This window comes from Oryza sativa, chromosome 12 (assembly GCF_034140825.1).
Source record: "Oryza sativa Japonica Group chromosome 12, ASM3414082v1".
In the NCBI taxonomy this organism is placed as follows: Eukaryota; Viridiplantae; Streptophyta; class Magnoliopsida; order Poales; family Poaceae; genus Oryza; species Oryza sativa.
Window position 1 is genome coordinate 63,973 of NC_089046.1, and position 121,896 is coordinate 185,868.

Here is a 121,896-nt window from a genome sequence, read left to right on the forward strand (position 1 = left end):
AACCAATGCAGGTTACATCCAAAAGGAAATCATAGCAACTGTAAGAACTTACAATTTAAGAATTTTGCTGCACATGAAAGGAAAATGAATCTATATGCAAGGTTACTCCGTGGTGCCCTTTGACTTTATCCTGTCGGGTTGGCTAGGCCTACTTGAGGTTGGTCGAGCTCAGTTGTCAGGATAAGTCAACAACTCAACACGCGATTCTTAAGTGGGCTACTGTAGGGATTAATCAGAAGCTGTGCCATAGCAGAAGGCAGACCTGTGGTGGATTTAGGACACTTCCAGTTACCTCACCAACAAATTGCCAATTGAAAACTGCATCCTGGATCTAGAGCAGCAAACTTCTGTCCAATAGATGGTTGAAAAACAACACAGATTCCTGTGGATCTCTATCTTGTAGGCTGCAATGTTCAAAGGGGACATGATTGTTCCTCACCAAAATCTTGGGAGATGTCACTTTTGAAAAAGCTTACCATAGGATTGCTGCGGACTTTGGAGGGAGAATCTTATCGAGGACCGTCTTTTATACTTGTATCTAATCATGATCAGCATTCAGTGAGCTTCCTGCGCATCTTTATTTTCATTTATCCAATTTTGCATATCCTTGCCTTTATGACTGTATCCGAGCATCCTATCGTTAATGATCAGGGATGACAAAACCTTGGAATCAGCCAAATTGGCATATCCAACCCCAGAATAGTGAGTTTGGATTCTTGCAGCAAAGTGGTAGGGCCTGATGTTAATTTGTGGTGAATAGCAATTTGAGCAATAGTGCCAGTGTTGAACAATGGCATATCCCCTGGTGTACAGCAGGGAATATGCATGGTTGAAGGATGTGAGTGGAAGAGGTAGGAGATATACCCAACTTGTCCATGTCTCCTTGAATGGTCTGTACTGGCTGCCTTGGCCGTAGTGTTGGTGTTGAGATTGCCGGGTAGCTTGTTGATTGTGGCACTTTTTATACTAATCGATTGATGAGATAGATTCTCTTTACGAGAAAACTTGTATTGATTAGTTGCTGTTGGGCTGATGTATGTGTTGTGCGCAACAGCGAGCTTCCATTCTGTCTGTCATGTAGGAGTATGCTAGTGGCAGTGGTGGCTATCAGTCGTTTTGATGCTTGTACTAGTACCTTACTAGCCTGCATACCTTTGACATGCCAGCTTCCTTCTCAACATTGCAAGGAAATACAGGGATATGCTATATACATGCACGATCATCAAATCATACCCTATCACAAAGTGGAGCAGCTCATGTCAAATCAGGGCTTAACCAAAATTAAGAGTTGACTCCTTTGAAGAGATCAGATCAAATTGAAGAGAAGCTATAGTGGCAGTGGAAGTGGAGGCCAAGGCGGCCATATATAAATGGCCTGATCAATGTATCTACCTTCACGTACGTACCTGGACTAACTACCACAATGTATCATCATCAGGGCTGGAGCTCATCATCATCTTCGTCGTCGTCGCTCCGCCGGGTGTTGAGCACCGGAGGAGGCCTGGTGGAGGAGGAGCGGCGGGAGCGCATTGACAAGTACCGGAGCAAGCGCAATCAACGCAATTTCGACAAGAAGATCACCGTAACTCTTTCATTTTAATCATCAATTAACACAGATCCTTCTCTCTCATTACTTAGCTAATTAATGTGCATGGTTGCTTTAATTAATTGCAGTACGCTTGCCGGAAGACGCTCGCGGACAGCCGGCCGAGGGTGAAGGGCCGCTTCGCCCGTAACTCCTCCGACGACGCTGCTGCTGCTGCTGCAGCTCAAGTCGAGGTGTCGCCGGCGACGAATAATAATGTGCCGGAGTGGTGGCCGGCAGTGCAGGAGGCGCTGGCCAGGCAGGAGCAGGAGGCGGCTGGCCTCCATCTCTGCGACACCGCCGACGATGACCTGCTAGCCGCCTACCTCGGCGTCTCCTCCATCGATCTCTACTCACCCCGCGGCCACTGATCGATCCATTCAATCATCACTGCTACTCTGCTACCTACTCCTACCTCTTAAAACGGTTCAATTTACTCTGCTATCTACTCCATAGATATTTTACCCCTGACTCGCAAAACGGTTCAATTTACACCCTCAGTCAATATAGAGGTGGTTTAAGCCTATCTGGTATTGAAAATTAATGAACCCATATAAATTGATATTAATGACCCTCCACATGTCAGTATATTTTCACTTAAAAAACGATTTTCGCAAACACCATGTTTTATTTAACAAGTGGGTCATTAAAATTTCACTTGTAAAGATAATGAGAAGCTCCTGTGGTCTAACGCACAATATGCAAAAAAAAATATATCTAAGAAGGATCGCGTGTGAAAATTAGTTTATGCAGGTGCTTCTCTTAGGTGACAACCCGTGAAAATCGAATTTTCATAGACGGTCACCTAACAGGGCTGCCTGCAAAAACAGTCGACATCACTAAAAGGAGGTCCAACACTGACATCACCTCCATGTAAGTCACCAAGTAGCGTGCTACTTCCTCTTCCTCATCTCTCTTCCGCTCTCTCAACATATAAGCTCAGATCCAATTGATCCCTCAACCCTTCTCCCTCCGTGGCTCTCTCTCCCTCGTATCTCTTCCGCTCTCTCCTCAACAGCGTGCCTAGAGCTCATCATGGAGGCGGTGGCTGATAGCGTCATTCAAGGAGGAGATGGCTCGCGGTGTGGTGGTCGTCACCACCACTACCGAGCCCCGTCGCAGCCTCCACCGCTCCCCGCGTATCGGATCTGAGAGAGGGAGAGGGGGTGGTGGCGGTGGGGAAAGGGGAGGAGGGAGGAGTGGGGAGAGGGAGCTGGGACTAGGCGGCGGTGGATCCGCCATCGAATGGAGTCACCACTGCCAGCTCCGCCTTCGAACGCTGCCATGGAGAAGTCGTCGCAGCTCCTCCCCTATCAAGTCGTTACCCTTCTCATCGGGCTCAGCCGAGCCGCTATCCTCCCCACCGCTGACCCCCATCACCGCCACTACAACCCCCGCCGCCACCGGTGGGGCGGGAGGGAGGAGAAGAGGGAAGCGGTGGTGGCTGGAGAGGAGGAGGCGGTGGGTGGGTCTGGAGAGGAGGTAGCTAGGTGGCAGTAGGTGGTGGTTTTAAATGTCTTCAATTTTTTTAGTGGGGTGATGTTTTTCGCTGGTACCTCTTCAGCAGTTGTCAATGAAAATTGATTTTCGCTGGCTGTCACTTAAGAGGTCTGTTTGTAAAAAAATTGCTATTCACACAAAAGCAAACTCACACAGTGAGTTTAGAACCAAAGTAACAAAACATTAAGCAAACACAAACCAACAGACACCAACACAAAATAGAGATCCCATAACTGCTAAATTCTATCTGCGAACCTCCACCCAAAGTTAGGGAAGAGCTGCATAATCGTTGACTCAATTTTACGACATGCATCATTAATTAGCTTGATATCTTATTTACACCTTTGTATTTGAGCCCAACACCAGAGCCAATACGTTATCCTGAAAAGTACTTGCAAATAAGATTTTGATGGTGATTTATCAAGAATAATATCATTCCTACTAAACCAAAGAGCTATAGATTTTGATGGTGATTTATCAAGAATAATATCATTCCTACTAAACCAAAGAGCCTAACATATAGCGGATGCTCCAACAAGAATAAGTTTCATAATTTTTTTATCAACACCCAACACCCACTAGCCAATTCCCAAACATATATATGAGATGCTACATTTCATGCATGCTCTTTCATCCCTGGAGCTCTTGTTGATCTTATGGCATGATCGAGTCGTTACAAACTCAAATTAATACAACAAATATGCAGTGAAGTTTGGGGTAATTACTTGCAGTGACGTGTGTACAACTAGCTGTACAGTAACTGCACAAGAATGGAACATGTGGTACGTTTTAGCAAGCACAACTGTTAATTAGCTGCTTACACCTGTAATGCCAAATGGAGCCAGCTAGTCTCTCTCTCTCATCATATATACTTATAGGAGTATATGCATGGTGGGCTGGCAACAGACTATCGAATTCGAGCTCGGCAACGTGTACGTGGCTAAAAAACAAACAAGATTTAAACTTATTACCTCGGTGACAATTGAACTAGCCAGCTACATGCATGATTATTCACGAGAAACGTACTAAGCAGCTGGTTTTAGCATTTTCCATTTTATATATGTCTATAAAAGCTTGCCAAAAGCCAACAGTAGACACACAAGTAATGAATTGAAGCAAAGAGATCGATCGATCAATCGAGAGAGAACAGCAGCATGCACCATTCGAGCCGGTCTTCGTCTTGGCATGGCATCATCAGCTCGCCGCCATTCCATTTCCTGCAGCTGCAGGGGAGGTACAGCGCGGAGGAGCGGCGGGAGCGCATCGAAAGGTACCGGAGCAAGCGCAGCCACCGCAACTTCGGCAAGAGGATAACCGTAAGTATTTCATTACTACTGGTTGAGCAGTTCCACTTGTTAGCCTGAAGATAATCTTGTGCATTTGCAATAATTTGTTTGCTTTCAGTTAGTAAGTTTGAATTCTTAGGCATAGGATGCTGCATGCATTGTAACGGCTGTCCCAGGAAGTTTCAGTCTTGGGCAGCTGAGCTTTTCCCGTTTTTCTGTTAGTAGCGATGGAACTGGATCTGGAGCGTGGGATGGCGCGTTCAGTCATTTGGATCCGGTGAAATCGGTGTTTGTTATGCATGTAACAACCTCACAAGATGAGGGAATAAAATTGAAGAGAAATCAGAAAAGCTGCAGGTGGTTACGCAGCACCAAAAAAAAAAAAAAACTCTGTTCTTCGTTTCAGTTCTTCAGTTACTGTTCACGTCTGAAAAATATTCAGAGATTGTAGGTTAGCCACTGATCGAGAGCTAAGCGAGGGGTTTTTGCTGACAATTGGTATTAGAGCGAGGTTCCGGTTCCGCTTTTGATGTCGTCGGATGGGCGCTACACTCCGCCACCGAGGCGTGGTGGAAGTGGCGGAAGCAGCGGCGAGCAGGGGAGCGGCAGCGCAAACGGCGCGACGATGCCGCTGGTGCCGCTGTCCAGAGATGGCAGCGCGACTGCGAGGCTGCCGATGCTGACGAGGACGAACTACCCCGACTGGGCACTGCTGATGCGAGTGAGTCTTCAGGCACAAGGGCTGTGGACGGCCATTGACCCCGGCTACGCGGAGAACCGCGAGGATCACGCGGCTCTCTCTGCCATACTCCAGGCCGTTCCGCGCGAGATGTTGCGCGGGCTGGCGAAGCACGACACGGCGAAGGCGGCGTGGGATGCCATCAAGACCATGCGGGTCGGTGTCGACCGCGTGCGTGAGGCCAAGGAGCAAGGGTTTTGCCGACAATTTGAATCGATGCGGTTTAAGGAGGGAGAGAGGCCGGAGGAGTTTGCGATGCGGCTCACTGCCGTCGTCGCGGACATCCGTGACATGGGCGGAGTCATGGAGGACGAACATGTTAACAAGAAGTTGCTGCGTGTTGTCCCTAAGAAGTACAAGCCGGTGGCAATCTCACTCGAGCAACTCCTCGATATCAAGACCATGGCCTTGGAGGAGCTCGTCGGGCGGTTGTCCATGATCGATTCGTACAGCGACGACGAGGAGGTGAGCGGCGGCGGCAAGCTGTACCTCACCGAAGAGCAGTGGGAGGCACGCGTGAAGCAGCGGGAGCAGGAGGGCTCTGGCAGTGGTGGCAAGGGCCGCGGCGGGACTGGTGGGCAAAACCGAAAGACGAAAGCTGCCGGACCGTCCAAGGGCAAGGAGGCGGCCATTGGCGGAAGCGGTAGCCGGGATATTTCAAAGGTGAAATGTTTCAATTGTGATGAATTTGGTCACTATTCACGGCAATGTCGCAAGCCGCGGCGCCAACGTCGTGCAGAGGCAAACTTGGTGCAGGGAGAAGAAGAGCCAACTCTGCTCATGGCGCATGTCATGGGGGTGTCGCTCGCCGGGGAAGCGACACTAGACCGAACACCTAGCGTGCAAGAGGTACACCTCACTGAGAAGAAGGTCAATCTTGACCATGATGATGTCGGTGAGGAAGACAAGGCCGGTGACTGGTTCCTGGACACGGGAGCCACAAACCACATGACCGGGGCGCGCACGGCGTTCGCCAAACTCGACACCGGCGTCGTCGGCACGGTGAGGTTTGGAAATGGCTCAGTAATTGAAATCCGGGGACGCGGGACAGTGGTGTTCAGGTGTAAGAATGGAGATCATCGTTCGCTGGAGGGGGTGTACTACATCCCTAAACCGCGCAAGAACATTGTGAGTGTCGGCCGGCTCGACGAGCGCGGCTACGACTCACACATAAGGCACGACGTCTTCACGCTGCACGACCCGGATGGTTTGCTCCTGGCCAAGGTAAATCGGGATTCCAGCTATCTATACGTACTTAAGCTGAACATGGCTAGTCCGATTTGTATGGCAACAAGTGGTGGCGAGGCGGCGTGGCGCTGGCACGCACGTCTCGGACACCTGAACTTCCAGGCACTTAGGAGGATGGCGCACGGTGACATGGTTCGTGGGCTCCCACGGATTGATCATGCGGACGAGCTATGCGACGGGTGCCTTGCAGGCAAGCAGCGTCACGCGCCATTCCCGGCGGAGTCGAAGTTCAGAGCGCAAACGGTGCTCGAACTAGTGCATGGCGACCTCTGTGGTCCGATCTTGCCGGCGACGCCGGGCGGTCGGAAATATTTTCTCCTGCTGGTTGATGACATGAGTCGTCACATGTGGATTCGGCTCCTCACTTCCAAGCACGAGGCAGCGACAGCGATCAAACAGTTTCAGGCCGGTGTGGAGACGGAGACCGGTCATAAGCTGATGGCGCTGCGTACTGATCGCGAGGGTGAATTCACCTCCGTGGAGTTCATGGAGTATTGCGCCGATCATGGTGTGAAGCGCCAGCTCACGGCGCCTTACTCGCCATAGCAGAACGGTGTCGTGGAGCGCCGGAATCAAACTGTGGTGGCCACGGCGCGTTCCATAATGAAGGCTGCCGGAATGCCAGCTCACTTCTGGGGAGAGGCAGTGGTGGCGGCGGTGTACGTACTCAATCGATCATTGACTAAAAGTCTTGATGGGGTGACGCCGTATGAAGCGTGGCATGGTCGCCGACCTACTGTCGAACACCTGCGTGTGTTTGGGTGTGTGGGCTATGTTAAGACGGCCAAGCCAAACTTGAGGAAGCTCGACGACCGTGGCACAAGGATGGTCTTCATTGGTTATGAGCAGGGGTCGAAGGCCTACAGGATGTACGATCCGGTGGCGCAGCGCGTGTGCGTGTCGCGAGACGTCGTGTTTGACGAGACGACGTTCTGGAGCTGGAGCGGCTGCGAGGAGCATGAAGGGGATGCAGACGCTTATGTGGAGTTCTCGGTTGAAAACTACACAACGCCGGTTGATGTGAACCACAGTTCAGATGCGGCGACATCTCAAGCTACCGAGGATCCATCGTCGATCTCGCCCAATTCGGTGGCGACGGTGACATCTGAAAATGCACTGGATACCCAAGAAACAGCAGTAAGTCTGCCTACTGGAATTGAATTCTGCTCTCCTCCAAGCAATGCAAGCGAGGGCACTGATGAGGCGCCCAGACGATACAAGACGGTGGCAAACACGCTCGCCACTACGACGCCCATCCTCGATTTTGACTACAGTGATGAACTGATGATGGCTGTTGAGGAACCAGCGAGCTTTCTGGAGGCTGAGAAGAAGGGTTGCTGGAGAAAAGCGATGATCGAAGAGATGAAATCCATTGAAGGAAATCATACGTGGTCACTGAGTGATCTGCCACCAAGCCACAAAGCCATTGGTCTGAAATGGGTGTTTAAAGTCAAGCGTGATGCTAAGGGCGAAATTCTGAAGTATAAAGCAAGATTGGTGGCAAAAGGATATGTACAACAACAAGGAGTAGATTTTGTTGAAGTGTTTGCTCCGGTGGCTAGAATGGAGACAGTGAGACTGCTTATTGCAATGGCTGCTCAGGAGGGGTGGCAGGTTCACCACATGGATGTCAAATCAGCGTTTCTGAATGGTGATTTGGAAGAGGATGTTTATGTGCAGCAGCCACTTGGGTTTGTTGTTGAGGGTGAGGAAGGAAAGGTGCTGAAACCGAAGAAAGCTCTCTATGGTCTAAGGCAGGCACCCCGAGCTTGGTATGCCAAGTTAGATTCTAGTCTTGCAGGTCTGAATTTTGTCAAGAGTGCAACTGAGAATGCAGTATACACTAGAGGGCATGGTGATTCAAGACTGGTAGTGGGTGTATATGTGGATGATCTTATCATTTCTGGGCCAAGCTTGAGTGAAATAATCAGGTTCAAGGAGCAGATGAAGACATTATTCAGCATGAGTGATCTCGGGTTGCTATCCTACTATCTTGGCATGGAAGTGAAACAAGGTGATGATGGGATCATGATGACTCAAGCTGGTTATGCAAGGAGAATCCTTGAGAAGGCTGGAATGGAAGGTTGTAATCCTTGTCAAGTTCCTATGGAACCTAGACTCAAGCTTAGCAAGGGAGAACCTGGGGAGTGTGTAGATGCAACAGAATTCAGAAGCTTGATTGGGAGTCTTCGCTACTTGGTAAATACCAGACCAGATTTGTGCTATTCAGTTGGATACGTCAGCCGTTTTATGGAGAATCCCACTTCTAAACACTGGGCTGCGATGAAGCATGTACTGCAGTATGTGGCTGGTACACAGAATTTTGGAATTCAGTTTAGCAGGAAGAAACAAGAAATTCCTCAGCTTATTGGCTATAGTGATAGTGATATGGCTGGGGATATCAATGATAGGAAGAGTACATCGGGTGTGCTGTTCAAATTGGGTGAAAGTTTACTCAGCTGGCAGTCACAGAAGCAAAAAATTGTAGCCCTGTCTTCATGTGAAGCAGAGTATGTGGCAGCCACAACTGGAGCCTGTCAGGGTGTGTGGCTAGCACGGCTAATTGGCGAGCTGCGAGCTTGTGATCCTCAGTGTGTAATTCTGAAGGTTGACAATAAATCTGCTATCAATCTTTGTAAAAATCCTGTGCTTCTTGATCGTAGCAAGCACATTGACACAAGGTTTCACTTCATTCGGGAATGTGTAGATCAGAAACGGATTGAAGTGGATTACATCAGAACTGAGGAGCAGATTGCAGATGTGCTGACAAAACCTCTCGGCAAGAATCGTTTTCTAGAACTGAGAAGGAAGTTGGGAATGGTTGAAGTATGAATGCATCAAGATTAGGGGGTGATTTGTTAGCCTGAAGATAATCTTGTGCATTTGCAATAATTTGTTTGCTTTCAGTTAGTAAGTTTGAATTCTTAGGCATAGGATGCTGCATGCATTGTAACGGCTGTCCCAGGAAGTTTCAGTCTTGGGCAGCTGAGCTTTTCCCCTTTTTCTGTTAGTAGCGATGGAACTGGATCTGGAGCGTGGGATGGCGCGTTCAGTCGTTTGGATCCGGTGAAATCAATGTTTGTTATGCATGTAACAACCTCACAAGATGAGGGAATAAAATTGAAGAGAAATCAGAAAAGCTGCAGGTGGTTACGCAGCACCAAAAAAAAAAAAACTCTGTTCTTCGTTTCAGTTCTTCAGTTACTGTTCACGTCTGAAAAATATTCAGAGATTGTAGGTTAGCCACTGATCGAGAGCTAAGCGAGGGGTTTTTGCTGACACCACTACCTAGTGTATATTATTTGATAGAAAAACCTCCTAATATATATCTCAGATAATTGTGGACCTTTAGATTGCTTTAAGATTCGTGCCAACACCTTAAACCCTAACCCTTCTTCCTTCCTCCTCACTCCCACTGCCGCCGCCATTGCCATTCCTCCTCCAATCCTCCCCCATCTCCTCCACTCAACTCGATGGCGCCGGTTGAACCTCCCCTCCTCCCCGCCTCTTCTTTTTCTCAAGCTGCTGGTGGTAAGGTGTCCCCATCTCGTCATCTTTCCCGTTTTCGGTGGCTTCCCGCTATATGAAACACCACCACCGTCCCCGTCTTCTAATGACTTGCTCCACTTTGTCCTCACTAGCAACATTATTGGCCCACCGCCCGCCACCGATTCTAGGGCTTCAGCGGTGCCATCGCCGCCTTGTCAACGAGTTGCCACTTGGTACCTCCCACAGTCATCCCTCTAAGACCGGATCAGATTTTTATCCCTCTTTGCCCTCCCTCCACCCCTAACCTCATCTAGAAACCTAAACCCTAACTCGTTGGGTTAGTGTTAGTCGTTGAAGTTCGTTGCTTGACCAGGCCCCGCCTATGCCTAAGAGGAGGAGGCCTGGCACGAAATGTGAAGCATATCAGAAGGTTAGAAATGTGCAAGATTTTGGTCCCAATTTTTATTATAACATGATTTAGGAATTCCGTAATTAGTACTGCATTAAGTATTCTTAATTGTAACATTGCAAAGCTGATCATGTGTACGTGCATTAATATTTGGTATTCATTGATCAGTACGCTTGCCGGAAGAGGCTTGCGGACGAGAGGGCGAGGGTGAAGGGCCGCTTCGTCTCCAGCTCCGGCGGCAACGATAATAATGCACCTGCACATGAGCTGCCGCCGTCGCTTGTCAATCTCAGCGATGGTGCTGCTGCTGCTGCAATCATCCCAACAAGAAGTGTGCCGGAGTGGTGGCCAGAAATGCAGGCGTCATTGGCCAGGGATGAGATGTGTGGCGGCGCGGGCATGAATCTCCACCTGTGCGACGCCAACGAGATGGAGCAGGTTGCTGCCTACGTTGGCGTCTCCTCCATGGACCTCTGCGCCTACCTGCACTGCTCATGGCCGCCCGTTTAGCTAATTAGCTAGCTAAATCGCATCGATTGATTTTGGTTCGTTGTTATAAATTCCTCAATGATCTAGATCGGCACCCGACTTGCAAAATTGATCTGTAGATCAAGCAGCAAAGGAACATTTTGAAGAAACAAGCAAAGCATTCATTCGTTCCCTTATTTTTGTCTTGTTATACTATTTTGTTAGTCCAACGTGTTGAATAGTGTCGGGTGAGAAGAATATATAAATATTAGACACGTTATATTAAACCTCAGGGTAGAGGAGGTATATAAGGAAACGAGTCTATTCAAATCAATTCTATCATAAGATATATTTTACTACCATATACTCTAACATCCCCCACAATACAAGCGTGAGCAACACAGACGCTTATATTAGAGAAAAATCCTAGGAGAGTGCTCAACACAGATGATAGCCTTTTGTGTTGTAATCGATGTAGCTAAAGTGAAGGGTAAAACGTAGCCATGGTCGATGAAGCCATGCATAGAGTAGCTGCGGTCGATGTAGCTGAAGTCGGTGGTGCTGATGACGAGGTAGCCGAGCCACAGGACGCACAAGGGGCATCGTAGAGTGGTCGTGCGTGCGCAGGATGGCTCCAAGGACCAAGGTGTAAAATGATGTGCTGAAGACAAAGATGGTGACACTGGAGAACAAGGTATCACACCAGGTTTGCCAAGCCTAGGGACAACTCGGGAAGATGCACACAATGGTGCTGCCAATACCGTGCGCGCGAGGTTGTCGACCAACTTGAGTATTGCACTAGTGTCGAAGGGGACTAGCAAAGAAAGCCTCAGAGACGGTCGCAGTGCATAGAGCGGCATAGAGGAAGTAGTGTCGGTGCATCTTGCTGTTGTTAGAGTCGAACGAACATGTTTGAAGAAGAGACAACGCTGGTAACGTTCGTAATAAATAACAAGAAGGTCCCGAACTAGTATAAATCCTTATCATTTGTCTGCTAGGTACAATCTAGCGTACACCATAGGATCAGCCGATTAGGTCATGGCCCTACAATTTGCACGCATTCAGCTTGGCTAGCGCACTCAACCAGGTAACTTCCCAATGGGGCCTCCAAATATGTGAGTGGACGTGAGTAAGCCAAAACTCACATGTACACTCCACCTTATCCTCTTCCACAACAAAACCCTCCTCCTATCCTCTACACGTGATGTACCCCATGTACCCCATTGCATGCGCCACTGTTGGTTGACGCCCGTTTCCCGCTGTGTTGACCCTGCCCATCGCCTTTTCCCGACCACAGCTAGCAGTGCCACTGCCATCTCACCATCACTCAGTTCCCAGTAAGACACTTTCACAACCATCTCTCTAAACACAGCCTCCCCCCTTCCCTGTTCCTCTGGCTGCCCCTCCAACCCCCACTGGTCCACCCTGGTAGGGAACCCTAATCCATCTAGGCTTGGGCAATAATGGTTGTGCCGCATTGGTGCTCATGCGCGTCCTAGCTGTAACGCCCCAATTTTCATTCAGAATTAAAAATCATTAAATAATACATTTTGTAGAAATTAAATAAAAGTTAAAGCAATTTAATCAAGTGAAATTATAGAGGAAATTAAAAATTCCTTTAAAAATCTTATCCGGGAATATTTTGTAATATTCTCTGTGCCCTAATAAACTCTCTGAAATTTCCCGTGAATTTTCAGAGCTCAAGAAGTAATTATAATAATACAAACACCATTTAATCAATTAAATTAAATTGTAAAACAAATTAAAACTTCCCCTTCCTCCTTTTTGGGCCGCTTTTGGCCCAATCCCCCTTCACCTCCCGCAGCCGCGCACCCCCTCTCTCTCCCTCAGGCCGGCCTATCCCTCTCCCTCGGCCCGGCCCTTTTGCCTCCCCGCGCAAAGCCTATTTTGCCTCCCTCCTCCTCCTTCCTCCCCTCGCTGACAAGTGGGACCGGCGGTCCCACCCGTCAGCTCTTCCCCTACCTCTGGCCTCCCAAGCCAAAACCGCCATGGCCGCCTTCTCCCCATGTCGTCGCCTCCCCCGCGCCCACTACGCTCCCCTCCCCCGCGTCGCCCGTGACCGCCACCCACCTCCTCCACTCCGCCCGCGCGCCGCGCCCGCAAATCGGCACGGATTTGAATTTCGAATCCGCCGCCCTCTCTCTCTCTTCCCCCGCGTTGCTAGCCGGTTGCCGCCCCTCTCGGCCACGATCTCTCCTCCCCGAGCCTATCAAAAATACTCCCCGGGGCAGCCTCTCCCCTTCTCCCCATTTGCCCGAGCTCCCCACACCACCTCCCGTGCTCCCCACGCTACCCTCCATCTCTGCCACCCTCCGCTGAGCTTCGACCGCACGCCACCGCCGCTCTAGCCGCCGCCACCACTAGCTCCGCCGCGCCTCGCCGCATGCCGGCCTTTGCTCCATTTCCCCAATCCGCCACCGAATCACCACCTCCACTGCGAACCCGAGGCCGCCGCCGCATTCGCCGCCTCCCGCTCGCCATGGCTGCCTGATCCCCCTTTGGGGCAATCTGGGCCATCCACGTGGCCCCTCGGTGCCGCCCCGTGTCAGCTCCCACGTGACGCCACGTCGGTGCCACCTCCGCCTACCTGTCCGCCATGGCCACCACGTGGTGCACCCGCAGATGGTGTGCGCGTGAACTCGGTCCACCGTGCGCCCTCCCCCTCACCGACAGGTGGGGCTGCGTGTCGGCGCCACCTAATCCCCTCGGCTGACGCCATAAATAGCTTTAATTGCGCAATAAATTCGGTTTAACTTCTAGAAATCCATTTAAATGGCTCAAAACTTCTAAAATTGAGTTGTTCAACTTGCAAAATTCATCTAAAATTGAGCTCTGCATGTTTGTTTACTTTTCATGTATTGTTAACTTGATTTTTATTAGAGTTTTTCCTCGTTTTGCATGCCAGCACGTAGATTCCGCCGTTTCGGAAGTCCGTGGTCGCGAGGAAAGAGTTTAGAAGATTATATTGAAGAAGCAAGGCAAGTCACACATTCCCCTTGAGAATGTTGATTCTAGTTTATAAATGTTTTATCGTTTTCAAATAAAATTGCATGTCTTGCTAATTACGTGGGATCATGGTTTTACCTATATGTTCATTTGTGCCATATTACTTTATGTCTGTCCTTTGTCAAACTTGGGTAATAATTCGACTAGCTTGTGTTACTTAAGTTGACCTAGCTAGAACTATAGGATTAGCCATGCTTAACTACCACTAGCTCACATAATGGGATAATCACATCATTAGACATCTCGTATCTTGATGAGCTGCGTGCTCAAGACATCCGATCATGTTTCATTGGTCGTAATTATCCAAATAAAACACGACTTAATGGTGGGTTGTGGGTGCATGGTTTTGCTAGTCGCGCCCATGGCAATTAAGGTCCGGTTCACGGGATGAACTGGAATACTTACTGCGCGTACCACAAGCGGGAATGGGTAACTACTTGATCTGTAGCTTTCCTCTAGCTGACGTACCCAGGCTAGAGTGGGCATGATGGAGTATGGATGGGCCCTGCGACGGCCTTTGCTGCTTCCGGATTCACCGTGGCACGGGGGGGGGGGGGGGGGGGGGGCTGCCTGTTAGGGCAGGGGCGAAACCTGAGGTGTGGCATCTATTGGTCCGAGGAAGTTATATAAAGGGTATTGTCATAATCACTCGACATGGTGACGTGTCTGGCCGAGCATGGTGACACGCTGGTGGATTGTGTCTTGTGGGTACAGTTGTGCACCTCTGGCCAGAGTAAAACTATTTGAATAGCCGTGCTGGTTATGGGTGATCGACCAGATTCACCGTGATTAGTCCCATCCTTAATAATTGGTTAATGAACTAGTGTAATTCAGGTGGTTTGGTTGGGTCTGTTCAACGTGGTGTAGCGTTGATCAGTGGAGATTTAATATTACCTTAATTAAACAACTGTTTTACCGTTTTCAACTATAAATGCTTTACAACTGTCTTTATGCAAATAGCCACAAACCTCCCTTTGTGCCCCATTGCATGAGTGCATCATTGGTGTGGCTTGCTAAGTATGGTGGTTGCACTCAGCCATGCTATTGTTCCCTCTTTTCAGAAGTGTAGAGCTTCTGAGCTGAAGACGAAGTTAGAGGATCAAGGCTCAGACCCCAGTTGAGTTTTGTCTGTGGAGTGGAGCTGAAGCCTCGCTAGGATCGCCTTTTTCTGCTGCTGTTACTTTCATTTCGATGTGAGGACTAAGTGCCTCTTATGTAAGTATTTTACGCTTTATTTACGTTTGGATATGTATATTTACTTATTGTTTTGTGTACCCTGGCTGATTCCTGGATAGAAATTTAATATACAAAATAGTCTGAAAATTAGCAAATCAGAAGTTTATCATAATCCATTTATAGGTAATGAGCGTGCACTTGGTATGCCTGTCTCTTGGGTAGCCAAATAAAATTTCTACTTCCCAAGTCTCTAAATATAGTTTATTTTGGATTGCGGACTATATTAAGAAAGTATGTGAAATAGAATTAGAGATGGTACGTGAATTACTTAAAATGAGGAAGTACATGGAGAAATTTAACTGGGATGGCTGTGATTTGTTGAAAGGAGGGAATAGATAGAGAAGTTATGTTATGTTTTGGGATCGATAAACTTTTGAAGTTAAAAGTTACTATTATTCGAGTAACTTCAGACTTTCATAATGTAATCAACATAATGATGGCATTATTATCAAGGAGTACTACACTAGCTCTAGTGGCCGAGTAGACTCCTTTGATCCCATGCGCCTGACTCTCTCTCTCTCGAACTGTCACTCATCTGACTGGGTAACAGTTTGTCTCCCTAGCAAGAGTCGCGCTGCTGATCGATTTCAAGCGAATTCTGGTTGTGTGTAGTTATTTGGGTGTAAAGTTTTTAAAGTATACGGACACACATTTGAAGTATTAAATATAAATTAATAACAAATTCCGCTTGTAAACTGCGAGACGAATTTATTAAGCCTAATTAATCTATTATTAGTAAATGTTTACTATAGCATCACATTGTCAAATCATGGCAAAATTTGGGTCAAAAATTTGTCTCGCAATTTACATACAAACTATGCGATTGGTTTTTTCTATATTTAGTGCTCCATGCATGTGTCCAAATATTTGATGTGACTTTTTTACCAAATTTTTTGAAATCTAAACAGTTGGGCAAACATGCACAATCAATTAATGTACCTGCAGACATGGAAAACCCTTAACTTGTTCACCTGTAAAGCGAGCGAGCTAATTCATGGAATGTGTACTGCGTACTCCAGCTATATACTAGTAGCATGCATGTTGCTAGACTGTGTCAGTGTATACTAGCTAGAGATCCAGATCATCCAGCCCATGCATGAACAGGTTAAGATCTTGAGTAATTTATAAGTCCAGATGTACGTCTAATATTTAGGCTTTATTTAGATTCAAACTTTTTTCTTCAAACTTTTAATTTTTCCACGTCCATCAAATGTTTGAACATATGCATAAAGCATTAAATATGGACAAAAAAAAATTAATTGCACAGTTTGCATATAAATCGCGAGACAAATTTTTTAAGCCTAATTACACCATGATTTGACAATGTGGTGCTACAGTAAATATTTGCTAATGATGGATTAATTAGACTTAATAGATTCGTCTCGCAGTTTACAGGTGGAATCTGTAATTTGTTTTGTTATTAGTCTACATTTAATATTTCAAATGTGTGTCCGCATACTTAAAAAAATTTTGGCACACGAAATAAACACAGCCTTAGTTAAGAAAGGCCTAATTTTATCATATATATATATATATAATATTAAACGATGTTCATTGTATATGTATTACTACTCCATCCGTCCCAAAATATAAACACTTTCGGACTTTGACACAGTCTTTGAGATGCTACTTTGACAAACGATATCTCTAAAAGTAATATGTTTTAAATAAAAAAAATTGCATATTGTGATAATTTATTTAATGATAAATCTAGTAACATCAATTTTACATAATTGCAATTTTAAATAAAAAGATTTGCATATTGTGATAATTTATTTTTTATATTTTTTCTATTAATAGTCAAAGTTACAAATATTTGAGTTGACACTATGCTAAAAATGCTTGTATTTTGGACGGAAGGAGTATATCATACATATGAATTGATAGTTGTGAAGTTTATTAATTACCTCACCCCTCCATTTAGAAAGCTAGTACGTACTCCAGCCACGTATACCTCCTCTCATCAATCCTCACAACTAATTGATAGTCCTTGAGACTCTGTTATGTAACTAGCTTGGCTAAATCTCAGTCAACTCGAGCATGCTAAATATTCTTGATACGAGGGCCTAGATGATGTATTCAGCATTTCTATACAACATGGAGAGACGTCAGTGGGAGAGATCGCGAGGAAGGGCTACCATCGAAGACAATGTTGACTTCCTCAACAAGCCCTTAGGAGAAGTCTTTCTTGGCAACATTGAGACCAGAGCTCCATCAAAGAAGAACATTTTGAAAGGAACACCAAAGAAGAACATTGGAATATGTTTTTGAGTTGGGTGACGGTGGGAAGAAGGTATTAGGTAGTGGGGGGTTTAGAGGGACTAGACTAATCTTTACCTATTATAAAAATTAAAGATGGATTCTCTACTAAACTGATTTTTCGTACGTCATCACTTATCCGTGTCGGTCTTGTTCTCGCAATTAGCGCCACAAATTGATATCGTTCTGCACCCTACGCGCTCGCGTGATACGTCCGATACCCGTGTCCTGTACTCTCCCTGTCCCAACATAAATCAACCTAGCTCGTACTAGGATATGACACATTCTACTACAACGAATCAGGACATACTCTATGTTCAGATTTGTTGTACTAGAATGTGTCACATCCTAGTACGGGGTTGGTTTATTTTGGGATGGAGAGAGTACTCAGTACGCAAGCGGAGGACTCTCACAGGCTAGACCCAAGGGCCCCCCGATTTGTAGGCTCCCCATGTTATCTGTGTGTTGCGAGGTTAATTTTCCTAGATTCAATGAATTGTAAATGATGTTGCATGCTTATATATATAAGTTTTGATATGTACTTGTTGCTAGTGGATGATGTGGTATGTTTGCAACTTTGCATGTTTTGAGCTTAGATCTAGTGGGTTAGGTATAGATCTCACAACTCATAGCAAGCCGGCACTTGACCTTAATTTCACATTTGCTAGCTAAGTACTAATTGAAGAAGTGTCATGCATATGCATGAAATTAATCGATCAGAATTGCATTGAAGTAGGTGGTGCAATGGGCATAATGCAGTCAGCAGGAAAAGTATACATACAGGCTATTTAACTCATCAAACAGGTCCATAAATTAGGTTTTGAATGGCCTCTAGCTGCATGGGATCAGAAGGAAGGAAGGAAGGAAGATATCGATCTGGGGAGGAGAGATAGAGCAAAGAAAAAAAGGTATCGAGATGACAGATGGCATGAACTCGATCTGCAAGTTTTTATGGCTCGAGCGGCATATATATGCAGCAATATATTGAAGGCCTGGCAGCATCTGCTAACTGCTGATGAGACAGTGCGTAGGAGTATACTAGAACAGTACTTGTTTGAGTTCAAATTAAAACCCCTTTCTTTGTCGAAGAACTGCTCTAACTCATGACAACGCTCGTAGTGGAAGGAGCGGCACATGTTCAGCCACTCCACATTTTCAGTGGCTATATCATCTAGCATTCTGTCTGTTTTGGGGATTTTAGGCAGCTACATCGAGAACGCGCGATATGTGATGCAAATACCAGCATATAGCTAGCAAATACAACTTACCTAATTGAAATAATATACACATATAGTCAATTGCTGGGAGGTCATTCTTCAATTTGTGTCAGTCAAGCGTGCATGTAATGTATGGGTGGGCCTTCATCAGAGGGTCTAGTAGTACGTAGGAAAAGAACAAAAAGAGAGTGAGAACTGAAGGAACTGTAGAGATATATAGGTGGTGTCTCTCTCCATCATCACCTTATGATGCAGTACCCAATAACCAACTGCAGCCTCAAGGCAGAAGGGTTGTGTTGTGCCTAGCATATATATGCATATGAATGCATTCCCCATTACTCTCTCTCGTAGCTTGGTGTAGTACGTACTACAAGCTATAGCTAGCAGGCAGGCAAAACTTTAAAAACACATGCATCCTCCTCTGCTGTCTAGTGTAGTTGAAGAGAGAATTGAAGGGGCATCGATGATCGATCGCATTCAAGATTTCACTTGAATGCCGGCTAAGGACAACAGTGTGCATGCAATTACGTATATATAGTATCGATCCTCTTGCACCCATGCATCCTGTCCCTGTCCCTGCTAGCTAGCTACATGCAATTGCAGCGATCACTGCCCTCTTCCATTCCACACTACGTACTCTCTGACCTCTGAACGTCTAGCCATTCATTTAACATTAACTAGCACCACTGCACTGCGCTGCAGCTGTGGTACTACTGTTTGTCAATTCAACGTAGACGAAGAGAAAAAAGTACAGCTTAAAGCTGGAACGGAACCTGTGAAATTTACATGCATGCGCAGCGGTCTAACAGCAGCTCATCTAAATTGGCTACTCCACATCTCAGTTTGGATGACTATCTAATAAAGATTCCTTTTCTATATTTCTTCCTACTTCAACACATCATCCATATCATCCTTATTATACCCTTCATATCGCCTCTTATATATTTTAATAATACTAGAAAAAATACCCATGCGTTGCAACGGGTGAAGTCTATTTTAATCTTATTAATGTTATATATGATTTAGTTAAGATGAAATTCACTATGGGAGTTCGCTTGGATATATACTCCCTCCATCCACAAAAGTTGCACCTATTTCATATTTGAGTTTTTTCAAATAAGTTGTTCCTATTTGTAGTCTTTATGCATTCAAGACTTAAATGAAGAGATAAATTAAATGTTTTATTAGAACCCAAAGAGTCATCTAAATACTCATTGGTTACATGCTTGCATTCACTCCTTGATTTTGTAACATCCAAGGTGATTTAATTTCTCCTTGGTATTGGTGTCAAAAGTAATATGTGTAACTTTTGTGGATGGAGGGAGTATATTTTTACAAAATCATGAGCTATAGTTAGGAGTCTGATCGTCTCAAGTTAGCATGCGAGTTTTTTTAAACAGATTTCTTATATGATTCCTTCTGTATTACCAAAAGTGAACGACCTTGAAAATCGACTTAAATACGGATATGTATTTCCAAAAGGAAACGAACATAAAAACCAACTCATACACGGATGACGTACCAAAATACCGGCAAAAACATCTTCAATTTTTATATATTTTAATAATATATTGTAACCAACTTTTCTATGTACGTGTTTTTTTAAAGCCTGGATTAGTTAAAAGAAACAATGTATCACTATTCTCTAGACATGCTTCACTGATAGTTACTAATTTAATCTCTCACATATATGGATGGTTGATTAATAAAACAAGTACTACGTTTACTATGAAAGCAAATAATAATAATAATAATAATAATAATAATAATAATAATAATAATAATAATAATAATAAAAAGAAGAGATAACGCCTTTCCCCAACCCCAGTCCCCAGCCGCATAGATGTGCGATACTGCCGATGCGGCTAAGCGGGCGGAGCGGCGACCGAAAGCGTGCGCGGAGGGAATGTGCGGTGGGAGCGGCGGCGGAAGCAAAGGGGGAGGTGCGGCGGTGGAAGGCGGGCGCAAAAATTGGAGGTGCGGTGGGAGCGTTGATGGAAGGAAGGCGCGGAGGGGGAGGTGCGGTGGGAGTGGTGGCGGAAGGCGCACGCGGAGGAGGATGTGCGGCGACACTGCTTCTACTCCGACTACCTCCACCAGATCCTGTTGGTACCACCACTCTACCTCCATTCCCCAACCTCTATTCCTGAATCTGGGAAGGACGTGATTCTGATTGTGGCGCGAATTTGATCCGAAGGAAGACAGTTGTGGGATGGTATAAGGAGAGAGAGATGCCAATTTGACGTTCCTCTCTCCAGGATGGTGGATGCGCTAAAATTGGAGGCTATGATGGCGCATCTGCTGGAGCCCCTTTTTCTTCCCCCATATGTTATTTTCGGAATGGCGTACGTGATAGAGGAGCTGCTGGGATGCTCTACGGAAAGAAAAAGAAATGAAATAGTGAAGCGGACATATATACCAGATTCCAGCTGCTAGCTCGATCCGCTAATTACTAGTGAGTTAAGAGTCTAAATTGCAGAAATTGAATCTTAGCCTTACCACCACTGCTGATTGCGGAATTAATTTTGTACTAAGCATTAATTTTATGAAGCCATTGAACTTGCCTTTGATCTCTCCTTCCATCCTTTATTTTATTTTCTTCCTTCTTGATGCATATATTGCAATATCCGCCTGCTCGAGATTGCAGGAGATCTGTGGCTACTGATCACCAGCTTGATCAACTAGTGGTCACCGATGGGTTGATGTATTCGGGAAATTTAACTATTTGCCACTATATTAGGTTTGGCATGCAATTATACAAATGCCCCTCTTAAATTTACTTTTATTTTTCTCTCTAAAGAACTGGTTTAGTAACTAGTATTTACTACTTTTCTTCACGTGGCATGCCAACGTGATAACCCACGGTGAAAAATGTGAGATCCACTCATCAGTACCTTTGATTTCCTCACTATACGATCTTTTTTCACGAGTAAAGATCCCACACTGTTTTTCACCCTAGGTTGCCATGTTGGCATGCCATGTGGGCAAAAGTGGTAAATAGTTAAGAAACCACCCCTTTATTAAAGGGGGAAAAATAAAAGCAAATCTAACAGGGTAATTTGGATAATTGTCAAACCTAATAGTTACAAATAGTTAACTTAATTTCTCGATGCATCATGTAGACAACATCCTTCAGTGCATTGGCGGCGACACTGGTCAGGGATCGCCTCACGAACCCCTTCCTGCGCTTTGAGATAGATCGAGCTCTCTATGGTTTAGGGTTTAGCGATAGAGACTTATGTTTCATAGGCCTTCTCTTGGTGTCTTAACCCCATATAAATGCATTGGTGAGACTCAGGGGCCAATTTTGATTAGGAATCTAATTAGTTGTTACGGATCACAACTTTTTTAATCTCTTATTTTCTTGTTGGGAAGAAAACCGGTGAAAAATTGTATCTCCCCCATTTTGTATGGATACTAACCAATAAGATCAACCAACAATTAGGAATCAAACAAACAATAACCCAGCTGGTGTTGTACTACGAGGTATGCATAGCTCATGTATTAAAAAATAGTAATCCTTGGAGACAAATTCGTTTGATTCAATCAGGTTCCGGTAATTTCTTAAACTTGAAATATACCTCGGAGAAAAAAAATAAAAATAGTAACTAGTTGAAACTATATATTATGGTTATTTATTCTCTTTAGTTTTGTTGATAGCGGGTCTTGTTTCGTCCCTTTTATGATTTACTATCATGTTTTTATTTGGCGTTATTTGAAATTTTGAATATAGTTAGGTTGTGTACGTGCACCTAATTAATATCAAAAATCCTTATACACGGGCGTCTGATGAGAGAGAAAAATATCATGTGCCCGCGCGTCTCATTTCGCGTCGCTAGGACTCCCCACGCCTCCCTCGCTCGCGTCGCCTCCTTTCCCCCGTCGGCGCCGCCTCCTCTACACGAGCTCCCTCGCCTGTGCTGCCTCCTCTCCCCCGCCAACCTCGCCTGCGCTGCTTCCTCTCTCCCGTCAACCTCGCCCGCGTCGTCTCTTCGTCGGATCCGCCGCTGCATTTCTTCTTCCTCGACGTCGACGGCGGTTTCGTCCCCGTGGTGGTGGCCGACGCGGAGGATGATGCATGCGCGGCGAGGTGGCAACGACGGCGGCGGTGGTGGTGGAGGAGGAGACTCGCCGGCTCCCTCTCTCTCCCAGGAGCACTCCCTCCTCATCTCCACCGCCCTCCCCCTTCTCCTCCTCTAGATTCGGTTATGAGGGCGGTGGAGAAGATCAATGCGGGCAACCCTGTGTTTGTCAGAGAGGAGGAGATGCAATCTAGACCAGGTTCTATGTTTTTTGTGTGTTTCAGCTAGTGTACTCGTAATGTTCATTGTGTTTGGATCAAATGTTGCAATGGATATTTTGATAGGGTTTCATATTTCTATTTTCGACATTCAGGTTTCGTTGATATTTCGATGGTTCAAAAGCAATGTTCAGCTAATATACTCATGATGTTTCTTTATGTGTAGATCAAATGTTGTAGTGGATTTTAGATAGTGTTTAATATTTTTATCTTGATGTACACTGGGTTTGTTTTGTTGTACATAGGGTTTAAGTATTTCAATGGCTTAGATCGTTTTGTTGCATATGTTAAACCAAATTGTTTCATCTAGTGATCTCACCGTGTTTCAATTTTTTTAAGAACTGAAACATTCTTTCGCTAAGTGCTGAAACATTGTTTTTATAAATAATGGTGAAACAACACACTGATTTTTTTGGAAAAATCTGGCGCCCAATTTGTAGACGCCTCCAATTAATAAGTGCCTGAATAAGATTTTCCACTATCCAAGAAATCATAAACTAAGTAAATTTATATATGCTGGCTAGCTAGCTAGCAACTCCGGCCTATATATACATAAGCAGCTTATCAGATAGCTCTACCAGCTGCAACGACTCGATCTCATCATATCGTGTCACTCGCGCTAGTCACGCTAGATCGAGTGCTAGTGATCCATCGATATTCGATACATATATATAGAGAGAGAGAGAGAAATCGTGTGTAGGTACGTAGCTGAGGAGGATGCCTCAGACCCCTTCGACGCGGTGGTGCCCGACGCCGGAGCAGCTGATGATCCTGGAGGAGATGTACAGGAGCGGCGTGCGAACGCCCAACGCGGCAGAGATCCAGCAAATCACGGCGCACCTCGCCTACTACGGCCGCATCGAGGGCAAGAACGTCTTCTACTGGTTCCAGAACCACAAGGCCCGCGAGCGCCAGCGCCTCCGCCGCCGCCTCTGCGCGCGGCACCAGCAGCAACCCTCACCGCCCTCCTCCACGGTGCCTCCGGCTCCCACTGCTGCTGCTGCCGGTGCCGTCGTGCAGGTGCACCCCGCGGTGATGCAGCTACACCACCACCACCACCACCATCACCCATACGCTGCGGCCGCCGCTGCCCAAAGTCATCACCTGCAGCAGCAGCAGCAGCAGCAAGCTGAGTGGCCGGCGGCGGTGGACTACTGCAGCACTGCATCGGCGTCAGCGTCGGCAACTGCTGCTGACATGGCGATCCCGCCGTGCTGCCGGCCGCTGAAAACGTTGGAGCTGTTCCCGACCAAGAGCACCAGCGGCGGCCTCAAGGAAGATTGCTGCAGCAGCTCCAAGTCCTCCTCTTGCTCCACCTCCACCAATTAATTACTAGCAGAGAGTAATCCTACTTCCACTCTAAGCTAGCTAGCTGCTAATCACTTAGATCTATCGATTTAATTTGTTTCTGCGGCCATATGCGTTAATTCGTACGTACGTACGTGTGTGCCACTGCCAATATGCATGCCACATGTGTGTCGGCATATCGTTCGTTTCGTTATCGCTTCCTCGATCGATTACATATTTGATATTGTTCTTAAATTAGTTTTAGCTATCTAGGTTAGTCAATTTCCCTCGACTCTTTATGTAATCTGATGAGCTAGCTTAGCTTCTTTGTGTACCAATGGACTTTGCTGATCAATTATCTATATATCGCTTGCTGTTGATTGACTTTTCGTTTTCGACACCTAAGGGCCTGTTTACTTCGCGAACCAAAATTTTTGACGTGTCACATCAAATATACGAACGCATTTGAAATATTAAACATAGATTAATAACAAAACAAATTACAAATTCTGCCTAGAAACTGCAAGACGAATTTATTAATCCTAATTAATCTGCCATTAGCAAATGTTTACTGTAGCACCATATTATCAAATCATGGCGCAATTAGGCTTAAAAGATTTGTCTCGCAATTTACACGTAATCTTTGTAATTAGTTTTTTTCTATATTTAATACTCCATGCATGTGTCCAAACACTACTAAGTGATCTTTGCCGAGTGGGGAAAAACCACAATTGTCCCGGTTTGGATAGGAACTAGTACTAAAGATCATTTTTCGTCCCGGTTTAAAACTTTGATGATTTTTAGTCCCGGTTGGCAACACCAACCGGGACTAAAAATCATCTTTAGTCCCGGTTTATTCAATGTGACAGGAAACTAAACAGGCTGACAGAGTGAAAAATTTTTGTTTGAAAACTAAACAGGATTTTTGCCAAGTACCATCTCGTCATTCTATAGCTAGTCAATTAGCCGATTCATATGACATTTCAATTGACTAGCTATATAAGGACGAGATAAGTTTCTATTTGACAAATTTATTACGTATAATCCTGACTGTTTTTAAACAACCATTAGAAATAACCTATACTAATCTCTAACGGTTCTGAATCGAAGACTTTAGAGAGATCACATGGCATCTCTAATGGTTATTGACCTTCATGGAGAGGCCAACAGTATGATATCACATAATCACAAACCTTAAGCAATACAAATGTATGGCAATTTGACATCATGCATGGATGATAACCACTCGCAGATCTAAATCAAAATCATCGCGCGATTGAACTAGAACAATTAATATCACACTTTCAAACATAGGAAGATGAACTGTAGGGCGTATATATAATTATATATAGTAATGTCATATATTCATGTATCAAAATATAAGCTTGCACAATAACTTGACACCAATTATATATGGATCTTAACAAAAACCATGTTGCAGCTATGATCAAGCAGAACAACCAAACTGATGATAAATAAATGAATAGAAGTTACACTACTACGAACATAGTTTTTGATGGTGACAAAATCTGGTTGTGCAGGCGGCCGAGCCACCAGCCTCTAACAAATTAACTACCAGTTCCACAACCGTCTATGAAAAATAGATTTTCAGAAGCGAGTACTCTAAGGAGACCGCTTGTGAATTGATTTTCAAATGCGATAGTCTAAAGAGATATGTCCATGCAAATGTCTTTTGGTGCAAAAGAAAATGGAAACTTAAATCTAATCATAGCCCGCAGAATCCCAAATTCACAAATTCGCCAAATCCATCACGGTGCCCCTCTGCATGCAATAGCAGCTGCAGCCATGCGACGATGTCCTCACCATAGTCATTGTCGCTGTCGTTGAGTCAAATGCCTCGTCGTGGTTGTCATCACCGAGCCACCATCGTCGCCGAGGGGGTTGACGAAGAAGGGTAAGGAGGCAAAGCGAGCAGATTTGCCACTCCCAAGACCATGGGCGCGCTCAGTGGTCGAGTCGCTAGGAGGGAGGGAGAGGAGCAGTTTGGCGGTGGTTGACAGTGGTGGCGACATGGATGGAATAGAGCGAAGGAGGAGAGAATTGGGAGAGAGGTAGGAGACTGCGCGACTCATGGATGGGCCAGCGCATTTTATTACCGCTCCTCAATTTGCATAGGCCTTCTCGCTAGGAGGCTCTCACCTGTGAAAATAAAGATATTTTCAAAAAAATAAAGATATTTTCGGGCGGTCCTCTTAAATGCTCAATAGTAAAAATCATTTTTAAAGGTGAGTTTAGACCACAAGACCTTCTCAGTATTATTACCAGCGTAATTTTAATGGTAGAGATAAAACCCATTTGTCTGGGAAAATCATCTTTCATATTATTAACTATTAAATTTTGACAAGCTATAGGTATATGTCACTAAATAAATGAAAATCATGTTAGGACTCTGTGCTGAACACACAAACTGATAATAAATAAATAGTACTCCATTCGTTTATAAATTTCATACATAAGTCATTTTGACTTTCCCCAAAGTCAATTTCTTTAGCTTTGATCAAGTTTATAGAAAAATATAGTAACATTTTGAATATAAAACAAAAGAAATTATCAAAATATATTAAATGTTAGATTTAATAAAATTAATTTGATGCTATATGCGTTGCTATATTTTTTCTATAAAATTTGTAGATTGATTTAAAATAGACAGAACAATTTATAATATATATGGAACAGAGGGAATGGAAGTAACATGGAGGAGGCGAGATCGCTGTGACGGTTCAAGGTAGCAATTGGGCATGTGGTTGGAGATGGCCCACAGGCATATGGCATGGCCAATTTTCACATACATATATATATATATATATATGCATCCAAAATTCCCCCATCTAGGCCGGTAGCTAGAGTTGCTACCAACCTTCCTCTAGGAAAAAGTGAACTTTAACCCCCTCAACTATGGTCCAAATATGATTCATGCCCTCTAAACGTGAAACCGGGTATATCGACTCCTCCAACTATCAAAACCGGTGCAAACTATGTCCCTCGGTGGTTTTGGCTGACGTGGAACCTACATGACGGTGTTGATCGGGTTTTCATCCTATGTTGCGTTGACATCGCAACCACGAGCCCTCTTCACCTCGCATGGCTCAGCGGGGTGGTGTGGAGCTAGCTCGACGGTTCGGAGAAGCTCATGGTGGTCCTCCTGTGCACTTCATCTAGGAGACGGGTAGAGGCGGCGGCCAGAGAAAGGTGAGGAGAGAGGGTTGGCCTAGAGGCAATGGGCGGGCGTCGTAGAGAGGAGGGGCAGAGGGAGAGGTGGTGGGGGAGAGGAGAACGGCTACCTCCATGGCTGAGAGCTCCGCCTAGCCATCCGAGGCAGTCGCGGTGGTGGAAGAGAGAGGGGAGAGGCGGTTCCGCCGAGCTCGTGGGTGCGATGGCGCGAGGCAAAGATAGAAAGGAGGGAGGATGACATGTGGGCCCATATATATATTTTGTATGAATGACTGTTAACAACGGAATTTTGCATCAAACTCAGAGAGGAAGGAACAAAATCGAAGCAGATTTGGTGCAAGATCGAATTAGATTTAGAATCGGACTACGCATCGGCTGGTATTGTATCGGCTGGAAATAGAGTACAGACTTGGCTTAGCCGATATGGCGAATGACTGATACGATATGACTTGGGCTCGGTTTTGGCCTAGTTTGGAATAACCGCCATCGCCAATTATAGATAGAGCTCAATTAAGGCAATTGTATATATTAATTAGGGTATTTATGTCAGTTTTTGTTAGAGATATGGTAAGAGACCGTCATGCGGTCTTGTTTGTATTTTATCTTTAGGAAAGTTTGAGTCATGTCTATAATGGACTAAGCCCTTGTTTAGTTCCCAACTTTTTCTTCAAACTTCCAACTTTTTCATCACATCAAAACTTTCCTACACACATAAACTTCCGACTTTTTTCTTCAAACTTTCAATTTTAGTCAAACTTTCAATTTGAGAGTGGAACTAAACACACCCTAAGCTTGTATTCGGGGTATAAATATAGACCCCAGATCATTGTAATAGAAGACAACAAATCCAATACAACTTTGGTGCATCGCCACCCATTTGTTCTTCTTTTCGGCGACTTCTCTCAACAAGAGGTAAGTCTCGATGGCTTGTGCTATCGGAGCTATTATGTCGCTTTAGATGTTTTATCATGACCCATCTGCTATCATATGTCTTAGTTAATCTAGTCTTAGTATCTCGCTTTAGCCCTATCAGCTAGTTCTCACTTTAGGGTTCTCGCCGATATCGGCTAAATTGTCTTACTATATTAGATTAGCTAAGGCATCCACCATCCTGAAAAGCGTTTAATTACTTGATTGTTTAGACTTTAGGTTTCTTTATATACTTTGCGATGCATCATCCCTAGTCTTGTTTTGAACCCTAAAAACTAACCTGGAATTAATCATAATTAAGGATAGTATCAGAGTTTCAGCCAATCTTACCTAATATACATGCTTCTTTACTAGTTTTATGTATATTTACCACTTATATAGACATATCACTCCAATAAATATATCAAGTCTAGATCAGTATCGTCCGGGTTTGCAAACTTGGTAGTTGATTGTTATTTGATATATTTCTATAGATTTATTTGTTTATATAAGCTTGTACTAGAGTATTAGCTAGTAGATTATCTTTATTTACCTATCTTGCTCTAAATATTGTTCCATTGGCTATTTCTATAGTATCCTCTAAAATACGTTTGATAAACCAAACAAATGATATTACTGCCGATGAGGCATATTTAGGGTTTGTGCTTAATTTATATTTCAATCCATTGCCGATCTGGTTCAACTACATCGGCTGGGATCACTAACGATATATCATCGGCCTATCGGCCGATTGGCTATCGGCTGACTCACTCTATTTATTGTTTTCCTTGCTGGTTTCAAGATCAAACCAGCCGGCACGCCCTTAACACACTCGAGGCTAGCCTTGGACCTGCACTGGGATTAAGTAGATCTCCCAGGCCACCGTGTTTTCCGTCAACAATGACATATGGGTCCCACATATTTTTTAAATTCTAATGCCACAGAAGAGCCACATCAATGCCAGGTAGGATGAAGACAAGGTCAACACCTCCACGTCAGTCAAAACCGCTCGCAAAACCACCATGGGACATAGTTTGCACCTGTACTTATAGTTGGAGTAGTCGATATACCCAGTTTCGCGTTTGGAGGGCATGAGTCATACTCGGAACATTGTTGAGGGAGTTAAAGTCCCTTTCTCTATATATATGCATAGTCAACAACAACGAGGCTCGAGAGAGACTACTTTATTCACGCTGGTTGGACAGGTACTTATGGTTCAAAATTCCTATGCGGCACAAACTCGCGACGTAATGAAGTCGCGTGTGTGCTCTGCCCCCTCTTTTTTTCCCACATGTTTTTTCTCAGGGTTCGATGAGCCTCCAAGCACAAGGGCACAAGACTTTTTTTTTCAATTTCAATTTCACCGTGACACTGATAGATATCGAAAATTTCACATTTTGTTCCTTTCTGAAAACTTATTTCAAAATAGGTCTAGCCGAAAACTATCATAAAAAATGGACCCCAACCTCAGCGCTAGGGCCGATGGCACTGAGCTCTAGCACGCTGCTTAGCGCTGAGGTAGTGACGACCGTCACAGGCTGTCGAGCAGGAGACTGGGCCTACAAGCTGACGTGGCAAAGGTCACCACCCGCATCTGTGCTGACCTCCCCAACCTCAATGCCAAGCCTGTTGGCGCTGAGGTAGTGAAAAACCCCTCTACCCATGCCCATACACTTCTCCCTCATTTCGCACAATCAAACTAGGGTTTCTAAGGGCTCTTGGCAGTTTCGAAGGTGAGTTCACTCCATTCCATTCCATCTTCTCATTTGTTGTGTTCGATTTGTTCCTCCTCCATTAACCTTGTTGGATGTGTTGCTATGGCCCTTTGTATTCTGTTGCCTTAGGGGAGTTCTCCAAATTCAAACCTTGATCAATTTTGGATGAGACGATGATGTTGTTCTATCAGCGTTACCTTCTTGGGGGCATTGCCTTCGAGTTTTTTCCTTCCTGTTTTGCTAGCTCAGGACACTTGGGTGTGGGAGAGCAACGATGACACCCTTGTGATAGAGTCAGCGTTTTCGTGCTTTGGTGTAGCAGGTTCATCTTCTCAGGGATTGTATGGTTGGTTTGTTTGTTTTGATAGTGTCAGAGTTTTTAATAGTTTTTCTTGTAAATTTAACTAATTATCTTAATTGCAGGAGCTACGTTCCTTCGGAAAAAAATATGGGTACGATTTAATGTATGTTTGCTTCTATCTCGAAGAATAGATAAGGATGCATATGTAGGATTGTAGGTATATGAATTGAATATAATGTAGATGCATGCATGGAGCGATGGATGGCAAGTGAACAAGCCAAATTGGCCGACAACCTGGCATGGAAAGCGATGAAGTTGCTCTCTTCTCGCCAATCGATCGATGAGATTTAGCGCTACAGTATTATATTCTTACCATGTTGTCTCACAATTGGTTAGGCGGCTCCATTATATTTGTCTAGTTGTTGCATGTATGAGTATATCACCGGATTAGTAATGCACAAAAGTTTTTGAAAAGAGAGATTGAGGGTTTTTGTTTTATAGATTCAACAGAGTACTTCAATGCATAATATAATAATTATCTTACTAATAATATAGTAAAATTTAAAAACATGCTTTTTAGAATATGTCAAACAGATACAAAGTAGCCAACTAGCCATCTGTCTTACTTTTAAATTTGTCATTTTAATTAAAACAGACGTAAAACATTTTTTCTCTTTACTTAATTTAGTATTTGGCACCACGATGCAGTATTTATGCCTGAATTATATATTTGGATCACGATAAAACTAAAATGTCACGGCCAAACCCATCTCCCTGATGGCAGTGCCATCGCAGCGAGCGGACGCCCTTTGGCGCTGGTCGTGCCAAGATCACCTCCACCGCTTCGGTCGAATCGGATTCCGCTATCCAAACTCGGCCGTTCTCTGCCATAGTCAATCTTGTTCCCTGCCGCTGTGGTCGGCTGACTGCTCTTCGGTCGCGAGGGACCGGATCTTGTTTGACGTGCCGATGGTCGTTCCCAATCTCGAGGGCCGGCTGATGGCACACACTCACTACCATCTTCGAACGCGGAGAACGCCATGCTACGCACCTTCCTCGCCAGCTGCTCTAGGCCTCTGCTCCTTAGGCTGCTCCCACTACCCCTGCCTCCGGCGCCTACCGTTGTGGTTGTAGGGGTAGTGCCGAAACTCAGCAAGAGGATTATGGCCAAGCTCGCGACCGCTAGCCCGAGTCACACGGTCTCGCACACGCAACACAATCTGATGCACAAGCTCAGGCTGGTGCCAAAGAAGGGTCTATTAACGCTAGAATTTGGTAAAATTCTTTAGTGGATTCGGTTAAGGAAAAAGTAAAATCAGTCGATGGAAAGCTTATCCAGAATAGACAAGTTCAAAAAAGAATCATGAAGACCATGACATGGTAGCTTCATTTCTACCATATAATTTACCAACTGCAGTCCTACAAACCTCATTCATCAAATCCGATGATCCAAATTCATCGCATCCAACACCTCAAATCATCCCACGTTTCCCCTCAGCTGCTCACCCCCTCTCACTCCGCCCACCCGAAAATCACTCACAAAATCCCCATCCTCACCCCAATCATCCCCGATGCCGCCAACACATCGCGCCACTGTCGCCCTGCCATCTCCTATCCCGGTTCTCTCTCCCGAACACCCCAAACCCTAGAACTGTCATTATCACCGATCCATCAAAGCGCCATCCTCCGCCATCACCGCTGCGCCATCTCCTGAATCCCCATCTGCCGTACCATCTCCTGAATCCCCATCTGCCCCCTCAATCCGTCATCGTCGCCATCGAATCCCCATCTCTCTCCGATCCTCCCTCATCGCCGACACTGATGATGGGGACACTAATGTGTTGTTATGTGGTAGTGCATCATATCGAGAATTTGTGTAAATAGGATAGAACATTGGAAATCTAGTGGATTCTTTATTTTTTTTAATTTAATATCAAAGCGAGAGTCCAAACTATATACAACTTGGTACTTATTATTTCTGAAATTTATAATTATTAAATTAAGAAAAAGGCTAAATTGGGAGTCCAACAAGAGAACAAATAGGCAGTGATTAATTCCAGTTTTGAGAAATTTAAATCATGGAAAATATATAAATTATACTCTAAACCAAGTATATTGCGAATTTCAGAATTATTAACCATGAAAAGACTAAAATTTCGACTCCAAATTGAGGACGACTCAATACTTGTTTCTTCCGAATTATGAAATTATTAAATCATAGACCAGCTATAATTAGCATTCCAAACCAGGAAAAAGTCAATTTCTTCAATTAATGGCAAATTTTATAACTATAAATTCAGGAAAAATTTATAACTGAGACTTCAAGCCGAATGCAACTCAATACTAATTTTGGAATCATTGAATCATAAAAGCTAAGTATAATTGAGGCTCCAAACCGAATACACAACTTTTCAATTGTGAATTTCAGATTTATTTGATCATGGAAAAAGTAGGGTTAATTAACACTAGCTATAAATTCAATGCATACAACTCAATATTTATCAATTATGAATTTAAAAGTTGTTAGATCATGCAAAAGCTAAATTGAGGCTGCAAATTAATTAAACTAAGTACAAGTTTGTATACTTATAATTCCAATTTTTTTGAGGAGAACGACGGCAGGAGATCTGCCGGAATTTAAATTAGGGAAGGGCGAAACCTAGCAAAGAGTTTACAGGAACTATAACAAAGAGGAAATACAACTTAAGAAGAAAGGAGGATCAGGGGGGCTTGAAAGCAAGCCTGCGCAAGTCCATATCTTGTTTAATAAGGTGTGCTACTTCACCTACTGTGAGGCAAGAATTTTGAAAAATTCTTCTGTTTCTTTCTAGCCATATATTCCACCAAGTAGTTAGTAATGAGCCTCTGATCGCTTGCACTTGATCTTTGCTTCCCACAGGGTTGGCTCTAGTTCACCAAGTTTCAACATGAGGGGGGGTGGGGCGTAGCCAAAGGGCCCAGATTTTGAAATTGGCAGATTAAACTCCAAGTTTGTCTAGTAAAAATACACTCATTGAGCAGGTGGTTTGTGTCTTCAAAAGAACAAGTGCAAAGGCGGCAAATCCAAGTGCACGGCCAATGTCTTCGAAGTATATTTTGTGCAGTGAGGGTTTTTTGATGAAGGACAAGCCATCCAAAGAATCTCATTTTGGGCTCCGCTGGAGCCTTCCAAAGTGAAAGAAAGTCAAGTTTTGCAAAAGAACCTTCAAATTGGTAGAGATACGCACTCTTGGCTGTGTAGGAACCGTAATCAGTCCAGTTCCAGGTAATGTCATCCGGTTCTTGGGATAGCGAGGCCAATTGAATTAAGCCTCCTAGCTGTACGAGCTCATGAATTTCCTCCACGGAAGTAAATTGTCTAAAAGAGGCTAGCCATTTGTTGTCTGTAAGTTCAAGTTGCACAGATCTTTGTTTTCTCTTCGCCAAGCTAAAACATCTTGGTGCAATGTCTTTTGGGAAGCGATTTTGTAGCCAACTATCATGCCAGAATCTTGTTTTGGCGCCATTTACAACCTAAATAGTTGTTGCAGCTTGGAAGAGTCTATTGCCGGATTCGTCACAGGGCAGGTTCATGCCCACCCAAGGCTTTTCTTCCTCTTTCCAATTAAGCCATAACCAACGAAGATGTAATGCCCTAGAAAAGTGTTCTAATTCCAAGAGACCAGCCCCTCCCAGAACCTTCGGTTTGCAGACAGTTTGCCAGTTAATCAGGCTATCTCCCGAGTTAGAGTGGTCTAGATCTTCGCCTTTCCACAAAAAAGATCTTCTAAAATAAAATAAAATTAAAGTAAATACTAAATCGAGGAGGCTTTGTTTTGGTGTACTATAAGTACTAGATAAGTTATGCATTTTTAGATGAAACGTGATCGAGTATGGATGTACAGTAGAGTATGGAGTGTCCATGCTGTACGGCTGGTTTCACAAATACGTACTGTACAAATTACAGATGAACGCCTAGCTAGCTAGCTCTAGCTATAATAATTGTGGACACGCCCACTCCATATACATGTGCATCTCTTGTCCTGTATATATGTCCTTTTTAATGTGTGTGTATAATTAATTAAGCAGTGAAGTGAATCGATCTGATTAATAATTAATTCATGGATGGATCCATCGGGGATATACTGAATTGTTCAAGACAAGATCGATAAATTAATTGAGCGGCGGCGGCTGGGACTATATATAGAGAGATAGAGAGAGGGGCCGGGGGGGGGGGGGCAAAGAAGAGGAATTTAATTATAAGAGGAAGAGGGAGAAGAAGAGCTTAGGTACAGGCTCCAGTACAAGAGATCGATCGAGAGACAGAGGATCGGAGAGGAGGAAGAAGGAGAATCCAAGTACTGGGAGGCAATTAATTTGAGTTGAGATCGACTTGAGAGCTAGCAGAGGCTCATCTCATCTAGGCCAGCAGAGGCTCTTCGCTCGCTTATTTCATCCATGGCTTCCAAAGGTATGTACTACTAGCTAGTATCTTAATTTCTATCTATATCTATATCTATATATGCTGAATTTACTGAATTCGATTGATCGTACGTTTGTGGACCGATTTATCGATCGGTTAATAATATACTATAAGCAGCTAGCTGGAGTAGCTTAATCACTACTTTGAGGAAAGAAGTAATTAATTTGCTCAATCGTTCAATTCTTTCTTCGTTAAGCAAGCATGTAGAATATCTAACCTACTCTCTCTATATATATATATATATGCAAAATTAAGCTGACGGGCAGGGTGATTTTGAGGCCAGCTCTCTGCTGCATGCATATATACTCCATATAACTTAATATGTACTAAATATTTTTCTGGTATATAATAGTACTTGTGGATTTACTAGCTAGCAAGTACTCAAACTAATGTACTTAGCGAGTGTTTACTGTGCTGCCTGCAGTAATACTCCTAATTAATAGAGAGAGCTAGAAAGCAGAGAGTGATAGGCGGAGGTCCCTCAGGCGCAGGGTGAGGGAAAGAAATAAAGTGCAGGATTATCGATGGATGTGCCTTATCCAATATAATCGCCCAATACATCCGATATGATCCTCATGTATTGGTTGGCCAGATTATTGTATCAGTCGATCGATCGATTCCCCATGGCCATGCATAATCGATTGTCCAGATTCATTTCTATAATTTAAATAAATCTTTTTGAAACAGATCGGAGTAGATATTCGTGCCTCGCTCTACTACAACATGCTGTCCTGTCCCGTAGTACATCGATCGATCAATACTTGCTAGTGATCTATCGATATCAATAGCTAGGCAGCCGACGACGACGTTTCTGTGTGTTGTCCCTTTTACTAACTAATTAGCTTCTTAATTAATAATTTATTAATTTGCACCCACTCCTCATCGTTCCATCTCCATCGATATCATCATTAATTAACGGTGAAAATTAATTTTTCAGACAAGCTAGTACAGAAACTGATGTGATCTGATCTGATGGATAAATATAAGTAGAGAAACGATCGATCAAGACCTGCATCTGCTGCAGGCAGGGGCGAGCATCTGAATCGATCAAAGCAATTTGCATATCTACTACCTCCGTCCCATATTACTTATCTTTTTGACTTTTTGTTTGTCAATGTTTGATCATTCGTCTTATTCAAAAAATTTTAAAATTATTATTTATTTTGTTTGTCATTTGCTTTATTATCAAAAGTACTTTACATACTACTTTTTTTTATATTTGCACTAATTTTTCAAATAAAATGAATGGCCAAACATTACAAATAAAAAATCAAAAACGTCTATTATAGGACGGAGGGAGTATCTATCTATATGTCTATCCGATCGATCCCCAGCACTATAGCATCAGCATCATATCAGAGCATATATGCATGTATGGTCCATGCATGCATGATGAATATACTCATACCCTCCATCATACCGTACGCACAGAGAATCCAATTCCATCGTCTCTTTATTTCCACGGTGTGGTGTATAATTTTTTTATTACATACATACTCGATCCGTATTTATTTAATATAGGGTTGTGTTGCGTTTTTAATTTTATATATATATATATATATATATATATATATATAATTACTCCACAAGTGCAAGTGGAATGGAATAGTGAACAGGATCGATCGGAGCAGCTACGAAAGCTACAGTTACGAGTAGATAAGATCACTGCAGTAGTACACATGCAGGCCACACAAGTGAAGTGATGACAGCCAGAGATTAATTAACTAATTAATTAACTGCATTCATGCCTAGCTTGGCGAGACGAAAACTTGTCATGCTTGCCTCTTGTCTGCTATTTGGTGGCATCAATCAATACCGTATATACTACTCCTAGGAACGAGGACTCAACAACTGTATGCCCTCCGTTAAAAAAAAAAAAAAAAAAAAAAAAAAAAAAAAAGACAAACCATGAGTTTGAATCTGGACATGATGAGTTTGTCTTTTTTGGGACAGAGGGAGTATATTAGAGTACACGTAATGGTAAAGTAAGTTGCTCTCTATAAAACATATACATCTCAACAATAAACTAGATTAATAGCAAACCACCTCAATAGTATGTCTACATGGGTATCTATAGCTCTCTAATATATTGCCTCGTTTTTCTCTGTAGAGTATCTCCAGGTTAGTAGATAGCTTTGCTCTCTCTCTCTTCATTTAATCTCTTTCAAGTAGGAAAATATGCTGACATGGATCTCTTGTAGAGAGCCTATAGATAACCATTACGGGTGCCCTTAGAGCAGGTACAATAGCAGGCTATAAGCCAGCTGCAAACATATTTTAAGCAGATAAATGAGGAGAGAGAATAGCAGCGGGCTACAGATTTGTAGCCAACTGTAGCACGGACTCCAAGACGCAGTGTGTGTATGACAGGTGGGACTAGATATTAATAATGTAGTATATAACTATTGTATGAATGAGCTATTAGATTGGCTATAGATGAATTGGAGTTAGTAGTTGGCTACACTATTAAACTTGCTCTTAGAGCAAGTTTAATAGTATAGCTCACTATTGGCTCCACTTCATCTATAGCCAATCCATACAATAGTTGCTTACTATACTATCAATATATGGTCTCATCTATTATACACACATTGCGTCTTGGAGTCCGTGCTGCAGCTGGCTACAGATCTGTAGCCCACTGCTCTTCTCTCTTATCTTTTATCTCATTAAAATATGTTTGCAGCTGGTTAATAGTCTTTCTATTGTACCTGCTATTACTTCTTATTAAGGTTCCAACTAATTAAATTGTAGTACTCCTACTGTAGTGGAGTACCATATTACTATATCTTAACATACCGTGCCTAGGAGATAAGTGAACAATAATGATCGATCCCCATGTGCTCAAAATCAAAATCATGACCTAACTTCGCGTGAGGTTTTGATAAACTAATTAATATTAACCAGACCTAAGCAGTGTCCACTGTATATGTATATGTAGATGCTGGTAGATTTTCTCTCCCATCTCTACTTTTTTTTACTTGGCTTAAATAGGATAATCTAGTACTTATTAAGCAATACAATTCAAATCTATTTAATTATAGACTCCTATTCTTTGGGTATTTTATACTTGATAATTTGCTAAAGTAGCTTTACGGATTCATCTATTTAAACACGATACATGATGTGCGAATTTATCATAGAATTCAAATATATTCCAACTACTTTTTTCAAATTAAATTTCTAAGGTATGCAGTGTAATAGAATCAGATTCATTGGATAGGAAGCAATGAATGACTCATAATCATTTGAAAGTAAGGAAAAAAAGAGAGACGAGTCCATTTTACATGTCAACTTTCGTCAAAATAAAAATTCATCCCTAAACTTCAAAATTGGATACTATTTATCCCTTAGTTTTTAATACCGTTTTCTTTTGAAAAGTATGTACATCATTTTTTTTATATTTTTTCTCAATCATTTACTAACTTTTATAATTAATATATATTTTAACCTATTTGAATCGGTCAAAAGATGAAAAGTAAATGGTTGAGGGATGAATAATGTCTGGTTTTGAAGTTTATGAATAAATGTTAGACTTGATGAAAATTGGAGATGTAAAGGGATTTTTCTATTAAAAGAATATGCGATTTTGACATGTACAAATGGATAAGCTCAGGCCGGCACGTCCATTGCGGTTTCACCAGAGCCAATCCATCTTGCAAGATTCCAATGAAATAGAGGCATACATGGAATATATTCTGGAGACTGTGAAGATTTGAAGATGTTACAGATAAGATGATTTGAACTATATAATTCCAGCTACGTAAAAAAGCTAAGACAATGATTATATATGAGATGGTAGCATATGTGAAATGGTTTAGTGAATACTTAAAACTTTATTTAGGTGTTTGGTTAGGGAGAGAGAGAGTGGCGATAATTATAAGGGACAATTGTTTATTTGACTTTGTTTTGAAGCCTAACTACCAATTTGAATCTATTTTTTCTAGTTTGCTTATTTGCCTGCTTTTCGAAAATGAACACTCCGTCTGACCTGTTTCTACAACACCGTTAAGAGTTCATTTTAAAAAAGAGGAAAAATAAAAATCACATTTCATAATGACTAAAATACCCTCCAACTCTATCCTCATCTAACCCTTTTCTCTCCCGGTCTCTCTCTCTCTATCATATCCCTTCTCTCTCCGGCGAGGGAGCTGTGGCGGGGAAGGTAAGCGGCAGAGCCGGCTGGTGGAGGGAGGGACCACCGGCGGCAGCGGCGGGCCATGGAGGGAGGGGATCCACGCCGGCGCCAACTTGCGGAGGGAGGGCGGCTATGCCGGCGTGGATCAGCGGCAGCGCCGGCTGATGGAGAGGGGAGCACCGGCGGCGGCGGGGGGCCGTGGAGGGATGGGATCCACTTCGGTGTCAACTCGCGGTGGGAGGGCGGCTGCGCCGAGCACGGATCCACGGCTGTGCCGCTGGTGGAGGGAGGGAGCACCGGCGGCGGCGGCCGGCCGTGGAGGAAGGGGATCCGCGCCGCCGTCAACTTGTAGAGGGAGGGCGGCTGCGCCGAGCGCAGATCTGCGGCGGCGCCGGCGGAGTTTCAACCCATAGGAAGTCCACCCCTGCTGCTTCCAGCCCGCCGGCGAGGGGGAGCTCGTTGTCCAGGCCAAGCAGAGCAGGCCGATGGCGTGGCCAACGCGGGCGCAGGCGCTCGAATGGAGGGAGGAGGTGGCAGCGGCAACGCCGGATTCGCCGACCGCAGCTCGAGATCCACCGCCCGGACTTGCCGCCGCCACTCCTCGTCGTCGTCGTCACCAGGGCCGGCGCCGGCTCGCCGTCTCGACTTTCGCCGCCTCTCCCTGTGGTGGATCCGTGGAGGAGAGGAGAAGAACTTGCAGCCGCCACTCCTCGTCGTCGTCGTCGTCACCAGGGCCGGCGCCGGCTCGACGTCTCGCCTTTTGCTACCTCTCCCTATGGTGGATCCTTGGAGGAGAGGAGAAGAGAGAAGAGAGGATTGGAGAAGATAGAACTGACGGGTGGGTCCCACATGTAATAGGGTCAAATGAGTAAGGGCAGAAGAGACATTTTGTGCTTCAGTTAACACCGTTAGACGCCCTTAACGGAATAGGGTCATACCGTGTCTTCAATTTTGAAAAGGAGGATCAAATAAGCAAACCCTAAAAAGTAGGGTCAAATTGGTAGTTAGAGTTCAAAACAGGTTCAAATAAGCAATTGCCCCTACTTATAATGTCAACTAGTTGATACCTCGCGCTTTGCTGCGGGATATATGGATGATTGCATGTTATACATTATAGAAATGATAGATGTATATGTCTAAATAATGTAAAAATGGTGTGGAGGTAATGATTCGACATTGCTTGCGTATTGAGTTCTAAAAATACAATAAAATTAATTATAAATGATATGTCATGTTTGATGATATTTAAAATACTCTAGATAATAATTACCAGTGGGTGATAATGTGGCACGCTTGCATGTGATTTAAAATACTCTAGATAATAATTGCTAGTTGGTGATGATGTGGCACACTTGCATGTTGAGTTTTAGGAATTAGTGGGCATCAACTACATAGAAAGTATAGTTATAGATGCGGGCACACCCAAGGCAATTTGAAAGGGGGTTATGGTAGCTGTTATGAAGAGGGGAATGTATCATTGCAGGAGAAGATTCTAGTGCACTGATTTTTTTTTTACTAATGTCTTATTGTAGACTCATAGTTACAGAGCATATGATAAAATCGTCATTCTATAATAATGCTCGGTGCTAACTTATCTCTATCAAACTATTATTGAATGATTTCAGTACTCCTTATGTATTCATTATTCCCATGCTTGATAGTAGATTGAATTTCATAGTGAAGCATTAGTAAAAGTTGCACAAGTTTTTTTTAAAGGAAAAACAAAATGATATACTGTTGCAGGCACAGAAGGAGGCCATGGTGGCGTGGAGAGAAAGGAGCAGCAGCAGCAGAGGGGTTACCAGCTGCCCCGTGACTCCCGGGGATCACTCGAGGTGTTCAACCCCTCATCCGCTTCCTCCTTCCGCACTGCTGCTGCCGCCCCCAAGTCCGCCTCCCCCTTCCTTGCTATTCCCGACAGGGAAGAGGATAATGTGGTGGCACAGCAGCGGGCAGCAGAGTGGGGCCTCGTCCTCCAGACCGACCACCACACAGGCCTCCCCCAGGGCGTCTCCGCACGACCCTCCTCTGGCTCTGCACGCACCAGCTCTGAGGACAACCCACAGCAACAGCAGAGCGCCGCCGCCATCCCACGGGTGTCGGAGGAGCTACGGGCGGCACTATCAGCGTTCCAACAGACGTTTGTGGTGTCTGATGCCACCCACCCCAACCACCCCATCATGTACGCCAGCGCTGGCTTCTTCAACATGACCGGCTATACCTCCAAGGAGGTTGTCGGCAGGAACTGGTTCGATCCTCACACACACACACACATAAACACATCAATCCAATTATTCAATTAATAATCAATTGTGTGTGCAGCCGCTTCCTTCAAGGCTCTGGCACCGACCCCCATGAGATTGACAAGATCAGGCAATCCCTCGCAAATGGCTCCAACTATTGTGGCCGCATCCTCAACTACAAGAAGGACGGCACGCCATTCTGGAACCTCTTAACCATTGCCCCTATCAAGGATGAGGACGGCAGGCTCCTCAAGTTCATCGGGTCAGCTATTTTCCCATCACGTTAATTACATACATCACATAAACAGATTATTACATTTCAGCACCATATTTTTATTTGGCTGTTTGCATTGTTATTCCAGGATGCAAGTGGAAGTTAGTAAATACACTGAAGGGAAAAAGGATACTGTTGTTCGTCCAAATGGACTTTCAGAATCACTCATCAAATACGATGGTACTACTAAATGTTTATCTTCTGCTACAAAAGGGTTTTATCCATAAGGTCTTGGAAATTTACAACTTTTGGTTTCAAACTAAAAAAGAGAAAAAAATCAACAATTAATATTTACAGCTCGACAGAAGGATCACGCCCGTAGCTCAGTGTCTGAGCTCTTGTTGGCTCTCAAAAATCCACGCTCATTGTCAGAATCAAGCAATAACACCTTAAAAAGAAAATCACAAGAATCCCTAAGCATGTCAATGACCGAAGTTCCTAGTAAGAGAAGCTCTGAAAGTGGATCTCGCCGAAATTCTCGTAGCGGAACAAGGAGCTCGCTTCAGAAGATCAATGAAGTACCTGATCAAGGGAATAGAACTAGAAAATCTGGTCTGCGTGCATTTATGGGGTATGCATACAAGTCAAATTATATAACATGTTGTTTGCATTTATCTTGTTTGTCTTACTTAATTTGTACATGCAGTTTTCTTGGTATGGGCCATGGAAGTGTAGAGAAGAACATGCTGAAACCTAGAGATGAAGATCCACTGATCGATAGTGATGATGAAAGACCTGAGAGCTTTGAAGATGAGTTTAGGAGGAAAGAAATGAGGAGGGGTATAGACTTGGCTACTACACTTGAACGTATTGAGAAGAATTTTGTCATCACAGATCCAAGGTTGCCTGATAATCCCATTGTAAGATCCATATGGAATCTCTTTTACCTCTTACACCGCACCTGTTCTTTTTATTAATATGGATATTAAATTTTCATGATTGTATGTTTTGGTTCATATTTCAGATATTTGCATCCGATAGCTTTCTGCAATTGACAGAATACAACCGTGAAGAAATATTAGGGAGAAACTGCAGGTAATGATGATCCCATCTTGCCCCTTTTGCTGCACAATTTACTGGAAGGTTTTTAAATTTTATAGAAAATTTCAGGCTTTTGTAAAATTTTTGCACTTTAACGGTATAAGTTAGCTTTTCATGTAAAATACTAGTGAACAACTTGCCTGGTGCTTTCTTCTGCCCTTTGTGCAGGTTTCTTCAAGGCCCTGAAACTGATCGTGCAACAGTTAGGAAGATAAGAGATGCCATAGATAACCAGGCAGAGGTCACAGTTCAGCTCATAAATTATACAAAAAGTGGTAGGCTACTCGTCACTTGTCTGCATGTTTTTGTTCTCAACTTATAAATATAATAGCTAGTTGATACCCCGCGCTTTGTTGCGGGATATGTATATGAATACATGCTATATATTATAGAAAATGGTAGACGTATATATTTAAATAAGGTGAAAATGATGTGGAGATAATGATTTGACATTGCTTGCATATTGAGTTCTAAAAATATAACAAAATTGTAAATGATATGGCATGTTTGCATGATATTTAAAATACTCTAGATAATAATTGCTATTGGGTGATGATGCGGTACACTTGTATGTGGTTTAAAATACTCTAGATGATAATTACTTGTGAGTGATAATGTGGCACACTTGCATGTTGTATTTTAAGAGTTAGTGGACATCAATTTTATAATAAGATAGGATATGTCTTTTCACAGTAAAGTTACCTTCCCTTCATTACTTCATTACTTGGACAGGTAAAAAGTTTTGGAACCTCTTTCACTTGCAACCAATGCGTGATCAAAAGGTACTATAGTGACAGACATGGGAAAAGTTTCTGCTGAGTTATTCAACATATTTGTCTACAATTCTTTTGTATGTAATTTGACATGAGTCCAATTTGCCTGTGGATCAGGGTGATGTTCAGTACTTTATTGGGGTTCAATTGGATGGAACTGAGCATGTTCAGGATGATGCTGCAAAAGAGGGAGTCGTGCTGGTTTGTATCTTGAAAAATCATATTTGTGCAACTGACAAAAGCAACACAAATAGATATGGGCAGTCCCATTGTCATGTTATGTTTTGTAGTCTGATGCTTCTGGAGTTTTATTAAGAACGAAGGCTATGTTCATTTGCAAGAGTTGGAAACACAGCTGTTGCGCACGGGAAACGGAGCGATCCATTAGCACATTATTAATTAAGTATTAGCCAATTTCTTTTCAAAAATGGATCAATATGATTTTTTTAAAGCAACATTCGTATAGAAACTTTTTGCAAAAAACGCACTGTTTAACAATTTGAATAACGTGGGCATGGAATACAAGAGAGATGGGTTGGGAACATAGAGAAAAAAACTCAGCCTAACTGGAATTGCAAAAATGCTCTATACCCGAAAGTCAAAACTAGTGCTACAGAACCTGTGATACATCTCACATATTATAAAATCTAATCTACGTGACTAGCATTCTCTTCTGGAAATAATTAATAGTTTTCTCTTATCTTTTCCATTTTTTAACACGTTGTTTCATTTTTCCTCATAATTTACCCTTTTATGTCTCCATGAGTGAGTGAATTTTGATTAAAATTTCTCACATTAGATTACTGTGTCAATGCTGCCAAATTGTTTGTGAATATTAGTGACTAATTGCACCAAATTTGGACAAGGCAAGCCTAGAAACACTGCATGAGTAAACGAGTTGTTGCATTGGTCCGGATAAACAAAAGTTGTTGCATTGGTCCGGATGAACTAAACAGTTCAATGTTTACTAAACTTTGCTATGGACCTTCAACTTTATGAAAGCATAAAAGCATAGTTTGTTGGAAAAATAAACTGGAATGTTTATGTGCCAGGTTAAGAAAACCGCAGATAATATCGATGAGGCTGCAAAGGAACTCCCGGATGCTAATTTGGTCAGATTAAAGCATCACTCTTTGATTCATCATATATGTGCTTGCAGTTCTAACAGTAACCCATGCTCACATTCAGAGACCGGAAGATCTATGGGCTAACCACTCAAAAGTAGTCCTGCCAAATCCACATATGAAGGATACTGCATCATGGAGAGCCATCCAAAAGGTATGATTTGACTATAGTTCACTGAATTCGCTACGCAAACATCACTTTAAGGTTATTGCATATAGCGGGCTCATCTTTTCGCTTATGCTTATCAGCCAAAATTTGAATTTTCAACCTTAAATTCGAAGCCGATTTTGAGGTTTTTTCATCGAAGTTTATTTTTCAGCTTTTGCTTTTAGATCACTAAGAACACGTATATAAAAGCTTCATTTACAAATTACTTTTCATTTGCAAATATGTCGTTTGGCTTATTCCGTAGATAAGCCAAACAATGGGGTTGTAAGTGTCATTATCTGGACAAACTTGGAAGAGTTATATATCATTATCTAGACAAACATGGGAGAGTGATTTACATGTCAACCTCTATGTTTTAAAAGTGTCATTTTAATCTCATCACTATTCTGTTGTAGAATACAACAGCCTTTATAGAACACTAGTTATTTGCCTACTATATTATATGCCATCACAGCCAGGAGATTTATACTGATGTATAATACAATAGCCTTTACAGAATATTAATAACTAATATCTCTTGTAGGTTCTCGAGAGTGGTGAAAGTATTGGTTTAAAACATTTTAGGCCAGTAAAACCATTAGGATCTGGTGACACTGGAAGGTAATCATTTCATGGTTTGGTTAAATTGGATAAACATTGAATTGTTGCCTTTTATTGCTAATACATTTGACTCATTTTACAATTGTTGTTTCAACAATGTGTATTATGATTGGAATTGAAGTGTACACTTGGTAGAGTTGTTGAATACAGGAGAATACTTTGCCATGAAAGCTATGGATAAAAGCATCATGCTTAACCGCAATAAGGTTTGATGCTTGTTTCACCTTTTAAAATGTATACATTTTTTGTGAATAAAAGACATTGTTTATACTTCTAGTTATGTCTATTGCATTATATCTCTGAGTACATTATAATGTCTCTAGGTTCACAGAGCTACTGCTGAACGCCAAATCCTTGATCTATTAGATCACCCATTCCTTCCAACATTATATGCATCATTTCAGGTTTGCTCTATCAATAATCTAGCTAAGATGTCCTATTTATGTATAATCATTTCCATTTCACTCTATAATGTGGAAGCTATCCCTATTATCTAGTCTTAATACCCCAACATAGCTATAGAAATCTTTTTGCAGTACATCAGTTTTATGTGGTATTTTCTTATGAATTTTCCTTTTCAATATATGGCAGACAAAAACGCATATATGCCTCATTACTGACTACTGCCCGGGTGGTGAGCTCTTTGTGCTTCTAGATAATCAACCTCTGAAGGTTCTACATGAAGATGCAGTCAGGTCATCATTTAAACTATTGTTTTCGCTTAGTTCTGATGGGATGATGTGTGTGGCTTTGTTTTGAACACACGTTGGCAGCATATGTGCTAATCATTGTGGCAAAGACATGCTACTTTGATCTGTTGTGATTTTGTTTGATTCAATTATTGTATGAGAAGACAATAAGCATTTGTATAATACTATTTCATTGTTCACAGGTTCTATGCTGCCGAAGTGGTTGTTGCACTAGAATACCTACATTGCCAAGGTACATATACATCATTGTTGATAACTTGCATGCATTAAAAATTCTCTTATTTCAATGATCATCAATATATCTAGGGATGCCTATCAACTTTACATAAAAAGAACATGGCCTTAATACTCATAATTTATCCACTTTGACTGCATGCCATACATAAATATTGAACCATAACAGCACTTCTTCAATACAGTTGAATCCTCACAAGAAATCCATGCATTTACTTGGTGGGTAATAGATGTCTTGTCTCTTTTTGACAATTCATGATATTTAGTTGGAAAATAGTTACTCCCTCCATTTCAAATTACTAGTCGTGTAGATTTGTCCTAAATCAAATATGTTTATCTTTGGCTATTTTTTTAGAAATCTATGTAGTTTAACATGTGAATTACTCCCTCTGTCCCTAAATATTTAACGCCGTTGACTTTTTTAAGCATGTTTAACTGTTTGTCTTATTCAAAAAAATTTAAATAATTATTAATTCTTTTCCTATCATTTGATTCATTGTTAACTACTTTTATGTATACATATAGTTTTACATATTTCACAAAAAAATTTGAATAAAACGAATGGTCAAACATGTTTAAAAAAGTCAACGGTGTCAAATATTTAGGGACGGAGGGAGTATATAGTATGAAAGTATTTGTCATGGTGGATCTAAAAAATATCAATCTTATTATGTCAAATATTAAAATGTTTGACTTAGGACAAACCTAAAATGACGAGTAATTTAAAACAGGGGGAGGACACTACTTCTAAATGTGTATTATTTCCTTCTTTGTCTTCAGGTATAATATACCGAGACTTAAAACCAGAGAATATCTTACTTCATAGAGATGGGCACATCTCCCTTACAGACTTCGATTTGTCTTGTCTAACATCTTGCAGACCGCAGGTAATAATTTGATAAATCTCTTCTCATAAAAGTAATATTAATTCATGAACCTCTTTCTCTTCCAAAAAGAATCATAAAACGTCACAATTATAATGCGCTAATGAGAAAATGAACCACATTTGATTTAAATATGAGTAGTAAAATTCACTTGCAGTATCACTGCTTGCAAGGAGGGTGCAGTTTAGTCACTCATCTTGCAAATTGCACAAATAAGTCACTCATCTTGCTTCGATGGTGCAAATCTTACCAAATACATTGTCACATGGATTATTTGTTTTTGAATTGGAGGTCATATTGACCTAACATCATGCTTTTTTTAGCCATTTGGCAAGGCAAGCATTAAAGTTACAAACTAATACTCATTTTTTTCCATGTATATGCTACTACTCCCGCTGTCAATGAACACGACCATATTGTGCTTGTCAATCAATAACAAAATTCATCTTTAATTGGATTTTACTACTGGTGGTATTGCACGTTCTCTTATTTATGGATCATGTGACCATGTTTGCAAAACAAATTAACATAGAGCATAACTTCATTGCGAACAACCCACAAGGCACATGTTTTATGTGCTTTGCACCCCCTAAAACAAGATGAGTGGCTTGTTTGAGCATTTTACAATATGGGTGACTAAATTGCACCCACCTCACAAGTTGCGGTACTAGCGTTGCATTTTACTCATTAAACATGCTTTGCTCATCGTGTGGTAAGTATTTTTTTTTAACAACAGTATACTAATCCTCAAGGGATAGCACATATTATTATACTAGTGTAATATTGTTTTCAATCTATCGTACACTTCAGCATGTATGTCAATAAGTTCATTATCATCCCAAGTTACAATAAGTATTTTTATGTTATTTGGTAGGTCTTTCTTCCCGAAGATGCTGATGAGAAAAAAGGGAGAAAAAACGGGAGTTACCCCATATTTTTTGCTGAACCTATGCGAGCATCCAATTCATTTGTTGGCACGGAGGAGTACATTGCGCCTGTACGTGCATATGGTCTTCTAACTTACCTGTTCTATACTGTTTGGCAAGCTTTTATTCATTCCCAATATTTCATCTTTGGTACTGAGTCTGTGCATCCTTGTCTGTTTGCAGGAGATTATTACAGGAGCTGGCCATACAAGCGCTGTTGATTGGTGGGCTCTAGGTAATTCTTCCACCAACAATATAGTTATCTTGTTAGACAGTCCTTGTAGTCTATTCAATTACTGTGAATAAATAAAGTATTGAAAATTAAAAGGTGAAAATAGTTTAGAACACCATTATCATATCATGCATGGTTACATTACTGTATCAGACATGGTTATGGTTACGAGGTGGTGGTAATGAATCTATTTGTTGATTCAGGGATTCTTCTATATGAAATGTTGTATGGTTATACACCTTTTAGAGGAAAAACGAGGCAACGGACATTTGCTAATATCTTGCACAAGGATATCAGATTTCCTGCTAGTATATCGGTAAGTAAATCAAGCGTCATTTTTTTTTAAGTTGGAGAAGTTAAATCAGTTTGAGTTTTCAGGTCAGCCTAGCGGCGAGGCAGCTAATGTATAGGTTGCTACATAGGGATCCTGCCAACAGGCTAGGGTCCTACGAGGGAGCCAATGAGATAAAAGGACATCCCTTTTTCCGTGGTATAAATTGGCCTCTTATACGCGCCACGGTAACGTAACTAGCTATATCCTGCTGCTATACATGAGTGTTTAATTTGGATGATGAGATCCTAATGTAGAATGTGTGTGTGTGAATGAAATCAATAATGCATTGTAGGCGCCTCCAAAGTTGGAGATCCCACTATTTTCCAAGGATGACATGGAGAAGAAGGGACTAGTAACAAATAACCGCACGGATATGTTCTGAAGACCCTGATGATGATCTTCAATAAAAGAGAGGGACATATATTGTTGCTTGCTTTGCGTGCGTAGGCCAAGATTAAGATTATGTCATGTAAATATGTAATGTATCGTACAGACCTTGTTGTGTTTGAACCTAGTATGCGATCCATCATCTTAATAAGATGCAATGCAGCGCAATGTGTGCCAGTGAACAGTAATGAGCTTGACTTGAGTTTATAGTAGTCTAGTATAGTGAGTAGAGGAAAAAAAGAGTAAATTGTATTGACGGTACGTAAACTTGTCAAGTGGGTGCAATTTAGTATACGAACTTGTAAAACACTCATTTGGATGTATGAATTTGTTTGATGTGTGTGAACCAAGACCAAAAGAACACGACATGGCCAAGTTTAGCAAGTTAGACGTTGGTTAGGACATGATGTGCACAGGCATAAGACTGATACAGGGGCGGGCCCACTTTAATTCATGGGTATTCAAATGAATACCCAAGATTTTGGAAAAAAAAAAAGTACATATATGAAGTTATATTATTCCATATGTATATATAGAAAAAAAAGGAAAAATACTTATATCTATTCAAAACTCAAAAGAAGCCCAAACTGAACCCTCCCACCACCCAACATTTCAGGCCCGTTGGCCCAATAGAAAAAAAAGGCCCAATTCCTCTCTAACCCTATCTCATCTCCTCACCTCCCTCCCCTTCCCATCCCAGCCGCCACGCCCACGCGTCGCCAGCCGCCGCACGCGCCATCCCGGCCGCCTGCCCACGCGCCTCGCCCGTCCTCGCTGTCGCGACGTCGCCGCCCGCCGGTCGCGCTGCCCAGCCGGCCAGCCCACCAGCCGTCTGCGCGCGCGCGCGCGGTGCGCCTCGCCGTCGCCCGGTCGCCGGCCGCCCACAGGCCATAGCCGGCTCCGCGCCTCGCGCCTCCTCGGCCCTCGCCGCTTCGCCGAGTCGCCGGACGCCGGCTCGCCGCCTCCGCGTCTCCGCACGACCGCACCTCGCGCCCGGCGGCCGCCTGCACGCCTCGCGCCCTCGCCGCCTCCGTCCTCGAGACCTCGACAGCAGTCTGCAACGGTGAGTCGCCGAGTGCCCGTAAGACATGCTATATTGGTAAACTTGACTTCCGTTTTTATTATTGGTATTTTTATCTTTCTCCAAACAATCTTAAGCCTTATTAAACATTTTATTGAATAGGCCTTATTAAACAATCTTAGGCCTTTTTTATCTTTAGCTAGAAGAAATTAATTAAGACGAGATTTTTTCCCCCTCTCTTTGAAATTTGAATGAATTCAAAGAGAAAACGCTAGTAGTGACCGCCGCAACTTACTAACGTAGGAGAGGACAAGGAACAGGATGAGTTTGCCCAGGCTGAGGGCACAGAGGTGGTCGATGAAGCATAACGCGTACCACGTTCCTGAGCAAATGCCACTAGATGATCGATGATCAAGAACAACATATTAAAACCCTAAAAAAAGATGCCGTCAAAAAGGCGTGCAATTTGATCACACCATTTACATGGATTATTCTTCTCATCGGATGTCATGCATTGCAATTTGATCACACCATTTACACGGATTATTCGAGATAATATAATTTCAGTACAAATTCAAAGTCTTTTTTCCCGGAGAATATAATTTCAGTACAAATTCAAGTACTAATTAACTTATTGACAAGGCATTGTCGACGAGCATGGCGACGCCGTTCGCCGTGGCGCGCAGGGAGGCCGGCAACGTGTCGTGTAGGCGGTCGCTGCTTCGAGGCGGAAGATGTAATGGTCCTTCCTCCAGAACCGCATAGCCAGCCCATCCGACGGGCGGGTCCACTTACACATACCACTCCACTTACACTTTCGTCCTCGCTTCGTGTAAAAGGGTTAACCCTGGAGTGATATGGTTCGAGGGAAGAGGCCTTATAAGTTAGTTCCACCCTTGCTAAACTAGCGCACATAGCTCTCATGGTATTAAACATGCGCACATAGCTCTCATGGGCCACATAGGCTTTGTCCTAATTAGGCCAGGATGTCATAGAAGTAGACACGGATGACATGGCCGGCGGAGGTGAGTGAGGTTGCCACAGTGTTGGCGGCATCGGCGGTGGCGGCGGCGGAGCAGGAGTTGGAGTTGAAGTCCTCTTCGTTGACCTCGAGTTTGCGTGTTGTCCTTGACCTCCTCCCTCTCCGCGCGGTGGAGGTGGTCTCGGCAACATCAGAGTTGCTCTTGGGAGGAGCTCGATGGCAAGTGCATGCTCAAGAGCGCCTACAAGATGGCCATGGCGGCGTGCTCTTGCTGCTGCCACGCGATGGTGGGGATGCCGTGCTACCTCTGGCGCACGTTGCGGAGCACCAGACGCGTGCGCCGTGTACACTGCCATGACGACGACAACGTGGAGGAAGGAGGAGGAGGATGGGACAGCTCATTGTCAGACTTCGCCTGGAGCTCCAGCAAGGATGAGGAGGAGGAGGGCTCCACCTCCACTGAAGGTGGGGAGTACGGTGGCCACGGCGGCGGTAGAAGGGAAAGGAGGAATCAAGACCAGATGCGGCGGTCTCTGCGGCTGAGACTGATGAGCTTTAGGTGGGTCTAACTATTTTTTATATACTTGTTTGACTGACATATGGGTTCTGCATGTTTTGTTTTAATTTGTTAGTCTTCAATTTTTCTCTTTTAATTTTTCTTTTTAGGTCAAACTACCACGTAAGCGTCACGTCGATGCCACGTGGGATGAAGACCTAGTTAAAGGAGCCATATAGGTACCATGCTAGCAAAAACCAGGGACAATACTGTTGAGAGACCTTGTTTGCACTCGTTTTCGTAAGTTGGGATGTTGTATCCGCTTATTTGCGGTCTATGAACGAATTGGTAGGCCTGAAATTGGGCTTTGCTCTCCCATGTTACTTGCATGAATAAGTTTACTTTAAGTCCCTCAAAAATTGTTGCCAAGTCTGTAATTCGTCCCTGGACCTCAAAACCGAATACAACACATCCCCAACGTACAAAACCAGTGCAAGCGAGATCCCTCGGCACTATTGTCCCCGGTTTTGGCTGATATGGTGCCTATATGGCTCCTATGACTAAGTATTCATCCTAGGTAACATTGACATGGCAGTTTGATCTTTAAAAAAATAAAATGAGCAAAATTGAAAACTAACAAATTAAAACAAAACATACAGGGCCCATATGCTCCTTTAATTTTTCTTTTTAGATCAAACTGACACGTAAGCGTCACGTCAATGCCACGTGTGATAAAGACCTAGTTAAAAGAGACACATGGGCGCCATATCAGCTAAAACCAGGGACAATACTGTCAATGGACCTTATTTGCATTGGTTTTATAAGTTGGGGATGCGTTGTATCCGGTTATGAGCGTTCTAGGAAGACTCAGCGACAAAAATTGGGATCTAAAGTGAACTTATTCGTTACTTGCATAACAAAATGTTATGGGCTTCATCTTGTCTTGTTGTTGCTAGTACTTTCTAGAGCACTCGGCGTGGAGGGATGGCAGCGGCAGCTCGCTTGCTGCCGGTGGCGGCGAAGCGACTAACGACGACGGCGAGGGCGAGGCGCCTCTCCACCTCTACCTCGACGTCCCCACCCGCCACTGCCGTACTCTACGACCAGCACGGTCCGCCTGACAAAGTCCTTAGGGTGGCTGAGCTGCCGGCGGCGAAGATCGGCGAGCGCGATGTGTGCGTGCGGATGCTGGCCGCCCCCATCAACCCCTCCGACCTCAACCGCGTGGAGGGCGTCTACCCTGTTCGCCCTCCCCTCCCTGCCGCTGTCGCAGGCTACGAGGGGGTCGGCCAGGTCCACGCCCTCGGCGGCGCCGTCGATTCCCGGCTCCTCTCCCCCGGCGACTGGGTCATCCCTTCTCCGCCCTCCTTGGGCACCTGGCAGACCTACATCGTCAACCCAGCCACCGCCTGGCACAGGGTTCGCTCCGATGTGCCTCCCCAATACGTCGCCACCGTCACCGTCAACCCACTCACCGCGCTCAGGATGCTCTGCGACTTCGTTAACCTCGCCCCTGGTCTCCTGTCACTGCTTTCTTCTCTTTTCTTTCCCTGTAATTAAGTCTCACCCCTAGCCCTGGATACGTTTGTTTCAGGTGACACTCTTGTCCAGAATGGCGCTACCAGCATTGTCGGCCAGTGCGTCATTCAGCTCGCCAAACTGCATGGTCTTCACACCATCAACATCATAAGGGACAGGTATGTATGCCTACCTACACTACATCAACGCATTCTGCATCCAAGCTACCCAATTGATGATGACTACGCTAGCATCTCCATAATTTGTTCTATAGGCCTGGTTCACAAGAGGCCAAGGACAAACTTAAACAGCTTGGAGCAGATCATGTGTTTACGGAAAGCCAGCTAGACATCAAGAATATCAAAAGCTTATTGGTACTTCTCCCTACAGGCCTGCATTTCCGTTTCTTAATTCAACCTCAAACTACCTACTTGTCCACCCTTTTTCATAATAAATATATGAACTAATGTGGTAAATTGTATTTACTCACTCTGATACTGTTGAACCAGTCCCCTGTATTATGGAAATGCTTCCACACATGGATGATCCTTGTAGACGCTTTTACATTTCTGCTAATAGAAATGGAGGGGTACCCACCCTTTTGATCAAACAAAAAGAAACTTGAAATGCTTGGGCTCCTAATTAAACTTAGTCATGAGTTTTACTGGAAGCTATTTTGCTGCTTCACAGCTAAATGTTACAGTGCTGTTTCATTTAATTAATGGGAGTGCCTCGCACTAAACAATTATCTAAAAAATTAACAGTAAGGAACAGGACAATCTCAACTGTTTCATTATACTGCTGCTATTTTGTTTACTGTGGTATCAGGGTGCTTTGCCAGAACCTGCATTAGGGTTGAATTGTGTTGGAGGAAATGCTGCTTCTGTCATACTGAAATTTTTAAGGTAGTGCTTTAAACATGAACAAAATTCTGATTAGAACCGTCTTTGTCTTCCACATATATTTATAAACTCTCTCTTTAGGCAAGGTGGCACAATGGTGACATATGGTGGAATGTCCAAGAAACCTGTTACTGTTTCTACTTCATCTTTCATTTTTAAGGTTAGTACATCAGATCTTTGGTCCTTAACAGTGGTCGACAGGGTTTCTAATTTCATATGCAATTTACTCCAGTTGTGTACTCTAAATGTTTATACCAATCTACTGCTTGAAGCTTCTGGCATCGTAATACTAGACTAGTCTAGAATTAGAATCAGGGGCGTTTGTCTCATAAGCACAAGTCATAGGGGCGGCTTTGTTAGACGACTGATCAGTGAACACAAGAATTTGTTTCTGCATCAAAAGTATCACCTGTGATATCATAAAGTTTTGAAACATCATGTAGTTCCGAAAGAAGAAACCCTGCATGGAAGTTTGAAAGACCAATCGTTTCTTTGTGCTACCATGTATCATGTCGTTTATGTCAATTACTTAGCATGGTTTTCATAGACAGTATTTAACACAATGCTATTTTGTTAAGTAGGATCTTTCCCTAAGAGGATTCTGGCTACAGAAGTGGATGAGTTCAGATAAGGCAGAGGAATCTAGAACAATGATAGACTACCTGTTGGACCTGGTGCACGAAGGCAAACTTAAATACGAGTACGTAATGCTACTCTCTTCTTGAATTGCTGTTGGATTACACAGAATGAAACAAATGTAGGTCCTATCATATATGAGGGAGAAATGAATTGTTTTCGTACAGGATGGAGTTGACGCCCTTCAGTGACTTCCATTTGGCTCTTGATAAGGCACTCGGCAAACATGGAAGCCAACCAAAGCAGGTTCTCAAGTTCTAAGATAATGCAAGGACAACGGATGAGAGAGAGCTTGTATTACAAAAACAGGAGTAGAAAAAAGGATGTAAACAGTGCATGTGTGCGTGGCTAGGGGATCGGTGGCCTCTTTCAGTAGTAGTTACCAGGCTGACTTGGGAAGCGGCAATATGTTTTGCGGTGATTGCAGCGGATCTCTGTCCAATAATGGCGGATCACTTCACTTGAGAGTAGAAAGACGTAGTATATCACTTCACTTCAATCCCCCCGCGCAATATGACCTTGTGTGGTTGTAAGTTCTGAAGTGGTATTGATTACCGTCCGATCTGGAGAAAGAAAGTTTTCACTAGATTATCGTCACCGATTATTTGCTCTAAGTTTTCAAAAAAAATTCTTAAAAGATTTCTTCTGTATTGATTAGACCACTTGTTTTAAAATATTTAAGTTTATTTCTTAAAATATATAATCTATCCCTATGATCAAGTAGATAATATCAAATAATCAAACTGTCTAAATTGCATTAATTTCTGAGTAAAATAAATAGTCAAATATCATATCCAAAAGTAGCACTATATATTTTCATTCAAACTGAGGAAGTATGTTTGGCAGGCACAATACAATTATATAAACCTATATATACTAATCTTCAAAAAGAATTTTCATTTAACACGATTGAAATAGCTTGAGCCTTATGAAAAAGAGAAAAATGTTTAACGCGGCTAGTGTAAAATCAAAATGAGAAAACAATCACGCTCAGTTGTTTTTATGTTGGATTTAATTCTTTGACTCGGCTTGGGCACTCTTATATGATAACTCCGTTAGTTTTAAAAGGTAGAGATAATTTACTCCATGCTATTGAGCTTTCCCAGTCAACGATTTGCCATCGACATTGTCTCTTTCTACAATATATCGATGACTTCGTCGATGGTTGTATAATATTTTATTGGGCCGAGCCATTTAAACAAAAAATACCCTTAGAGGATTGATTTATCTAATTAGAAGTTTTAAAAAAATATGTGACCTCCTTACACAACATGGAAGTTTCTATAAGTTTCATGTTATTTTTGGCATCTTTACTTTCTACAAAAATATTTTTGTATGATATATCTCATAGAACAGATTCTCTTTAAAATGTACTCGAGCCCCCTTAAAAAAAAGAGAAAAATGTATTAACGCTCATGTGAAACCAAAATGAAAACAATTGAAAAGAAAAAGAAGATGAATGTTGAAGCAGGAATGAAACCCAAGGACCCCCTCCCTAGTAGATGCGATTGAGAGAGGGGGCCCACCTGTCTGTCAAAGACAGGACTCAGCCGCAGTGCCCCCCTCTTTCTCTCTCTCTCTCTCTCTCTCTTCTCCGGCTCCGGCGCCGCCTCCCCTCGTTTTCCGAGAGAGAGAGAGAGAGAGGCAGGCGGAAGGGGGGATGGACGACTACGCGCGGGAGATGATGGAGCTCAAGACGCTCGTCACCCGCACCCTCGAGAAGAAGGGCGTCCTCGCCAAGATCAGGGTACAAATCCCCCATCCCTCTTCTTCTCTTCTCTTGCTCACCTTTCTGCGGATCTGACTCACTACTTGCGGATCTCAATCTCCGGCCCGCCGGAATTGCTTCTCTTCACTGTTTATTGCTTCCTCTCACCTTCGACTTCCATGCGCCGCACTTGTTGAAGGAATTTTCTCGTCTTGACAAAGTCTACTGCTCTATTTAGGTTTCAATTTGTTAAACAAAAAGGGATCTCACGCTTGCCCTACTTTTGTTTGCATTGTCAATTAGAGTGCAAAATGTTGATCTACACACATGCCATTCCTCGTGTGCCAAGATTCTAGACATCTGCTATTTAATTTTTTTGTTAAATCTATGTCCGAAATTTAGATAATAGTATTATCCTTGAGGAAGGAAGTGGATAGCTCTACTTTTCCTCATCTGTTGAAGCCAGGTTATAAAGCCATGTGCTCTCTTCAGTTTCAAGAACCATTACATTACATTACATACGAAAACCCTCCTATTACCATAAGGCGTGATCTTGTCTTGCACTCTTGCTTGAGTAGGCTGAGCTAAGAGCAAGTGTGTTCGAGGCCATAGAAGAGGAGGATAGGGTAGTGGAGAATGATGATGGTGGGAATCCCGCTTTGCTTGGTAGCTGCAATGACCGAGCTAAGCAGCTGCATGCTTCACCATCAGGTTTGCCTTCTTTTCTACCCAGAAGTTCAGATTGTTTCCCATGCTGCTTCAAAAATAATTTATCTCATATGTATGATTCTCTAGATTCCTTTTTTGGAGATTTGTTTTCATACCATTCTGTGAATTTGCAGCTTGCCAAAATGCCACCATTGTGCCAAAGTAGCATCTTTATTCGCTTCATCTTTCTCTTCTACGCTTATGAAAGAACCTTTTTTCTATCCTGCTGATGATTAGTTAGTCTTTGCCTTTCATTTCTGCTGCATAGTTTCTTCTTCGGTTATAATTGATTTACGTCGAACATTTTCTACTGCTCTCAGGTAGGTTATTAACAGCACTTGTAAGTGAATACTTGGAGTGGGCCCAGCTAAGTCACACGATGAAAGTTTATCTGCCTGAATGTAATCTGGTAACAGTTTGCCATATCTCATAAATCTTGGATGGATATGTCCAAAATCAACATCTGCTAATGCTGCTATTGATTGTTGGCTGTTGCATTTGTAAATCAGCCAAAGGACTTCTGGAAGAATGAATTAAAGGATTTTTCTAACAAAAGCGGAGCTGAAGGGAGCAGGAGTGCTGAAAGTGGCCCCATGCTTCTAGATGTTCTTGAAGGATATCTCAAATATGAGGTACTCTTGCTAACTCAGAGTCTCAGGCAGACAGTATATAAATGTATATGGAAATCTTTCTGTTTATGGAATTTTGATTTGATTAAAATCCCTGTGTTGCAACAGGATTTTAATTAAAGAAAATTATTATTAACCCATTATTACCATCATTTCCTGCATACTTTTTTCTTTTAATAAAATGTAAGGAATTGGTAATGGAGGTGGTTGACATGTGGACCCTTTGGTCCTACTTGACCTTTTTCTTTTTCAAATAGTAGAGAGTTGGTGGTGGGAGGGGTGGCAGATTCACCACTCACCACCACCACTACTCTCTTTTATAAGAGTAAGTAAAGATATCCACATTTTTCTTTCGCTGTTCTTGAGCCCATGAATTAGCTATCAACACTTCTATTAGTGATACTAGTAAAATGTCCTTGTGTTGCATAGATTTCAACTAGCTATACTATGTATAAAATATAAAATACAATAGATAAATAATTATCGCTAAAACTTATTCACTTGATTAAATGAGACGAAATGAGCACCTATGTATACTTGTATACAGATATACAATACTTTTCTATGGAATTTCTACAAATAATACACACAAGGCTACATATTTTTTAACCACGAAAAATCTAGAGTGAGGTGGGTGTAGAACCTATCATAACCCCAAACTCTCTGTTTCTCTTACTCTTCTAAAAGAAAATGCATTTTTACATATCTTAGTTTTAATCTTTATTTGCTTATATTGCCTGATTTTGGTTACTTGAATTGCTACATTGAGCAGAATTTGTCTCAAACAAGGATGGCTGGTACTGGTAGGAGAATAATCAATTCCGAGTCGGATCCGGCTCTAAATGCTGAACATAGGAACACGAGGAGGCCACCGTCGTCTTCTTCAGTTACAGGCTTGCCTCCTATGGGAAGGTAACAGCTTACTACTATTCAGCTATTCAATTTGCAGATATTTGTTGTTTCCTCAAAACACAGGTAACATTTCCTTGCAACTCGCAGGCCAATGCCATCGTCACAGATGTCAGGTAAATTATAATTTTTTTCTCGGTTTGTTTATTTTATGCTAGAGTGCTCCTCTAAAGCTAGCGCTTTGGACATTCAGACCGAAGAGGGGGGTCTTCGGCTTCCAATGCAAGGAAGGATGAATACAACTGGAGATATGATGCTGATGATATCTCTGAAGAAGTGTTGCGAGCATCAAGTGCTCTAGAAAACGTCCAGCTAGACCGGAAAGCTCGCAATCTGACGACTTCTTGGAGGTTGGAACTATTGCCTTTCTTCTTTGCACCTTCCCTTTTTGCCTGGCCATTTGTTTCTGATCATAGAATATCTGTTTCCAGGCATCCAGGCGACGGTGCTGAGTAAAATCGGAAGGTGGGATGGGTCCAATTCACCATTGCGCTGCTTGGACCCCCTTGGGCCATTTGTATCGTTTTGGTTGCTGCGGTGGGATTGTGCGCTTGCGTAGAAGAATGCTCAGTGTTGATCATGCCTACTGTACTCCTAGCTCATTTGTTTATGCACCATATATGGGATTTGATTTCTGCTGGACAATCTTGTTCTTGTGCGTATAATTTTAGTTGCGTGTAGTTTCTAACAAATTTGCTTTTGCTTACATCGGGAATTCTTGTTACAACGTGCATACAAACCTGCCCTGCAGCAGTTCTCTCCAAATCCAGTTTCCTGCTCCTCTTGTAACTCCTTTGAGCAGCATTCACTTATTAGTTGCCAACAACAATTCCCAGCGGTATCATTTGATAAAACCAATTTGCACATAAACAATGTGTTAAACCAAGATTCTGGAGTGGTTACATTTCAGTTTTGTCACAGTATCATTTGGTAATTTATGCCTAATCTAGCTAGTAGAGTGACAGCACACTAGTTCGGAGGCCTAGCAATTGCCTATTAACACCTCACTCAGTTCACTGACATTATTCCCCTTTTTGTTTTGTTTGAGGAGTATACCACGTTAACATGCCAATAATTGCTGCCAATGCTACTGGTATTGTTCCAAGATGAGTAGATTGATCTCGAGATTATGCCTTCCCTCTGATCATCCACGTACTCGCGCGTGCTGCATCTCTAATTACTCCTGCAATGCACATCCAAGCACTTAACATCGTAGCAACACATGACACAAACCTATACTATGTAGCACTGATTGACAATTTTCTTACAGAAAATACAAAAGGTGAAGCGACAATTACATTTCAGGGGTTAAACAAGTGTACTAACTCCAAACAAGCACAGACAATCGCAAGTACGACTGCATGTGTTCTTCAGCATATGGAATTTTGAGCGGACTTATATACACAAATCTGTATCTCTTTTTCTTTTTTTCATATCAGTAAGTTAACAAGGCAGTCCTTCCTAGTTTGCAGTTACCTCAACCTTGATATACAGTGGCATGGAACAATTCTTGGATGAGGCATTCTAGGGCAGCTATTTTCATGTTGCTGATTTTTTTTTCCTCTGAATAGATTAGTCAGCAAGGTCCTACAAAGTGCATGAATTTCACGACATAGATTGTCAACTTTACAGTGAATGAATTCATTGCCAATCAATACCTATTCAGCTATCAACATTACTGCTTTTCCTGAACATATTCAGCTACCAAATGTGACCCTAAATTAATTATATTATGCGGTTGTGCCAGAATTCTCTTACATGAACCATCATGAAATCTCACTCCAAAACGGAAAAGCCTAGGCACACGACAATTTCACAGCAATCATCTAAGAGTGTCCTCCAAGGAGGCTGTGGGTCTGTAACGTAAATATCATAATATGCTACTTGATATTTTAAGCAACCACTTGCACATTTTTGGCACAAAAAAACATTAGTAAGTTCTGAATGAAAATTACAGCATAAGCATACCTTTTCTTGCAGTCACTGATCTCATTACCATTTCTAAATCCATCCAAGCAGTGACAGCCACCTCTTAATGCTTCAACAACAGCATCAGAACCAATAGCTTGGTCACATCCTTCTAACTTGTTTTCTAATCCAGCATCATTAGTGGCAACCAGAGTCTCCACACTTGTTGATAATGTTGGCTTTCTTGGAGGATGAGGTTTGGGGTGGTTGTGCTCACCGTTGTATACAATTTCAGCAATCCGGCCATCTGGTGTCATCTCCACCTTTCTCTTGACAGGGCATGTTGGGTGAGTGCACTTGTAGTAGCTCCGTGGGAACTCGCTCCCTTTCACTTGCTTCTGCCCATACTTCCTCCAGCTGTAGCCATCGTAGGACAAACTGTTCTTCGCACTGACATTTGGCTTCCTGACACTCTGGGACACTGTCAAATTGTCCCAACAGGCCCCCTTTCCTGTATCTGCTTTCTTTTGATCGTATGCTGTATGTGTTCCACTGTCTTCTAGCTAAAAAGTTCAGCATGTTGTTAGAAAATGACCATATGATCATGTCAAAGGTAGGTTCAAAATAATCTAATGGACAGATGTATAATTATAAAAAGCATCATTTAAAAGAAGGTGCAAAATTATGTAACTGTCAGAAAGAAAATGAAATTTCTTTCCAGGAAACAGAGAAGTTGAATTTCGTGTCGAACTGACTCTGGTTGCAGCAATTTCTGTCGATGAATTACTCAATGGGTGTGTGAATCGCGTTGCCTTTGGACGCCTTAATATAATCTCCTCCAGGGAAGTAACCCGAGGAGAATCAATAGCAGTGGAGTCTTCCTGGAGCATTGAGAAGGACCTCAATCTGGAAGAAGGCCTGGAAGCCACAGGCTTCACAGCAGCAACCTTCTTGTGGCTTTGCATATCGCACTGGTGAAATTTTTAGCACAGTTTATGTACCAAAGTGAAATGACAAAGAAAGAAGGTAGAATAACACAAAATTTATGAACACAAGTCATGGATGTGCTCCCCTCTGCTGCTACCTGTACGTGGTGAATGAATAAAAGAGAACAGAGGGAAACTCATAGTGAGCTAGATGTAAAACTGAGGAATTGACCAAAAAAAAAAGAAGAGAAGAGTGATACTGGAACAAAATAGCATGCATGGAAAAAAAAAGTGAATTTATGCAATCTATAGCTGAATTTTGAAGCCTGGTTGAGACCAAGCAACAAAACATGCAGAACATGCTGAAGTAATAATGCTTTATTTCAAGATGTTTACTTGTTTTCCTCTTGTGCATGTACAAAGCAAAAATTGAGAAAGGAAGAAGAATCATAGTTCACATACCCAAGTCCCAAAGTCTTGTGCTGTGACAGGCAGACTGGTAGATGCAATCGAAGGGTGAGAAGGAAGTTGAGTTGAAGGGCTGATAAGGAGAGGAGAAAAGGAAGATAGTTAAGGATGCATGTATGACTGTTAGGTCCGGAAGTGGTAGGTAGACTGGCAGATGCCAGATAGCTGCCCTCCTTGCTGCAGTTTACCAAATGCAAATACCAATGACTCGGCTCATCTAACATTACTAGGTAATGTACCAATTTAATCTGTGGATCACAAAAACATAAGATAAGACCATGAGCTCCAACACTGATTCAACCATATACTCAAGTAACTTGCAAGCATAAGCACAGTAGCATTGTTGCATTAACCATAAACAGCAGTAATAAAGAGTATTTGAACTGATGAATTCTGCAAAATGGATTACTACTTACTTACACAAGACCTAGTATAGTCTACATGTCCTTGTTGCAAGCTCAGGGGAAAACAATCACCGCAAGCACAGAGACAATTAAGCTCTCAAGAGCAGCACAGAATGAATCAATAGCTAGGACTGTTGGTTGCTGTTGTTGTTCTATATGGATCACAGAACATAAGGCTATGAGCTCCAACACTGATTCAACCATTTATACTCAAATAATAGGCACAATAGCATTGTTTCATTAACCATAACCAACAGTAAAGAGTATTTGGACCCCAAAATTCTGCAAAAAGATTACTACACAAGACCTGTTCTATTTGTACATGTTGTTCTTGCTGTGCTCACAGAAAACCATATATATAATATCAGTAAGAACACGAAGACTACAAATAAGTTGTGAAAGAGCAACAGCTAGCTAGCACGAATGTTGGTTGGTGGTGGTGTTGTTTTGGATGAGGGTATGGATGAGCTGCAGCAGCTGGGTCCTCATGGCCTTGACGCTGTCGGCGTTCACCTCCCTCTTCACGGCCTCCAACCAATCGGAATCGGAATTGGAATGGCGGGCGCGGGTGGGCCACCAGTTGCAGATGGCCCTGGCCACCGCTAGCACGAAGACGCCGCAGTCGTAGCCGTTTGTCTGCCTGGGCGTGGGGCCCTCGATGAGCGGGATCGCGGAGGCGGGGAGCAGCGGGCGGAGCACGGCGGCGAGGCGGCGCGCGGAGGGCAGGTTGGTGGGTGGGAGGCTGTCGTGGTGGACGAAGCGGGGGCCGGAGACGGCGTTGGAGTTGTCGAGGACGAGGAGGGTCCAGTGGGAGCCGCCCTCGGCGTGGGAGACGTCGGGGTTGTCGTTGACGGGGAGGAGGACGAGGCGGCGGGAGGCGAGGCGGAGGGGGTCGGCGACGGCGGCGACGGAGGCGGGGTCGGGGAGGTTGGAGAGGAGGTAGGGGACGGAGGGGGGAAGCAGGAGTAGGTCGTCGTCGTGGTGGTCGGCGGCGAGGTGGGCGAGGTAGAAGGCGATGATGCGGTCGTTGAGGAAGTGGGGGCCACGGAGGATGGTGAGGTCGCAGCGGAGCAGCACCACGTCGCCGTGGCTCAGCACCCGCTCCTCCTCTTCCTCGCCGCCGCCGTGTGCCATCGCCGGTGGGGTGGGCGGAGGAGAGGGAGACAAGGGGCTCGCCCTCCGGTTTAATTTGCGCGTTCAGGCCAGGGGATATCCCTTAACCCTCTTCGGAATAGTATTAATTTATTAATCTCTCTAAGGCTATGTTTAGTTCATATAATTGGTGATAAGTTTGGAGAAAATCGGTAGTTTGTAAAAAAAGTTGAGAGTTTATATGTGTAGAAAAGTTTAGGATGTGATGTGGTGTGATGGAAAGTTGGGGGTTGGGGGAAAGTTTGGTGTGAACAAACAGGGCCTAAATGCCGTGGGATCGCTGTAGATCCGTGCAGTCTATTTTGTCATTTCGCTGTTGATCTCAATCATATCTTTTATTTAACAACTAACTCATTTTTCGGAGGACAACGAGTGGGTTTGTGAGGTAGCTCCAACATTTGTAACACATAATGTAGCTTAGCAGATAATGCAATACGAGAATGAAAGAACATGTAACGAGACAATCCTTATTCGTTTGACAAAACAACATAATGTAGATACTTCATTATGCTATATAAGGATTCCTGTATTAAGGACAAAGAGAGTTTTTCAGACTTTATAAAAACTGTGTTTGATTTTGTTTTTTTTATCAGTTATTTGATGTACACATGCCCTTCATCCCAATATAACTTGGATTATTATACGATTACTTTGCGTCAACACCATTCACAAAATAGTATGTGACAACTAATAAGATGTTTGGTAATAGTTGGATATAATTGATCACTACGATCATCTTAATGCAATATGTTGACACTATTACCCGATTAGATACTTAACCAAAGTAGAGTGGTTACTATACATTAACACATAGTGCATGTTTGGATCATGCCCTGACAAATCACGCTTGAGCAAAGCATCATTCCCGAGCGTCCAATTTCGTACGCCTATAGCTAGATGCACATGTCTAGGCAAGAACCCTAGGTCAGAGCACTATCCAAATATGACATGTACTCCTGGACATACATAAAGACCCCCTCTCTTGGAAAAAAAAAGTTAATTGCACAATGGCTAGGTATATTTACAAAAGTTTTATATTGGATCACTCTTTAGCAAATGTTTTTACTTTGAGTTAGGTAATCTTACCTCTAGTGTAATTTAGACTCGTTATCTCCATCTTTTCATCTCTCCCTCACCTCTGGCTTCCTATATTTGCCACCATCATTGTCACCCATACTTTAGAGTTGCTCGCTTAGCCCATGCCATCCACACTTTGAGCTCGAGCTTTGTGTTGCCGGTGGCCTCTTGAGTTATGTTCATGTGCCGTGTCAATGTTTATTTTGAGTTGAAGTCCCCCGGCGCTGTGGTGCTCATGCTTGAAATCCATATGTGCTGGCCCCTGATCGGGCGCAATCTCTATTAATATTAGCGGTTAACATAGACAATGGGGAGGATAAGAGATATGAATGGGAGAAAAGGACTTTCAAAGCAATGTTATGTTCTAAATCGTGGAGATAGCATAGTTGATGCCTTTTTCTAGTCATTGAGCGAACAAGCAGTTCAAACCATGGAACAAAATTGAGAGAGGGGGGCTCGATGACTTGGAAAAAGGGAAGTGAGTCAGAGTTAGCAATAATAGCACGCAATGGATGATTCTTGATGTAGCATGATTTTGTACTCATAGTGGACGACGACACCGTGGCGGTCAGGAGCAACACATATATGTTTTTGTTGGGAGCATATAAGATAATGAAAAATAGAGGTGACGAGGTAGGGAGGAAGAAGATAAGTGGCTAACATGTGAATCAACAGACCAAAGTGTAAATGTGGTAACAATAGGTAGCAATAAAATGAAAATATTGGAATGCAACTTACTTAAAAATAAAAAAGAAAAAGAAAGAAAAAAAAGAAGAGGAAGGCACAGGGGAGGGCACAGGAGGAGGAGATCCGGGTCCCTCCATCCCTCGTCTTCTTCCTTACTCGTTCCTCCTTCCTCATCACCACCATACGCGAACACGACGACACCAGCCAGCAAGCAGCGGAGGAGAGAGAGAGAGAGAGAGAGACTCCATAGACGGCCATCGATCGTACGCGACTCCCCCCATCCATCCATCCACCCGCCGGCGCCCCCTCCCTCTCATCGATCGATCGATTCCCACCGCCGCCCCCGTTTTGACCACCTACCTAGGGTTTCCCCCATCGGAATGTGAGTACTTCACCCTCTCTGATCCCCCCCTTTTCTTTTCTGATTGTTGCTCCAATCCACTTGGGAGCATAATAGACTCTTTGGATTGGATCCTCGATTTGAAGGATCAGCCCCTGCGCTTGCCCCCCCACCCCTCACTTTCTCGTTTATTCGATTTGATGATAGGAAGCTTCTCTCTCTTATTAGGGATTGATTGATTACACCGTGTTACTACAGATTGTTATTCCCACAAACAAACAATCTCATGTACTACTAATAATATTATCTTTCATGTCTCCTGCCGCTGAATTGCTCCCGAAGGATGACCATGAGCGACGATGGAGACCGCACCTGCCCGCTCTGTGCTGAGGACATGGACATCACTGACCAGCAGCTCAAGCCCTGCAAATGCGGCTATGAGGTTTCTTCCCTTCCCTCCCCACCACTCTACTCTCCACACCCCCCTTCCATTCACCTCCCTTTTGCATCTCACTGCAGATTTGTGTCTGGTGCTGGCACCACATCATTGATATGGCTGAGAAAGAGGACACTGAGGGCCGCTGCCCCGCATGCCGCACTCGCTATGACAAAGATAGGATTGTCAAGATGGCTGCCACTTGTGACAGGTCCCTCCATCTCAAACCGTCTTTTTTCCTTTCACCTCACTAACTGCACTGACATGCGAAGATGGCCGCACAAGAGCTTAGGGTCTTCAGTTCAACAAAACGAAACATCACCCAGTTGTCGTGAATTGTGGTTTGCAAAGCGCCATAAGCAACTTCTTTTACCTGTCTATCGCATCGGAAATTTTGTACTTATGCTTCTTTTAATGGAAACAGGACGGTAGTGGAGAAAAATGTGGACAAGAAACAGAAGACCCAAAAGGTCAAGTCAAAGGCCGCGGTAACTGTGGAAGCTAAGAAACATCTTGCTAGCGTCAGGGTTATCCAGAGAAACCTCGTGTACATAATTGGACTACCTGCAAATTTATGCAACGAAAGCGTGAGTACCATATTGTGCACAGACAGATTCTTTTCAACTGAGTAATGTGTATATTTTGTTTCTCACCTTGGCAACACAATTCATTTTTTATTTCAGATACTTGAGCGCAGGGAATACTTTGGTCAGTATGGCAAGGTTCTGAAAGTTTCAGTTTCTCGGCCGACTGGGGCTCCTTCCCAGCAGGCACCAACAAACAACAGTATCAGCGTGTATGTTTATGTGAATCTCATGCCACATGTTTATGATGTTTCTCTCATGGATAAACATGACCTATTATTTCAAGTGATTAGATATATCTTACCGTATGTACAAGTGGTGTTTTCAAGTTATGCTCTCCTGTACTTTCCAAGCCTAGAGCATTTAAGCATAGGTGATTTATTGTTGAGAAATTATATGCTTAAATATAGATGAAAATGATGGCTAATTCAAATATGATATGTCCATGTTCTTGCAATTAATTTCAGATTTATATTACCTACTTAACAGTATGATTTGACTAAGGATCATGAATTTCCATATCCATTTGTGAATCAGTGAATGCCACACCTAGCAGCCTAGTAGCCAAAGCAAAAGATGTAGATTTCTAGTGTTGAATAATCAGATAAATGCAAACGTGACTGCTTCAGTCATATCATGATCATTATATTAACTATGGTATGTACTAATTGTATGTTTACATCATAAGTCTGATTGAGCTCAGAACCTTTGCATATGCAGATGTCAGGTATTTCATAGAATTTACCTCAAGGATTATCAAAATTTTCCTGTCTGAGCACTTTGTAGTTCTTTGAATGCAGCTCCATCTTTCTCTTAGGAATCCTCAGCATCGACTGGATCCATGTAGATTCCAAAATGTGAAACTTAGATTGTATATAGAATGCACTGTGTGTGTTGAAAATGGGCTCATTATTGTGATGTTTTCAGATATATTACATATGCCAAAGAAGAAGAGGCCATCAGGTGTATTCAAGCTGTACACAATTTTGTTTTGGAAGGGAAAGTGTTAAGGTCACCCTCTATGCTTTGTAGCCTTATTGCAGCAGTTTTTTTTACATAACGCAGTTAGCCTAATCGTTAATGGTTTGTTGCAGAGCGTGCTTTGGTACTACAAAGTATTGCCATGCATGGCTGCGGAACATGGTATACTCGTTGCTTCATCCTGGCAGCTTTATTTACCATTACTCTACCTACTGCCATCCTTCTGAGGGCTTTTATCTTCTCTTTTTTAGACCTGTGGAAATCCAGATTGTCTCTATTTACATGATGTAGGAAGCCAGGAAGATAGTTTCACTAAAGATGAGATAATCTCAGCATATACAAGGTAAGCTGAGCTCGTTGAACATATGTGTGGAAAGTTCCACTGTTCCTTATTATGGCACTGTGCCAGTCCTAGCCATATGTACTTTTTCCCCTGCCAAGCCTACTGCTACTGTTACTATATAATGCTCTTCTGTTCTGAGAATTTGTAGTCTATCAACTTTTCCCTATACTATGCATGAATTATTATGCTTTGCTAAATGCTAAGATTTTCAGTAGTTCTGATTGGTGCTTTCGACTCATCATCTCTCGTTCCTACAGGAGTAGGGTTCCCCAAATGGCGTCTAATGTTTCTCAAAGACGCGCAGGGACTGTATTACCTCCTCCAGCAGAAGATTTCTCATATAGTGCAGTGGTTGCAGCTAAACATCCAATCAAGAATGGAATAACTGTATGTTTTTTATACTGAAAAATCCATTGGGACACTGGACATGTTCATTTCTGTTTGATTTCATGCTGCTACATTAACTGGTCTTATTTTGTACAGAATACTGCAAATCAATCCAGGCTTTCGCCTCCAAACAGTAGTTCTGGGAGATCCACACTTCCACCAGCTGCTTCATGGTATGATGCTGCTTAGGGTCTCATGATATGTTTTAAAATGTGAATTTGTTGCTAAAATTTTTTTGGTATGAGCAGGGGGCATCGCGATTTGAATACCAGGACAACAGCAACTGGGGTGGCATCGTCACAATCTCTTACTAAATCAAAAGCAGATCCTCAAAGTAATTCATTCTCGAGTTCTTCGACTGTTTCAAGTACAAAACTACCTTCTTCATGGAATGATGACACAAGCACAGTTCCGAAAATGACGGAAGGACGAGATAGTTTGTCTAAAACCTTGAAGCCATATAAGCCTGGTATTGCAAAGGAAACCCAAGCTGTAACATCACTGGAGTCATCGCTTGACATAGACTTCTCTACCATACCTTCAGCTTGGAACGATGATGATGTCACATCAGATGGCATGTCAAAAGGAAGTGACGAGAAGCAGGTTGTAAATGACAATGGAAAGTTTGAATGTTCAGTTTCTTCAAAGCCAGCTGAATCAGGGCATCTTACATCGAAGTCAACGACATCACCAAAGAAAGACATCGCAGTAAACAGTACCAGGCAAAGTCCTCTAAATTGTGTATCAAGTCCATCGGTTTCTAAATCAGAAGTAAAGGATGGTGATGGTGATTACCAAGTAACCAACATGGCTTCTAAAACATCTACTTTGGTAATTAGAAAGGACCAATCTAATCAAGCAGCTATTGACACAGCAACCGAAGATACTAGATCTGAGAGCACGGATATTGATAGGCTTTCTGTTGGAGTATCTTCAGTAACATTAAGCAGAAAAGATGGGGTTCAAAGTATTGCCGAAAACCAACAACCGGATGCAATCCTAAGTACTTCAGTTGTGGTGCCCTTTAGTCAGAATTTGAAACTTGCTGAGTGTAATGATTCTACATGTCAGCCTAGTTCAGATAAGCATCGTGATTGGTGTTCAGATATCCAGAGTAGTGTGTCTCCTCAGTTAAATGACATAGAAAGTTATGCAGTAGCCACTGATAAATCTCATGGTAGAGTGCTGGATGCTGCTGATCAAGCTTCGTCTTCACCATATGTCCATTTCCCTAACACTGCTCCTATTTCACTGTGGAATGGTAAAGAGATTAACCATACATCAACAAGTGATAGAACTTCCACAATGATGCAACCTGGGCTGTTATCTTCAGTTGACAGCACTTCTACCATGTTAAATGGACATCAAGAAGGGCTAGGGACTATATATGCACCTGGTAAGGTTTCTGAACATCCTAGAATGAAAAACCATCAGCCTGGAGCAGTTGGTGCAGTGAGAATTGATAACATAGGCAGTTTTGACAAGGCTGTAAGTGTAAATAAGGATGAGAGCAGCATAATTGCTGATATTTTGTCTTTGGAGTTTGATCCATGGGATGAGTCGTATTCAACGGCTAACAATTTTGCTAAGATGCTTAGTGCATCTGAAAAGAACGATGTGCTTTTTGATGCACGTTCATGGAAAACAAAAACCAGCAATAGTGAGTCTAGATTTTCATTTGCTAGACAAGATAATCAAGGAAGCCTCCTAGATTCATCTATGAGAAATTATAAAAGTGAGCAGAATTTCAGTTTGCCATCCCAGAATTCTCATGGAAACATTTATCAGAGTGGCATTGCATTTCAATCTCCTGAGGAAGGTTTCTCAAAGAGCAACTCTCTTACTATGTTGGATATGCTAGCTACCGGTGAGTAGTATGAAGTTATATTACGCTGCTTGTTTATTAAATTCTTAATGAACAGTGAGATGCAGTACTGCAGTTAATGTTTTTATTTTAATATTTATTTTATATATTTGAGGTAATATTAATGTGTCACAAAACAAATAGATATATTCGCTAGGATACAGAAGGGATCCAATGTTTGTGCACCCATTCCCCTCTTTTAATTCAATGTTGGCAATCTTGTAACATATGTGATTGGGTTGTGGAGCTATTAAGTATAAAATGCACTGTGTTTTTATGTTGAAGCATTTTAGTAACTGATGTTTTCACCATGGTACTTCTATGTACTTACAAAAAAAATGCTTTTTCAGGCACATCAAAGCCTAAAGTATCCGCGCCTCCTGGATTTTCAGCACCAGCAAGAGTTCCTACTGGGTTTTCTTCTGGATTTTCATCCCATGAGGGGTTGAATCCACCTCCAGGATTTTCATCTCATAATGGGCCTAATCCCCCTCCTGGATTTTCTTCTCAGGGTGGGTCTAATCAGATCTATGGTTCGGCATACTCAGGTTCTCTCTCTCTCTGCTTCTCCTAAAACAATTTCAGTTTCTAATAAGTTTGCAATGTTTTGCAGAAACTCGCCCATTTGATGATCTTTTGGGTATAAATACTAGCCATTATCAACCACAGTTAGCTAGACAAACAAGTGATATAGAATTTGTTGATCCTGCTATATTGGCTGTGGGTAAAGGGCGGATGCCTGGAATAAGTGATTCAGGGTTGGAGATGAAAACTTCCCATACTTTTCCTTCGCAGTTGCAAACATCAAATGATCCAAGGTTTCAATTACTTATGCAGCAGAACATGCCTTCCCATCAAAATGTTGGATTTGCAGAACATGTTCAAGATGCATTCAACCCTATGAATGATAATTATCTTGCATCCCGACTTATACCTCAGAACCATGGTTCTCTATCCTCTTACACACAGATGTCACTCCAACAACCTAGAAGCTCACATCTTACAAATGGTCATTGGGATGGCTGGGGTGATTTGAGACAAGGGAATAATGTTTCCATGCCTGACATGTCAAGGATGTTATATCCAACTGAAGCAAACAACTTCCACATGCTGGGTTCAAATGATCTGTATAACAGAGCTTTTGGACTGTGATTATCTTTGGGAGATGCGACTTGACCTATCACCCAGCTAACTTGCACATTTCTCAGTTCTTGAAATTGATTGGTTGCACAGGCTCAACTTGGTGATTGTTGAGCTTGTGGATTGGCGCATGAGTGTTTATTGAAAGGCATTGGATTCAAGTGGACCAGCATGAAACTGGGTGTGTAACCAGACGTTTCAAGCACCAGGTTTGTGTTTCACCATTCTATTCACATCTTTTTTTACTATATTATATGCATGGCTTGCTACCCCTTGTCCTGGATAGGTGGTGTGAGTTATCTTCTTATTGCATTGGTTAGTACTGTTTGTGCTTGGTCTCTTCCATTTTATTCTGGAATTTGTTGCTGTGTTTGTTCTGGAATTTGCTGGCAAGTTACTCACCATTTGCCTCGTTTGGTCATCAGGTTCTGTTTTGGGCGAAAGGATATATATATCAAAGATGCATCCATGAGGTTGTCCTTCAAGTTTATATATACTTGTGGTGGAAGCAGACTCGAGAATATATAAACCGTTTAGCATTTGCTTCTTTCTTCTTTTTTTGCCGTCATGTGGAAATATTTTCTTGGTTTTGGCATAGTAAAAGCGTCATTTTGTACATGATACGTTACTCGTTGCTAGTAGCTTTTGTGGTGCACATGAGATTATTTTGTTGATGGGTTTGCTGAACCAAACGTAAATGGCTATATGGTACCAGGCCAGCCAGCTTATGCTGAATTGGGTGTTGTTTGGTGTTGAATCAAAAACAAGGTCGAGGAGTACTTCGGTGTGCTGTTGTTAATAATATCAATTCATGACAAAATCTCTGTTCCTTTTTTCCTTCGAATTGTTTTACTAGCATCTACTAGTAACTAGGATGGCAGTTTCGTTCAGGATTTCAGATGCAGCCTGAGCTGCACGGCCAGTACCGTTCAATCTGAAAGGAAACGTTCTGATAATCATATCACGGTATTATGAATCGATCTTGTTTTTTGGTCGTTTTTGATACAAGAATTCGAGGGGGAGAAGAGAACAAGAGCCAATGTAAGAATGAACGAGAATGAATGCACATGATCATTTCAAAAGTGCACGACGACCTGAAGGACAAATTCACCCAAAATTCGTTGCTCGGTGGCAAATCTAAACAAGTCATGCACAGCTTGCTTAACCTATCAACGAATATTAGAAATATAGTATTAGAAGAGTCTGTAATCCGTATGTGCTACCTCTACCTGAGACCTGGGCGCATGAGCAGCTCATCAAACGACGCATTCTGCTCCAGGTCTTGCAGACTGCCTGTCGTGTTGACGGCTTCGGAGGGAGACGTCTTGGACATGAGGTGGTGAATGCTGGAGGGCAGCTCCCGTTGCAGCTCGATGGCAATGGCGTCCTGAATCTCCTTGAGCACCTCCGAGATGGACGGCCTCAGCACCCCCTTGGGCTTCACGCACATCGTCGCCACCTCCGCAATCTTCCACACCGACTGCAGGTCGTACCCTGCGTCTAACGACTGATCAATGATGCCGTGGATATCCCCACTCTCCATGTGCGATCTAGCCTGCCAATGGACAACTCTTCACTCAGCATCTTTGTCTGCGCCAATCGCTCGGATATCTTTGATAATTCACTATCAGGAAGAAAGACTAAATGCAAAGTTCATGTATCATCATAAGGCCTACTACTTCTTACCCATTCAACAATGTTACGGCAGTGGAGCCCAAAGTTGTCATTTGAGATTGGTTCATGGCCTGAGATTAGCTCAAGTAAAATGACACCAAAACTGTACATATCACTCTTCTCTGTTAGCTGCTGCGAGATATAGTACCTACGAGCACACGCAAAAAGGGTGAGCTTGGGGAACACTTGGCATCAGATGTTACAAAGGTATATAGCAATTCAATTTGCAAGGCCATTGATAACAAGAATAGACTTCATAAATTTCAGGAAAGACATGGCCTTACTCTGGGTCCAGATATCCAACTGTTCCTCTAACTATACTTGATACATGAGACCCGTCGACAACAGGTTTTGACAAGCCAAAGTCTGCAACTTTTGCTCTCATGTTCTTGTCAAGGAGAATGTTACTGCTCTTGAGGTCTCTGTGGATGATAGTTGGGGAGCATCCTGTGTGGAGATACTCTATTCCTGATATTTTATTTTATTTTTCATGGAAATGAAAGACTTCAGAATCTTTGAAATGCATGTTGGTAGAATAATCACAGGAAAATTGTACACGAGGAAGGGAGGGAGATAAACCTTTTGCAGCATCTTCTGCTATCTCAAGACGCTTGACCCAGCTATTTATTTTTACATCATCAGGGCCTCCTGTCAAAGTATGATAAAGTTCATGTCAATCCTGAGCCTCAGTGTCAAAGAATCATGCACGAGCTAGACAAGTAGACAAAGCCGCAGCTGAGCCTTGATTTATGTGTAGTATGGAAACTTCTGAAATCTTGACAGTTTGTATTCAGTTCTTAGTTAAGACTGGAAAGAAGTAAACATCAGAACAGAAAAGAAAAGGCTTATACATCAGTGAAGATCCTATAAGTTTTTCAGAACACGAATCCTTATCCAAAACTGGAAAAAGAAAACTCAAGCATGAATTTGCTGTATTATCTAGGGAAATATCAGGTGAAAAGTACCAATCTGATAAAATCGTGGAAACCACTGCACAAACTATGCATATGACTCCAAAAAATTTCTCAAAATAATTACTGTATGAGGGGAGGAGATAATGAGATACCATACGAAATCATGGAGACCCTAATATTCTAAAATATAACTACGCATGGAACATTTACTTGTAGAAGAATCATTCTCTACACAACGACAATTTGGTGTTGATTCTGCAAACTAGATTTATCATCAGATGGTAGGACCATAGGAACTTACCACGGAGGTGTTCTTTTAACGTCCCGTTATGCATGAATTCATACACAAGTATATTTTTACCATCTTGCTGGCTGTAACCAAGGAAGCTCACCAGGTTTCTATGATGAATTCTTGAAAGCAATGTTACCTGAAACATAAGTCCATCAGATACTATACTAAGCAACGGATCGCAGTAACCACCCAAAGAAAAAGTATGCGCGCTGAGTTTTCCAGTAGACCTTGAGAAAAGGATATATGAGGGATGCCTACATAGAGGGTGAGGGTCCATAGGATGTTCCAAATAGAAAATGTTCATATCTTATACTACTTAAAATAAATTGAGGTTATAAGTATATGTAACGCAACATGGTCACATCCCATTAGTGTAGGTCTATCAATTAAGTAGGAAATGAATGTGTCCCAGAATATACTGGGCTTCAGCTTCAGCTTCAAGGTTTCAATCTACCAAGCAGTGGTAAAATTAGCAATAGGTACGCAAGTTCTATTTATATCTTAAACTGTTAAACTGTGAAAAACAGCCCATTTTGGGCCGAACGCAAAGCCTTTTTGGGCCCTGGGTCAACACTCATTAAACTGTGTGCACAAAGGTTAAAATTCATCTGTTTTTGGCTAAAGGCTACTCATGAGTCATTGGGTCAAAGGCTAATATAGATGCACTTTTGGGCCCAAGGTTGACTCACGAAGTTTTGGGCTGAAGGCAAATAGTAACGTGTTTTTCAGCTGAAGGTATTAGGGTCACGTGCTTTTGAACTGAAGACTGATACTCATGTGTAGTTGGGCCAAAGGCTAATATTCATGTGTTTTTGGCCCCAGTGATAATACTTGTGCCCAAGACTAATACTCATGTGCACTTTGGCCAAAGGCTAATAATATTCATATGTTTTTGGCCCAAATTAATACTCACAATTTTTTTTGGGTTGAAGACTATTAATCATTTGTTTTGGGGTCAAAGGTTATAATCCATACATTTTTAGCCCCAAGGTTAATAATCATGAATTTTTTGAGCAGAAGGCTAACATTCATGTGTTTATGGGTCTAAGGTTGAGGTTGAGTTCTTTTCAGCAACTTGAAACAACAACTTCCTCGTTTTCCGTCAACATGCTTCCCAAACTGCTAAACGATGCGTTTTGTGAAATATATAGAAGTTCTTAAAAAAATCAAATAAATCCATTTATTAAATTTATAATAGTTAATACTCCGTCCATCCTCAAATGTAAGACATATTTCTTTTGTCACCAAGACCAAGGAGAAATTACTCATCTCCCATGTAACAAAATCAAGGAACTATATGCATGCAACCAATGAATATTAAGATGGTTGCTTGGGTTCCTGTCAACAATTAATTTAGCACATGAAGACTACAAATATAATCATCTCTTTTAGAAAAACCAAAAAAAAATTGCCTAACACTTTTGGATGGAGGGAGTACGTAACTAATTATGTGCTAATGATATGCCCCGTTTCCGAGCTGCGAACCGCTGCAGCCAAACTGCTGGTTCGAACTAGCCCTAAGAGTAAAGAAATTATGGGGCAAAAGCTAATATTCATGTGTTTTTTGACCAAGGTTAACACTCTTGAAATTTTTAGACGAAGCCCAAATTCATGCACTTATGGTCCCAAGGTCAATACTAATGAAATTTTGTGCCGAAGGTTAATACTTGTATGTTTTTTTGGTGGAAGAGTAATACACCTGTGTATTTGGAGTAAGGCAAATATTCTTGTGTTTTTTCAGCTCAAGGATAATATTCATGACATTTTGAGCGAAGGTAATATTTATGTGATTTGGGCTCGAAGGTAATACTCATGTGTTTTTGAGCTGAAGGCTAAACAATCATGCATTTTTGGCCCAAGCTAACATTCATTTGTTTTTGGGCCCAAGGTTAATACTCATGTGTTTTTGGACCAAAGACTTAATAGTTGTGTCATTGAGGTGAAGGCTAATAGTCAACCATTTTTGGGCCCAAGGTTAATTTTTGGCCAAACGGGAATAGTCATCCATTTTTAGCCTAAGTTTAATAGTCTTCATATTTTAGGCCGAACGCTAACACTTACTGTGTATGTGATTTATATTTCAAGAAAAAACTATAAGGCAAGAAAAGAAACATACCTCATTCAGGAATTCTCGGATGCCTTGATAGGAGTCATTTGTGAGAAGTTTGACTGCGATTTCTCTCCCATCTGTAAGCTTTCCATAGTATACTATGCCAAACCCTCCCGAACCAATTCTTCTGTCAAATTTGTCAGTAGCATCTTCAATTTCAGACAATGCAAATCTGTGCGCCGATTCCGTGGCCACTTCACTGAAAAATGAGCCTAGCTTTTTTGCTGGTGCCGCAATAACAACGGTTTCTGGAGACACAAAGTAATTACTACGCGACCATACACCATACCAGATATGTCCAATGAGCTAAAGAATACGCACCGTCCGATGATTTCTTCTTCCTTTTGCATGTGAACAGGTAACAAACAATAGCAGCAACAAGAATCAAAATGGCCCCAACCACAGCACATACAATAATTACTATAGTGCGGCCAGTGTTACTGTGTCCCATGCGAAGGTCACTGTTTCCTGAGAAGCTGCATACGGGTAACAGATCAGAACAAACAGCACAATCCTATGCACAAGTTAGGTACTCGATTTACATGGGAAACAAATATATACTTTCATCGAAGGTAAATGAAGCTTGCTAAGCCACACTGGAGTTCATATAGGCACAAAAGTATGCACTGCTCATATCAAATGATTAAGCTATGCTTAAAGAAAAAGCTACACATACTTGAAAATAATGCTCTTTTTGAAAAGCGCTTGTGGGACCTCTCCAGACAGCTTATTGTTCTGAATATACCTGTGAAGGCTTGGATCAGTAAGGTATTTTTGTTTCAATACAATGAATAAAGCAGTAAAATGAGATAAAATCTATAGCAATGATGCATGTTGAGGTCTTGAGGATCATAAGAACAAAATAACAGCACAAATTCATATTTACTGCACTTGCAATACAAATAGCATGGGGGTGGAAAGAAAGTGTACTGAAGCGTATAACTTACAACTCTTTCAGGTTAGGTAGTTCTCCCAAGGAAGGTGGCAATGCACCGGTTAATTGGTTGTCCTCAAGGTGACTGCAGTGCAGACACAAGCACCCTAAGTGCTAAATTACAAGAATAATGTTTCCAGGATACACTATCAAAATAATGGAAAACTCACATATATTGTAAATCATGGCATCCAGTGAAATCAGGAATTTGACCAGTAAATGAGTTACCATCAAGCTTTCTGAATTTGAAGAAATAAATTTATCAGAAAAAAGCCAACTACAAAGAGGGGAGAGCAAAAAATAAACTATTCTGATCTTACAGTTCGACCAGCCCCGATAGCTTCGTTAATTCCACAGGGATACTCCCTGTAATGTTCTTCCCTGACAATGAGCTGCAAGAAATGATCCTTAGATCTCAAATGTTCAAATATTGAGCACAAAAACTCAAAATTGAAGGCAGATTGACAGGATCATCTTACATTGAAAATATCCTAGGTGCTGCCTCAGAACTGCATTGCACCCAAGACCATGATGCTGGTAAGCAAGGGTCACCACCCTCTTGTGCCCAACCTGCTTCTGGATACCGTGAGACCAAGCTGGCCATAATGTTTGCTGTCAATATAACCAGAAGACCAAATTATAACACAGCAGGTGTATTTTTCCATTTATTCTACAACACAGACAGACAGACAATTGCTTACCATCTTGAGATCCCACAGAAATCTCTATATATTTGTAGATCTCCATGGCATTCAATATAGGTCCCTCTGACGAATCATTAGTCTTCTTGAATCCAAAAGAGAAAACAAATGGAAGTGGAATATTTGTGTAGCCTGGTTCATATAGACGATACTTTCCCTGAGCATTCTCTTCCACATCAACAGTTGGTTTACTGAATTCTGGCTTGCCTGGAATGACTAACTTAAATTTCCTAGTTTGATTTGGGGTCAAATCTTCAATTTCTGCAAAATATGAGACTCCCCATGCATTTCCTGGGAAATCTTCCAAATCAATCCGGTAGGTCAAGGATCCATTTTTGCCAACAACTGCAGTTTGCATGACCCTTTGAGGTGGTTCTTCGTTGGTACTGACGAAGATGGGTTTTGTAGTTGATATTCTCTCCGTCCCCGGAGCAACATCGACAAGGTAATTTGCTCGCCTCACTAAATCAGACTCCCATATTCTATCAAATGGATCATCAGGATACCTGAAAACATCATCAACAACAAATTCTTTAGGCAGATATTGCAACGAAAGTATGAACAATGGTGCTACGCAGCAGTAGTAGCGCATACCTGACTGATGCATTGCTTTCAGCACCAAAATTGATCCTCGCAGAGAGTCTAAGAAAGAACTGTTTTTCATCAGTGGTGTAGTAGAGGGAGCCGTTAAATTGGCGAAGCTCGAGAGTAGAAATAAAGGGCTGTCCAGTGCTGGCATTAGAGAGGCAAACGCTGAGTGTTGGAGCAGCAGCGAGGATAATCGCCTCCTGGACGACTGGGGTGGTGGCATCATCAATGACAACGGTGGTCCATGGGGTCGGTCCAAGGGAGAGATCAAACTTTGGGTAGACATTGCTGTTGTCGAAGTTGCCATAGAGGAAGGTGGCTCTAACAAGGTAGCGTGTTCTGTTCCTGACATTCATGGTGTAGCAATACTTCCTGTTGTCTGCTGGAAAAGAGCGAACGGTGGTATATTGCTGCAATTGTTGATTTTGGAGCAAGAGGTTCGCTTTCTGGCCAGCAGAGACAAACTTGGCATCAGAAGTCCACTGGATCCCAATGCCATCCGTGTAATCATCGTCTCCCCCGCAATCCAAGCTGATGAAACCTGCATGCATCAAATCAAAGATGGAATTTTCTTGTAGAGATTTATATTTGGAGATGGATTTGATTTCCCAGCCCTGAAGCTGAAGGAGGTCCAGCGAATGGTAAAGAAGGGTGGAAATTATTGAGTTCCAAGAAACTCGAAAAGAAAAGAAGGGAGTAGGGTGAGTGAGAGGGAGAGTGACTGACCAGGCTGAGCATTGGAGAGCGAGAAGGCGACGAAGAGGAGCACAAGAGCGGCGGAAGCAGACGGCATCTCCCTCAGTAATCTGAATTGATGATGGATTGATTAGCACAGCAGTGGGTGCGGGCTGGTGAATCAATCCATATGCTCCCTCCTTGGAACAAGTCCTAAAACAAAAGGAAAAGAGAGGATTGAAATTTTGTTGGTAGCTGGGGTTGGGGAGAGAGGGGCAATCACCAATTCTCTCTCTCTCTCTCTCTCACACACACACACAGGCAAGAAAGAGCTCAACCAGAAACAGCCAGGGGAGTGAAGAGAATACCAAACCAAGCAGGAGTATTCCAAGAAGAAGAAGAAGAGGAGCAGGACAGGAGGAAGGGGAAAGAAGAAGACAGGAGGGTCCCAATCCCAGTCTCCTGCTCTCACTCACAGCCAGCCTCTGCACCCTCTGTCTCTGTGTAATAATCTTGGAGAAAAGCAAGCAAGAAAGAAAGCAAGCAAGCATGCAGCAGATGTAGAGGAAAAGCAATGGAAAAGGTGAGAGAGAGGAGAGGCCAGCCTGAGCCTGCTTTGCCTTTTGCCTTTGCTGCGCCTGCGCCGAGCTGAGTGGACCAGTACACTACCTGTTGCTGTTGCCCTGTTGCTGCTGCATCATCCACGTCTCTGTGACTCTGTCACTCATTTGTGGTACCTGTGCCTCCTGTATTTAACTACTAGAGTAATAAACTCATCATTTTGTGGTACTACTCGTAGTAATTAGCTTAACCTCCAAGCTCAGACTCGACTTTAAAAGGACTTCTCACTTAGGAGTATAATAAATCCAACACTACCATGAAGATTGAGGACCTCTGTTTTTCCAACTACTACGGCCCAAGTTTAGTTCCAAACTTTTTCTTCAAACTTTCAATTTTTCCATCATATCAAAACTTTCCTACACATATAAACTTTCAACTTTTTTTAAACAAATTTTCAATTTTAACGTAAAACACACCCGTATACAATAAACTGGGCTACCACCAACCAAACAGCATCTTCTATAACTACTTGCTACTACTGCTGCACAAGAACATTCTAACAAACTGCGACTTTAAGTTCTAAACTACTACATTAAACTACCATCAGTTCAGTTTGTCTGTTGTTAAGCATGTTACAATTTAGCAATTGTTCAATCATGATTCATGAGGCTCTGTTTCATATTCGGTGGTTCTAGTACTACCTCTGGACTATTTGTCTTTCTTTAGGAAATAATTGTATAAATAGACAAACCTATGAGGCATGTTCAAAATACTTCTAACGGTATAGCCAATGATATCTTTCTTTACTTATTTAACTAAGTAATTGAATAAACATTGTTGATTCAATTTTGACAGAAATTTGAGTCCAAAATGTTATAGTTATTAACCTTGGGCCAAAAATGAATGGGTTAACTTGACCCTAGACTTTCATGAGTATTAAACTTGGAAAAAAACGCATGGATCATATATTCAAAATTTTGTGTTCAAGAAATTTAGGCCTAGAAATACATGAATTTTAGCCCATAATACATGAGGTTTACCTTTCAGCCTACCATTTCACTAATATTAGCATTCGGCTGAAAAGAAAATGAACATTATTACTAAGTCCAAAATTTTACGATAATACATGAATTGTAGCCTTCAACCCGCACAAACATAACCTTCGGCCAAAATTTCATAAGTATTAACCTTTAAAGAAATGCACATTCACCTTTGATCCAAAATGTTGTTGAGAATTAATCTTGAATTCAAAAATGCATGAGTACTAACCGTGGCATTATTATACACGGATATCAGTCTTTCTAGGTCTTGTGCCTAGGAACACATGAACATTGCCCTTTTGCCTAGAATTTCATGATGACTAACCTACTGAACAAAAGGCAATAAATTTAGCCTTTGACGAAAAACACATGCATATTATCCTCTGGCTAAAAAAATTAAGGGCTTTCATTTGTGCCAAAAACACATGAATATTAGCCTTTGACCAACAATTTCGTAAGAATTAATCTTATGGCCAAAATGGTCCTACTCAAATATTCTCAACTATTAACCTTGGGCCAAAATATGCATGAATTTGAACTTTAGACGAAAATACATGAGTATTAGCCTTTGGCCTAAAATTTCATCAGCATTAACTTTGGGAAAAAAATAAACATCACCCTTCGGCCAAAATACACATAAGTATTAGTCTTTGGCCCAAAAACACACGAGTGTTAACCTTGGGTCAAAACACATGTTAATATTGGGCGAAAACACATGAGTATTAACCTTTTATCGACAACACACAGACATTGGACTTTGGTCCAAAATTTTTTTTTACTGGAACTTTGGTCCAAAATTTTAAATTTTATGAGTAACCTTGGGCCTAAAAATGAAAGGTTATTAGCATTTGGCCCAATTACATATTAGTATTAGTCTTCATAAAAAGCACATTAATATTACATTTGGGTACAAATTTCATGATCACTATTGTTGTGCCTAAAAATGCATGAATTTTTGCCTTCAGCAAAAAAAATGTTTATTAACCTTCCGACAAAACTTCACAGGTATTAAATTTGAGCCTAAAAATATATGACTATTTTCTTTTGGTCAAAAATTTCATAAGTATTAACCTTGGGTTACAAGCGCGTCAATATTAGCCTTCGATCCAAAATTTTTCATAATTAAGTATTACCCTCGAGAACTGGAAAACATGAACATTAGACTTCGGTAAAAAATTACATGAATGTTAGCCTTTGGCATAATTACACACAAGTGCTATCTTCCACTTAAAAACACATGAATAATGACCTTATGTCCAAAATTTCAAAATTATCAACCTTGGGCCCAAAAGGCACACGAGTATTTGCCTTTGACCAAAATTTCATGCATATTAATCTTGACTTGAGAACATATGAAATTTAGTCTTTGGTTCAAAATTTCATGGTTTCATAATTAACGTGGTCCTAAAAATTGCATGAATTTTAACCCATGTCCCCAAAAACACATTGAGTATTAGCTTTTCAACCCAAAATTTCATGAGTACTAACGTTGAGCCCAAAACAGATGAAGATTAGCATTTTAGCCTAAATTTTTGTGTGTATTAATCTTGGGCCAAAAAATAAATGAGCATTGGCCTTTGGTGAAATTACATATAACTACAAGTCTTTGTCCCTAAAACTCATGAGTGTCAACCTAGCTTGGCCCAAAATTTTGTGTTTATTAATGTGGGTGCATTATTTTTAGTCGTAGCTCAAAATCACATGACTATATTAACGTTAAAATACACACGAATATTAGCTTCTTACATTAGCCCAGTTTACTTTGTATGTTGTTGAACAATTTACATCTTATTAGTTGTTTAATTATGAGGCTCTGTTTCATATTTGGTGGCTTGTCTCGATAACATTTAAATTGGATTTAACTATTTTTTAACCTTGAATTGGATTTAACTATTAGTACGAATGAACACGAGCGGATCCTACGTGGGTGACAGGGGCTCAAGCCCACCTACCCCGTTTGGATAACAATGGAGAAAAGAAGAGAGAGAAGGGGAAGAAGAGTAGAGGGGCTAAAGAAGGAAGAAAAAGATGAGCCCCCCTTGCATAAAAAAAAAAGAAGATGAGCGCCCCCCCCCTTCCCCACCATTTTTGGATCCACCCTCACGAATAAAGCATTTAAATTAGAGTTTTAACAAAAAGAATTTCCAAGAATTAGTTACAAGTAACCACTAATTCCATAGCATGTATAAAGACCAATATGAATATTCAAGCATCGCAAGAACCCTAGAATCCAACGCAAAACCGACCCTGTTCGTGAAAAGTTACGCCTAGTCGACAATTGGATGGTCTCTACTCTCTTCTTAAACCATTCTGGCAAAAAAAAAAGGGTAAAATATATTCATTTTCAGCAGGATATAAATTTGCTTTTGGTGAGGAATTTGACTTTTTTAATTTACATGCACATGCTAGATGGAAGTAAGCATTTTTACGGTTTGAATGGATAATCTCTATAAGTTTAGAATTCTATGTCTAGAAATATAATTTAGTTTCCTGCAACGGCTGATTTATGAAAAGCAAAAGGTTGGAGCAATGGGCTGTAATTTGGTCGAACCATATGATCGAAGTGAGAAAATGCAATATATGCATGGATTCGGTGTGAGACCGGGACAAGGCTTAATTAATTTGGGCTTTTTCCCAAAGTCAGTAGCCAGAGGACCCACATATATAAATCATCGATGCAGCTAAAAAGCTAAGCTGCAAGAGGTTGACCAAACTATCAATTCTAAAAGAATGAATGAAGAAAGAAAAAGGACGACCAACTTGGATCATGCGTGCATGCAGCTAAGCTAGCTGCTGGTACGATATTGTGCTAACAGTAACAAATGGAGTATATATACATGTATATCATACTACGTACATGTGTGTGAAAAAAAAGATATATAATGAACACACTACTCACTCGAGTCGATCTGCAGGACGAGAAGGTTAAGTAAGGAAAGAAAAGCTACTACTCTCCTAACAATTACTATGTGTTTAATTATTACATATATATATACTCGACTCACGCTGCTACAGCGTTGGGATCCTCTGCAATCCTGTAACAGAGGTACTACGTGATGTGGTGATATATATTATTTAGTGAAGCTGCAGGCACGCAGCTGCCAAATCTTAAACCAGCTAAGCTGTAATTAATTTAATTTGATCATGCATGAAGAATATATACTAGCTCGTATATATAAAGTCGATCGACATGCGTGCAAATGCATTGTAAATTTGTAATACGGCCTTACAAACAGTAGGTTAGTTGCATATATATCGATCATCATCATGCGAGTACTGCAGCATATAGGTTGGTAGCTAGCTAGCCTTCCAAGCTAAGCTAAGCTAAGATGGAGATCCAATTAATTGATCCAACAATGATGAAATAAATAAAATGAGGTAATCATACCCACGAATATAGTACATTTTCGCCTTTAATTATGGGCGCAGACTGTGCCATGCAAAGGTAGCTAAATACAACTTGCTTGCCTCGCATGGATCTGTATGTTTCATCAAACCAGACCAAAGCAATCAACGAATGCATGTGATTTTCGTTCACATATATATCATTGATTTAATTAGTCCTAGTGGTCTACCGGCCCGGACCAGATAGTGGAAAAAATAGTAATTAGTATGGGAGAAACCCTATTGTCATATTCTATTATGATATATTACATGAACCTTCTCAGAGGTACATACGAGATAGATGTTTGGATTACAAGAAAAGTTAACAGCAGATGTATCCGGAAATATTATTCCGCGCACGTACGCTAGCAAGTATGAAATGACAAATAAATTATTCACTTATTATCCTCTCCCACCTGGTTCACTTGATTCCGCAACAAACCTCTCGCACCAATTGAAGCTATGTGCCACGATAGGCGAGACGCCGCTCCCCATGCCCGCAAGCAGGTCAAGGACTGCTTTGTCCTTCCTTCCTTCTCGACATCCCGTGCACCCTAGCTATCCCTCTTCTTCCTCCCTGGTGACCCCTGGTTCCCCTTCTTCCCTGTCCATGGTGAGACATCATGGATGTCGCCTAAGCCTCGCCAGCACTAGATGAGCTACCGCTGCCCTAGATGTTGGGTCGTCGGATTCTATTCTTCCTTCTCCTAGCATCCATGTCGTCCTCTGTTTCTTCCTTTTCCTAGGGTGGGGTTGGGGGGGGGTTGTTCCCTTTCTTGCTCCTCCCAGTGAGATATCGGGTTTGAGATTATGAGATGAAACTTTTTAGAATGGGCATAAAGTTTTTAAGTTTCTAGTTGAAAGTTTCCAAATCATAGAGGGGTGTTAGCGCGAGTTTCCTCTCTCATGTAATGAGTGTACGCCGTGTAGTTGTGCTAACTAGCGGTCCCTATATTTATATCTAAGATTTGATTAAGAGCTCTATTTATCTTTAGGATTTTATTTTTACGACTCTATTTTATCTTAGAACTCTGTTTTATTTTTACGATGTTTATATTTGAGTGGCATATGTACTGGGATGGGTAAGTTGCATGTTGGGCCGGGCCGAATGGAATGGAATCGGATGTGTGTGTTATGAAATCGGACACGTTAGCCACTAGTAGGCCAGCCAGGAGTATTAGTCGGAGAATTGGACACGTCAGCGTCATCCAGGCTCCCAGCAGCCTCTCCCAATCTCTCCTCCTTTCTTCTTCTTCCTGGCTTCCTGCTCAGTCGACTTGGTGGGAATTCCATTCCCCTGCAGTTGCAATGCTTGGGTGAATCCAGCTCCGTCGTCGCCATCCCCACCCCCACCCGCACCGGAGAATGAGCAGCTCATCCAATGCACTTGTGCAGCACTACTACTCTTGCAAGCCCCCACCGCCCCCCAGATTAGTACTAGTACCATTCTTCTTCTCCGGCTCCGGCTCCGGCACCAACAACACCGCCTCCTCCCCTGCTGCTGCATCCTCCACGCACACTCACACTCACACTGCAGATGCCAACGCCCAGCTGGACGCACACCTCCTTTCCCTCCTCCGCGACGGCCACACCGACGCCGCCTACCACCTCTTCGCCTCCAACCCCTCCCTCCCCCTCTCCCCTGTCTCCGCCTCCCGCCTCCTCGCCCAGCTCTCCTATTCTTCCTTCTCCCGCGCCTCCGCCCTCCTCCACCGCCTCCGCGCCCGCCAAGCCCTCCACCTCCTCGACGCCAACTCCCTCTCCCTCGCCTCCTCCGCCTCCGCCCGCTCCAACAACCCCCACCTCGCCTATTCCCTCCTCCTCTCCATGCTCCGACGCGGCCTCCTCCCCGACCGCCGCGCCTACACCGCCGCCCTCGCGCGCCTCCCCCCTTCCCGCGCCCTCCGCCTCTTCGACGCCCTCCTCCACCACCTCCGCCACCACCACAATAAAACTAATTCCCTCCCCGACACCGCCGCCTTCAACGCCGCGCTCAGCGCCTGCGCCAACGCCGGAGACTGCATCCGCTTCCGCCACCTCTTCGACCAGATGCCCGCCTGGAACGCGCCGCCTGACGCGCTCACCTACAACGTCCTCATCAAGATGTGCGCGCGCGCCGGCCGCAAGGACCTCGTCGCGCGCGTGCTCCACCGGATCCTCTCCTCTGGTCTCACCCCCTGCGCCACCACGTTCCACTCCCTCGTCGCCGCCTACGTCGGCTTCGGCGACATCCCCACGGCCGAGAGGATCGTGCAGGCCATGCGCGAAAGACGCACCGACATCTGCTTGCTGTTCCGGGCTGTCGCGGACGACCACATAATCAGCCACGACCAGCAGAGCTGTGTGCTGGAGGACATCGTCAAGCCGTGGGAACAAGAGGAGGTGCCGCTGCTCCCCAAGGCTTACCCGCCCAACTCCAGAGTGTACACCACGCTCATGAAGGGGTACATGAACGCCGGGCGCGTGGAGGACGTGGTGGCCATGCTGCGCGCGATGCGGCGAGAGGGAGAGACGTCGCCAGCGAGCCGCCCCGACCACGTCACCTACACCACGGTCATCTCCACGCTGGTGGCGGCCGGGGACATGGAGCGAGCGCGCGCCGTGCTGGAGGAGATGGGGCAAGCAGGGGTGGCAGCCAGCCGCGTGACATACAACGTCCTCATCAAGGGCTACTGCCAGCAGCTGCAGGCCGGAAAGGCCAAGGAGCTCCTCGCCGTAGACATGGCTGAGGCGGGCATCCAGCCCGACGTGGTGACGTACAACACGCTCATCGACGGGTGCGTGCTGACGGACGACAGCGCGGGCGCGGTGGCGCTGTTCAACGAGATGCGCGAGCGGGGCATCGCGCCGTCGGCGGTGAGCTACACGACGCTGATGAAGGCGTTCGCGGCGTCGGGGCAGCCGAAGCTGGCGCACAAGGTGTTCGATGAGATGGAGAAGGACCCGCGGGTGGCAGTGGACCGGGCGGCGTGGAACATGCTGGTGGAGGCGTACTGCAGGCTGGGGCTGCTGGAGTCGGCGAAGAAGGTGGTGGAGAGGATGAAGGCGCGGGGAGTGCAGCCGGACGTGGCGACGTACGGGAGCCTGGCGAAGGGGATCGCGGTGGCGAGGCGGCCGGGGGAGGCGCTGCTGCTGTGGGAGGAGATAAAGGAGAAGGAGGTGGACGGGGAGGTGGTGGAGGCGCTGGCGGACGTGTGCGTGCGGGCGGCGCTGTTCAGGAAGGCGCTGGAGATGGTGGCGAGGATGGAGGAGATGGGGGTGGAGCCCAACAAGGCCAAGTACAAGAGGATGTACGTGGACCTGCACTCGCGGATGTTCACCAGCAAGCACGCGTCGCAGGCGAGGCAGGATCGGAGGCGGGAGAGGAAGCGCGCCGCGGAGGCATTCAAGTTCTGGCTCGGCCTCCCCAACTCCTACTACGCCACCGACTGGCGCCTCCAAGACGACGGCCTCAACTAACACCCTACTATATACTACTAATGATAATGTTAAATCTTAACACATGTTTTATGTACTACTCCTACAGTCCATGAAGCTACTTGCTTCCCTTGCTCATTATGTACAACTTCATAGTAATTTATTTTCCAGCAAAAAAAAAACATAGCGACATATATACTGATAGTGATAGGGGTAGCAACGCTGTTACCGAGGAGCCGGGACGAAATGGAACAAGAGATTTTCCTTTATTGATTTGTTAGCCAAGCGTTTGCCTGGGACGTGGTCCGTACAATGTTCTACAAATTTGGCAACCAAATGATAACAAAATGAGCGCAAGTAAGCGCAGTGGCAAGGCTTGTGAATGTCTCATGTACAAGGTTAGCCAATTACATGGAACAACAGGACCAACTTGTTGCAAGCAAGGCTTCGTGTTGTGCTGTGACCTCAAGACAAGTCCAAGGCCAACGATTTGATTGCTGTCAAGGGGTATCATCAGTCACTTGTTCTGACGTTCTTGGAATACTTGGTACAGTCGAATGGCCCAACATCTTGAGCTTTCCGTTTAACCTGCAGGACCATCACAAGGAATGGCTCTTCATCAATCAACCTACTTAACTTCACTTTTGTTACCAGCAATGGCAAGAAGTGATCCTACGCAAAAAGAACCAGCGATGCATCTTCGTTTACTACATCTACATGTAATGCATACACTGACTGACTGAAACAATAAGGCAAACGCTCTACATATGTTTGAAGAAATTTCATCCCATACTTCTAAATTTCAGAAAGGCATACCGGTGACCATGGACTAGGTTCTGGAGCAGCTTTATCGGTAGGAGAATTTTGCACAGCGCCCGTCTTCTGTTCCAAAACTTCCTGTCAAAACATACGTAAACTCAGGTATAAGCCTCACAGCAGAAGACTCAATCAAACTTGTACGGCGAGGTAAACTTCAGGTTAGCCGATTAGGGTGGCAATTCATGTTGCATATCATAAAATTTATTTCGGGGCATAAACCGAGCTCAACCTCTCCTAAGAACACTGGACTGGGCCCATACAAATAGAACAAAAACAAGCAGTTGTGTAAGACACACGACAACCTACTCATGTAAATGACAACCTGACAAGCTCAAAATGTCCATGATGCAAGTAAACTGACCTCTCCAAAAGCTTCCATGACAGCAAGCCATTCTTCTGTAAACGGTACCAAGTTTTTTAGATGATCTTTACTTATGGTATTTGTTCTTGATTTACCCACTGACTTAATCCTCCTGCAGAAATATAAGAATGACACGCTATCAATGCAATATATAATTGTAGATGACTAACTTTGTACATTCAAATATTCGATGCAGACATACTCTATACTTGATGCACCCTCTGAAGACGACAACTTGGTGTCAAACCCAATTTTGTCTTCAGTATCTTGTTCTTCTGATAAAATAGGTCGTCTTTCCTGGGTCGAACAGTGATGTGATTCTGTTCTACCGTCAGCTGTATCTACTTTTTCTGTCAAATTGCCAGCTAGTGCCTCTTGATCTACACAAGGTGAAGGCGCTGCCAGGTTCATATGTGAACATTCTGCACTCCTGTAATCATGGTCACATTCATCCCCTACATGTAACAGGGGAGGTTCCTCCACAGTGAATGAATCATCTGTATCAAGCTCCATTTCACTATCAATATCTGGTCCTTCTGATGAAGTAAGCTGAACTTCACTACACAAAGAATTGTTGGAGTCTAACTGGCTGTATGCTAAAGATGGTTTTATGCCTGTTGAACTATCAAACTGTGGTATTTGATCTGTACAATGTATAGACTGAACTAGCATATTCTGCTGATGGCAGGAATCGGATTTTTGCAAGGAATCTGTAGCTGAAGTGCAATTGTTGCCTTCTGATGAACAAACTGTACCAGATGTCTCTCCAGAGAGTGAATTTTCTATGTCAACTGCTGTTTCACCATTGTCAGACTTGCTTTGAGAATTGAGATCATTTGGGGTGCACCCTGGAGAAGAAATGCAAGATGTTGTCAAGTTACTCCCCACGGAAGGTTCGCTTGACGAGCAAATGACTTTAAGAAAGCAAGAATCCTCAGCAGGCTCAGTGCTTGAGCAGCAAATAGCATTAAGATCCTGTCCGACAGACAGCGCAACACTGCACTCATTGGGCATGCTATTTCTGCCATCATCATTATCTCTAAAACTCAACTCTGTGGTAGCTCCATTTCCAGCCAACGAAAAATCATCATCTGGCATTTCTTGATAACTTATATTCCCTGATTTTTCTGAATATGGTACAGTACTTTCCGATAAGGATTGCTTCAGTGAACAAACTGTCGCATCCTCAACACCAGGTAGAGAAGAGGCCAAGACGTTGGGAGTGCTGTCACTAGTGGCAGGTTGCACAGGAAGACTGGAAGCAGCAGAGAAATTGGTTGGCAGCTGCTTTGTTAGATGGAATCTGCTTTTTGGATCCACAGGCTGCTTATACCTGGGGGGTTTTACTGATGAAATATTTCCACTAAAGCACCTCTCTGGATTTCTTTGAGCAGTACCACTATGTGATACAGAAGCTTTTCCCTGAAATAATTAGTCAAAAATGAGGTATGGAGATTTTCACAAAAAAAAAAAAAATCTCATAAAACATAGGCATACACTTTGTAGGATGGCCAAAGTAAAATTTCTCCAAGAATGAGAATAAAATTTTGTACCAACTCAGACATACATTTTGTAGGATGCCCATCTCTTGTTTCAAACAATTTTCACACCACCTCATCATCCAGTAACCCACAAATGCAATTATTACACACAAATCATTCACCGCTATTTTTTTAATGCGCTTTCAGGTAACTAATTTGTAACGTCTGGTTAGATGCAAGTAAACACTTAAAGTGTAAGAGAAATATATTGATACATCAAAGTAGCTGTAAAAATATCACGTTATTTTCATATCACTGAGAAAACAAGAAGCAACATTAGTGAATATGTATGAAAGAGCATAATAGATTACCTGAGTGAAAAAGCCAACTGAAGGTGAAGGCATCCGGAGAGCAGATGGCTTAGCAGATATTCGTGCAGGGGCGACAACAGAACTGGAGGGGTTATCTTGTGAATATGGTGAAAAAGTTTCACATTTCCCAGAACCATTGGTTTCTTGACAGATGGTAGTAACAGTAGGCGGCACCTGTAGAAGTAAATAAGCATGTAACATCCTTTGTAGTTTTAAGGTTACAATGTTTTCAAATTCACCGCTACATCCTTTGAAGTAAATAAGCATGTAACAACCATAAAGTAGTTTTAAGGTTACGATGTTTTCAGTATCATATATAGGGGCAAGATTTGAGATCTTGAGTGGTATCCAACAAAGTGGCAGTGCTTCAAATAACAGAGGTGTACTAAGAGTTTCCCCTCGATTAAATGTAATTGACGCTATCACTCACCATGTCCTTCCCTATGGTAGGTCCAGAAGATTTAGTGACAGATGAACGCTCAGTCTTCGATTTAAGCGGGAGCCCCTCTACTTTATGTGTACACTCACTTGTAACTGAAAAATAGTGGCGTGCTGAATTAGTGATAGTGACATGCAAAAGTGCTGAAACCTAAGTTATATGTCAGGAAGATTTCATTGGTAGAGTTGAGGAGTGAGGACTATGAGCAAGATTACCTGTAGCTGGCCTTGTTGTTGGTTTGGGAACATTTGTCACAGATGAGGTACTTCTACTTCTAGAGACCACAGAAGGAGAAGGTTCAGACTTCTTTGGTATCCTTTGTATTTGAGCTATACCACTTGAGTTTGGCACTTTTTTCGGTGTATAATTATGTTAAGACTAACAATAGCACGTGTAATTAATAAGAGTGAAACTTATGAAAAGAGTATTAACCAGACAATTGGCATGAGTCTGTTAAGAAAAAAAAAACAAGACATCCAATAATCCCAAAATCTCCATAAGGATATTTATATCCTGCAGGTGGTCGTGGAATGGACTTTTGGATGGCTTTTGCTGACCTTTTATCCTGTGTGCCCTGCAATTGTCCAGAAGAAAACGAGAAATTGCATGAGCTTTAATAATAGCATTACCATAAGTAAGCAAAATGCTATGTGATGAACTGACCGCAAGTGCTTTTCGTTCATCCTGCTCAGAAGCTTTTGAGGAAGCAAACAACTTCCTTCCCTTGTTTTCTGCACTCAAACATTTTGAAGGAAATTTTCCACGAGAATTCTCTCCGATTTCCTTGAGCACAGATGTATTGCTAGATTTTCCAAACCTAGACAATGGGGAAAAGGTAGAAGAAAATCCAGAGGCAGGGCTCCTAGTTGCCTTCACTTGGGAGCCAGTAAGCATAGAAAGCTCCGTGTTATCCAAAACGCCTGCCAGAAGCATAGAGGTTTTTCAGTTGCCGGAAGCATTTAGTAGCTGTGAAAGAAATCTTGTACCTTGTTCAGTGAAGAAAGCAGGATTCCATGCGATGCTTTTTCTGAGATTGAACCCCCCTGCAGGCTTGTTCTTCCTCTTTTTAGAGGTAGCCACGCCTTTGCCTTCGCACGGGGTTTGGCAATCCAAGACATGGCGTCGATTTTGGGAGATATTGTTCTCTTTGTTGCCTGTCCATGAAGATATTATTAGAGAAGTAAAGCTTATTGGATACCTGGAAAGTCAAAGTCCAGGGCAAACCCTAGTAGGTGCAAATGCAAAGAGGGGGTTGGGGGGGGGGGGGGAGCTCACCGGAACCGGTGGCTGCAGGGATGCGGCACGGCGAGGCCATTTACATGTGGATTCACGACTGAGCGTGCCAGTGAGAAGAAGAAATTTACTTTTTGTTTGTCCTTTTTGGATACCTGGTATCACAAGAAATGGATTCGATTTCAATTTATAGTTGAATTGAGTCAAGAGGAATCGGTTTGAACTGCCATTTTTTCTTTACATGTTTGGTGTCCACGTGAAGTGCAAACTTTGCCTTTCTCAAACAAGAGCAAACATATTGTGTTTATCAATCTAAATCACAAGAAGATACTCCACTAGATAGAAAGGGGGCAATTATATATATAAATAAAAAAGAAAAAGATAGAAAGGGGGAAATAGGCATGTTGAAGGCGCCTGATGTAGCGGAGAAGATGGCCGTAGTGCTTACCCACGGAGTCGTGGACGAGGGCGGTGGTGAGCGGAGATGGATCTGGCTTGTAGCGGAGGAGGCAGGGAAGGAAGCTGCGAGGAGAGGAAGAGGAGAATGTGGCAAGAGGAAGACGAGGAGATGGAGCAGGTGGGTGGCGGAGGAGTCGAGGACGACACCGTCGGCGAGCGGCGGCGGCGGCGGCGGCGAGCCGGCGATGCGGTTGAGTTGGATGGGGAATTGAAGTTGAATTTTCTGGAGAAGAAACCTCGCGTCGCCAGCCAGCGGGAAATGAAAATCTACATGGGCCAATAATCGATGGGCCGGCCCAGGCCCAGGCCCAACCAGCAGCGGTTTCCTTTTTGGTTTCTGAGTCTTCTTTGAGAAGGAAAGAAACGGCAGTGGGAGTGGAGTCGATCATGTCCGCCGCCCTCCACCACCAGCTCTCCCTCGCCTCCTCCGCCGCCCTCTCCGCCTCCGACCACGACCTCGCCTTCCACCTCCAGCTCACCGAGGCCATCCAGGCCTCCCTACCCTCCAATGCCGCCGCCCCCGCGCCACCGGAGGAACCTTCCGACGCCTCATGTGCCCTGGAAATCCACGCCGCCGACCTCGCGCGAGCCGAGCATGACCGCCGCGACGCCCAGGCCTGCCGCGCCTACCACGCCCGGGCCGCCGCCTCCGTCCGCGTCGCCGCGCACGACGCCCTCTTCGCGCGCGACCTCGCCGCCATCCCGGAGGACAGGTGGGCCCACGACGGCGACTACTTCGAGCGGCCCCTCCCCCTGGAAGGAGGCGGCGCGCTCTTCCGCGTGCTGTTCAAGGGCATGGCGAGCAGGGAGGTGGTGGGGCCGCGTGACCGTGACCCTGGCGTCGGGGTGCTCGCCGTCGCCATCTGCGGGCCAAGGGGGGAGGTGGTGCTCCGGATACACAAGCCCGTGCAGGCGCAGGCGCAGCAAGGGCGGATGATGCTGGAGGCGATGGCGCTGGTGGAAGGCCTCAATGCGGCGCTCGCCCTCGGCATCCGGACCCTCAACGTCCTCACTGACAACAAGCCGCTGCACAACCATGTAATGTACTATCTATGCTTGCTCTCATCGTAACCATATTAATATTGATTTGCCTTGACTACGGGTAGTATGTTGTTGTCCTGTTAACTCAAAAATATTATATTCTCCAATACTCCAGCACATGGTGTCTTGTTATGTTTCAGCATACTAGTTTGTTTCAGTGCCTGTTCATTTGGAAATGCCTTCCTCGATAAATTTCGATCTTAAAGAAATGCTGCAGCTTCTTTCCATTTAAATACCTTGATAAATTTCCATGTAAATTCATTGATAGATATTCTTTCTGTTCATGCTAAAAGAATGATTCAATTATTTTTTTGTCTATCACTGGTCTTGTTATGATGTGCACTACATGATTGTTGATAGATACAATACATACAATCTGGTGTTTATTTCCTAATGATGTTGGGAATTGGGATTGCAGATGAGTGGTATATGGCGCCCAAGACAGAAGAGGCTTGTGGATTTGATCAATGAGGCTTTCTCAACAAAACAGAAATTTGAGCAATGTGAGATCCTCTGTGTTGCACGAACCCAAGTCAACTATGTCACAAAATTAGCAACAGATTCTCTGCATACTCAAATTGCCAAAGCTGCTGCTGTGAGTGCTGGCAAGGAGAAAAAAGAGAACTGCACCATCTGCTTGGAAGACACTGACGTCTCTAAGATTCATGCAGTTGAAGGCTGCGCGCATCGCTTTTGCTTCTCCTGCATGAAGGAGCGTGTCAAAGTTAAGCTACTTCATGGGATGCTCCCAGCTTGCCCACAAGATGGTTGCACTACCAAGCTAAACTGTGGAGGGTTCAAAGATGTTCCTATCTCCACGGTTATTAGCGATCATGGTGCAGCGTATCAGGGAAGCACAAATTCCTCCAACTCACAAGATTTATTGCCCATATCCCAAGTGTTCAGCCTTGATGTCCATGAGAGAACTGATACATCCAATGCAAGCATCATCCTCAAAGTACACTCTTGTTGATGCTGCCACATTGAGGAAGTGTGTCAAATGCAGTGGCTCTTTCTGCATTAGCTGTAAGGTCCCATGGCATCATCAGATGACTTGTTATGACTACAAGAGGAGGTACCCCCATGCTCGTCTAGAAGATGCCTATCTACAGAACCTTGCACGGCAGCGGTTATGGCGTCAATGTATCCGATGCAAGCACATGATTGAACTAGCAGAGGGTTGCTACCATATGACTTGCGTGTAGGTGTTTTCTCCTCAACATTGAGTCTGCCATCCTCATATTATTATTACCTTTACTAACAATTCAACATTGATCTGCCTCCAAAATCTTTGATACTTCCTCTCATATGCTAATGCTCAGATTCACTTGAACGTTTCATTCATCCTGTTCATGCCTGTTACAGGTGCGGCTATGAGTTCTGCTACACCTGTGGAAAAGAATGGAAGGAGAAGAAAGCGACCTGCTCTTGTCCACTGTGGGATGAACGCAACATTATCCGTGATGATCCTCAAGGCAATGCTGCTATCCATGATGATCCTGAAGATGAATATGATGACTACTATGATGAGGACGAAAATAATTACTATGTTGGAGAAGGCCTTCAGTACAATGTGGATTACCATCGTCAGTATGATGGAGGGGACCGTCACCATGGCCACTTCTATCAATACAATCGCTAGTGTCAATGTCGTCTTCTACAGCTACTAATATCTAGTTATTAGTACAGTAGTTGAGCAGGACAATCCCCGTACTTTTCGCTTTCGCTTTATTTTTACCTAGCCATCCAATGTTGCTACTTCATGGGATCCTATTTGTGCCAGACATCAACCTTTGCAGTTAGCTGAAGTTGAAGGGCTCAATCCTGGCGAGCCTGTTCAATTGCCATGCTAGTTTAATGGATATTTTCATCATAACTTGCTCATGCTTATCGTAACAATGCTGTCTCTGATATCTTTTTAACATCTCAAATAACTCACAGTGTGTAACTCATGGACTTGTCACAACTGAGCTAACTAATCACGAGGAGGGTTAATGAACATGTCATCAAGGTTCTGGATTACTAAAGAAATAACAACAGATGAAGTGAACTGTGCAAGAAAGGGCAGCACGTCTACTCCTGTAGTTGTCATCTACTATACAGTGGTATAATGAAGGCCTATGGTAATGGGAATTCGACAAATTTCCCTCTGTTGGGGAGGATGGGAAGGATATAGAAGGACCTAACATTTGGTACATGTATCACGAAGGCAATGCCAAAAAATGGTTCTAATTCTTTGCAACAAGGGCAAAAACATTTCTGTTGCATGGCTTGTCCTTTCTTTACACCATATAGAGTAACCAGGTGAATTTGGATCTGTCATCCTCTGGAACCCACTGTGGTTCTCTTCTCATGTACAGAGTCTGCGGAGTCACTCTCAGTTTGGATCATTGCTTTCTTGGCGAGCTCATAGCCTGCAAAGTTCATTGCTCCGAGAGGAGCAATCCAGAAGAAGCGGGGGATCGCACCCTTGAACAGTCCGAGAGGTCCCTCATTTCGAAGGATGGAGAAAACTATCAACTGCATGGAGACTGGGGTGCCTGGTGGAGCAGTCATCATCCGAGTCTTCATCACATCAAAGGGAGTTGTGACAACTGCTGCAAGCCCTCCAGACAACGCTCCCACTGCAATAGTTTCCCATGGTTCCAAGTCTCTGTTCAACACATGCTGTGCCGCCTACAATAACAAGAGCATATGACATGATCATTAAATTCGTCAAGGCACAGGGCATAGTTCTGAATCTAATGGCATTGCAACAGAACTAGATATTATACAGATCTCAGTCCATTAAAAGAAAAGGTTCAGCAACTTCCCCGTAACTATATTTTTGTATTTTGTATATCCAGTCGAACAAAATTAAACTTCTTAAGAAAAATAGTGATCAGAGAAAAGTAATACATGCAGAAGAAAACAAAACAACCTTACTGTGGGCAATCTTTGAGGAAAATAAAACAAGCCAAATAATTCAGTCCAATGACATCATTGATAGACAGGTGGATAGAAGAAAAACTCCATTGAGATGCCATTTCAGAAGCATGAAATTCAAATATGCAGAACAGATTTTTTTTTTGCCGGGTCGGTAGAAGGAACCGGCGCCCAAATTTCATTAAGATTGGGAGGAATAAAAACAAAGTACAAGTAGTTTTCGCTTGCATTAAACAAAGGCAGCTCACTGCACCTTTCAGTCAACAAAATATAGATGGAAGAAAACCAATTTTAAGGTATGGTCCAAAGAAACAATAAGAACTCACAATACCTTTTTAGCTTCTGCATAAAGACACATTCCAGCAACATAGAAAGGAACCTCTCGGCAAAGAGTGGCCCCAGTGCCACGGAAGAAGCCCTTTGGACCATCTTTTTGCATGGTACCAACAATGGCCTCCCCTACATTATTGAAGATTCCAGCCTGCAAACGCTGCTTAAGAACCTCACAAGGTATACGGACTGCTGTTCCCAGGATGGTGCTGCAGAAGGAAGAGAGTGATTGCACCTGCGAAACAAACATGTCTATCATCAGATTTTCATATATGCAACATTTTCTCGGCCAATATACTAGGTCAAAAAATTTTAAGTTCATTGAGGCAGACAAGTTTCATGATGACTAGACTCAGCTCTCAATTTTCTGAGAATAATTAGCTCTTGATGAACTAAGATTGGTCAAAAGCCATAACTAATGTAGCAGAGGGCTTGACACAGGTTACATTTTCTGTTGTTGAGACTGACAAGGTGGGTATGGGATTCCACATACCCATGCCAATGACACAGTTAGTAGCACATGCAAAATTTTGCACAAGGAATAGGAAAGCATACCTGAATATCTGAAAGTGTTGGAGCAACACTTTTTAACACAAGCTTGCTTGCCTCAAATATTCCTGTTCTCAAACCATGGCTGCAAATGGCAGGATGTGAATATGCAGCCTACATTCAAATTTGCCTCTAAAACTCTGAATCGACACTAACCTTGAAAACTGACCAAGAATTGCGGGGATAGAACCCCGATAAAGTCCTCGGAGCCCAATTTGTGGAAGTGTTGATATGAGATCAGGAAAAGAAAGAGAAGATGCTTGGACACGTGTCTGATACAGTTTAGAAAATAAAGAGCTTGAATCAGAAATATCATAAAACTGTTGAATTTCTCAAGCAAAAAAAAAATCCATTAGCATAAAATCTAGCAAGTAAATTCATTATCGACTTTCTAAAAAAAGTAAGGCAAGTTCATTGTAGGTAATGCCTTGAGTGAAGGGCGATCATTCATAGAGGAAAAACTGGAAAAAGAAATAGTACAAATAAAAAGCTCCTGCCAGTAGTATGCTTTGTATAAATTTCTATTTGATTGCATCCCATGATATTCCCATGGAACCTGCTAGAAGCAGATGGTGTTTGTCATAATTATCTAAAATTTAGTATGTTGGATTTTATTTGCTCTGTCATTAAGACATCCTCTTCTAACAAATGCCATCAAGTGAACACACTGTTGAATCAGTGCTATCGGTTAAGTTGTTTACACTAAAAGGGTTAAAAAGTAACAAGTTTGTGTACCTTCATTGAATCAATGGGATGCATCACGGAGGTAGAAAGTGCACTAGCAAGACCTCCAGCTAAAGCAGACTTCAGAACACTTCCAGTTGATATTTCTACCGGTGGAGGAACAGCAACCAAAGTAGCAGCTTCAAACCAAATGTTCCTAAATGCATTCACAAGTGAATAAATGAGTTAAGTGGAAAGGTTAGTATCTAATGCCATGAGAAGATAGTCAAGAACATGTTATTATTTTCATGACTGGTCAGATATCAATTTAGATGAGGAAAGGGTTATTGTGTAATGGTTCAAAGATGCAAACATGGATTCTAACGCAAGACATCAACATACCGAGGGTCATCTTCAAGGCGCTCTGAAGGAAGCAGGAGCATGAAATTGCGAAAATGGCTGTAGGAGATTGATTCTTCTGAATCTGCATTTAGGTACCGCAGCATGGCAGCAGCATTATCTTCATTGGCCGGAAGGCCTGCACCTTTTAAAGATGTGAGAATTTGATTTTTGTGAAGTGTCCCAGACTTGCTCAAACACAGGGTGGTGTATGCCCGCAATATTGTTGGCTCCTTCTGCTCCATCAAGGATAGAAATTGTTTCCACCCAATTGATTTTGAAAACAAGTTACTTCTGGTGCGCCGTAAAAAATCCCGAGCATACCTCCTTGGCAATCGCCTCTTTCTCATTGCAATCTCAAGGTCTTCCAGGGTGACTTGACCATCACCATCTCTGTCTAACTCCTCAAAGAATCGCTTTCCTGCAGAAGCAACAAAAAAGAGCTTAGGATATCAACATGCAAGAGTTACCTCCATCTATTTCCAATAGAACAACAAAGTAACATCATCAGACATAATATTTCAGTGATATCAATGTCATACCAACAGCATCAAGCCAATATCTGGAGCTCTAGTTATCTGTACATGATTGTACACCATTGGGGAATTGTGTTATGCATATTCTGAATCTGAAGAGTCTGAAGTAGTGCGTATGAACGCACAAAAGAAATAAGATACTACAATCATGTTGTGCTGGAAGTAATAAGGTTGAGGACTGGTAATATTTAAGTAACACATACTGCATGCATTTTCTCGGTAAAACCAGAAGAATACTGAGTTAGAGAAAACACCATATCCTATATCTGCGTACTTGAACAAAACCATGTGAATCTTTGTAAGAAACTAAATTCAGCATTTATCCTACGGTTGTTAGAATTAGTGACTTGTCTTATTGACATAACAATGCTATCATGTTATTAGATGTCATGAGACAAGAACAATATTGTTCAAACTGAGGTACAGTATTGGCTGTATTGCTAAAAAGAATTGAGGTGTAGAGAGTCAAAAAGGATATCAATCAAGTGTGTCCATTATAGGCCAGTAATAATTAACAAACGAGGTTACAGTGCATAAGGCATTTATGGTGATGGGAGAATATGACAAATGAAGGTGAAGATGAAGATGAAGATGGTATCATGTACCTTCAAATTCTGCATATCGGAAGAAGTGGTGTACAGAGAAGAGTTTCTTCTTGTCTGGATGAGTATCAGGGGATGGCAAGGACCTAGCAACCAGGTGTGGAACTAGGTCAATCAACTCGGTGAGTGAAAGTGTGGAAAGTGTGGAGCGTAGGCGGTCAACAGGGATGTTGAGCAGGCGAACAGGCAGGGTCCGTGGTGGTGGAGAGTCATTAGCAGCAGTGTCCTCGGTTTCGGTTTCAGTTGGAGTTGCAGGTTGGTGTTGGTGGTGGGCGGAGACAGACGGTGGGGAGAGGAGGGGTGCGGGTGGCGGGGGAGGCGGCGGTACCCCAACCTTTGCGAAAGGGAGGTTTCCATGGAGGAATAATGTGTCCAGATGTAGCTTTGGTTTGTGCTTGTCCAGGACCTCCTGCAGGCTATGGGCCAGGGAATCGAAAGCAGTGCAGAGAAGGAGGTGGAGCTGCGGCTGCGGCGGTTTAGGCTTGTGTTGGGTGCGGAGGAGGAGGAAGCATGGAGAGGGGGGAGACCTGTGGAGGAAATGAGGAAGAAGATGATGATCCATATTGGATCCGGCGGGGGCGGGGGGCAAGGGAAGTTGGAGGTGGGCGAGGGCGGCGCGGGCGGCGGCCACCATGGGGTGCTCCGACCCGGACATAGCTCACCACGACGACGAGCAGGAGGATTTGCGGCGGCCGGCGGGGGGTAGTTCCCCGTCCCCGGCCGCGGAGGAGGAAGAAGAGGCCACCACCACCACCACGAGAGGTCCAGAAGCGGCGCCGGCGACCCCACCCGACCAACAACACACACACAAAAAAAAAAAAATTGCGCTCAAAATATATGAGAAAAAGCAAACACTATAAACTACTGGTAATAGTAAATAAATATCCAACCTAGCCTACTTTAGAAAATAATTAGAAATTTTCCATTCGTCGCACCTACATCTTTTATCCATCTCATATGCTTTAATTTCTAGTTCTATTACCGATTACTCTCCCCTCAAGAAACGTTTTCAAGTCTTATTTTATTTCCAAACACGGCCCGTGATACCTAGATTTTTCCATGAGCAAATAATCTCATCAACCATTGAGAAAATGGTTGAGCCTAATTAATCTTCTATGTATATGAACTGGTCGTGTATAAACCTATGCTGCAAAACCCATACCATATGCAATCTGCAGCGTCACCTGCACAACATCCACATCCATCAACAGACGCCGTCATGCCCAAACAACTTTGCCTTACCTCCAACTGCATGGTCCAGATGCATTGCTCCATTACAATGTGCTTGGGTTTTCAAGCTGCCTAGGAAAACACAAGTCGTCGACCCACACCAACAATGTCATCCATGGGACCCTTCCCTCAGCACACGGAAGCCTAAAAGCAACAATGAAGTCACCACCTAGCCACAATGATAGAATCTTGGTTGTGCCGAGGCAGTTGTTTGGCTTGCAAGATGGCGTTGTGAGACCTAAAATCAATCAAATAATAGCAAATCGGTTTCTACTTGAAGAGAGAAAGAGCACATGAACAAGAGGAAATTGAGGATAACAATGAGCCTAAAAAAAGAGCTAATCCAGTCGAGGACACAACTTCAGTTTGTTTTTCGTCACATTATATCGTCTTCAAACTAAACCTCTAGAATAGGTGAGTAGACGGTTATTTAACACGTTTTATTCGTTTGCCATTGTCGCAATCACCTTTTTTACACCGTTACAACTTACAAGTAGGTCGTAAGTATCTTGCTGGCCTACTTAAAAATAGTGTATTTTGCTGATCCATACAAGTCATTTCCATCTGTCATTTGCGTACTGCATGGCCCATTCAAGCGAAACGAACAGTACAATGCGAGCTTGTCATCTTTCTCCAATGTGCAGTGCAATATGTCAAAATGCACACGAGGCTTCACGCGTAAATATCAATGCGTCCGGTGGTTATGGAGACAGACCTGTGCATTGCACGCACTGATTCGAACCCTTTCATCGATGTCAATTTTTCATACAATTTTACCTTTACAACCCCATTGGGGAATTGTAATATGCATATTCGCTAGGTCAAAAAAAATGCATATTCTGAATATGTAGAGTCTAAAGTAGACACGGGAGACCAAAAAACAACACCGACCCAGGCTAAGGCTGTCAATGATGCTACCATGGGAGCGACAGTGCCACCCCTCCCCTCTTTCTCTCCATCTCCCCCCTCTTTTCTTTCTCCTTCCATTTTTCCCTTTTCCTCTCTCTTGATTCTCTAGATCCGGTTGTGCCTTTTCAAATCCACCTCGTCGGTGATGGTGATGAGTCTGGTCGGCGGTGGCACTGCTTCGTGCGTAGGGGTGGATGTCGAGCTAGCTCAGCTCGGCTCAGCTCGGTTTAGCTCGTTAGGATAACAAGCTAGCTTGGCTCGGCTCGTTATCCTAACGAGCTAGAAACCAAGCTCGGCTTGGTTCGTCTGCAAGCTTGAGCTAGCTCGTATAGCTCGTGAGCTTTGGGAACAAGAGAGAAAGCGAACAAGGGGAGGAGAGGCGCCGGGGGAGCGACGACATCCACAGCGGCGTCGGGCGCTGGGGAAGAGCGGCGCGGGCGACGGCGTCGGTCGTTGCCTCGCTGGGAGAGAGCGGTGCGGGCAGCAGCGTCCATGGCGGCGTCGGTCGCTGCCTCGCTGGGGGAGAGCGGCGCGGACGGCGACATCCACGGTGGCACCGGGCGCCGAGGAAGAGCGGCGCGAGCGTCGGCATCCACGGTGGCGCCGGGCGCCGAGGAAGAGCGGCGCGAGCGTCGGCATCCACGGTGGCGCCGGGTGCCGGGGAAGAGCAGCGTTCGCGGCTGCGTCGGGCACTGAGGGAGAGTGGCACGGGCGGCGGCGGCGATCGCTCGGGGAGAACGGCCTGGGTGGGCAGTGAGCGGCTGGCACGACGCGATGGTGCCTGGTGGTGGAGGCGGACTGGCGGCGGAGAGATGGAGAGTTTGAGACACAGAGTGAGGACTAGGGTTTGCTCTAATGGGCCTACTATCCTTGTGGGCTTTGTGGGTTGCCTGTTGTTGCTGGGTTATGAAAGCTCGTTAAGGCTCGCGAGCAGCTCGCGAGCCGGCTCGAGCTGGCTCGTAATCTCTAATAAGCTAAAATGCCAGCTCGGCTCGTTAAGAAATTCAAACGAGCCGAGCCGAGCCTGTCACGAGCCAAGCGAGCTAACGAGCCACGAGCTTCCTGTCCACACCTATTCGTGCGAGAACCAAACAAGGGCTGGAGAGGCGCTCGGGCGCCGTGATGTGTTGCGAATGTGATGGAAGGCTGGAAGCATCAGTACAGGTGCTGAGCTTGAAGGTGATCGATCTGCCCCGTCTCAAGCCTGACTTCCTTAGGGACCATGAATGGTTTGGTGGCAAGGCAGGATGCCGCAACAAGTGTTGGTGATGACGGTAGTAATGGTGGCCTTTCTACCCTCTAGAAGGAGGTCAGCTCTGTTGTGCCGCATCGGACGGTCTACCCTACGTCCTCAGCAATGAAATGGCGCCTTGGCAGCGACAACAAGGTGGTGTGTCGAAGCGGCAATGAAGGCTGTGGGAGTCAGCGGTGGCGGGTTCTCAATGTTGGCTCCTTGAACACATGCCGACAACACGGTGGATGGATCTGGCCTAATGGCCAAATCACCCTCTAGGTGACAAAAGGTTGTTGCACCAAGATGGCCTAATAGCCAGGATTACGATAGGTAGGTTGTCAATGCTGGCTACAAATGGGGCATAACACTAGATCTGGGGCCTAAGTGCCACTAGATTTGAGATGTCTATGCTCAAACCCATTCATGTGCGGCAAGCTGCGTTGGACGGGCTTCTTCTCTAGCTGTTAATAGTGAAATTTGGTAAGCCCGGAGTAGTCATCGGCTTAGAGTCAGCATCGGCTTTGAAGTCCTGAGATTAGCCGATGAGAGTTGCCAAGTCGTCAGTTGTCGGATTCTTGCTATATTCGGTTAAGGAAATTGATCTACTAAAGGAATCTTATCCAGAAGAGACCAAGTTCAAAGAGAATGCGGCATGGCAAGTTATGTATTAATTAGGAATAGTTTGTTAGTTTCCTGTTATCTTTAGAAAAGTGTGTTTAGTGTCCTATAAGGACTTTATCTTTTCCTTTTATCTTTAAGAAAGTTTCTTTCTTGTCCGACAAGGACTTGTATCAACTCATGGGTATAAATATGTATACCCGGGGTCTATGTAATCTATCGTTACGATCAATACAATTCGGCGCATCACCACCCTTTTTACTTCTACTTTTGTTTTTACGTTCCGGCGGAACTTGGCATCCGACGCGGGGCTGCATCGTCTTCGATCTCTGGCGAAGGGATAAATCCAATGTTCCGCCGGTCCAAGCAATTGTATCGTCTACGTCGGTGTTGTTCAAGGTTGCATCAGGACATTCAACCTCTTGGATTACTCTGGTTTGGATAATATATTTGCTTGGCTATTTATTATATGTCTATGTTAATCTAGTCCTAACATCTCAATTTAGCTCTATCGGCTGTTTCTCGCTTTAGGGTTTCTGCCGGTATCAGCTAATTCGCCTTGCTAGATTAGATTAGCCTAGGCATCTACCACCCTGAAAATCAGTCAACGGCTTAATTGTCTAGATATTATATTTCTTTTCATACTTAGTGCTGCATCAGTTAAGTTCGATCTACTAAGTCATGCTTAGAACTATAATCTCTAACCTGCTTCTTGATTGCCAATAAGAGTTTCATCGGGGTTTCAACCGATGAGTTATCTAGACGTTGCATCGGCTTACAAGGATTGCATACATATTGGATTTAGCCGATCGCAGTAAAATTTAATTGTTTAATATAATCTTGTGGATTTTATGACATCAGACCTCCAGTCGATGTATGCTTTAACCTTCGGATCAGTGTTTATTATATATTGTTTCTAGTCGATTGGTTTCTACTCGATTATATTGTTATTTTATTACATCAGCCGATTGCCTTTATATCATCATCTATATTGGACATATAGCCGATTTCTTAAACCCTATCGCTATCGGCTGGTATCGGCATCGGCTGGAATCACTACATCGGCTTGTCAGCCGATCGGCTGTTTTATCTGCTGTTTATATATCTTGTCAGTTGCAGGATCAAACTGACTGGCACGCCCGTATCTCATCAATCTTTGGACCTGCACAGGAGTTAAGCAGATCTTCCAGGCCGGTGTTTTTGATTTTTTCGTCAACACTAGCTCTACTGGATGGCATGGGCAAGGAAGGCACTAGGGATAGAAATTGTTAGATTTGGATCAATTGGATTCGCCCAATGACAGGGGCAAGGTGACGAAAGAGCTAGTCAGATGTGAATAGAACATGGATGAGGGGGGTCCAAGAGTTCGGACTACATATCAATGTCGACTCGGTGCAATTTTTGGTGTGGTAGGATTCATTAGGCAACGAAAGGTATGAGCCTTCGAGTATTTTCATTTTCCTTTTTCTTTTGTTGTTTCTTATTTATGAGATTTAAAATATAAGTATTTATTTATCCTTTGTTTGTTCTCGTGGATATAGATGCTAGATTTTTATCTATTAGCTAAACTTGAAAATAAGTAATGAGTATGAACAATAGAAGAAATACGGTAGTGCAATCATGTTATGTACTCCCTCCGTTTCACAATGTAAGTCATTCTAGTATTTTCCACATTCATATTAATATTAATAAATCTAATAGATATATATGTCTAAATTCATTAACATCAATATAAATGTGAAAAATACTAGAATGACTTACATTATGAAACGGAGGAAGTAGGAAGTAATATGGTAGAGGACGGCTTATATTTGAGTAACATACGGCATGCATTTCCTTGGTAAAATCAAATAATACTGAAACGCCAAGCGCGTTTTATTTGTGAGACCTACTATTTTTTAAATTTTGTGACTGTAATGGTTAAGTATGTTCTAAACACCTTAAGTTTTTTTTAAAAAATAAAATAGTTCTCGAAAGGATCTTTAATTGATACCGGCACACAGAGCTCCTGATTTTGTAACAACTTGTTATTTAAAAAAAATAGATTTCAAAGGAAAAAATATATAAGAGAAGATAAATTTACGTGAAATTCTCGTAATTTACGTGAAATACTCGTATTCGTTGAGAAAATATTTTGGGTGTGTACGGAAGATGCAATTAGGACCTTGCACGCAAAAAGAAATAGCTCATTAGCATAGATTAATTAAGTATTAGATATAAACATTTTAAAAAATATTAATATAACTTTTTAAAAACAAATTTCTTATAATTTTTTTTTTAAGAAAACACCGGTTATCATACAGAAAACAAGAAAACAAGGGAATAGAAGTTGAAAAATGAGAGATCGTATAAATTTTTCTACTATTATATCGTGCATAGCTAGCATAGCAAATTAACCAGCTGATTTGGCATGTATCTAAGCTATTTATTATATACCGTTCAAAATCATTTCCTTGTAACCGGCAACGACCGGTCTTAGGTTGGTTACGTTGTGTAACAAAAATACTCTATTTCTTCTAATTACTGACGTGCAATCTTTTTATTTGTTTATGAAAGAAAATTAGAAAACAATTTAGTTTAAAATCTGAAGCAGTTCGGAATATATGAGTGGGAAATCACTAAAGGAAGTTTTTTTTAATGAAACTTGTACAACCTACTTTCTGCAGAGTACTCCAAATCATAAGAAGGGGTGGGACCGGATTGGGAGGGGAGAGAGATCAGGCTCCTCTACCTTCGAAGATGTGTGGACCCGATAAACCATGGACCCGCTTGTCCGTGACATAGACACGGTGTCTTTGAAGGCAGAGAATCTCAGTTCGGATAGTTTTTTTCAGACCTTTTTATTTTTTTAATTTTATTTTTCCGAAAAGTATTTGCAAATCTGAACCTTTTGGCCACACCAGATCGTGACTAAATCACTTTGTCACGTCACGCATAGCTGGCGTGGCAAAACAATCGTTGGTTCAATTTTTAGAAATATTTTTCGGAATGTATATTAATAAAAATAAAAAGAATTAGGAGGGGGAGGAGCCCTAATCTGTGGCGCCGGGCTGGCCCTGGGCCTAGGCGAGTTGTGCGACCGCCTAAGGCCAGAGTGGAGGGGGGGCCATCACCACCTCCAACCCAACAGGCCCAGTCACTTGGCAGGAATCGAGTATTGAGATCGAGGGCAACGCGCGATGTGGCGGTTTGTGGGTCCTGGCGCTCTCTCTTTTCTCCCTGACCGCGACGGCCGCAACCCTCGATCTGTCCCTTCTCTTTGCAGCGAGACGACGAGAGAAGACAAGTCAAGCATAAGTGCAAAACCAGCAGCCAGGTAGTCTCCGCTTCTTGATCTTGTTTGCAAAAAAGGCTCACTGCATCTATAATCTATTTACTCCAAAATTTAGGTTATGATTTTCTTCTTCTTTTGATTTACTTACATGGCAAGTCCACTATTTTAGGTGTTAGTACAATATTACTTGACAAGCATTTGTCGATTAATTTGCTAAAGAAACTAAAGAACTTTATTGATTTGCAAAGAAAGAGAACTAGAAGTTCTTTTTTACAATACACATCGGATCTTGTTGTCTTCAATTTCTATTTATATAAGTTATTCAGACTACTTTATTTCTGTGGTTTTTTTATTGTCTAATATACTATCAACATTGTTTATCAAGAATAAAATATTATATAACAATTTACAACTAGTTGATTTATTATTTACTATGTTAGTAATATTGTTTTTGTCACTTTAGAGATTAGACCACAGTTACATATTACAAATAAAAAATATTTAACCTTAAGGGCCTATGTCACCGAGTTCACGTAGGGCCCTTGAAATTATAGAGCTAGCCCTACGAACGGGCGGCGGAGGGGGAAAAATTGGAGTCGGTGAGAAAGATGGTGAGCAGCATGAAGCTTCCTTTGGTGGATGGGGAGGAGCAGTCGTCCTATGACCCCATGGGGGAAAAGTTGAAGATGATGAGCGGCAAGATTATTTCGGAGGAGCAGCGTCTAGTGGAGTTGGAGTTGGAGTTGGAAGATGAAGAGGAGGTGGAAGATGAGGAGTTGGCCGAGCTGATAACGGCGCGAGACTTCCGTGTCAGCTGGGAACATCGCTTTACCCCTCGCTATTCCTTCAACGACACCAGTAAGTAATAAATCCTCCTCCGCCCCGCCGTTTTATTCTGCTTCCGTTTCTTTCTTTACTTCAACGCAATCAAGATTATTTCTGCGAATCTATCTATCATGTTTCGTATCACCATTATATACTGGAGTATATACCACTATCTATTTGTGCTCCAATTCTGGTTGTTCCAAGTGTCTTGTTTTATTTTGGGTTAAGAGATTGCCAGGCTAAATACCTGTGTTTGTGTGTCCTCAACTATATATGCAACACATTTAGCATGTGAAACAAGTGCTAGGTTTTCCTAATTACACTCTATAAACCATCACAGTACAAATCCTGTTAATCACAACAGGATACTAGAAAGATTAAATTTGAACCAGATCCGATAGATTATCTGACGTGGTGCCAACTAATTATGTTTCATATATATATTGGGCCGCAAAAGCATGTTAAATAATCTGAGCCAATTTGTCTTTTTTTTCCCCTTCATCTAGCACAATGAATTCTGACAGAATTAAAGTGGAATATCAATTAGTTGCTGATTCCCTACTTATTGGAGCAATAATCCCTAATTTTGTATGTTTGTTTATCTTCTTTTTTTTTTTTCAAAGTAGCAGGCAGGAGATCTGCTAGCTAAATACATTAGAAGAAGCAACAAATAGAGTCTAGTTTAGTACATACTAAATAGGATATCTACAGCGCCAAGAATAGCAACTTGCATATCAAAATCCGCATTAGAGGGTATCAGCACTAAACGCTAAGGGTAGCTCGTTTACGTCTTGTATCACCAAGAAAACCACCTTGTTCTTGGGTTGGTCCTGGAAGACCCTCATGTTTCTTTCAAGCCGGATATTCCACCACGTAACAAGCAAAGCTCCCAATACTCCCTTTCTGTTTTCACATGGTGTCATTGCACTTGACTTGTTCCACCAATCTGATAGACAAGTGTAGGTTGAGTTCATTGCTGTGATCTGTAGTTTTTAGCGAATCATTTCCTACACTTTGGTCGTGAAGGAATATTCCTTAGCAAGATGATTGGTGTCCTCGAAAAAGCTTTAGTGCAGAGAGTACAAATCTCATTACATGGCCAATGTCTTTTAAGCAAATTTTTGGTTGCTAGTACCTTGTGGTGTAACAATAGCCAACCAAATAATTGGTGCTTTGGTTCGTTGTTTGCTTTCCAGAGGCTGGTAAAATTTGAGTATGACACACTTCCAGTGAATTGTGCAAGATACGCGCTTTTTGCCATATATGATGTCATTTTTTATCCCTGGCTGCAGTTTAACCCCAGCTAATAGATCTGCAATCCAAACTAGTTCATTGATTTCTTCAATTGTTGTTAGGGGCCTTAGCAGGAAATCTGTTGTCAGATATTTCAACTAGAATAGAGTTGTTTGTTCTCTTTGCTAGTTTGAACAGACCTGGCACCAGATCCTTTTTTCTCCCATTCTGAATCCAAGTAAATTTCATAAAACTACAGGTATTTTGCACAATTTATCACAAAACTACATATTTAAGAGCTTGTTTCACAAAACTACAGATTTAATGTCTCTGTTTATCACAAAACTACAGGTACTTTGTATAATCTATCATAAAACTATATATTTAAGAACTTGTTTCACAAAACTATAGATTTATTGTATTCGTTTATCACAGAACTACACATTTAGTGTCTTCATTTATCATAAAACTACGGATTTAGTGTCTCCATTATTACAAAACTACATATTTTGACAATGCTAATACCTGTAGTTTTGTGATAATGAAGACACTAAACTTGTAGTTTTGTGATAAATGAATATATTAAATCTGTAGTTTTGTGAAATAAATTCTTAAATATGTAGTTTTGTGAAATATTGTGCAAAGTGCATGTAGTTTTGTGATAAATGAATATATTGAATTTGTAGTTTTATGAAACAAGCTCTTAAATAGATCATGCAAAGTATATGTGGTTTTATGAAATTTACTCATCCAATTATCGTTCCAGAAGGTAGCTTTACTCCCGTCACCCAACGTGATGGTAGCTGCCGCCGCAAAAGGTTCTTTGTTGATTGTATCACAAGGAACCTCCATTTGGCGAAGGGCCCTGGCGAACTCCTGCAGCTCCAAAAATGGGTCCACCCAAATTTCTTGGTTTGGCTGGCATACAGTCGCCCAATTTACCAAACTGTGTCCAGGGGTGATATTTTCTGGGTCTTACCCTTTCCACAAAAAGGCTCTCCTAATTCTGTCAATTTTCTTGATCAACCATTTTTGTACGTAGAACTGTGAGATGGTATGTTGGGATTGAGCTCAGAGCAGTCTTGATATGTTGTTCATCTTACTCCTCATTCTCATCAAGGTTAATGTCTAGTACTCCATATATGTGCTTATCCACATTGTCACATCAATCATTTAACTAAAACTTGGATTTTTGAGTCAAAAATGGGACACAACAATAGCATCCACAATGCTATTATTTGATAATAAATATTACTGCTACTTGACTGCAGCAACCGTATGTCCCATGCGCTATACGGAGGGACCTATCCCAAGATATGCTTGCTGTGGTGATACCTTGCAGATCTTCTCTCTCCAAGTGAAAGAAGCAAAAGGTGGTCTTGACTGGCCGCTGCATGTGTATGGCTTGGTTGCCACCAGGGACTCTGTAGATCAAAGGCGCAACCTTCTTTTCAGGTGCACAAGGGATAATTGTCAAATTCTCACTCCACAGGTATCTATCTTGTAATTTCCTTATACCTTTATTGTTTTCTCATTTTTCTTTTGCAGCTTGAAGTGCTCAACCTATCATACTAGTAGATTACTACTGTTCTGTACACTTGTTTGTATAAATATGTTGTCTTTTTGGAGTTATTAGTGCATTCATAGGCTGGCTGCACCTAAACTGTCAATTGAAGGCATGTTTGCAATTTTTTTTCCTTACCACTCTTTTTTCACATAATTCATTGGTAAAAACTAAAAACTGAGGATTTGTTTAGTTCCCAAATTTTTTTTCCCAAAAACGTCACATCGAATCTTTGGATATATGCATGGAGCATTAAATATAGATAAAAAAAACTAATTGCACGGTTTGCACGGAAATCGCGAGACGAATCTTGTGAGCCTAATTAATCCATGATTAGCCATAAGTGCTACAGTAACCCACATGTGCTAATGACGGATTAATTAGGCTTAATAAATTCGTCTCGCGGTTTCTAGGCGAGTTATGAAATTAGTTTTGTCATTCATGTCCGAACCCCTTCCGACATCCGGTCAAACGTCCAATGTGACACCTAAAAATTTTCTTTTCGCGAACTAAACACACTGTGAGTTGATAGAATTGGCACCACTATGACCTATACCTATACTCCTTTTGAAATAATCCACTCGTGGTGTTGGCATTGAATCTGCTGTGTCAACTCTTCCTACCACAGTTTTCTATAAATCAACCTGTGATGATAGTTAATATTATCAACAGCCAAACATAGCAGTATTGCCACATGTATAACCAAGATGAGCACTCACTGTTGCAAATAAATGAATAGCATATTGCATGCAAAACATAAATTAGGTTTGTTTATTTTAGGCAATATTATGGCATACTTTCTTTTATTGGTAGCAAAGCTATTGCATTTACCTTGTCTATGGAAATAGAAGTTTTGTGATGGACCGTCTTTAACATGGGCTCGTAGGAAATAACTGCATGGATTGGTTGCATACTGGATCCTTATTATACGGAGGGAACCAAGTTTTAGTAATAATCAATTGGTTGTGATGCCTGCAGGATTCACACCTGCTGTTAACAGGCCCATCTCGTGCAGTTGTGGTAATTGATCCAGTAACGTTTGAAGTTGAACTAAAGGTAAAAGGAAAAACAGAGGCTGAGGATAAGGTGTTGAGCCTAAGGGTCTTTATGCACCACACTGTGCATGCTCCGCAGATGTTTGTCCAGCAAACATGGGGAGCTTGAGTTGACATGTGCTGGACTTGTAGAGCAGTTGAGGCCACAATGGTGAGTATCCAAGTTAGAGAGGGGTCATGGCCAGATCATATACGAGGGTTGGTCGTTTGTCGTACGGGCAGCGTAGAGGGAGGGGATTTTGTGCTGCTTGATTCTGGAGATGGAAGAATGCCTATTAACAGCTACGATGGTGGCATTGAGCTTTCAAGGCGTCGTCGCACAACCTCAATGTCGTCGTTGCAAGAGGCAGTGCTGTTTTCAAGCCTCGCCGTGCCGGGAGTACTAGTCTTGTATGGGACCTTGGGTTTTGTAAGGTGGAAGCTACTGTTTGTTGGTCGCTCCACGCGACCTTGAGGCAAATGCTCTCGGGCATGCCTTGATCCATACTAATCACTTTAGCTTGTTTTGATTTTTGAGTTAACGTACAGCTCGGCTGCATATGCTTGCGTAATTGTGTTTTTGGCGTCATGGTCTGCTCAACCCCAGCCGTGTTCAGGACTAGTACCATGTAACATATATATGCTTCAATGTCAGAATCCAACCTTTTTAACTTTCTGCTGTTTTCTTAATGAAGGTTAGCTGCCTATTCACTTCACTGAACGTACATGAAGCGCAGCAGCAGTTTATTAACCAAACACGTATAGTTAGCCAGCAGCTACGTTGAATCAAACAACAGATCGAAGAGGAATCATCCGTTCCGTTCCACCGCCAAATCCAATGTCATCCAATCACTTCAATTTGCATCTCTCACATCACCATCTCTTACCCTTATTCAGACCGCAACACCCTTACATATATAGCGTCAAGTAATGGAAGCAACCACATACATACATCGTTGCATACACATGCAGGCCTGCAGGCTGCAGCTAATCCAATCCCGACCAAGAAGCAACCGGTTCAATTCATTAACACCAATTAACATATGGATGGATGCAATCAGCAAGATGCAAAATGAACAAGATATTTTCCCCACAAGCATCTGGGACTGGAAGGGACATGACATGCCCACCCTTGTTATCGTCAAATATCAATCTTGACATTATATCAAGCCTTCATCTTCAAGTTCCACTATTTCGCAAAGGAAAAAATATGAATTACCCCCCTAAACTATCGTCGTCGGCCGAAGTTCCCTCTGAACCAAAAAATCAGACATCACTCACCCTAAACTTTTAATACCGGACGAATTACCCCCCTCGACCCAATCCGGAGCAGTTTTGTCCTACGTGGCGCACACGTGGCAACCCAGTCAGCATTTCTTTTTTTAAACACGGTGGGGCCTGCTTGTCATTCTCTCACCTCGTTTTCCTCTTCCCCTCCTACCCCTCTCCCTCTCGTGTCGTTAGGAGAGCGGTGGGCGGTGGCTCGTCGTCAGGAGCGGCCGTGCGGCCGGTCGGCGCACACGGCGGCGGGCGTGCGAGGGCGGGCGGTGGACGCGCGAGACTGGGAGGTGGGCGGCCGCGCACGGCGGCGCGCGAGCGCGGGCGGCGGGCGCGCGCCACGACGAACGAGTGCGGCTGGTTGGCTCCGGTCGACAACGTGCGCGGTGGGGCAAGCGGCGGCGGGCGCGGTTCCGGTCGGCGATGGGTGCAGCAGGGAGGGCCAACTGGTCGGCGGCGAGCGACGAGCGGCGACGGGCGTGGAGGGGTGCCTCCACTCGGCTACGGGCGCGGCTGGGCGAGCGGCGGCGGGCGCGTCTCCGGCCGACTGTGGGCACAACACTAGTTGGCAGCGAGCGGCAACGGGCGCGGCTGGGTGGCCCTGGTCGGCGGCGGGTGGCGCTCCAGGCGACGGCGGGGAGGGACCGCCACCGTCACTTATGCCGCCGCCACCACCGCCGTCGCCGCTTTCCCTGTCTGCCCTGCCACTCGACGGCTCCTCTGCCGCCGCCGCCGCCGGACCTAGAGAAAGTAAGGGAAGGGAAGGGGAGGAGCGGCTACGGCGAGGAGTTGGCGTCGCTGCCAGCGACTCGCCACCCAGCCGCGCCCGCCGCCGCCGCTCGCGCCGCAACCCACCTCCCGCCCCTACAAGCCCCGTGAGAGAGAGAGAGAGTGAAGAGGGAAGGGGAGGAACGGCTGCGGCGAGGAGATGGTGTCGCCGCCAGCGGCTCGCCACCCAGCCGTGCCCGCTGTCGCCGCTCGCGTGCCAACCGCCCATCGCCCGCCCTCGCGCGCCCACCGCCGCCGCCGCCGCTCGCGTGCCGACCACCCACCGCCCGCCCTCGTGCGCCCGCTGTCCACCGCCCGCCCTCGTGCACCCGCCGCCCACACTTGTCCGCCGCCGTGTGCGCCGACCGGCCGCGCGGCCGCTCCTGATGACGAGCCACCGCCCACCGCTCGCCTGACGACACGAGAGAGAGACAGAGAGAGGGGTAGGAGGGGAAGAGGAAAAGGAGGTGAGAGACAATGACAAGTAGGCCCAACCATGTTTAAAAAAAAAGAAATGCTGACTAGGTTGCCACGTATACGCCACGTAGGACAAAACTGCTCCGGATTGGGTCGGGGGGGGGGGGTAATTCGTCCGGTATTAAAAGTTTAGGGTGAGTGACGTCTGGTTTTTGGGTTTAGAGGGAAAATTCAGCCGACGGCGATAGTTCAGGGGGGTAATTCGTACTTTTTCCTTTCGCAAAATCAAATATCATCCCCTCATACTGAGATAAAAACAGTAAGTATGAGGGGAACTTTTAGAGGTTAATTAAAGCACATTTATACAAACAAGTGTACAGAGCAGTGAATTGCCTACTGGAATTGTGCACACATTATCGTCCCCTCGTACTGAGATAAAAACAGTAAGCATGAGGGGAATTTTTAGAGGTTAATTAAAGCACATTTATACAAACAAGTGTACAGAGCAGTGAATTGCCTACTGGAATTGTGCACACATTATCGTCCCCTCGTACTGAGATAAAAACAGTAAGCATGAGGGGAATTTTTAGAGGTTAATTAAAATACAAACCACCTCATTCCAAATATGTGAATGCACCATGGCAGGTTGCCCATTTCATATTTGAATGAAACCATAAGGATTACTAGATAAAAACTCTATCCAAATATATGCCTTAAGATAGACAACAACATGTGAATAACTCAGGTAGCAATTAGATACGATGATGCTTGTAGATCAACTATTATTCTAAGGTAAAAATATAGTACAGACGATTATTGCATCACAGAATAGCTACTAAATACTAAAGCTCCTACACAAAGCATTGTGAATGCTCAACCAAAAAATACATGGAGCACAAATACTTCAGCACCATCCTCTAAATGATTCATTCATATAAGCTATTAGCCAGGTTTATGGTCATGTGACAAGGAAGGAATACCTGGTCTTCTCGGTTTTAACTTGTAGTTAGACCATATGCATGTTGATATGATCAGCATGCAGTTATTAGATGAAAGAACAGCAGCCTGGCTACAATTTCTAAATCATTACAACAATAGGTGAAAAGAAGTAAACTGCAAGATAGAGTATATAGGTTATACAATCGTAGATAGAGGAAGAACTCTAGTACAAGAGCAAAGCCTGATGTACAATTATGAGATAGGGGATTTCTCTAGAATTATTATGAAGCCAATCAGAAGATAGGGACACCCAATTACTCAATTAAATGATGCAACCTAATAGCATACAGATGCAGTAAGTAATAATAAATGTAAGATGAGCTAGTAAGATGCACTCATCAATGAAAGTAGTGGTAGAATTGAGAAGCATCCTCAAGAAGAAAAGTGTAGTAACACTAGCAATCAATCCCAAAGAGACAAATTTTGCGAGCCCAAGTAATTAATTAGCAACAAATGTTTGAAAGAAGGTAAGAAGAAACAGTAAGGGAACCATAAACTTGCACTAGGGTATATTGCTTCACAAATCAGTTCAAATTTGAATGGAACCATAAGGATTAGTGGAAAAGAACTCTATCCAAACATGCATTAAGATAGATAACACAACTTGTGAATTACTACAAATTAGCATTCAGATGTACTAGCAGCAATAGATGAGGTTGCAAGAGGAGTAGTAGTAGAATTGAGAAGCATCTTCAGTAACAGTAACTACACTGTAACAATCAAAATTCCCAAGAGGCACATTTTGCAAGCACAAGTAGGAGTAATTAGCCACAATTGTTCGTCTGAAACAAGGTAAACAAGAGTAAAGTTGAACTAGGGTAGGGTACAATTGGTTGGCAGATCTAGCAAGAACTCAGCAAGCAGATCCATATCCCTACTACTCCACTAAGCTTAGGTTTGTCTTTCTTCATACACAAAAAAAAACATGTCATCTGATCCGATCCGATCCGATCCGATCTGATCTGATGAGAGAGAAAGTAGGGGAACAAGAGAAAGGGGGATGGATCAGGCGGAGGCGGAGGCGGCGGTGCGGGAGCGGTAGAGCTTGCCGAAGACGTGGAGGGCAGTGACGAAGCCTATGAAGCAGAGCGACATGACGAGCACCATGGTGGGCGAGAGGCGGAGGCCGGGCGCCTCGTCGGTGTAGAATCGCAGCATGTTGCTCCCGCCGCCACCGGAGAAGCCCCCGGAGCCGCCGGCGGTGGAGGCGCGGCGGCGGCGCATGCCGGCGGCCGCAGCGGCCGTGCCGCGGGGGCCAACGGTGGCAGGGCGGGCGGCCCCGGCGGCGGCGCCGACGGAGGACTGGGACTGGGAGGAGGAGCGAGCCATGGCGATTCGGGTGGAAGACAGGGAGACGAGACGACGAATAGTCTACTCTCTGGGCTTGGGTTTGGATCTCACATGATATACTAGTACTGTACATACACCCGCCCGCCCATATAGGTGTCCAAACGGGCGGCACGGCCCGGCCCGGCACGGGCACGGTTCCGGCACGGCCCGTTTCGGCACGGCCCGTTAGGCACGGCTGATGAAACGGGCCGTGCCGTGCCGGCCCACGTGCCGAGCCGCCGGCCCAAGCACGGCCCGTGGATGGCCGGGCCGTGCCCGTGCCGGCACGGCACGCCCGCGGCCCACGGGCCGTTCGGGGCACGGCGGCCCGTGAAGGCAGGCCGCCAGCCCGCCAGCCTGCAGTGCACAGTGTTTTTTTTTAAAAAAAAAGCAAAGGAAATGTATAAGGAAAAAAAATTAAAAATGGAAATAAAATGTTTAAAAAAAAGTAATGATTTACTAATGTTAAAAAATGAAAAAATGGTATTTAAAAAATGGAAATAAAAGTTTTTTAAAAAAGTAATGATTTGCTAATGTTAAAAAAAAGAAAAAATGGTATTTTTTTGTTGTGTTGAAAAATTTAAAAATATAGATTGTGATTCATTATTTTGAAATAATTTAAAGATAAATCCACACTTGCGAAAATATTGCAAAAGAATTTGTTAAAAATAGTAATGACCTTTATTGATGTTTATATCATTACAGGATACAATGATACATGCTGCCTCGTTAAAAACTTTGTCATGTAAAAACTCATAGGGGAAAATGAGAAAATCATGACAAAGAAAAGAGTACAGCTCAAAGGTCAGAACTACTTCTAACAAAATTCTACTGGGGTTGGTCTGGATCCAGGTAGAGTTGCTCGAACTGGGCGGCCAATTCTTGGTTGTCCGCAGTGTATTGGGCATGTTGTCGAGCAAGCTCCCAGTCTTTAACGCTTAGTAGCATTTCGACGTGGTCGCTGCGCAGAGTCGTCCTCCGGTCTTCGATGATTCGGCCGCATAGACTGAAGGCCGATTCGGAGGACACCGTCGACACGGGCACCGTCAACACATCCCGTGCTAGTTTTGAAAGCACAAGATATGTTATCTTGTGGTCATTCCACCACCCGAGGACGTTGAAATCTTGTGCTTCATGGTGGATGGCGTCGCTGTCCAAATAACCGGACAACTCTTCGGCCACAACATGCGAAGAGGCGTCTCCACTTGTAGCCGACGAACTGCCACCACCTTGGATTGAACTTGAAGACGATCCACCCCAAATCCTACCCCACTGTATCTTCTTCTTACCTGTAGTGGGGATAGGAGGGGGTCTCTGCTGGCGAACTTCCTGAAACTTTACTTCATATCTTCCAAAAACCTCATATAATTTACGTCTAACCTCAGTATAAAAAGAACTATAATCTACACCTATAGTATCTCCAACAAGTGATAAAATAGCAGACAATCCCCTTAATTTACACCTAGGATCTAAAACAAAAGCAAGAGCATACAACATAGGTATATTTTTCCAATATTTCAAATATTTTTGTTTCATGTGAAAGACAGGTTCAGTTAGAACGTCATCATTTTCGTATTCTTTAAATAAAGTAGCAATTTCAAGAAGGTTGTGCAAAATTATATTAGCAGTTGGATAATAAACTTGTGACAAAGTTAGAGTACAATCATAAAAAGTTTCTAGAAATTGGTAAAATTTTTGGACAATTGCCCAAACATGCTCGTTCAGTACTGAAGACCCGTCACTGTTTCTTGGGCCACCACGTGACTGAACAAAATCAGAAAGTAAACTACTATAAGGTAAAACAACTTTTAACATTAAATACGTTGCATTCCACCGATGCTCTGCATCGGTGGCAAACTTACGAGCTTTCACACCGGCCGCATTGCAAAACCTCTTCCATGCAGCAATCCGCGGGTTAGAAGCAGTTAACCACGCGATTGCTTGACGAACAGCATCGATGTGGTCACCTACCCTCTTCATGCCAGTCTTAACAATCAAATTAATTATATGACATGCACAACGCTGATGGAGTAGAAAAGATTGAGCATACACACAAAATAAAGGTTGCAATATTTCAATAGCCCTAGAATTAGCAGATGCATTATCTAGGGTGACAGCAAATATTTTATCAGCAAGATTAAATTCATTAATTACTTCCCTAATTCTTTCAGCTATGTTTTCTCCTGTATGTGAGACATCTATTAACCTAAGCCCTAAAACTCTCTTTTGTAATTGCCAATCATCATCAACAAAATGAACAACTACGCTAAGATAATCCTCTCTAGCTCTACTACTCCATATATCTGAAGTAACACTAACAGAGAAAGTACATGTACTAAACAGTTCCTTAAGTGCAGTTGCTTCCTTGTGATAAACATTCTCTAAATCTCTAGTTGATGTTTGCCTACTCACAGCTTTAAACCTAGGGTTATGAGATTGCTGAATGTAATGTTCAAAAGCAGGGGACTCCCCAAAGTTCAGGGGTAAATCTTGCCTGGCGATTAACCGGACAAGAGATTCCCGAGCAACCATGGGATCGTACTCCCAACTGTGTACCGTACCGTCTGGGTTTACCATAAGTTGCTGCTGCCGGAGTTGTATTCCTTGCTTCTTGGCACACGACTCCGCATGGCGCTTGAGGTGACCTGTACCACCAGAAGAACGAGCAGATAAAATTTGCCTACATATTCTACAACGGGCTTTCGATACCTCCCTTCCGTCGGGGCATGTTTCCTTTATCTCGTCGAAGCTTTGCCACACACCGGAGGTTCTCGATCTCTTCGAGCCGGTGTGTGTCGAAACACTTCCGCTCGCGGTTCCGGAAAATCCTTCCGAAGCTGTCTCCGCCTGAACCGGTACCTCCTCAACGACAGCCGTATGAACCGGTACCTCCTCCACAGATGGTGGAGTTGGAGCCGATCCGGAGGTACCGTCAAACCCCGACATGTAGTTGGGGTCGAAATCACCCAAGGTGAACGACGGCGACTGGTATGGAAAGTTCGGATCCATTCTGAAAATTTAAACCGACATAAACAAATTTTCGAATATTTATTGAATTCACAAACACAATACAAATAATACACAAATTTGAATATTACTTACATCTTTCCAACTGCGAGCTCTTCAAACCTCTGCGATCAAACTGTTGAACTACGAAACTAATTTTGATTTTTGACAAAATTTGAGCAAATTTTGTCAAAATCAAAAAAAATGCACACTTGAGAACAAAGAGAGCACTTAAAACACTTGAGAGCACAAGATGAGGAGTGTGGGATGAGGAGAAATGGCTGGGGTTCATGCCCTATTTATAGGGCGAAATTTGAGATTTTTTGGAATTTTTTCGAAATTTTTATGAATTTTTTAGCCTCCCAACGGTTATTTTCAAATTTGAACGGTCAAATAGCCGTTAGTGCCACGTGGCGCCTTCCCATTCGACCGCCGCCCGCCCTGTCCGCGCCTGACGGGCCGCCGGCGTGCCGTGCCGTGCCGGCCCGCTACAGTAGCCGTGCCGTGCCGTGCCGGCCCGCGGGCTCGGCCAGCGGCCCAAGCACGGCACGGCTACTCGTGCCGTGCCGGCACGGCCCGTTACTGTAGCAGGCCGTGCCGGGCCGTGCCTGCTACAGGTTCGGCCGTGCCCCGGGCCGCCCGTTTGGCCCGGCCCATTTGGCCACCTCTACCCGCCCACATCTCTCTCTCTGTTTTTTTTTTCCTCTTCCTGTTGGGGCATGTAATGTAACCATTCCCACGAAACAAGTAGTAATCCATCATAACTAAGCAGATGATGTTGACGACTACTCTTTTCCGGGTAATACAAATCCACCTTAGATTTGCGGTACTAACAGAGTCATCTAAACCAATGAATTTAGAAAAATATCTATCTTCTACCCTATAATTCATCAACTACCTCTTACATCCTTCATACTTCATTCATCATCATCAGATCCAACGGACGAAAATCATCTCTCTCAAATCCAGTGGCTCCCATTTCTCCCACCTTCTTCCCGGGAATATCGCGCATCAATACCATGCCGCCGCCCTCTACACCGTGCGTTCAACCCGCCACGAAGACCGCCCCTCCTTCCCAGCGAATCTTCATGTTGCGTGTTGCCATGGGTCGTCCCCGCCACGAAGACCGACTCCTCTTCGTCGGCATCGTTGGCGCGAAGGTCTCCGCCTCGGGCAACCCACCGGCATCGTCGTCCGGCCAACGGTACCTCCGCGGCACCAAAGTCCATTCCTCATGGATACATCGAGGACGGACATGACTGACGACACAACAGTCGCAACCGTTGCTCAAGGTTGCTACTGTTCTCCTCTTGCACCCATCTTCATTGTTGACTGAACCTGAATGGACGGTAACCTTCTTCTCGCCCTCTGCATTGCAGGTCTGATTAAGCTCTAGTCTCCTTCACTTTTACCTTCCCACTTGTTTCTGCCTTCCGGTATTCTTTGTTTTCCACTAGCGTGTGATACATGAGTGCAAGGTGCTCGATGAAAGGTCGGCAAGGAGTCCACTACTAGGAGATCAATGCTTGTGGGGGGCAATGCAGTTGGATCTGCTGGCACAAAGTGGCACAGGTTAGTGCCTGCTCCCACATGGCTTGCAATTGGCATTGATATCTAGATTTTTCAGCTCTTTAGAAACACCATCCAACTCGCTGGAGATGTGCTGATAGGCGAGCTTTCTGGGAGAAACAATGTGTGCATTATACTGAACTCCATTCACCAGATCAACATATATATAGGCTGCGTTCTTTTCTCAGTTCAACAGTGATTACGGAAAACGGAGCGATCCATTAGCACATGATTAATTAAGTATCTGCTATTCTTTTTTAAAAAAATGGACTAATATGATTTTTTTAAGTAACTTTCGTATAGAAACTTTTTACAGAAAAATGCACCGTTTAGTAGTTTGAAAAGCGTGCTAACGGAAAACGAGGACTAGAACTGAGAAAAGAACGCAGCCATAGTGGTATAAATTTAGTCCTTTTTTATGTGTTTATACCTTGGTTCATCTTCATGTCTGTAAGCAATGTTGGCAATTCAGCATTTTTTGAGAGAAATGATATCATATTGAAAGGTCCACGAGTTCAGCATTTTCTGTAAGTGTCTGTTTAACTCATATGCATGTTGCAGGGGTTCCACGAGGACGCTAACGACCGTGTGATTTATTAGTGGAAAAAATGCTTCAGCCCAAATTGGTCTACTGTTTTCAGTCAATGTGAAAGGAAGCTTAATGATATCAATGTATATATGGGAGTTTAGAGGAGTTTTGGGTTTGAGGAGCACTCTGTTTCTTCACTTTAGTCTCTCTCTTCCAGCCTATTTATGATTGGAGAACTCTTATTGCAGGAATTGTCATTTAAAAAGAGAAGGGTTTGTCAAACTAATTCCTTTTTGCTACAGCTTTCAGTACTGTCCATTAAATCTGATGTGCTTCTAATTAATCTTATACACAATATGCCAAAATTTCAGCATTTTAAACACTGTTGCTTTCATTTGCAGAACAATAATTGGTTAATAAAACTAACACTATATTTCCATTACCAGCTGGTCTGATGAGTGGTAATTAATTAGTTGGGTGTTGCAAATATACAGGTAGAGAGATAGCAGAAAGGTATGCCAATCAGAGATCTTGTGGGAATTCTCATCTGTACTATCTCTCTACCTGCATAGATTATATTGGAGTATTGCATAATCTCACAAAAATGATGGGTCTTCAGAAGGAATTCTAGAGATATTTTTGAAGGAATTCTAGAGATAAGTCTACGTGTGTTGAAAATTG

At 43.2% G+C, this 121,896-nt stretch overlaps 14 protein-coding genes, 2 long non-coding RNA genes and 1 pseudogene across 38 annotated transcripts in view; 11 read left to right on the plus strand and 6 right to left on the minus strand.

Annotated features, from left to right (window-relative positions):
• The window catches only part of LOC9271052 (uncharacterized), a 9,034-nt gene extending 6,925 nt beyond the window's left edge, over positions 1-2,109 (plus strand). For 8 of the 12 annotated variants that reach the window (XM_066306276.1, XM_026021854.2, XM_026021853.2 and 5 more), the window contains 2 exons: positions 1,439-1,582; positions 1,675-2,109. In XM_066306276.1, coding sequence (XP_066162373.1) covers positions 1,439-1,582; positions 1,675-1,956 — 426 coding nt within the window. In that variant the 3' untranslated portion in view covers positions 1,957-2,109. Of the gene's footprint in view, positions 1-11; positions 1,583-1,674 lie in introns of all 12 variants that reach the window. The other 4 variants (XR_010738421.1, XR_010738420.1, XR_010738422.1 and 1 more) reach the window with 1 other exon arrangement.
• Positions 2,110-3,641: 1,532 nt separating this feature from the next.
• Positions 3,642-10,954, plus strand: LOC136354818 (uncharacterized). The gene is made up of 2 exons (XM_066306562.1): positions 3,642-4,401; positions 10,425-10,954. Exons 1-2 carry the CDS (start codon positions 4,240-4,242, stop codon positions 10,764-10,766), a joined length of 504 nt encoding a protein of 167 aa, XP_066162659.1. The 5' UTR covers positions 3,642-4,239; the 3' UTR covers positions 10,767-10,954.
• A 12,393-nt stretch (positions 10,955-23,347) lies between these two features.
• LOC107275468 (WUSCHEL-related homeobox 3) lies at positions 23,348-24,422 on the plus strand. The gene has a single exon (XM_015764120.3). It carries the CDS (start codon positions 23,481-23,483, stop codon positions 24,090-24,092), a length of 612 nt encoding a protein of 203 aa, XP_015619606.1. The 5' UTR covers positions 23,348-23,480; the 3' UTR covers positions 24,093-24,422.
• Positions 24,423-34,374: 9,952 nt separating this feature from the next.
• On the plus strand, positions 34,375-49,054 carry LOC4351240 (phototropin-1A-like). 3 transcript variants are annotated; one of them, NR_175848.1, is made up of 23 exons: positions 34,375-34,617; positions 40,508-41,012; positions 41,087-41,269; positions 41,370-41,461; positions 41,579-41,852; positions 41,928-42,141; positions 42,246-42,316; positions 42,491-42,597; positions 43,055-43,104; positions 43,213-43,296; positions 44,148-44,207; positions 44,284-44,373; positions 44,912-44,988; positions 45,124-45,194; positions 45,312-45,392; positions 45,580-45,683; positions 45,881-45,930; positions 46,713-46,819; positions 47,691-47,813; positions 47,926-47,977; positions 48,178-48,290; positions 48,353-48,493; positions 48,601-49,054. NR_175848.1 is itself a non-coding variant. In NM_001404611.1 (23 exons), exons 1-23 carry the CDS (start codon positions 34,605-34,607, stop codon positions 48,688-48,690), a joined length of 2,766 nt encoding a protein of 921 aa, NP_001391540.1. In that variant the 5' UTR covers positions 34,375-34,604; the 3' UTR covers positions 48,691-49,054. The 3 variants fall into 3 exon arrangements, 1 of the variants encoding a protein (NP_001391540.1); NR_175847.1 differs by having other exon boundaries at positions 45,139-45,194; NM_001404611.1 differs by having other exon boundaries at positions 45,110-45,194.
• Positions 49,055-49,404: 350 nt separating this feature from the next.
• On the plus strand, positions 49,405-54,853 carry LOC4351241 (enoyl-[acyl-carrier-protein] reductase, mitochondrial). Of its 7 annotated transcripts, none has more exons than XM_015764298.2 (9): positions 49,414-49,758; positions 51,365-51,542; positions 52,151-52,710; positions 52,789-52,891; positions 52,987-53,086; positions 53,541-53,617; positions 53,696-53,774; positions 54,196-54,314; positions 54,418-54,847. In XM_015764298.2, the coding sequence occupies exons 3-9, from the start codon at positions 52,179-52,181 to the stop codon at positions 54,509-54,511; spliced, it is 1,104 nt and encodes a 367-aa protein (XP_015619784.1). In that variant the 5' UTR covers positions 49,414-49,758; positions 51,365-51,542; positions 52,151-52,178; the 3' UTR covers positions 54,512-54,847. The 7 variants fall into 7 exon arrangements, 6 of the variants coding, with proteins under 6 accessions (XP_015619784.1, XP_066162062.1, XP_015619782.1 ...); XM_066305965.1 differs by having other exon boundaries at positions 52,161-52,710; XM_066305967.1 differs by having other exon boundaries at positions 49,620-49,758; positions 51,365-51,433.
• Positions 54,854-55,754: 901 nt separating this feature from the next.
• On the plus strand, positions 55,755-58,849 carry LOC4351242 (protein TONNEAU 1a). Its single transcript, XM_015764299.3, has 8 exons — positions 55,755-55,997; positions 56,537-56,669; positions 56,987-57,075; positions 57,176-57,298; positions 58,068-58,207; positions 58,295-58,320; positions 58,398-58,554; positions 58,636-58,849. The coding sequence occupies exons 1-8, from the start codon at positions 55,911-55,913 to the stop codon at positions 58,658-58,660; spliced, it is 780 nt and encodes a 259-aa protein (XP_015619785.1). The 5' UTR covers positions 55,755-55,910; the 3' UTR covers positions 58,661-58,849.
• Positions 58,850-59,981: 1,132 nt separating this feature from the next.
• Positions 59,982-63,121, minus strand: LOC4351243 (uncharacterized). The gene is made up of 3 exons (XM_015764300.3): positions 62,332-63,121; positions 61,501-61,579; positions 59,982-60,675 (listed from the first exon to the last, which is right to left on the minus strand). Exons 1-3 carry the CDS (start codon positions 63,042-63,044, stop codon positions 60,097-60,099), a joined length of 1,371 nt encoding a protein of 456 aa, XP_015619786.1. The 5' UTR covers positions 63,045-63,121; the 3' UTR covers positions 59,982-60,096.
• Positions 63,122-64,968: 1,847 nt separating this feature from the next.
• Positions 64,969-71,721, plus strand: LOC4351244 (uncharacterized). 3 transcript variants are annotated; one of them, XM_015764184.3, is made up of 14 exons: positions 64,969-65,208; positions 65,509-65,608; positions 65,686-65,943; positions 66,027-66,189; positions 66,286-66,398; positions 67,114-67,197; positions 67,281-67,329; positions 67,419-67,510; positions 67,768-67,897; positions 67,994-68,070; positions 68,146-69,764; positions 70,112-70,309; positions 70,375-71,110; positions 71,327-71,721. In XM_015764184.3, exons 2-13 carry the CDS (start codon positions 65,526-65,528, stop codon positions 70,911-70,913), a joined length of 3,405 nt encoding a protein of 1,134 aa, XP_015619670.1. In that variant the 5' UTR covers positions 64,969-65,208; positions 65,509-65,525; the 3' UTR covers positions 70,914-71,110; positions 71,327-71,721. The 3 variants fall into 3 exon arrangements, with proteins under 3 accessions (XP_015619670.1, XP_015619668.1, XP_015619669.1); XM_015764182.3 differs by having other exon boundaries at positions 65,686-65,813; XM_015764183.3 differs by having other exon boundaries at positions 65,686-65,813; positions 70,112-70,273.
• A 228-nt stretch (positions 71,722-71,949) lies between these two features.
• Positions 71,950-79,318, minus strand: LOC4351245 (probable LRR receptor-like serine/threonine-protein kinase At1g67720). 2 transcript variants are annotated; one of them, XM_015764185.3, is made up of 16 exons: positions 79,158-79,318; positions 78,841-79,002; positions 78,121-78,655; positions 77,527-78,032; positions 77,305-77,437; positions 77,146-77,217; positions 76,996-77,064; positions 76,839-76,910; positions 76,568-76,636; positions 76,213-76,367; positions 75,898-76,139; positions 73,791-73,917; positions 73,155-73,223; positions 72,860-73,043; positions 72,588-72,723; positions 71,950-72,456 (listed from the first exon to the last, which is right to left on the minus strand). In XM_015764185.3, the coding sequence occupies exons 2-16, from the start codon at positions 78,905-78,907 to the stop codon at positions 72,127-72,129; spliced, it is 2,766 nt and encodes a 921-aa protein (XP_015619671.1). In that variant the 5' UTR covers positions 78,908-79,002; positions 79,158-79,318; the 3' UTR covers positions 71,950-72,126. The 2 variants fall into 2 exon arrangements, with proteins under 2 accessions (XP_015619671.1, XP_015619672.1); XM_015764186.3 differs by having other exon boundaries at positions 79,128-79,318.
• A 5,668-nt stretch (positions 79,319-84,986) lies between these two features.
• On the plus strand, positions 84,987-87,460 carry LOC4351246 (pentatricopeptide repeat-containing protein At3g09650, chloroplastic). The gene has a single exon (XM_015764190.3). The coding sequence runs from the start codon at positions 85,140-85,142 to the stop codon at positions 87,231-87,233; it is 2,094 nt and encodes a 697-aa protein (XP_015619676.1). The 5' UTR covers positions 84,987-85,139; the 3' UTR covers positions 87,234-87,460.
• LOC4351247 (uncharacterized) lies at positions 87,439-91,023 on the minus strand. Its single transcript, XM_015764187.3, has 7 exons — positions 90,878-91,023; positions 90,654-90,757; positions 90,224-90,397; positions 88,574-89,793; positions 88,372-88,483; positions 88,008-88,088; positions 87,439-87,779 (listed from the first exon to the last, which is right to left on the minus strand). The coding sequence occupies exons 2-7, from the start codon at positions 90,654-90,656 to the stop codon at positions 87,705-87,707; spliced, it is 1,665 nt and encodes a 554-aa protein (XP_015619673.2). The 5' UTR covers positions 90,657-90,757; positions 90,878-91,023; the 3' UTR covers positions 87,439-87,704.
• A 68-nt stretch (positions 91,024-91,091) lies between these two features.
• LOC136354767 (uncharacterized) lies at positions 91,092-92,579 on the minus strand. The gene is made up of 5 exons (XR_010738522.1): positions 92,344-92,579; positions 91,938-92,050; positions 91,649-91,816; positions 91,326-91,582; positions 91,092-91,236 (listed from the first exon to the last, which is right to left on the minus strand). It is a non-coding gene; the product is annotated as an uncharacterized lncRNA (long non-coding RNA).
• A 100-nt stretch (positions 92,580-92,679) lies between these two features.
• Positions 92,680-95,279, plus strand: LOC9271301 (E3 ubiquitin-protein ligase RSL1-like; annotated as a pseudogene).
• Positions 95,280-95,386: 107 nt separating this feature from the next.
• On the minus strand, positions 95,387-100,127 carry LOC4351248 (calcium-dependent mitochondrial ATP-magnesium/phosphate carrier protein 1). The gene is made up of 7 exons (XM_015765174.3): positions 99,403-100,127; positions 98,265-98,682; positions 97,935-98,079; positions 97,356-97,471; positions 97,206-97,284; positions 96,652-96,885; positions 95,387-96,071 (listed from the first exon to the last, which is right to left on the minus strand). Exons 1-7 carry the CDS (start codon positions 100,052-100,054, stop codon positions 95,715-95,717), a joined length of 2,001 nt encoding a protein of 666 aa, XP_015620660.1. The 5' UTR covers positions 100,055-100,127; the 3' UTR covers positions 95,387-95,714.
• Positions 100,128-107,238: 7,111 nt separating this feature from the next.
• Positions 107,239-111,862, plus strand: LOC107277411 (uncharacterized). Its single transcript, XM_015764086.3, has 3 exons — positions 107,239-107,522; positions 109,994-110,214; positions 111,265-111,862. The coding sequence occupies exons 1-3, from the start codon at positions 107,273-107,275 to the stop codon at positions 111,448-111,450; spliced, it is 657 nt and encodes a 218-aa protein (XP_015619572.1). The 5' UTR covers positions 107,239-107,272; the 3' UTR covers positions 111,451-111,862.
• A 3,660-nt stretch (positions 111,863-115,522) lies between these two features.
• Positions 115,523-116,159, minus strand: LOC9269540 (protein transport protein Sec61 subunit beta). Its single transcript, XM_015763287.3, has one exon. The coding sequence runs from the start codon at positions 116,109-116,111 to the stop codon at positions 115,788-115,790; it is 324 nt and encodes a 107-aa protein (XP_015618773.1). The 5' UTR covers positions 116,112-116,159; the 3' UTR covers positions 115,523-115,787.
• A 3,999-nt stretch (positions 116,160-120,158) lies between these two features.
• Positions 120,159-121,501, plus strand: LOC107279733 (uncharacterized). The gene is made up of 3 exons (XR_010738577.1): positions 120,159-120,409; positions 120,497-120,689; positions 121,248-121,501. It is a non-coding gene; the product is annotated as an uncharacterized lncRNA (long non-coding RNA).
• The last annotated feature ends 395 nt before the right edge of the window (positions 121,502-121,896 follow it).

What these genes read in the sequence shown, in the direction of transcription:
- LOC136354818 (XM_066306562.1), top strand. Translation starts at nt 4,240, where the DNA reads ATGCACCATTCGAGCCGGTCTTCGTCTTGGCATGGCATCATCAGCTCG. An exon ending in ACTTCGGCAAGAGGATAACC is followed by an intron (nt 4,402 to 10,424) that starts GTAAGTATTTCA and finishes TTCATTGATCAG; the next exon opens with TACGCTTGCCGGAAGAGGCT.
- LOC107275468 (XM_015764120.3), top strand. Translation starts at nt 23,481, where the DNA reads ATGCCTCAGACCCCTTCGACGCGGTGGTGCCCGACGCCGGAGCAGCTG.
- LOC4351240 (NM_001404611.1), top strand. An exon ending in AACCAATGCGTGATCAAAAG is followed by an intron (nt 43,105 to 43,212) that starts GTACTATAGTGA and finishes CCTGTGGATCAG; the next exon opens with GGTGATGTTCAGTACTTTAT. An exon ending in TCATGCTTAACCGCAATAAG is followed by an intron (nt 45,195 to 45,311) that starts GTTTGATGCTTG and finishes TAATGTCTCTAG; the next exon opens with GTTCACAGAGCTACTGCTGA.
- LOC4351241 (XM_066305965.1), top strand. An exon ending in ATCAACATCATAAGGGACAG is followed by an intron (nt 52,892 to 52,986) that starts GTATGTATGCCT and finishes TTTGTTCTATAG; the next exon opens with GCCTGGTTCACAAGAGGCCA. An exon ending in GTCATACTGAAATTTTTAAG is followed by an intron (nt 53,618 to 53,695) that starts GTAGTGCTTTAA and finishes CTCTCTCTTTAG; the next exon opens with GCAAGGTGGCACAATGGTGA.
- LOC4351242 (XM_015764299.3), top strand. Translation starts at nt 55,911, where the DNA reads ATGGACGACTACGCGCGGGAGATGATGGAGCTCAAGACGCTCGTCACC. An exon ending in GCTGCATGCTTCACCATCAG is followed by an intron (nt 56,670 to 56,986) that starts GTTTGCCTTCTT and finishes TACTGCTCTCAG; the next exon opens with GTAGGTTATTAACAGCACTT. An exon ending in GCCATCGTCACAGATGTCAG is followed by an intron (nt 58,321 to 58,397) that starts GTAAATTATAAT and finishes TTGGACATTCAG; the next exon opens with ACCGAAGAGGGGGGTCTTCG.
- LOC4351243 (XM_015764300.3), bottom strand. Translation starts at nt 63,044, where the DNA reads ATGGCACACGGCGGCGGCGAGGAAGAGGAGGAGCGGGTGCTGAGCCAC. An exon ending in ACCACCACCAACCAACATTC is followed by an intron (nt 61,580 to 62,331) that starts GTGCTAGCTAGC and finishes TCTCCTTATCAG; the next exon opens with CCCTTCAACTCAACTTCCTT. An exon ending in CACAAGACTTTGGGACTTGG is followed by an intron (nt 60,676 to 61,500) that starts GTATGTGAACTA and finishes TGAACTTTTTAG; the next exon opens with CTAGAAGACAGTGGAACACA.
- LOC4351244 (XM_015764184.3), top strand. Translation starts at nt 65,526, where the DNA reads ATGGAGACCGCACCTGCCCGCTCTGTGCTGAGGACATGGACATCACTG. An exon ending in TTGGAAGGGAAAGTGTTAAG is followed by an intron (nt 67,198 to 67,280) that starts GTCACCCTCTAT and finishes GGTTTGTTGCAG; the next exon opens with AGCGTGCTTTGGTACTACAA. An exon ending in CTTCCACCAGCTGCTTCATG is followed by an intron (nt 68,071 to 68,145) that starts GTATGATGCTGC and finishes TGGTATGAGCAG; the next exon opens with GGGGCATCGCGATTTGAATA.
- LOC4351245 (XM_015764185.3), bottom strand. Translation starts at nt 78,907, where the DNA reads ATGCCGTCTGCTTCCGCCGCTCTTGTGCTCCTCTTCGTCGCCTTCTCG. An exon ending in TTCTGTGGGATCTCAAGATG is followed by an intron (nt 77,438 to 77,526) that starts GTAAGCAATTGT and finishes TTATATTGACAG; the next exon opens with CAAACATTATGGCCAGCTTG. An exon ending in CTACCTAACCTGAAAGAGTT is followed by an intron (nt 76,637 to 76,838) that starts GTAAGTTATACG and finishes AAGCCTTCACAG; the next exon opens with GTATATTCAGAACAATAAGC.
- LOC4351246 (XM_015764190.3), top strand. Translation starts at nt 85,140, where the DNA reads ATGAGCAGCTCATCCAATGCACTTGTGCAGCACTACTACTCTTGCAAG.
- LOC4351247 (XM_015764187.3), bottom strand. An exon ending in GAGGGTGCATCAAGTATAGA is followed by an intron (nt 88,484 to 88,573) that starts GTATGTCTGCAT and finishes ATATTTCTGCAG; the next exon opens with GAGGATTAAGTCAGTGGGTA. An exon ending in AACCTAGTCCATGGTCACCG is followed by an intron (nt 87,780 to 88,007) that starts GTATGCCTTTCT and finishes ATGGTCCTGCAG; the next exon opens with GTTAAACGGAAAGCTCAAGA.
- LOC4351248 (XM_015765174.3), bottom strand. Translation starts at nt 100,054, where the DNA reads ATGTCCGGGTCGGAGCACCCCATGGTGGCCGCCGCCCGCGCCGCCCTC. An exon ending in CCGATATGCAGAATTTGAAG is followed by an intron (nt 98,683 to 99,402) that starts GTACATGATACC and finishes TTGCTTCTGCAG; the next exon opens with GAAAGCGATTCTTTGAGGAG. An exon ending in ATTCTTGGTCAGTTTTCAAG is followed by an intron (nt 97,285 to 97,355) that starts GTTAGTGTCGAT and finishes TGCCATTTGCAG; the next exon opens with CCATGGTTTGAGAACAGGAA.
- LOC107277411 (XM_015764086.3), top strand. Translation starts at nt 107,273, where the DNA reads ATGGTGAGCAGCATGAAGCTTCCTTTGGTGGATGGGGAGGAGCAGTCG. An exon ending in CTATTCCTTCAACGACACCA is followed by an intron (nt 107,523 to 109,993) that starts GTAAGTAATAAA and finishes ACTTGACTGCAG; the next exon opens with CAACCGTATGTCCCATGCGC. An exon ending in GTCAAATTCTCACTCCACAG is followed by an intron (nt 110,215 to 111,264) that starts GTATCTATCTTG and finishes TGATGCCTGCAG; the next exon opens with GATTCACACCTGCTGTTAAC.
- LOC9269540 (XM_015763287.3), bottom strand. Translation starts at nt 116,111, where the DNA reads ATGGCTCGCTCCTCCTCCCAGTCCCAGTCCTCCGTCGGCGCCGCCGCC.